At 40.8% G+C, this 116,406-nt stretch overlaps 3 protein-coding genes across 3 annotated transcripts; 1 reads left to right on the top strand and 2 right to left on the bottom strand.

The window, feature by feature from the left end:
- Window positions 1–17,792: 17,792 nt before the first annotated feature.
- LOC121522947 (carboxypeptidase O-like) lies at window positions 17,793–24,393 on the bottom strand. Its single transcript, XM_041807647.1, has 11 exons — window positions 24,258–24,393; window positions 23,978–24,041; window positions 23,645–23,746; window positions 22,045–22,155; window positions 21,844–21,960; window positions 21,631–21,724; window positions 20,068–20,160; window positions 19,865–19,974; window positions 19,576–19,660; window positions 19,362–19,442; window positions 17,793–18,406 (listed from the first exon to the last, which is right to left on the bottom strand). Exons 1-11 carry the CDS (start codon window positions 24,329–24,331, stop codon window positions 18,201–18,203), a joined length of 1,137 nt encoding a protein of 378 aa, XP_041663581.1. The 5' UTR covers window positions 24,332–24,393; the 3' UTR covers window positions 17,793–18,200.
- A 5,107-nt stretch (window positions 24,394–29,500) lies between these two features.
- LOC121522787 (piggyBac transposable element-derived protein 4-like) lies at window positions 29,501–32,237 on the bottom strand. The gene is made up of 3 exons (XM_041807435.1): window positions 31,971–32,237; window positions 31,759–31,818; window positions 29,501–31,564 (listed from the first exon to the last, which is right to left on the bottom strand). The coding sequence occupies exons 1-3, from the start codon at window positions 32,069–32,071 to the stop codon at window positions 29,890–29,892; spliced, it is 1,836 nt and encodes a 611-aa protein (XP_041663369.1). The 5' UTR covers window positions 32,072–32,237; the 3' UTR covers window positions 29,501–29,889.
- A 5,568-nt stretch (window positions 32,238–37,805) lies between these two features.
- Window positions 37,806–45,721, top strand: LOC121522587 (melanoregulin-like). Its single transcript, XM_041807120.1, has 5 exons — window positions 37,806–37,919; window positions 37,995–38,244; window positions 45,024–45,114; window positions 45,221–45,387; window positions 45,633–45,721. The coding sequence occupies exons 1-5, from the start codon at window positions 37,843–37,845 to the stop codon at window positions 45,708–45,710; spliced, it is 663 nt and encodes a 220-aa protein (XP_041663054.1). The 5' UTR covers window positions 37,806–37,842; the 3' UTR covers window positions 45,711–45,721.
- Window positions 45,722–116,406: the final 70,685 nt, after the last annotated feature.

Genomic DNA, 116,406 nt, shown 5'->3' with positions numbered 1-116,406 from the left:
CACTGGTTGGCCAAGTACAAAGAAAACTCTTCTCTTCCTTCATCGCCATCTTGACAGGAGTGCAGAAAGCCCACTAGTATCCAAAGAAGGCACCTCTTTCCCAACAGTAAGCAGGACGATACAAGACCTGCTCCAGAATCTTGACGCCATAAGACTTTTCACTTGCTGGAGACACACCAGACTGACGAAGTAGCATTAATGGACTGACCTCTGCTTACTCCTGGACCCAAACAGCTGCTCCGACATACTGAGGCTGAAGAGCCTTTAGCTGGTTGCATAATAGTGCCAAACACAGCGGCTCTCCGGGTGAAAAATAAAACGTTTAAAAAATCCTCGCTAAAGCATGCAATTGAACCAGCATTGTTTTTTGGCACATTTAAACTGGCTAGATTATGTGGACCAGATATTCCTGTGGTGGTATACACTCCCTGGCCACTTTATTAGGTACACCTGTTTTATTGCTTGTAATCAGAAATATCAATCAACCAATCACATGGCAGAAACTCAATGCATTTAGGCATGTAGATGTAGTCGAGGCGACTTGCTGAAGTTTAAACTGAGCATCAGAATGGGAAGACAGGGGATAAAAGTGACTTTGATGTGTTCTACTGGGGTTTTCACACACAACCAACTCTAGGGTTTACAGAGAATGGTCAGAAAAAGGGAAAATATCCAGTGAGCGGCAGTCTTCTGGATGAAAATGCCTTGTTGAAGTCAGAGAAGAATTGGTAGACTGGTCATGATGATATAAGGCAACCCTAATAACGACTTGTTACAACCAAGGTAAGCAGAATACCATCTCTGAACGCACGACACAAACTGGAAACTGAGGCTACAATTTACATGGGCTCACCCAAACTGGAAAAAAAGAGGATTGGAAAATGTTGCCTGGACTGATAAGTGTTGATTTCAGCTGCAACATTCAGATGGTAGGGGCTGAATTTTTTGTAAATAACATGAAAGAATGGATCCATCCAGCCTTGTATGAACAGGTCAGGCTGCTGCTGGTGGTGTCATAGTGTGGGAGATAGTTTCTTGGCACACTTTGGCCCCTTAGTACCAACTGAGCATCGTTTAAATGCCACAGCTTACCCTGGGTGTTGTTGCTGACCATGTCCATCCCTTTATGACCACAGTGCACCCACCTTCTGATAGGTTACTTCCACTAGGATAATGCCCCATGTCACAAAGCTCAAATCATCTCAAACTGGTTTCTTGAACACGACAATGAGTTCACTGTACTCCACTGGCCTCCACAGTCACCAGATCTCAATCTGATAGAGCAACTTTGGGATGTGGTGGAATGGGAGATTCACATCATGGATGTGCAGCCGACAAATCTGCAGCAGCTGTGTGATGCTATCATGTCAATATGGACCAAGATCTCTGAGGAATGTTTCCAACACCTTGTTGAAACAATGCCATGAAGAATTAAAGCAAAAGGGGGTCCAACTCAGAGCAAGGTGTACCTAATAAAGTGGCTGGTTTGTGTATAACCTAGCTACTAAAATCAATGAAGGCTAATAGCACTACAGTCCCCAAGAATCTCATAAAACCCAATTTATGAAATACCAAATTTTCTTTAAAGTGTATGACCCAGGATCTGTGGGCTGATACTTGATTTTATCACAGATTTTACAGAGGAAAGTTAAAAGACAAGTGATACGGTTTGACCATTAGTATAAAAAAATATTATATTATGAAAATAAATTAAACATTTTCATAGCCAGTAGTTTGAAGTTGATGAGTACATCTTTGGTGCATGGATGATGGTGCATTTTAAATCACTAAAATGTGGCTGATTGATGGAGCCAGCTGATCTACACTGTGACACAGGGATGTTTTTTAAAGCCTCCTTTCCACTGAAAGAAAATGGACAGGTCAGAAAAGAAAGGCATCATGATTGCTGTGGAGCTATTTTCTCCAGCCCTGTTAGCAAACTCGACTCCTTATCTGAAGCTGGCCCTCATTTGCTGTTTATTATCTCCTCCTACACGCTCAGAGGTTTTCAGGAGTGAGTTGATGGTCGACGGACATTAGAGGTTAAATATCATTCAGTGCCAGTGCTGCAGAGGTAATGATTTTTCTTATTTTGAGTAAATGAATGCTAGATTGTGAACGCGCATAGTTAATGTTATGTTATTGAGTGCTGTTTGTGTCTAACACAGGTTAGAGTGCACTCATTCAGGGGCCCATCAACAGGCTGGCTCCTGTTTGTAAATCTAGGCTTGATTCCTCCAGAGCATCATCCGTCTTCTGCTGTGGAGGTGTTTTGTTTATATGCACTGTATTGTGTTTCCTTGATAGGTTATCCGTGAATTAACAGAGTTTATGATTTGTGACCTTCAGCATCGTATTAGGTGAGCATAATGGGCAGAAAGATAGATTTGAAAGGTTGTGCATTTATGTCTATTTTCTCTAGAACTAAGAGGAATGCATCCTTTGTAGAAACTGCTTGTAAAACAAATGAAGCTTCAGTTCATAGTTGTATGCTCGTGTGAACCACCACCTACACACGCCTACACACATCTACACGGTCTCAAAGAGTGAGTGAGAGTGAGTGAGACGAAGAGAAGACCTACAATATTTCACTTTAATCTTTGAAAAAAAAAATCTGCTGTAAATTCTAAATTAGGAAGAGGACAGTTTCAGTAACCTAACACAGCCTTTCTTGATTTTATATTTATATATACTGTATGCAGCAATATGATATAAATGCATACTTACATAACTAACTGTATGAATTAATTTCATATTACAGCATGTGAGTAACTTTAAGGGTACTTTCACAACTGGATTGTTTGGAGAAGTTGTTCTGAAACAGAGGGGAGTTCCCTGTTTGGCCCGCTTCCTTTGTACACATGAGAACACGACAGTCAGACTCTTTCAGAACAAAACAAACAGGCAGAGATCATTTGGGAGAGGTGGTCTCAGCCTGCTGTCAGTCAGACCTTGGCATGGTTCATTTGTGGTTCAACAAATCGACCCAGCAGCTGAAACAGCCTGATTCTTTACACAACAGTTAGAGTATAAGCAGCAGATGTAGTAGTTGTGGTAATACAGTGAATTTCATTACATTTGATGATGAGATAATAGTAATAACAATAATTATCTGCTACACAATATAGTCTTTGCAACTCTTCAGTTGTTGGGCATAGAGATTGTAACAGGCTAACATACTCACATCTCATCAACAGTAATGGTGGGAGTATTGATACTAAATATCAATATATTGATACTTGCAAATTATTTTTTGGTATCAATTCGATACCAAATAAGTAAAATCTGCCTGCCACTGCTTCTCCCTTAGTGTTTCCCTGTCTTCGTCCCCCAGACTGTGTTGCCTTCTCTGCTAGGCTGGGTCACATGACTTTGGAGACCAATCAGACATCCTACCGTACCATGTGACTCTGGGGACCAGTCATACACAAGTAACGAATCTCAGCAGCTTCACTCTGGCGTATATAAGCCAAGCGGCAACCTCCGGTCTTGAAAACAGGAAGCCAGTGCAGAAGTGCAAAACAATGCAATACCATGAGTGTCCACTTGAGGCTGGCTGCAGGAACACAGGAAGTCCCGTACACAACACATGTTAAAAAGCCGGTATATACACGAGAAATAAACTGGTTTACAGCTTGGTTCAAAACACCAAACGTGTCTCTTTAGCTATTGTCTTATTGTGCTCCCACTGTACGAGGGGTGAATTTTTTTGAACCATGATCGTTTGGATTATATTTAGGATGTAAGCTGATTGGTGTGTCTCATTTGATTGACAGATAGCTCGGCAGGCAGACAGAATGCTAGCTAGCAGGCTGACAGGAAGTCACGCTTAGAGGGCGGGCTGTTAGGTTAATCCAAAGTTCGGCTGGGACCGCGATTTCAATATGGAAGCCTCCCTGGATTGGCTTCAAGAGCTGTTTGAGTCCGCCTATTGTAAGCAGACGACTGACGTCACACGGGGTTTGTCCAATTCTTTCTACAGTCTGTGGGAGGAACACAGGAAGTCCCGTACACAACACACGTTAAAAAGACGGTATTTACACTAGAAATAAACTGGTTTACAGCCTGGTTCAAAAAACGAAATGTGTCTCATCAGCTAATGTCTGCATGAGCTCTCACTGTACAGGGGGTGATTTTTTTTAATTTTTTAAATTTTTTTTAACCACAATCAATTTGATTATATTGAGGGAAAAACCTCACTGCACACTGATTGGTGTGTCTCATTTGATTGACAGGAGAAGCTACCTATCTGTCAAACAGAATGTTAGCACACCTGACAGGAAGTTGAGCTCAGTGGGCGGGCCCTTTCTGCTGTTAGGTTGATCCAAAGTTCGGTTGAGACAGTGATTTCAAAGCTGTAAGCCGCTGCGGCATGCCTTCAAACACTGGTTGAGTCTGCCTCTTGTAATCAAACTGCTGACGTTACACAATTCTTTCTACAGTCTGTGGTTTCATCCTCATGGGCAAATGGAGAATTTCAAAAGTTAGAAAATTTAAGACCTCATAGTCTTGTAGCCAAGACTTCTTAATACTCTTTAAAAGCCTTAATTTTCACTAAATAGATTTATCAACTTTTAATACATTTAAAGACCCTGGTTACCCTGATAAATTGTAAGTATTTGGTGTGTGGTGGGTCACTCAGATTACAAGAATGCTGAAGACATTCTCAGTTATCGCCTCCACACAGATCTGTGGCTACATAAACGAGGATATTAGGTTTTTAAATTATTTCAAATGAGGGTCTGCTTCAGGTTTGCACAGCAGGCTGAGGTGAATCAATAAGTTGTGCCTCCTCTCTCCTCCTCTCTTCCTCGCATCTATTTTTCAATTCCTCAGTGGGCGGAGCTAAAACCTGAGAAAAGGATGTGAATGGAGGAAGGAAGGACAACAAAATGTGAAATGAGAAGGACCCATGGAGGCATTTGATCGTCTCAGTTGCTGGTAAACAGTGCCACCTAGAGGCGTTTGAAACTATGACAATAGATTTTTAAAAAAAGGAAGGTTTGACAGTAGAGTAGTATCGGTCAGTCTGGGTGTTTCTGAAGGAGCAGGAAGTGGATCATGATGTATGTGTGCGTGTGTTTAAACGTGCGTCGTGTGTAATATCAACCTCCTGCCTTCAACAGTGGTCAGGAATGTATGAAGCTATTGATTATTATTATTCATGATCAACTGTCAGGTCATGACACACACATGCTTACATTAATGCAAACATCTACACACAGAAACACACACACGGTCATTCATTACTCAGTCCAGTGGTGCCATAAATCACCATGTAGATCTATAGTGCACAGACACAATCTATCAAGAATGAATCACTGTGTCATATGCTCATGGTTCCCCAAGATATGCACTATAAAATGACTGTATAGGCCCAGGTTTATTTATTAGCCTATTAAAATCAAGCTTTAGAAGCTCCAGAATTAGCCCTCATCAGTCAGTTTCTATTCTTTCCCTATTTAGTCAGCGCTGTGTCTCCTCAGAGGAAATAAAGAATTTAGGAAAGTAAAAATATAAGACAGCAATGATATGCATAAAATCACTGACTAACAGATATGCTCATAAGGACAGTCTTCCTGGTGTTATTGGTATGGTAAAGGCTATTTCCTGTTTGATGGTGAGCCATTTTAAAAGCAGACAGAGACACAGGTGGCCCGGTCACCTCTCTGTGATGGTCTGTGATTGCTGTGTGGTCTCTGTTACCTTGTCTGCCTCTCTCTATTCCACTGCAGCGTTTCTCATTCACTCCCAATCAGTCGGCTTCCTCTGTTTCTCCACCGGTGCCATCTTTGTTGCTTTATCTCTTGGTGCGTGAGCAAGACAAACAGATGTGAAATATTTTCATAGTTATCTCATGTAGAGCGCTTCAGGGTCAGTGAGAATGAGTGTGCCAAGCAGGAAGTCGAGGGAGTAAGTCTTGCCTCGTTTTTCAAGGGTCAAGAAGATGCAATTGTTCATAGATGAAAAAAAGCTGTCAGTCATGGAGGTTAAAATAACATTCGCCGACTATCTGTGAGGAAAAATGAGGCAGGGGAATGATTCAAACTCCACGGTGAAACATTTTGCATAATTTACCAAGAGATTAAGATGTAAAAGTAATGGGAATAAGGAGAACAGATATTCTCAGAGAGAGTTTCAGCACATTTCTACAACGATTAAACACTTGAGAGCAGGCTGGCCCCAGTGTGAGGGTGCAGTCTGGTTACATAAATAAAATAAATCACCCTTTTACTCTCACAGTCACTGGTGAGAACTAGGATAAGACAAACAGGACATTTTTCATGTTTTAACAGGGGCACACCTAATAACATGTCCTCATATCCACATTTCCTTTTCCTCTTAGCAGAAAGATTCACTCTGCTCCTAAAATAATAGCATTAGAGGCTGCAAAGAAAACGTTTAATGATATACCACTAAAGAGAAGACCTGCTGATCTACAGTCACAAATGAGAAAATGCTCCTGGAGCTGCACATGCATGCATGAATGTATTCATGTTTCATTCTTTCTGAAATATAAAAAAAACATTTGAATATTTAGAATTGAGAGATTCTGATAAAGTGGCTAAAACTATGTGCAGTATACTTATACACAGCTGTTATCCATTGTCCTTGGTTACTTAGTACATGGGTTCTCAACCTTGGGGTTGGGACCCCCATGGGGAGTCACAAGACACTGAGAGGGGGTCTCCAGATGCTTAAAACAACTCAGAATATTTTTTAAATTATGCTGTTGCCACTTTAGGCCAATGTTGTCAATTATTTTTTACCCCTTTTCATCATTTTTTCCCACCGATTTTAACACATTTTTACCATTAAACACCTATTTTTGTCAGTTTTAAACTCTTTCCATTTTTTTTTCTGCTTGTTTAGTCACTTCTAAACTAGTTCTTGCCACTTAACCTTAATGTTGCCTCTGTTGACCCATTACTGCTACTATTAATCACTTTAAACCACTTTTAACACCCAGTTTTCCCATTTTAACCGCATTTCACCATTTGATATGCCCATTTTTGCTTGTCTAGCCAATTTCTGCCGATATCTGCCCATTTTTTCTTACTGAGTTGACCCTTTTTGCCAGTTTATATTAATTTTTCATATCATTTCACCAAATTTCCAACAATTTAAAACAATTTCAGCCACATTTTAACTCCTTTTTACTAATATTTCTGCCCATTTTTGCCACTTTGACCCATTTTTACCTTTTCTTGCCATTTTAATCCAACTTTTGCCACTTCTTACCCATTTCTGCTACTTTTAAAATCCAATTTCACCACCTTTTCCATCTTTTTTGACATTATTAACCGATTTTAGCCATTTTTAAACCATTTTAATCCTTTTTTTTTTAAACAAAAGGGACTTACATTTTTAAGAAGGCTTTTTACTACACAAATGATAAAAAAATGACTTTTTTTTGGAAGAGTAGCTTTTCATGTTAAATATGACATATGGACATCAAGCTTCACTTTACAATGGACTTTGGTTTTGTTGGCCTCCATGGGCCCCCAGTTTGGCTGGGTGACAGAAAGTTCCCCCATTTATCCCCCCTTATGGACAGCCTTGTCTGCACATGACGATTCTGAATTGTTCATGGCTGTGTTCAACCACCTTCAGGTACAGTGGGGGTCCCCGGTCTCTGGCACCTTTATTTTGGGGGTCACAGCTGAAAAGGTTGAGAACCCTTCAGTGTAGACTTCTAAACCAGACCGAGAGCCATAATTATTAAAATGAAAAGAAATAAACACTTGAAATATATCAGTCTGTGTGTAATGAATCTATGTAATATATAAGTTTCACTTTTTGAAATAAATTAAATCAACTTTTTGATGATATCCTAATTTATTGAGATGCACCTATACACCTTGGTGCAGTGATCTGTTCTTTTCAGGTTCAAAGAAAAAGTTTTAATTTTTGAGTGAAAAAACACACATTTATGATGGAACTCATGACTAATGGTGAAAAGGAAATATTGGTTGGATTTAAGTGGTGTTAATGTACACATCAAAAATGCAAATGTCCCACTGAGAGGACCCACTGTAAAGCCCCATAGACAGTTAAAAAGGCAGGAAGGAAGGGAGGATCTTTGGTCTACTGTTCTGTTTGTTGACAGAATGATGGTCTGAAATGTGACTTCTCCTCTTCCTGAACTTTCTGCCTCTTTAGAGTAAATTCTTTCCATTCACCTTTGTCTTTGTTTTGAATTTCAGCTCCCTTCCTGTCTATATGACATTCAGCTTCACACATTTCCATTCTCCCTCATCATTCCTACATGCACACATACACTATACTGCCAAAAGTATTCGCTCACCTGCCTTGACTCACATATGAACTTAAGTAACATCCCATTCTTAATCCATAGGGTTTAATATGACGTTGGTCCACCCTCTGCAGCTATAACAGCTTCAACTCTTCTGGGAAGGGTTTCCACAAGGTTTAGGAGTGTGTTTATGGGAATTTTTGACCATTTTTCCACAAGCGCATTTGTGAGGTCACACACTGATGTTGGACCTGAAGGCCTGGCTCTCAGTCTCCGCTCTAATTCATCCCAACGGTGTTGTATCGGGTTGAGGTCAGGACTCTGTGCAGGCCAGTCAAGTTCATCCACACCAAACACCAAAAATTTCACCACTTTCACACCTTGCACAGGTGGCATCCTATCACAGTACCACAGTACAAATGTTTGTAGAAAAAGTCTGCATGCCTAGGTGCTTGATTTTATACACCTGTGGCCATGGAAGTAATTGGAACACCTGATTTCAATTAGTTGGATGGGTGAGTGAATACTTTTGGCAATATAGTGTATCTACATACGATCACAGATTGCCAGTTAGATGATCGTGTGTCTTCCTGAGCCAGCTTTGTTATGGATCTGCAGATGTAATGATCAGGAGATGCAGACGATGGCTCCACCCTCATTGATTAGCGGTGACAGTTAAAAAGCATGGCATAATTCCCATTGATCGTCCGGGACAGAGTGTAAAAAATGGTGTCATCTGCATTGATTAGCAATAAAAATATGTGGCAAAGATGTGTCATGGGTTCACTGAAGAGGAGCCCTCTCACTCACACTTCTATTCATCATTTGAATGTGTGTGGTATACGTGCAAGCAGGGGATGAAAAGCTGCATTAAAGCTACGAGTCTTAGCTTAACAAATGAGAATGTAACAGCGGTGAAACATGCAGTAGGAATGAGCTTGTCAGCACTCGAAAGAGTCATCCCTCTGGTCGTATGGAGCATGACATTAGAGCTAAATCTAATTCTCACAATATTCTCAACAGTCACAGAGACGAGAACCTGATTTCTCCTCTTTAACCTAAAACATGTGGAAAGTGAACCTTGTCTGTCACCGGGGGGATTCATGGGGAGTTTATCAGAGAGAGAAGAGGTCTTATTGCACCCCTGAAGACATAGTTAAGCCTGAATAAACATTTTACTGTTATTAGCTGGGATTAATATTTCTACAGTTTCTATTTATGAAACGGTCCAGAAAAGCCCAAAATCAAACTGGCATTAATACAGATAACTTTATCTCTTCATTTGACTTTTTTAAATACTTTCCCACCAGAGTTTCTTTCTCACACAGAAGCAGAGCTGCCACTGTCACATGTTTCCCTGAGTGTTTTCTTACTGGTTGGGCTCCAAAATAGCCAGTGGAACATTTGCTTGAGTGTCCCAGTGATATCATTACACCAGTGAACTTCTGCTGGGAGAAAAGATTAATAACAGAAAGTGTGGATAAAAAGGCATAATCTCCAGAACTGCTCTCAAACGCAACCGTGTACCTCTAAAGCACACTCATCTCCACGGCCGTCCTTAAAGGGGGAGAAAGAGGAGGGCTTTCAAAGGTCCAGGCAAACTGGGGCTCCTAGAGGTCAGAAAATCTTGGTCCATAGTAAAGTGAAGCTGTGATGACCACATTTCATTTTTAACCAGAATAATAACCACTCTTATCAAAGCAACACTAATATATATATATATATATTCATGACACAGTACAATATAACCTTTTCTATGTTAACCCCTTTTAATCAAACAGAATGACCTTTTTATTGGTCATGCTAACAATGTGGATGGAGTAGAACAAATTGAAACAACTTAAATGAAAAAAAAAAGATTTAGAAAAGAAAAAAGCAGCGAAAAATAACAAAAAATGGGAGAATAAAAGTGCAAAAAATTGGTTCAATGAGGAAATAAGGGCAAAAATCAGGAAAAATTTGTTAAAAAGGCAAAAAGCTATAGCCAAAAAAAGGGCTAAAAGTGTAAAAAATTGGAAAGACATGTCGAAATAGCATGGGGGGGGGGGCTATAAATCTAAAAAATTGGATAAAAATGTCAAAATACGATAAAAATGGCAGAAACAAAAGAAAAACAGCAAAAGGGGGCAAAAAACAGCAGCATAAAAAAAAAAACACTTTAAGAATGGCAAAATGGGCATAAGGGCAAAAAAATGGGTTAAGCGTGGAGAAAAATGTAAAAAAATGTTGCAAAATGGGTTAAAAGTGGAAAAGAGAAGTCGCAAAAATGGGCTAAAAGTGTAAAAATTGGTTAAAATTTTCAAATAGGACAAAAAGCAAGAAAAATTGGTAAGATGTGGCCAAAATGGCAAAAATGTATTTAACGTAGCAAAAATTGGCATAAAAGAGCAAAAAATGGGTTAAATGCGGCAAAAAAGTAAGAAAAGATTGTCAAATGGGTTAAAGTGGTATAAAGAAGTGGCAAAATGGGCAAAAAGTGTAAAAAATTGGATAAAATTTCAAAATGGGATGAAAAGTAGCAGAAACGGGGAAAAAAACAAATGCAAAATAGTGCAAAAAGCAGCAAAAAAATGGGTGTAGGACAAAAAATGTACATGAAAGGGCAAAAAATAGTGACGTGTGGCAAAAAATTCCAAAAAAGGCTGCATAATTTGCTAAAGTGGTGAAAAGAAGAAGCAAAATTGGACTATGCACATCAGCAACTGCTTGTGGTCTTTTCAGTATTTCATAAAAATGGGTAAAATACACAATTTGTAATCTTGTTCTTGGTTTTTTTAAGGCATCTGGCGAACCTCTCGGAACGACCCTCATGTTGACAACCGCTACCCTAGTGGACACTAGAGGTACTGCAGGCTTTAGTACTTCTGCAGTTGCTTCATTTCTTTACTAGAGGTTGCTGTTAGTATTATTACAGTAGCTAGCATTAGCAGTAAAGCTAACATGTAAAGACAATTTATTTCATGGATTTAGGTCAGATGGCAGATTGAAGAAGGGGCTCTTAGCCAGCAGCGGCAGGCGCGGAGAGTTTGGGGGTGAGTTTAGGGTCCAGTTCAGCCTTAGACTGATCTCACTCACTAGAGATTGGTTCTGTCTGTTCTGTCCCTCCAGTCTCTCCTTTCAGTGAAATAATGTAGACCCACATTTCCCCCAAGCCATCAGTCAACAAAGACAAGAGACAAGTTACAGTACAACACTGCCTTTACTGCTGACCATGCAGTTTTAAGCAAGGTTAAAGTGTTGCTTCCTTGTTCCTTTTATAATGGGATTTTTAGAGTTTCCTTGTGTCATATAAATAAAATGTATTCTTTTAGGCATACCTTTTACAAATACATAAAGCATGTCATGCCCAGCTCCTGGAGTGACTTGCTGCTGGACTCTCTTCAGTGCTCAACCAGTGTATCACTGCACTTTTTATAAGCACCCCATAAGCTACTCTCCACTCTGCCAAAGTAAATCTATTTTTTTTTTTTCAACCTGATCAGGATAGCCTGACAGCAAGTCAGACACAGCAACAGGAGACCTCCAAAATGGGGTTCAAACATCAGTCAGTGGTAAAATCAGTGGTAAAAGCTCGGTATCTTTATGATGCGGCCTCACTTTTTGTCACTACAAAGTTTTCCTCTCTACGTTGTGTTGTGAGGATCAATGATGCGGTAAAACAAAAGCTTTCATGACGACTGGAGCCAGATTCATTCTACAGCTGTGTAAAACAAAACCATTTCAGTGCACCAGCTTTGTCTCTGGGTTTTGACATGCACAGCTGTGGGATTTCTTCATATGGCCTCTATCTGTCTCTCTAATTCCAATATGTTAATCAAAATTACATATTTTACGCAAAAAACATAACAGTGATAAAATATGTGACTGCAAAAACAAAGATGGCTCACATATCTGTGCAAAACACATTTTCAGCACATCGCGGCTGGGTCTTGGTGTCTGTAGAGGGAGACATGAGAACGCAGCTCACCACGAAAAACCACCTACATGACCTAGCAGCCTAGCTTGAGCTAGGTAAATTAGCGTATAAAACTAAGAGTTGTACTTTGCATAAAACACTTTAAAATGTGTTAAAATGTTCAATAGACCTGAAATGTCTGTTTTGTAGTTTGTTTCAGTATAATCTAATCTGGATACCTCAGTTTGACCAGCAGGAGGCAGTGTCTTGCTTTGTGTCTCCATGGACTCTGCTGACTGATGCACGCCGAGTGAAGCTGAACAGAAAAGACACGCTGTCTCATTCTGCTGTCAATTTCAATTTGCTTTATTGGCATGAACAGACCAGTTACCGCCAAAGCAGTGTCAAAGAATAAAAATGCATTAAAAATTTACACTTCATGTAAATTTGCATATTAAATAATTCCACAAATAGTCAATGTATAATTAAATAAATCTGATTAATCAGATAAAACAATAAGACTAGATAATAATAGAAATAAAAAGGAAAAAAAGAAAAGAATAAATAAATAAATTTAGTATGTTTTTATTTTTATTTTTTATTTTTATTCTTTTGTCTGTTTATAAATTTCAGTTTACTTGTGTAGAGGTCCAAAAAATAGGCCGTATTTTTGAACTTTCAATTTCTTTCTGTTGAAGTCATGTTTATTTCAGAAGTTTTTGGCTTCATCACATTTCATTGTGAATTAAATATGCATGTATAAAAACAGGGTTTACATGAAATATGGGTGTTTGGTTGTACATTTTGACTTTATAAGCTTATGAAGAGGTAACATTGCCAGTCTTTAGTGCATTGACTTCGTTTTTGTTTATGAGAGCTAGTTTCTCTTATTCATTTTGTGTGTGAAAGCAAATAAGGGGCGTTTAAGAACCCAGAAATTCACACATTTTCACCTAAAATTTTATTGCAGCTACTTTCAGGACAGTCTGGCTGCTGACTGTTCTTCTGAGATGCAGTGAATTGGCCATGCTATAATTTGCCGGTACGTAGTATTTCCAGTTTTAATATATATTTTTTTCAATTCAATTCTATTCATAAACAAAGTCTGCTGGTTACATTCATCAGAAACACACTGCAGATACTCCAAACCAACCAACATTTCATGAATAAAACAGAGAAAAAGATCAGCAGCCTGTTGAACCAGCTTTGTGTAAGTTAGGATGTAAAGTCCACACTAAACCCTACGTTGAAACTACAGAAGCTGTCAGTGTTCAAAAGTTTGATCTTAACTAGGGGGGATATATGTCCAAACTAATCAAAGTATTGTTGCAGATATGAGGTTTTCTCTTACTTTAACCGATCACTAAAAGTATGTTTTAACCCCGTGTTTGCTACAGAAGCTAACGACTAAAAATAACTTAAGCTAACTGTCATTTATCCTCAAACAGCGTTCAGAGTGGATGAAAAATATAGCAAGGCATTTAGCTTATGTGAGTACTGAAGCCTACAGACTAAACCTAGAGCCAGTATCACCATCAGAGAGGTACGGTCTGCAGCCAGAGCCTGTAGATGTATTTGATCTTAGCTCGAGGGCTAAATAAATATTTGTTTTTATGCAGTTTTACTTTAATTGCAAATTGAATACTCTGTGTTTTATTGTGAAGACAGACTGTGACTAGTTTTCTGATATTGTGAATGAAACAATGTGGGGAAAACAGAACAAGCATATTTTTGAATACAGAAAATTAAACTCTGCTGAGTAGCTGAAACGAAAGAAGCAACGTATCTGCACAAAAAATCTGCAAAATACAACAAAACTGAGACATTTTTGGGTTCTGCTTAATTTCAGCCTTTGTTAAAGGGAAGAGGGAGTAATACTGATGTTTTCTTTCTTTTTTAATCGGTTCCCATCGCTCTTTGTTGTTCTTCCTCATTGATTTCCAGCGCTCCTCTTTGTTCCTCCATCCATTCTTAATTCTGTTGTTTCCTGATGGGCGGGCCTCTCATTCCCTCACTTTTCCTGTCTCTGTGATATAAATGTTCGTGGTGTTTGTTTCCTCCATGCTATCGTGATGAGAGTTCAGCCACACATGCACAAACATGTCTGAGCTGCAGCAGCCAGACCTCACAGTGAATTCTAATCACCTTCAATCTGAGTCTCTGAATCCCTGCCCAGCTCCAGTGTTCTGTCCATATATGTGTGTCTGTAAGTCAGGAAGCTCTGCTCTCTCTCACCATGTCATGTGTGAGTATTTTTCATGGTTGTAAGTGATGGAGCAGTGAATGGTTTGTATCCCAGAGGGCTGTAGAAATGTACGTGTCAGTGTCCCTGCTTATTATTCCTGGAGTCCCCCCGGTGTTTGACCCGTCTCTGTTCTATCGAGGTTTCATGTGAGCTGGAATATAATTCTAATTCCACTGCTGTTCAAATACAGTCCACACACACACACACAGACACACACACCTTGAGGGAACAACCATCAGGGCGAGTGGCCCATCAGTCACCCTCACATAAGGTATTCAGCTGCACTATGTCAATGTCACATTGTCAGTGGCTGAGTGTGGCTGGTGTGTGTGTTTGAACACCTCACACACTGAGGAAGCAGGGAGGTTACAGTCTAGAGATGTAAATCCAACCAAGAAAGAGGGAATGTTCATGTACAGGAGAAATGTGTTAGAGCCTAATTCTCCAACAACAAACCACGAAAACATATTATTAAAAAAACTTCAAGACAAGGATTGCAGTGAGACTAAATGTGAAGTACTGTAGTGTGAGAATCTGAGGAATATAGTGAGCTATGACCCTGAACTTTAGAGACAAAGAAGTTCATGTCCTGGGTTACAACTTTATTACCTCTGACAGGCTGAGTTAAGGTCTCTCCAATACTAGAGGACAAAGCAATCCTCCTTGATGAGAAGAAACTTAAAAGTGTCTGTGGAAATGAGAGACTTTATCTACTCAATACCACCAGAAAAATGACTTCAGAGCAGGGGTGTCCAACTCAAGGCCAGAGGGCCAGATCCGGCCCGTGAAACAGTTAAATCCAGCCAGCAAGATTATATGATATTTCTGTAATAACTGGTCCGTCACTATGAGGTCTGCAGATTTCCTTAAGTATAAAAATGTAAACTTATCCTTGATGATTTAAGACCCTTGTTAAGTCATAAAATCTGAAAAAGTAAAGAGTAAAAATAATTAGATAAAATCAGGAATGTAGGAAAATAAATTAATTTGTGTTTTAATTTCATATTTTCAATTTTGCATCTCACAATTAGGACTCAAATTTAGGATTGTGACTTTTTATTCCATACTTTGAGCATTTCAACTCATAATTTTGGCTTCCTATATAAGTTTTTGAGCTTTTAAATTCATAATTTTACATTTTAAGTCATGTTTTGACCTTTTTAACTAATTATTTTGTATTTTAACTCCTAACTTTGACTTCATAATCCCATAGTTTGACCTTTTAGACAAAATTTAAAATTTGAGTAATATTTTTACCTTTAAATTCATGATTACAAATATTATTTCATATTTCAACCTTTTAAACTCATGATTTTGACCTTCTTTGTACTATATTTGCCTTTAAAAACATTATTTTTTTCAATTTCACTTTTAGGCCTTTATGAACGAATAAACCTTTTCTCAGGTTGTGAGCCTTTAAACTTTTTTTTTCACTTTTTAAATTTCAAAATCATTTAGCATCAGTTTTTCCCCCATATTTTATTACTGGTGAAATGAGGTTGACAGTTTATGGTTAAAAAGGCGACCCTGTTAGGCCCTCAGGTTAGACCTGAATCCAGAATCCGACCCCTGCTGTGATTGAGTTTAACACCCCTGCTGTAGAGTAAACTTCATGAAGAGAGAAAGAACCCTTTACATTTCAGAATTATGAAACTTATTTTATTTGTTTAAAAAGCATTAATAAAACTATACAATTGAAATGTTTGCACTGTTTCTCCTTAGTGTTGCAGTGTCATGGCTAAACTTAGCTTTGAGAATTTTAAACTGTTTTTAAATTAGTGTCTTATGCAAGCGGCAACCTCCAGTCCTGAAAAATTAAGCCAATGTGGAAGTGCAAAAACTTGGCGAGTGTCCCCTTGATGCTTGGCTGCAGGAACACCGGAAGTCAAGTTCACAACACCTGTTAAAACATGTTAAACATGTCTCATTAGCTAATGTCTTCATGAGAACACTCTGTATGGAGGGGGATTTTTTTGTACTACAATCATTTCTATTATATTTAGGAAATACCTCACTGCGCACTGATTGGCTCATCTCATTTGATTGACAGATAGCTAGACAGGCAGATGCTACCTCCAGAAGGCCAGCTTTAGTGCTAGCTTAGCTGACAGGAAGTTGAGCTCAGTGGGCGGGCTCTTGTCTGCCATTAGGTTGCTCCAAAGTTTGGTTGAGACAGCGGTTTTAATATGGAGGCGATAGTCCACCTACTGTAATCAAACGGCTGACGTCACACAGCCTTTGTCCAATTCTTTCTACAGTCTATAGCCTTATGTTTAAGACCTTTAAATGGCTTGGCTCCTCCCCCTTTTAAGTCATTTTATAAATTTTCGCTCATTGGAGTCCATAAATCCACTAGAAAATCTTTAATAAGAGATTGTTTTGTACCTTTCTGTCTCACTGCCTTTGGAATATCTCTTGGATTTTTTTTTTCTGAAAATCATCTCAATGTCCAGAACACTGAAATGCTTGAAATGTTTTAGGAATAAACTTTCTAAAATCTGTTTATAGTCATTTTTTTTTACACCTAATTCTCCAAAATATGTGAACACTTAATCAAGGCACACTGAGAAAATACACAGAATATCTAGCTGTTTAAGAGGTTGTGTAATTTTTGAAAATGTTGATTCCTTATGATATTGTGAGTGTGGTATAGGCATACAGCTATGGTTGTACAAATCCCAAAGGCACACCTTAAATTGCCTCAACACACAGCAGTGTGCCTTACCACAACATTTGAGAGCCACTGCTTTAGTGGATCTGCTCCTATGCATCTAATCATGATTTTAGGGAAATATTTTTTGACAATCTCAGATCAGACAGGAAACCTGTTACTGAGTACCACTGGAAGTGACTTTATTTGTTTATAATTTTAGGCTTTTTATGCCTCCATTTCTAGAGATGAGGACAAGAGATATTGTTGGAAACAGGGATGAGGGAGCAGGGGAGAGACAAGCAAGGAAAGGAGCCACAGTCAGGACTTGAACTTGGGCCGCCTGTGTACATGTGGCCGGACCTAACCGCTGACCATCTGCTCTCCTTAAATGAACTTTATTGATAGAGGAGGACAGTGGAAAGAATTGGAACCTGAGATGAGAGAGCAGGGGGAGAGACATGTGGGAAATGGTGCCACAGGCCAGACCCGAACCCGGGCAACCCGCACCTGTACCTGGGGCACGCCTTAAACCACTAGGCCCCATACATTTTCTTTCTGAGCATAAAGGAACTACACATTCCACAATTCATTGCTTTACCCTTAAATAATTTCTAATAGTAGATTTTTCAAACTTTGAAACAGTATACAGACCTGCTTTCTACAACTATTTTTGTTTTAGTGTTTATATTAATAATAACGATGCTGAAATCAGAATCACAAACGTATGAAATGACATGTAGGTTTTAATTTAAGACAAACAGAAACAGTAAAACATAAATGTGTTTTCTACAGTGATGGCGGATTCTGGAGACAAGAATTAGATGTCAAAGAAGAAAAAATAAACCCCACTAATTCATAATGCACATAAAAGTAAAGCTGTCACTACACAGACATTTGAATAAATGAAGGAGAGCTTGCAGCCTTAAATGGAGCAACGCTGCCCCCTGCTGTGGAAAGGAGGAACAGCAGCATGGGCGTGCCGCTCTATGCACAGATGATGTTTTCAAATCTGTTTATCTCTCTTTGAAATGTATCATGAAACTTTAATAATGTAGCAGTTTTTAGGATGTACAGAGCTTGATTATGTAGCTTATGTGTTTCAGAGTAATTAAGGTTATATAAGTCGTATCATAAGATATGCTGAATTCTGCTACACCAAACCTCCTGGAGTGACAGACACGGCAACGACAGTGCTCCACATTATCACAGCAGCCCCAGAGAATGCAGTAAATCCAGGGACAGCAGAGCTGTTCAGGGCCTTATCATGAACATATGTGATGATGGACAGAGCTCCGGCGTAGGCCTCCTCACAGGCTGGCTGGATCTGCTCCTCTGGCAGCAGGTGGCTGAACTCACCTGAAAGACAAACAGTACGTTACATTTAAGCAGCCATCCTATAGAGCAGTGGTTCTCAACCTTTTCAGCCCGCGACCCCCAAAATAAAGGTGCCAGAGACTGGGGACCCCCACTGTACCTGAAGCCATGCACATTCAAGAATAGTCATGTACAGACAAGGCCGCTCATTAGGGGGGAAAAAAGGGAGTTTTCTGGTGCCCAGACAAACTGGCCAGCAAAATCATGGTCCTTTGTAAAGTTAAACTGTGGTATTTTATAGTTAACCTGAATAACAACCACTCCTATTAAAGAAACACATTTTAATTCATTTGTGTGGTAAGTAGCCCTCTTCAAAATGTAAATCCTTTTGTTAAAACAGAATTAAAATACATTAAGACTAGCTAAATGGGTTAATAATGGCAAAAAATGGTGGGAAAGGTGGTGAAATTAGATTTAAAAGTTGCAGAAATGGATTAGAAATGCCAAAAATCAGATAAAAGTGGCACAAAAATGATCAAAAAAATGGCAAAAAGGGGTTAGCAGAGGCCGATATAGTCAGAAATTGGCAAAAATTGGCATATCAAATTGTGAAATGTGGCTTAAAAAGTGGTAAAAGGGGTTAATAGTGGCAAAATGTGTCAACAAAGTCAACAATAGGCAGAGAGTTGCAAGATTTGGTTTAGAAGTGGCAAAAACGGGCAGAAAAAGTGTCGGAAAGGGTTTAAAATGGACAAAAAAAAAGGGTTTTAAGTTGCAAAAATGTGTTAAAATTGTCAAAATTGATAAAATAAAATGATAAAAATGGGCTCAATTAGTCAAAATTGGTGTAAAGTGGCAACTGGTAATTCAAAAATGTTCTTAGCGTTTTTTAAGGCATCTAGAGACCCCCTCTCAGTGTCTAGCGACTCCCAATGGAGTTCCAACCCCAAGGGTTAAAACCACTGCTATATAGTACACAAAGTAAAGTCCAGCTCACCTTTGTCCCTCAGCTCAAATGTGTACGAGAACTGGATGCCATTGAGACGAGCCCAGTCACGACTTGAGCCAGAGTTTGCATCTAAAGAACAAAGAGGAGCAGAAAATCTTCATGCAGCAGCCTTTTTAGCTTGTTTGACAGAGAAATGTCAGACAGCGGCAGGACAGGCTGGGAGACGGTGGAGAAGGTCAGGTTTTGCGTGTCTCAGTCTTACAGAGGATTTGTGGAGATGTTCCTACTGTGTAGTCCATTCCATGCACCTTCTTCATTTCTGCAGCTGCTGCCTCTCCCACTGAAACCTTTACAGTCCACACACACAACAACAATAGTAACAGTTATACAAAGTTAACCAGGACCTCTGAAGACTCATGGAATTTATTAGAATGGAAATCTTACTCCATCACTTGCTCAGAATTAACCTTTATTTTGAAAAACTTTGTCCCTTCAGTATTACAGTCTCTTGCTTAACTAACTGTATAATCCACACAGGCACCCACACTCACCAGTTCCTCGTAGTTGGGCGCAGAGATCTCAGGGTGTCCGTATGGTAAGAGAATGAGCTGCCCCGCAGAGTGGATGGTGAGGAAACACAGAGTCTTATCAACCATCTTACCTAAATAAAATGAGAAGGGACAACAATATTAACAACATCATTTCAAATATGATCTGGATTTTAATGTAATTGAATAAACAGATAGGTAGTTACCAACAAAGTCCATTACAGCTGAGGCCTCTGGCTCTGATCCTGCAGATGTCCTACAGTAAGTGTTTGAACAACTGTCAAAAGACACACCAACCGCTGGAGAAAGATATACAGAACATCGTCATCGTCACATTAACAATCTCAGGGCCTCTTTTATAAAGTGTGGTCAGAGATGCGGTAGACATTTCCAGATCTTTGGCCCTAGATAAGAAATAGGTTTAACTCTTAACTGATTCCCTCCACCCCAGTATGAACAAGTGAGCTGTTAGTTGTAGATGTGTTTTATACTTGCATACATTGTTCCTGACCTGCCGCGTCAGATAGACTGATTCATATATCCATTGCATGAACATAATTGACATTCATCTAGGAAAGCTCCCATACAAAGCATTTGGGAAGGGCAGAAATTCTAAAGTTGGAGGAAAGTTCATGCGACCTCTGTCACATTCATGACGGGCCGATCAGAGCGACAAGCTAAAATGACTTGCTACGTGTGAGCTTCTCTTGAGCTGACAGGATACCGCTGTCTTAGATTGTTAAAGGTGGATAAAATTGATGCCAAGACTGGTTGAGATACGTTTTGAAACATCTTCTCTGCCAAGACAAGCTTTCAGTGTGGCTCTTTGCTCTTGTTTTAAAAGGAAATGTGGTCCGTATCTGTTTAAAAATGCTGCTTTCATAAAGCTACATCCGAGCTAACGGCTACCGCAGCATTAGCCATTGGATACACTGGCAAACCCCACCTGTAGCGATCGCAAACCCATGCCAGAGCAGACCAGGAGAGAAAAACGAAAACATCCTTTCAGTCATAAAAAACTGTTAGTGATGCTCTCTCTTGTTTTTATTAAAGAAATGTCCAGTTTTGACATAACTGCTGCTGTGGCTACGTCTGAGCTAGGGATGGATCCCTGTCTGCTCTGACGCTGTCAAACTCAGATGTACATATATATCCTTTAAAACCATGATTACAAAGTATAATAGTCAACCTGAAGGCAATCCATTAATTTTTGTGCAAAAAAAACAACATTTTTGAGATTATAAAGTTGTATATATTTACAAGAAATCAAACTAGAATTTTAGAGTTTAAAAAGTGTGAGATTTCCAAGACTGAAAAGTCATAAACTCATAAACTTCAAGTTTTTCAAATCGTCATTTTCAAATCAGTGTTAAGAAAAATATTCACAAGAAACCAAACCGAAAACAGTCAATACATTTTTGACTTTATAATCTCAAAAATTCTGTTTTGGTCCACTTACATTTACGACTTTTAAAGTAAGAAAAAAACAAAACATTTTTTACTCATACATAAATAACTTTTTAAAGCATTTTTTTTATTGAAAATTGACAGGTTCTCTCTATTGTCTTTTCTAGAGTGGCCCTAACACTGTCATAATAATGAGTAGTTTATACATAGATCTTTTGTCAAGAACAAGCGTATGTACGCCTTTTCTGTCAGGATTTGTAAATGAAAACAATAAAAATTGGGGCTCAGCTTTTCTTAGCTATGAGTGGGCAGGGCCCTAAGGAAAGTGGTTAGGAGCCATGGCTCTAAAACATAAAACTCACATCCCCAGTTGGCATTAAAGTTCCTGTTGAGGTCGACTCCAGAACAACTTCCACCTGCAGGGGGGGCTGAACGAGACTTTCTCCACAGGCGAGTCTGTTAGAGCACACAAACAGTTTGTTAATTTGTGTAAAGTCAATGGCATATGAAATAGTTCAATATAAAGACTGCATGAAGCGTGCTGTGATTCAGAAGAAAAACACTACAGCACTCACGCTGTCGTTAACCCAGGAGAAGATGTACCCATCCACATTGACCACAGGAGTCACATAGATGTCGAGGTTCTGCAGAATCTCCTCCAGCTTCTTGTCACTTTTATAGGACTGCACAATCTGTCAAAGGAGGCATTTTAACTCGCAGAGCTGATATTTGAATTTAATCTACATCATACAAATCATATATAAAGGTGTTCAGACCTCTTTGACAAACCACTGACAGAAGGCTGGAGCGATCCACTCCCGAGCGTGGATTGCACAGTCCATCCATATAATCTTCTTCTCTACGCCCTCTGGGTTTTGTAATCCCAACTAGAGACACAATATCAGCACTTTAGGGTGAAGAGAGTCATGCAAGGTTGATACATTTCTGTAGGCTGACCCAGAAATTAGTATTACATGAGTTTCACATAGTGGAAAGGCCTGCACAAGCCAGACGCATTCCAAATGAAACAAAACAGCTCCAATAAGAGGGACGCTTCAACTTTAGAAAATTTAGAACAAACTTCCAAAAGGGAAACCTGGTGCAACTGACAAAACACTCTCCAAGATCAAAAACAAATTCATGAACAGTAAACACGATTGTAATACAGAAACTAATACAAAAAGCTCCCCACCTCCAGAGGGCTCTCTAGCAGGAAGAGCTAGAGGGAGAGACAGATGGAAGAGAGAACGAGCCATGGAGGGACTTGTGATTGTGTTTTGAAGTGCAACTTGGAGGGGAAAAAATATATGTAAATATATATATCAACGTAGCAAACAGTATGTAACCTTACCATGTAATGACTTTCCTTCAAGTTGCTTTAGCAAATTGAGCTTTAGCAGACATACCTAAAGATAACTTTGTTTAGATATGTAGCTACATAGCTGTTTTTAGAGCTTAGCTTTAGCTACGTTATATATGTAGCTACATAACTCCATTACCTACAAAGCTTTTGCAGCTAAATGAGCTACATAAACTACCATGGCTACGCTGAAGTGTTTTAATGGAAAACAAGCTTTTATCCTGTAAGCAGACGGGTTACTTGCCTTTATTAAGGCCCACCGACACCGGGCCAAAACCTTGTATCTCCATTTATCATGATTTTTTTTCATAACACAGTGCTATTGGTCATTCTTTACATCTGTTAGTGTGTTTGAACAATTTTTACAGCAACAGAAAAGTCAAAAAGATGCTGTCTATGACGATTCACTGTCAAATTAATTGACAAATACAGCTTTTTTATCACCCCCTGAAAAGTGGGGGTCCTTTTTGGACATACAAGGTCTCAGCCTGATGCCAATGATAGCTATGATGGCGACGTAATTAACATTACTTCATAAACCAATGTAGCTAAGTTGAGCTTTAGCAAGCATAGCTGAAGCTAACTTAACTACATAGATAGTGAAGATTCACAGCTTACGTAGCTGCTCTGTGAGCTTGGCTTTAGCTACATTTGCTATGTAGCTCCATGATCAACATAGCTTCCACAGCTAATGGAGCTACATAAGCTAAGCTTGCAGCCTCAGAATGTTTTCATGGAGGAGTTTTTTCCTGTAAACAGACTGTTTGCTCCGCTTCATAAATTGTTTTTTTAATCAGGTTTTGCATGGCAATTTTTTAAAATTTTATCTCATGCTATCCCTTGACCCTTACTATCAGTGCGTGAATGTGGAGTAAATGGGTAAGTGGTGCCAAAAAACACCTTGAGTAGTCAGACAACTAGTAAAGTGGTGATCGAGCTCATGTTTATTCGAGTTTGTGTGCAATACTGTACTATCCACCATGGTAGAAAGCAGAGGAAAAAGGTGTGTAGAGTACCTTCAGCAGTGTGATATTTCTTCCTTCGACAGTGTGCCCATAAACAGCTGAGGAGACCAGCTCAGGGCTTCCTTTCTCCACATCTTCCATCCACCCGTAGATCTGTGATACAGATACATCAGTAAGCTGTTTTATTTGACTTATTGTATATGCCGTAAAATTCTCTATAACTCAAAAAGATTCCATTGCATATTTCTTTACAGCATGTACTCATGTTTACCAATAAAGACATAAAAACACATTGACTTCTTCTTTATATAACAGCAGTATTCTGTGGTTTTATGCCCCTATGTACAGTAAAACCAGGAACACAGAAAAAGAAACATACTGTACCTCCGCCATGGGATGATATTTGGTGTAGTCATAACTTTTTGTTGTCTCCAGTCCCTCCACTAAGCTGTAAATGAAGCAGAAATACAGCAGGAAATAAAAAATTGCACTTGCATAGTGAAAACATTTAATGTTTCATAACTAAAGGCCTCCCTAGAGCTACAGGGATGAAACACAATTTATGTTTAAGCTATAAAATCTGTGCAAAGTGACCACTCTATACATAATTTCATATATTTACAGGCTCTAAGTTGTCTTAAAGTCATGAGGTAACCCAACTCACCTGTTAGAAGTCACACTGCTCAACACCAGCACAAACAACCCATGCATCCAAAACTGAACTCTGATTTTCTCCATTTCTCCTTGCTTCTGTAGACTTCTATTCTCCCTGTATGTTTGCTCACCCTGCTGTAACTCATCTGTGTACTTCAGGGACAGAAACAAAGATAATACATGTGCATTACGAAGGATTATGAGAGGGAAAGTCTGAATCAGTTATGTATTAACATTTATGGAGTGTCGAAGCCATATAACAGCTGACAGGTAGAAGATTAACTGTTTTCTATTCATGTCAGATCTTTTTTTTTTTTTTTAGCAGGGCGCGGCATAACGACAGCATGCAGCAGCATGGCAAGGCTCAACAACGCCACCTCAGAATCAACAATGCTGTAGCTGTTCCAGTTCATCCCGAAGGTGCTTAATAGGGTTGAGGTCAGGACTCTGTGTGGGTCATTCAAGTTCTTCCACATCAAACTCGTCAAACCATGCCTTTATAGTCCTTGCTTTGTGCACTGGAGAACAGTCATGTATAAAAAGGACCTTCCCCAAATTGTTGCCACAAAGTTGGAAGCATAGCATTGTCCAAAATGTCTCGGTGTACTAATGCAGTAAACTTCTCTGTTCCATTGATTTTATTGACCAAAAGGAAAGGTTAAGCAGAAAGGACTAAACAATGTTGATCATTGTAGAATGTGAACTTGGCCCAAAAATTAAATCACACAGTATTCAAATAAATCATGTATTATAATAGAGAGTTAATAAATAATATAACAATGAATCTAAAAACAATAAATAAGGAAATAAAAGGCACAATTAAATAAAGGCTGTGACAATATTCTGCTGAGATGATCAAGTTGTCAGTCAGTCGGTGTTTTATTATTGACCTGAAATTGAACATCCATTAAAGAACAAAAAAAAAGCTGATGTTTTGATGATAATGATTAGGCACAAAAGGAGTATCATCTAAAATCTTTATAGGAAGGTCAGGCCAGGAAACAATGCAAAATCAAAGCACAAACTGTATAACCTGACACACATATCCATCTGGTAAACCTTCCATGGACAGTGTTTGGGAAAGGCCAGAGCCTTTGAAAAAAAACTCAGGGGTTGATTGGATGAATGTTCTGTCCGTCACATCTTTACAGGGCAATCAGAGCAACAAAACACATGATGTAGTCCCTACCAAAGAGTAAACTCCATAGAGACCTGCATAACGCAAACCATGGCGACTGTAGACATGTCAGTACACGACTTTTGTCATTTTTGAGAAGAAAACAACTCAACATTTTTTTTTATCGATTTAGCCTATTAATTCCACTATCAAAATGTTCTAGATTCATGTTATTACCTTTAAAATGTACACAGTTTTCTGACAGGGAGCATGACCCCTGACCTCACTAGAAGGTTGGATGCATGCTCAGTACCACCTCTATCTCAATTTGAGCCAGGAAAAACCCTGCATACTTGTCTGCCATGACTTGAGCATGTAGAGGTTTCATCTCTACGAGATCTTTATCCATCCATTTACCGGGACCATAGGACTGCTGCCCCTCCATGTCCACATCTAGCCATGGCCTAAGCCTTTGCTGAGGCCCAGTGACCTAGGTCGAGCCTGTCTGGCTCTTGTATGGCCTACTCTGCTTCGTCTTACTCGTCCAGCTGTGGATGGACCTGGGTTTTAGCCACCGCTGGAGTTAAGTTTTTCTTCTTCAACATAATGAAAAAAGATTGTGTCATTATTTGGTGCTTGCTTGCATTTATACACCTACACTGTGTTTGTAGGTTTGATAGTGCTAACTAGTGGGCTAGCTGCTAGCATCATCTAAGTATAAATCAATGCTCACTTGTTTGGCCATTGTAAGTTTCTGAGCTTCGTTTCAGACAAATATTTAAGTTTGAATATGTAGGATGTAAGACCATGAGTAAAATAGAAGTCCTCAAATTGCATTATTATCTGACATATCTAGCTTTCTCACCTCAGAATCAGGTAGGGCTGTATTTCTCTGTTGTATTTTTGACATCTGTGCGGTGGTACGTCCCTAGTCTAGGGGAAACTAGACATAACATGACAGCGCCCCAGACTCTACCCACTCTTTAACCACAGTCTAGGCAGCTAAACATCTCACAGTTTAAAGTCTGAAATTTAAAGTGAACACACAGTTTAAGTTTGGCTGCCACAAAAGTTAAAGAAATATTGACACTATAAATGAAATCTTAAAGGTAACACAAGATGTTAAGCAAGTTAACACACACTACAACTGATTTCCTAAATACTCACTTCTGTCCTACGAATGTTGTCTCTTCTTGTCTAGATGTTTGCCTGTGTTGTTCTTGCTCTCAAATGTACAGCGCTTTGGATAACAGCGTCTGATAAATGACAGTGTAACATTATACTGACACAGTCACACCCACTACTCACACTGCAGGAGAGGAGGCAAAACTGCATTTACAAACACTACAATAATATGACCCAGGGTTATTACAGTGGTGCCAAGAGGATGTTATATCAGCACAAATTTTCACCATATACCACCATAATATGGAACAACAGATATGTTCTACACAGGAACAAATTTGTATTTTATGCACATTGGTACAAAAAGAATACATGGTCATTTATAGATCGACTGGATCCCGATAGGAATCCTTCCAGTTACAAAAAATCTATTTCCTGGAAGACAGAACAAAAATGATATCTTTCACAAAAAACTCAGTATGCAAACGAGGCTAGATGTACTTAAAGTTTCCTATACCACCCAAAGCAAGAGAAACCCACATTAAAATCTTAAACATTTATTCTTCAAATAGCTCAGGATACGTTTTAACACTGATGATAATCTGTGCACACTATGCAAAAAATATTATAGAAACAACAGACCATTATTCTTTTCACGTAATGTTGTACATACATTTTAGTTTGATATTCAAAAATGGATTAAACAGAAGATCACATAATTTCCATCTTACATATGCAGAGATGATTAACTTTTGGTGCGGTCTTACTAGACAACAATGATAAACTGTATTGCAATGTAATTTTATGTCTCTTTTATGTCCCTTTCACAAGACTCATGTTTTTAGGTCATCCCAAAAGTTTTGTATTTTTTGGAAACAATTTAAACTATACCTAAAATCTTTGAAACTACTAAATGAAGCTGAAACACAAAAGCTCTACCACATCCTATTAGATTTTCCCACTGAACTGGAAAATAATTAAGAAATAGTGAATATCCCTTGCACACTGAAAGGCCCTGTAAAGTGAAATCCATAATTTGTGTCTTAACAGACTAGATATGTTTGAATGTGGTTGCTGTAAATATGTGAAAACACTAAGATCTACATGAGACTGAACTCTGGATTAAGACCGTTCGAAAGGTCAAGATGCAGGCTAATGGTGTGAGTGCTTTTCTTCAGTTGAGTCTGCAGCATTTTTTAATTTGAGAGGATTGTATTTCTCCTGAGTTGGCGTGGCTTCAGCTCATTCAACAGACCCACACCATCCTGGAGCAGATTTTACTGCCTCATTTTTCAGGATTTTGAAAATTCCTTTTATAAACTTTGAGATGTTTTATGTGACTGAAAGTTGACCTGGGGGTTCATGACACAGTGACCTGTCATACAATGAACCTAAATACAGAGTTATTTTTACTTTACTTCATGTTTTACCTACCTTATCTTGCCACATCTGAACTGACTTATTCATTCAGACCCTTTGCACCTTTAATTTCTGTTCTTTGTCTCTGTTGTATGCTAATCTCAATGAATTTGTCATCACTTTGTTATCTTTGACCTTTTCATCAGCAAATATGTATTCACACACTGTTCCTTAACCCAGGGGTTCTCAACGTTGGGGTCGGGACCCCATTGGGGTTCACGAGACACTGAGAGGGGGTCTCTTGATGCCTTTAAAACACTAAGAATATTGTTTAGATCAGACTACCAATTTTGCCAAATTTAAACTGTTTTCATCACTTTTCCCCACCAATTTGCCATTTTTAACACATTTTTGCCACTTAAAACACATTTTGTCCATTTTAAACCCTTTCCACCACTTTTTTTTTCTGCCTGTTTTTGCCACTTCTAAACCGTATCTTGCCACTTTCAGCCTACTGTTGGCTCTGTTGACCCATTATGGTCAATATTAACCCCTCTTTACTGTTTTTTACGCATTTCACAATTTTTTATGCCCATTTTTGACAGTTTAACCAATTTCTGCCTCAGCTAACCCTTTTTTGCCAGTTTATATCAATTTTCCATCCCATTTCACCAAATTTCCACCAATTTTTGCCGCTTTAACACCATTTTTTGACATTTCATTGGTTATTTTTTGCCACTTTTATCTAATTTTTGGCACTTTTTATCCCTTTTCTGCTTCCTGTCCCACCATTTTAAATTTTTTTTTTTTTTTTTTGCCATTTTAGCTATTTTTAACGTATTTTAATTCTGTTTATAACAAAAGGATTTACATTTTAAGAGGGCTACTTACTACACAAATAAATTAAAACAATATTTTCTTTGATACGAGTATTAATCAGGTTAAATATAAAATACCACAGCTTAACTTTACAAAGGGCCATGATTTTACTAGCCCTAGGTTTGGCTGGGCCCTAGAAAGCTCTTTCAATTATTCCCCCTAATGGGCAATCTTGTCTGCACATCACTATTCTTGATTGAACATGGCTGTTCAGCCTCCTTCAGGTACAGTGGGGGTCCCCGGTCTCAGGAACCTTATTTATGGGGGTTGCGGCTAAAAGGTTGAGAGCCCCTGCCTTAAACAGTATCTCTTTAATGATTAAACATGTCAGTATTGCCATATTTGTTTTGTAAACATTAATAATTAATAGTTTTTTTTCTTAAATTTGTGTAGTGCCATGTTAATCGTGAGCTTGTGGGAGGTACCCACAAGATGTTCAAAACCTCTCCCAGACTGATCTGGGGAGGTTTTTTTCCCAATAAAATTTAGTTATTGCTTCATGACCTACCATAGAACAAGTCTGCCAGAACATATCTTTACATTTTTACATGCTGTAGTGCCATTTTTTGGAGTATTTGAATTTGCTATACATCAATACAAGCCTTAGAACCAAAATTTAAAAAAAAGTATGTAATAAGTCCATAGTAACTAAGTAAATTGCTCAAAAACTACAAGAAAAATGAAGTGTTTTTTTTTACACATTTTCCAAAACACACGTGTCACAGCATAATCCCTTATAATTGTGATTGTTAAAAAAAAAAAGTTGCACAAGATCATTTCAAACCACAAAATTTATTTAGAGTGTGTTCATAACTTCATTTATGAAATACACCCATTTTTACAAACTGTGGCAAAAACAAAAGTAAAAATGAAATTGTGGTCAATGTGCAAAAGGACAGTATGTTTATAAAAAATTACCTTTTTACAGTAGTGCAATCCAATCTCTAGATGTGCCAGATACTTTTGAGCATCCATGTTTGCAGAAGACTATTTTGAAACACTAATAGCAATAAACAAAAAATTAAAAAATCATTTTACTGTTTTGACACTGCACACATGAACTTTTTTTTTCCAAGATACAAGAGCAGAAAGAGAACATCAACATCAAAATAAACTATTTATAATAGTGCAAACAAAGTTGCAAGTGTCAGGCACAGTCCCATTATTTTTCAGTAGCACTGGTGGAGCTGTGATAAATCTTGTGACAGTTCCTGTCCACAATCAAACACAGAGGCACTTTACATGCCTCACACATGAAGGGAGTGCACTTCCCACATAGCCTGCACTTACAGCGCCCCTGTGTGGCTTTCTTTGAGCCAGATGCCCCTTCAGCAATGGCAACAGGGATGTGCTGGTAGCTCTCCTGGACTGGTGAGGGTGGTGGGACAGCACAGAGCTCAGCTGTCAGCTGCTCCAGGAAAGCCTGGTGCGTCAGCGGCTGCTGCTCCAGTCTGCTGCACAGCTCCTTGTGGAGTAAATAGCTGTTTGTTACAGCTATGTCAATAAAGTGATGCAGCACTGTCACATACCACTTCTTGCTCTTTCTCCATGAAGAATAGGAGCCGATCAGCTGGTCTGACAGGTCGACTTCCCCCATGACGTGGTTGTAGTCCTTTACAGCTGATGGCACTGGCACCTTGACTGCTCTGTGTTTTCCACCAGCCTTGCAGGTTCTTTTCACTGTGTCCCCTGAGAAAGCAGTGTGCAGAGTGGAGCACACACTCACCTCCCTCGTGTCCATCCATTTGATGAAGAGGAGAGCTCCCTCTCTGATCCACCTGATGGTCCCTCGAGGAGATTCTCTAGTTAGGGCATTTACTTTTGTCTTTGGGACACCGATTCTTGTGTCTCTATATGTCCCACAGGCTCCAAACCCCTGGGCATGAAGGTGGAGGAACAGTGCTGTGCTGGTATAAAAATTATCACAATAAATGTGATAGCCAGATCCAAGGTAGTTTTTATTCATGAGTGACATCACAGCATCGAAGGACAGCCCCTTCCCAGTTGCCAAAGCAGACCTGCCTGTGTAGATGTTAAAGTCTACAGTGTAGCCTGTGTTGTCTAGTAGCACAAAAAGTTTGATCTCTGGCTTTGTTGGTTGATTCTTTATGTTCTGCTTCAGGGCAATCCTGGCATTGGTGGCTGCCATGCGCTCATCCACAGAGAGCCTTTGCTGGGGGTGGTACACAGCTTTGCAGGCCACACGTAAGCTGTCATACAGGGGACGTATTCTGTGCAGACAGTCATAGTCATTTGTGCCTTTTTTGCTGTCATTGAAGGCATCTTCCACAGGGTCACTCATGTGAATGTTCCAATTTATGGCGAGGAACCGGTCTCTGGACATGACCTTTGATGGAAATGACATACTAAAGATGGAGCTGGTGCGCCAGAAGTCTCTGAGCTGTGGCAGCTTTGGAATCCCAGTGTAGAGCGTCATTCCAATGTACCGATGCATTTCAGCCTCTGTGACGTCAGTCCATTTGAATTTCTTGCCTGCAGCAATGTTTTTTGCTGCATTTTTATTAGTGTTGGCACACAGTGTTTTGATTGTGGCCTGGTCAAAATACAGCCTGAAGAGTTCAGCTGGAGAGGGATTGTCCACATTTTGTGCAAGAGATGGCTGCAAACCTGGCCTTCTTTTGGGCAGGAAAAGTGATGGAGGATGGGGCAAGATGTCAGGCTCATCTGCAGTTCTCCAGCCAGCTACATCATCAGGGAGAGTCTCTGACCTGGAGCGCTTGGCAGTGGAAGGACCCCTTCCTGTCCCACAGCCTCCCTCTAGGGTGGTGGGTGCCTGAGAGGAGCAGGATGCTTCAGTCTCCTCCTCAACATCAACACTGCACACAGAGGAAAATACACACAGTGTGTTAGATGTGTTTAGCACAAGAATAATATAATATATAATACGTACATAAAATGTATAATTTATATAATATAATAATGATACATATGTTTGCATACTTACTGCAGTTGTATATTATCATTACTTTTATCTAACTCAAAAAACTATTTTTCATTAATCTACACATACATGTCCTGAGATGCCTGAGAGGAGCAGGATTCCTCAGTCTCCTCCTCGACATCATCAAGACTGCACACAGAAAAAGTAACAGTGTGTTAGATGTGTTCAGCACAAGAATAATACAGGAATGGTGCGTATTTGCGCGTAATTATTGCATTTGCACATTTTCTTTCCTTTTCTCTCACTCAAAAACAAACAATATTTCATGGAAATACACATACACGTCCTGGGATGGATCCACTCCTTCGATAAAGTCGGCTTCATCGCCACTGTCGGCGGAATCCGGACCAGGTGAGTGGTCAGAAACACCCTCTTCATCCATATCTTCTAGAAGCGTTTGGTGCTTCCGGGTTTTCGGCGATCATTAAATGTTGTTGTAGGAGTGTCTGGTGTGTGTAAGCGAAGTGTTTCTGGGTGGTTTTGTGTTAAAGCGATATTACAAATACTACTGAAAAAAAGGGGTGTATAGTGTGGAAACAAATATAAGCCGCGGCAAAACACCGTCATTTCCTGCTGTCGCGACTCGTGACCTGCACGAAAACAACACGATAGGTTCATGCACATAAACGTCATCACGTACACGTAAAGTAGAACTGTGAAAAAATGAGCCTTTTTTGCCCCTGCCCGTCTACATTGCTGTTTTGGAATGCTGTAGAGAACTTTGTATGCAACAAAACCAAGAATCCTACTGTAATAAAACCAAAAGACATAAAGTTTGAAACAAAAAATAAATCTTTATGTTTCATGATGAACCTTATTATATTAACTGGCAAATTTCACATACATTAAGCAAAGTTCTCAAAGTCCTTTCCAAACTTTAATATTTCATGATCGAATTGACTCTGATATGAATACTTTAAATCATATGACAAACAAAAAATATTTACATTGCTTAACAAATTTATTAGACCACCACCCAAAGTAAGGTTTATGCCACAGCTGCCCTAAATTAACAGCACTGGTAATTACCAAAATCATTTTTTGTGTTTCTACATTGGTAATACACCAATATGTAGAAGCTCTTTAACCCAAATGATATTTTTAATGCTAAAATATAATTATTGTTGTTATCTATGAATTTTTAGATTTACTGATTTCAAAAAAACTGAAAAAATAGTAAAGCACATTATTATTTCTTGATTAATCAAATTATAGTTATTTACTTGCATTCCTGAAGAGAAAATTTGTTGTAGTGGTTGATTGTTATGCTTGATTAATTTCTGACTTCTCAGAGAAGCCCAGTGAGCCGGCTCAAATTTGGGTATGAAAAAGTGAATTCAGTTTGAAATCCCTCATTCCTGTTCAAGATGGTAAAACGTGGAGAGCTGACTGAAAATGAAAGAGTCCACATTAAAGCACTTCATGATGCTGGATGGTCTTTGAGACAAATATGACAGGTGGTCTAATAAATTTGTTCAGCATTGTATATATACGTCAAAGTGTTTTTTCGGCGGCTGGCACAAGGGGGCGCTCTCATGCTCCCTGTGAGTAATTTTGGGGCTTCTGGGATACGTAGTTGGAACACTACAGTCGGGAGAGACGGTAGATCAAAGCCACAGATCAGAGGTGGAGACCGTAGGGTCAAAGAGCAGAGCGATCGTTACGGAGGTAATCTAAGCTAAAAGTTCTAAAAATAGACGCTGGAAGAAACTTTGAACTTTTGCCTGAGAAACTGCTTACTCACTGAAACCGACACTGAACTTAATGACAGCGAATCCAGGGATCAGCGCTCTTATTGATCTGCCTCGGCTGGCCAAGAGGCTAAAGAATGCCGTGAGGTCTCCCCCCTGCGTCGGAGAAAAAAGGCAGCCTCTCGCCAGCTGGATGCATACAGCGACGACACTTCAGGGACGGACTTTTCCGACCCAGACTCTGAGGAATGGCTGCCAAGTGAGCGGAGCGGATTTTGTTCTCCATCCCAGAGAGATGGAGGTAAGTTGACATTAGGAACCCACTGATTATTCAGCCAAATTTTTGAATGAAACCATCACTCATGCTCCTGTAATTTCAGAAGCAGATTTGGGAGAAGAGCAAGCCCCATGCAGTTCTACAACACTGTCTGTTGGCAGAAAAAGAGGTACATTATTATTTCATAGAGTGGTGAATGTGCAAGTCACAGCTTGTCCACGAGAGCGTTTTGGAGTTGTTGGATTGTGTATTTGATGAGTCTGATGAGGGAAAGCTGGGATACCATTGTGTTGGCAGAGCAGCTCCTAACTCAGCAGTGCCGATCTAAAAATAGCTTTCACCGACAACTAAAGGTAATGAATCTATTAGTAAGACTATAGGGATTATGGCAGTATCCCTTTAACAGAGAAAGGTTCAACGCTCGTCTAAACTGCATCCAGATTCTTCATGAAGAACTAACTACTGGACTGGAGGGAAATGTGATGGAGAGAAAGGGAGTTTTGGCCCTGCACCAATCTGGATGCTGAAACCAATAAACTATATTTTTGTAAATTTGCTGCCAAACCTTAAAATTAGCCAGTGAATTCTAATTTCTCAAGCAAAGGTGTGAAGTTAGCTTCAAACCAACCAACCAACCAGCATCCCGAATCTGCTTTGCCTTGGCATTAAAAGGGAATCAGGCTTTTTGAATAAATCATCTTATAGCCTGAAAAATGGTTGAAGTCACCCAGGATCTTCAAACCCTCAGCTGTACAAGATAAAAGGTCTGATAAATAAATCAGAAGATCATCAGCATACCAAGAAACCTTGTATATTGACTCACTCCTGCTAGCATGAATGGACTGTGTAGTTTTAAGATTCATTGATAAGGGCTCAATCGCTCAAATAAATAGTAGTGGGCTTAACAGGCAGCCTTGCTGCGCTGCATTCACAGTCCAACACAGAAATGGAAAAATTGTTTCTTTAAGTATGATAAACATATAATCGACATGTTTAAATGTTTTAATAGATGAATAATTGCCAAGAGTTGCCTTAAACAGCTTGTAAAAGCTAACTTTGCCCTCAACATCCCTTTAGGAAGTGTTGAGTGATATATCTCAAAGTACCCACGTTTCCACGCCCTTCTCAGTCAAGACCACGCCCCCCACGCCAGAACAAGGCCAAGAGGTTGAGACTGAAAAAATACGATCTGTAAGTGAAAAAAATTGGAACCCAAGAAAAGAGGATTTGAATGTGAAATGTAAAAATGTCCTCAAGTTGATTATCAGTTACCAAAAACACCTAATATATCAAATAAGATGCAAAAATATACATATGTTAAATTTTGTGGAAATTTGGATTTTTTTGAATTTCAGTAGAAAGTGAAAAAAACATTTCTGGCTATAATTTGTGTTTTCAGGCTTTAATGGGTTAATGTGTTGTTGTTTTTTAATTTGTTAATCAAGGTCAAGGTCAACTTTATTTATAGAGCACTTTCAAAAAACAAACAAAGTTTGTACCAAAGTGCTGTACAGGAAAATTTAAAAAGAGTATGTTTAAAAAAACATCAGTAGAACTGATCAAGACATTGCAAGTACGTTGAAGACATAAACATAGACAACATAATAGTGACATACCCGTAAGTATGCAAGTACATATGGGTATGCCACCAGCACACCAATTTACAGTGTGATAGGTCAGGGGACAATAGCGATCTTAGACAGAAAAAACACACATACACATGCGCACACACACAACATGGGTCAAGCATAAAACAAGGAGGAAACAAGGACACAGAGCCAGGGTGGATTAACAATCAGAAAAAGCAAGAGAATAAAAGTGAACCTTTAAGAGTTTTTTGATGCAGTCCACAGAATCAGCTGATATGTGATGGTAGGTAAGTCCTGAGTGTTGGAACAGCTACTGAAAAAGCCCTGCCGCCAAGTTTACGGTGTGATCGTGGGATGGTTTAAAGTCCTTGATCTGATGATCTGAGGGGTCTAGCTGTACTGTACGGTGTTAAGAGTTCTTTGATGTAACTCGGTGTGAGGTCTTGAAGGGCTTTATACACAAACAGGAGAATTTTGTATGGGATTCTGTACTGAACTGGTAACCAATGTAGGGATGCTAATGTGGGTGTGATATGATCTCGGTTTTTACATCTACAGAGAAGTCATGCAGCAGCATTTTGGACAAGTTGTAAATGGTGAATGGAGGAGGATATCAGGGCATGGATGACTTTCTAAGTCCTTATGTGAAATGAATGTCCTAATTTTGGAAATGATCCTGAGTTGGAAGAAACTGGAATTGATAACTGTACTAATCTACTTGTCAAATTTCAGGTGACTGTCAAAAACTACTCCAAGGTTTTTAGCGTGGGATGTGATGTGATTTGATAGCTGACCAAGTGATGGTACTGTGGTGTTAGTGGAGCTGGAGGGATGGAACATGAACATAATCGGCTGTAGCATTTGTTAAAAGTCCAATAGTGTTTAGACCTCTGGTCCTGCCAATGCAGAAGTGCGTCTGCACCTGCATAAAGAAGAATTTTGTGTTCTGTGGAGGATGTCTAAATGCCTTTGATTTTTTGGTTCTGCTGTTAGTGACTGCCGGGGGTTCAATGAATATGGCGAAAGAGTGATGGAGAGTATGGACACCCTTGCCTGGTACCATTGTGAAGAGTGAAACTACATGATGCGAACCCATTGGTGGTGACTGTGGCCATAGGTGACGTGTAAAGTGCCCTTCTCCAATTAATAATGACTCTTAGATCTCTAATTTTTGTAGCATGGTGAATAAAAATGACCACTTGACACTGTGGAATGCTTTTTCTGCACCCTTTGATAAAATTACAGTGTCAGATTTGAATAATTTTCTAGTGCTGTTGGATGACTGTCAACCTTTTACAAAGCCTGTCCGATCAGGGTGTATGAGAGATGGAATGGCTTTTTCTATCCTGGTAGCTGATCATTTTATATCTGTATTAATAGGAGAAAGTGGGCAGTAGTTGGATGGAGGAGTGGGGTCTTTATCTGGTTTCAAGAGAAGTGTTATCATAGCTGTGTTCATGGCGGGAGGTATATTGTAGCTGGCTGAGAATTCACGGACCATTTTTAAAAACAAGGGGAGATGGTAGACCGGAAATGTTCGTAGAACTCCGGAGGCCTGGACGTTGACTGATGGCCAGAAGTTCCGACTGGACTCATTTGGGACAACTCCTCTTTGATGCACAGGCAAATGCTCCCATACCTGATCTAACCCGACCAAACGTCACAGTTGGCAGGATGCAGTCAGGCAGACGCCAAACCCAAACTCGCTTACAGAACATGTTTCCCCTGCTCCACAGTCCAGTGTTGTGCTTGCACCACTCCATCCAACACTTTGTATTAGAATTGGTGATGTGAGGCCTGCACACAGTTTCTCAGCCATGGAAACCCATTCAGTGGAAGTTTAGGACTCTTCAGCTATGGAATCAGAGTGGTGTTGGTGACTTTTATGCACCATGCACCTTAGTTGTTATTGATCCCACTCGTGGTCTTCTGCTGTGTGAGTTGCTGTTGTTCCTAAACGCTTCCACTTTCTAATGATATCACTTACAATTGACTGGGAAATATCTAACAGGGTTGAAATTTCACAAAGGTGGCATCCATCACAGTACCCTGCTTGAAGTCACTGAGCTCATCTGGACCAATGTATTTTGTGTGAAAAATGTTTTCAAATGGAGACTGCATCGCTAGAGGCTTGGTTTGATATATCTGTGGCAATGGGTCAGATTGCAACACCTGAATTCAATTATCAACAGGTGTGGCCAAATACTTTTATCCACACTGTGTATGTCTAAACTTAGTGTTATGCAGTAATGCTGTGTTTTCAACTAGAAAGCTATGCCACTGCATTCTGCATAATTGTGCACAGTAGCAGGAGTCACTGATAAATGTCCCATTCATCCCTGAAATGCATGTGTGTTTGTGCATGTGTTGTTGTTGTTGTGCCCTGTTTAGACTCACGTGGGTAATGCAATTGACAGACGACTCTCATTCAATCCAGGATAGGCACAGAAGAAGGGGGACGGACATAGCAGGTTTAGATACCACAGGACTTTTTAGTCTTCACTGTGAAACATTTAGGTAACCTGAGGACTCTAGCTGGAGATGGATCGACTTTTTTGAGTTACATTGATTAAAGAAGAACTTTTAGAAAAGGCCAATGGGTGCCAAGCTTACCATCTGTTGCTGTCAGTACTACCTGAGCCACAGCAGGGAGGAGAAGAACGCTATTTTGCGGTAAGACATTAAAATCGTCCAAAGTTCTGCTTTTTCCCACCTCTTTTTAAAAACACATTCTTCCTCCTCCTTCAGTATGCGACACACCACAGCCGCCAGACAACCAGAGCCCTTATCCAGCGACTCCAGCGACACAGATGAGGAGAGCCTTTATGGGCCACAGTCTTCCAGAAGAAACCCGTGGAACAAACAGCCCAGCCAGAGAAGCACTGTGGAGCCCTGGGGCACCGCGAACAAACCCCCTGGCTCTCCCACCAGGCGAGGATCGGACAAAGAACTACAAGATTTCATCAACATGAGAGACCAGGCTGACAAGGCTACAGAGGTGAGAAGAAAGCTATTATTACACGTAGAGACAATGTAACGGAGAATAAAAACATATCTCTGAGTCTACAAAAATCTACAAAAGTCAAGCTTCTGAGTTACTGAGTAAAAATGTTCCCTCATGGCACATACCAGAGAGAACAATCAAATTCAGGCTGGACACAGGATACACTATTTTAAGCTTGCCACCATTATTGAATTATGCTTATTTACCTCATGGCTGAACACTGAAGGGTTGGTTTCACATTCTTTGTAGATTTATAGATGTGCTCATTCATGGGCGTAGCACAGGGGGAAAAAGGGTACCGATTACCCAGGCCCACAGTGTGGGGGGGGGGGGGCTGCAATGAAAAGTGTTTTTATTTATTTTTTCTTAGCAATTAGTGTCATTATTGAATCAAAAGCAGTTGAAATTTGTATCAAATAGAGTGAAATGAAATACTGGGGGGGGGGGCTCAAAAACGTCCAAATGGTGTAGTCCAGCACTGTGAAATAATGCAAGAAAATTTAATTTAAGCATTGTAAAAATATTGCTCATAAATCTGGAAATTATGGTTAAAAAATTAATTTAAGCGCATAGATATTTGTAGAAATGACGCAACATTTGTTGCTTGGCTAGCCAGTTAAGGGGGACCCAGTATGGTATCCTTTCTGGGGGCCCAAAATCCCTGTGCTCATTTAAATGATGAAATCTGTGACAGCCCTGCATTCCTAGAATGAGATACTTGATGTGCAAGTTCATGTTCTACAAGCATAAAAGGTGTTCAAAACTGCTTTGAGTCTATATTTAGTAAAGAGAATACTGTAAACAATTCACAGCAAATGAATCTGGATTATAGGATGCTAAAAATGTAGTATATGTAACAATTTCATATTCTTAATTTATCGGTTTATTAATCAGTTTTTAACATGATCAGTTTTCTTAGAAATGTGCATCTTTCCATTTAAATCCAAACATGGCCTTTAAAGGTTCAACATGTGTACTGCTTCCAAAGCTAATGTAGTAATTAAGTGCTGCAGCCTCTCTGATTAACTGTACCTCAGCAGCTCTCTAATGTAATTATATAATAAGCGGAAAGGCCATACACAGGAGGCTTTCAAAGAAGCCTTTGACTGACGTTAATGTTTACTTACATCAGGAAGGGAAACTGACCCACATTCAAAAATATCAGAGGAGATCGACCTGGTGATTGCAGAATCATGAAGGAAACTAAGAATAAACTGCCATATCCATGCTCCAAAAATATTATTATAGGATCTTTGACGAAGGAGATGTAAGACCGAAGTAGTGGGGGTGTGAAGCTACACTTCACTGACTTATTGAACGATTGGGTCTGATTTGATTCAATCCAGTGCACATTGAGATGTGGGATACCATCCATCCATCCATTTTCTATACCGCTTATCCCGTTGGGGATTGCAGGGGGGGCTGGAGCCTATCCCAGCTGTCACTAGGCGAGAGACGGGGTACACCCTGGACTGGTTGGCAGTAAATCGCAGCGCTGACATATGGAGACAGACGACCAGACACACTCACACCTACGGCGAATTTAGAGTCTCCACTTAATCTAATGAGCATGTTTTTGGTGGTGGGAGGAAGCCGGAGTACCTGGATAAGAACCCACGCGTGCGACGCGGAGAACATGCAAACTCTGCACAGAAAGGCCCTGAACCAGGGACCTTCTTGCTGTGAGGCAACAGTGCTAACCCCTGCGCCACAATGCAGTCCTTGTGTAATACCAAAATCTAAAACAAAAATGTGAAACAGGGGAATTTTAAGTGTCTTTAAAAATAATTAGAAAATCAGGCCTCATATACCAAAATTCTGACTTAATTCTGGCCTAAATAAAAAGTATTAACCACCTCAGAGAGTTTTACCCTTTCAAAGTTTTTATAAATTAAACTGGGCCTGCAAAAACAATGCTTTAATATCAGAGTGTAAACAGAAGTAATGTCAAATAAAATATGTGATGTAAAATAAGTGACTACATAAACATCCTCCCCCCTTTAGAGTGACTGAACTAATTCAACAGAGATCCAGCCAAATAGTGCTAGTAGTCTCCAAAATTAACAGGAATCACCTGAGTGCAGTAAATGGGTCTGAAGTGATTATAGTATAAAGACTTCATCTGCTAAAAACAATAACTTTAACAGCAGGTACATCAGCTTAATATACAGAGAATGCAGAGGTGTCAAAAGTATTCACATTCATTACTCAGGTAGAAGTATAGATACTAGGGTTTAAAAAGACTTCTGTAGAAGTTGAAGTATCAACTCAAGCTTTTTACTCAAGTAAAAGTAAAAGTACTGGTTTCAAAACTACTTAAAGTATAAAAGTAAAAGTAATGTAAGGGGGAAAAAATGCCATTAAGAACAAAAGCCACAGGGGCCTATAGTGCACTACTCCACCTCCCCAAAAAACATTTTTCTAAAGGCCATAATGACTATAATGTTATATCTATCTGGATAGGTTTTGGGGTTTTTTGTTTGTGTTTTTTTGAACGATGACAAACTGGAATGAAAACAAGCTGAAATGAAATAGGGGTAACGAGGCTATTTTTAAAATGTAAGGAGTAGAAAGTACAGACAATTGCTTGAAAATGTAAGGAGTAGAAGTAAAAAGTAGGCTGAAAAATAATTACTCCAGTGAGGTATAGATACCTAAAATTTCTACTTAAGTAAGGTAACGAAGTATTTGTACTTAGTTACTTGACACCTCTGAGAGAATGTAAAAGTATTCACCCCCTTAGATGTTTCACCCTTTTATTGATTTTGTAAACCAATCATGGTCAATATAATCTGGCTTTCTGACAGAAATAATAAAAAAAAATGAATTCAGTATCAAAGTCAAACTACAATGTGATATAAATAAAACAGATATGACCTGATCACCACCTCAGCACCACCTCTTTATCTGTTTTTTGGTTGACCAAAGTTTAGTTCAGACTGCATTTTCAGTGGGCTTCGTAAGACAGTTTTAGTGGCACAAGCTCTAGCATCACTCAGACTTCATCAATATTTTCCACAGTCTTTGGCAAACGTAGTCTTTCTTATGTTTCTCAAAATTTCCAGGAATGAGAGCAGGAACACTGCTTTGTAAAGTTTAATGGAATAAATTTACTGTATAGCAGCTTTCTCCTTTTCTCTGTTGTGCATGTGTTGGCGGGGGGTGCTTAAACCATCTATTCCAGTAATCCTACTGTCAGAGCAGACAGTTGTTGTGGGACTGAATATTAGCATGAAAACCACAGAAGAATGAACTGCAGTTCACCCGAACAGCCTTAACATTTATAAAATTAATTATCTACTGCATCCATTGAAATAATACATTTCTGATTCTATGTTTAAGGCAATGCTCAAATACATTTTACATGATATATGAGCGTTATTTCATCTTGTCTTTAAATGACACGCAGAGGGACTATCATGCAGACTGTCATCTGAAGATGTCAGATTTAAGCTCAGTCAAACCACATAAAAAGCTGAGCGACTGCAGTCCCTGCAGACGTTTTGGTGAACATGTGATGAGAAGTGTTCACGTGGAGAACAGCATGCTTCAGAACACAGTGGCCACACTGTGTTAACAAACTCCTTAATGGAGAGATGTAGGCCAACAGCCTGGCTGGCCATTCAAAGGGAATATTCAGGACCATTCCAATAATGTTGGGAGAGACTTTTTAATATTCAGCCAAATGAACTCAAAATGGGTCTATTACATTAAAATTAAATTCAGCTCTGGGGAAAACTAGCCCCGTAAATATAGTAAAGCAAGCCAGTGTGGAAACTCTGCGTTGTGTGGCTGTTTTTGCTCTGAATGAAGGTTTTTAACTTACTGTTAAGTTTGTTGGCTTTGTCCCCACATTTGTGAGTGTGATGCAGTAGTAGAAAAAGCACCTAACTGCATAATAACTGCAACAATGGCCCTTTATTAACTATGTGACAGTGAGTCAGCAAGCAGAATACCAACAGCTATGTAGAAGCAACTAGATGTGACTCAGCCACTGTCACTTTTACTCATTTGTGAATACAGGGAATGTCAAAAATCCTCAGTAATGAGGTTTCAGTTTTTAACCTTTTTTTAAGATTTATTTTTGGGCATTTTTGTGCCTTTATTAGATAGAGGAGGACCGTGGATAGAGTCAGAAACAGGGTCGAGAGTGGGGGAGAGACATGCAGCAAGGGGCCTCAGGCCCAATTCGAAACCTTCAATACTAAGCGTTTGGGAAAGGCCAGAGCCTTTGAAAAACAAACTCAGAGTGTGATTGGATGAACATGTGACGTAGCCCCTACCGAGGTGCGTGTGTGCAGCTAGGAATAATGTGAACCATGGCGACTTACATGTTAGTACACGATTTTTGTCGTTTTTGAAAAGAAAAAAAGTCACAGCTGTTCTTTGTTCTTCTTTTAACGAAGAAATGTCGTCAAGTTCTAATAAAACTGGTGCTTTAGCAGCATCCTTGCTAAGCTCTTCCACTATAATTGCACTGGCCCTTGTTGCTGCTTGTTTATGTCACGACTCCGCTGCGTCTGAAAGTACTGCCCCTCGTCTCTGATTGGTCCTGTCACTTTCTAACTTGGGCCCAACCGGTTCAGACGGGAGCTTTGCTAGATGGATTCGCCAGTGAAAAACAAGGAAACTGGCGTATCCATCTGCTTTGCAAGGTTAGTTTTCCCATGGCATTGAGCAGCATTAGTCTTCTTGGTTTGACTCAGCACAGCAGCCCGGTGTGGCAGGGGATTCGCTTTTCCACCACAACAAAGCTACTCGTTCTAGAGCTGATGACACGGTGTTTTGAGTAGATTACATTTAAAAAAGCATTGTTGTGATCACGAGTTGGCCATTGTTTCTACTTCAGTTTGGACCCTTTTTGACTTTTGATAATGGAAACACAAATAAATGCATACCACGCCGTACCAAACTGAACCAGACCGCTAAGTGGAAACGACCTATGATGGGGCGTTCCCACTTCTTCAAAGTTTTCTGCAGCCGTTGCGTGGCCAAAAGTCATACTGGAAAAGCCCCATAATAGGTTGTTTCCACTGAGTGGTCCAATTCACTTTGGTACAGCATGGTACACGTTTATTTGTGTCCATTATCAAAAATTGAAAAGAATCTCAAATAACCAACCTGTAGGTACTGTCCTACATTTTTGGTATGGAGCTAGACTCACAATAGAGGGTTTGCAGTGGCATCCCTTTCAGCATATGACTGCCAGGCTGAGTAATAAAACAAAGCTGTCTGCTCTGTGAGGAGTGGGTACCAACAGGCAGACTAATATCTGCTTAAATTAGGGATAATTAGGGTCTCCTTTATTCATGGAGAAAGGATCATGGATAGAGCTGGAAACACAGATGTGAGAATCTGGAAGAGACCTCCAGGAAAGAAGCCAGACTTGTCCACCACTAGGCCATCTGCACCCCCACATTTCTGGATATTTTAAATTCAACCACTACAATAACTAATGATTTAATGAAAGAAAGAATATAAAGCCATGATAATAATTTTTATAACAATGTTTATATTTTTAAACTCAAGGGCAAAAAGAAATGTTTAACTTAAAGGGGACATATTTTACGCTTTTAAGACAAGTTTATATTGGTCTCAGAGGTCCCAAAACATGCCTGTGAAGTTTGTTTCTGAAAAAGACACTCCAGTATTGGATTTTTGCATGTCTAAAAACCCCTCTGTTTAAGCCCTGCTCAGAACGAGCTGTTTGTGTCTGTGTATGGTGAGCTGTCAGACTCCAACCCTGACCATGCCCCTCTCAGGAAAGGGATGTGGCTCTCCTGATCCTCCTCTCAGCTGGCAGCTGAGGCTTGTTTTAGTACACATTTTCTTAAGGTGGTGGTGGTGGTGGTGGGGGGTGTTCTGGGGCACATATTTTTATTAGAAAAGCCTGAAAAAGTGATTTTTGCATAATATGTCCCCTTTAATGAGCTATACGAAGAGTCAGATCAAATTTGAGCTTTTTTTCAAATGCACTGAAATATATTTATTTTTCAAAAGATGCATTTAGTGATGCACATAAAAGCATTTTTCGAAGGCACTTACAGTCAATTATATCTCTAGTTTTCTGCAAATAACTTAATGCATACCAGTTATCAAATATTGTACTTTTCATTCTTTCATGGCAGATTTTGTTGTGTTTACTTTATATTTACAAAGTAATAGTATTTATGATTACTTAAGGGACCGCACTGAGTGACGAGGAGGGCCTCATGTGGCCCCGGGGCCACCAGTTGCCCACCTCTGTTCTAAATGGTGCCACCAACTCAATAATGGAAGAGTCAAAGTGACATCAATAAAGCAGTTTGTACTGTTGTTAATAAGGGGTCTAATCAGGCAATGCAAAATGCATGCGTGGGTGAGCTGTGAGGGATATCAAGAGCAGGTAAAATATGGTTTAATATGCCAGTTATGTCTCAAATTGCAGAAATCATGCAGATAATTCTGCTTGCGTTGACATGTATCTACTGTGATTTCTTTTTATGTGTAGTTGAAGAGATTTCAATGGGCTCAACACAGGCCCAGTATGGGAAAAGTTTAACCCAAGTGGAGCCAGTTGGAACCCATTTTTTGCAGTTTGAATGATATTCCTAACAAGCAAATGCACCAATGTTGGCCAGTGAATTTAAAGGCCGGTGCTAAGTTCCAATCCAACTCAATGATGTAAGGCCCCTGCACACCTAAGACGTGTTGTTCTAGAAAAGCTTTTTAACTCTCTATGCTTTTCACAGTAAAAAGACCTCACGTATGTGTTATGATGTGTTTCCCTGCAGGAATGGGAAAAGCTGAACTATGACATTTACACTCTACGCTACGCCAGACGAGAAGTCAGAGCTCGATGGAAGAAAATCCTGCTGCAGCTAGGTGACACACTAACCAGCTTCTGAGTTAATATTTGTTCATGTCAACTACAGTACATTTTATTTAGCTCTACTCTGTTGTCAGTCATGTAATCTGTGTTTTCCTGCAGGTTATCAGTGTGAGGCCGATGCCTTGCTGAGTGTGAACAGACAGAGCCGCCTCAGTCCAGATCAGGAGCATCTGAGCAAAGCCAGCAAACTCTTAGGACAGCTGCTGGAGGAATCCTCTCTGTTTCCTCCAAAAACAGGACAACAGAACAGATACCTCTACGTCATGGTACACATGAGCAGAGGCACTCTAACACACACAGACAACACATTCTCAGCATGTACGCTGGAAATTCTTACAGCTGACAGAGAAGCCTTGTTAGGAAAAATACTCATTTCTACGTCCCCATTCTCTTCATCTCTTTAATCTCCTCTTTTGCTCTCTGTGTTGTTTCTACCCTTTTTCATTCACATCTACACCAATCCCCTCTTACCTGCATATTTCTTGATCTCCTCCCTCTTTCTCTCTCTCAGGACCGCCTGGTGTCTCTGGACAGCGCTGAAGACTTTGTCCGACTGGCCAAAGAAAAATACCCCAAGAAAGCAGGCTGAGATAGAGGGAACGAAATGTTGAGAGACGCTGTACCAGTTTACTTCAATGTTTATTCTACTGAGTCAATTCTTAAAGGAACTTGAGCTGAAAAAGATCTTGCTTTTTTCTTTCAATTTAACATATTTTACCTCAGCATTTGTTGTGTACCCTACTGACTTCATAATACTGTATAAAACTAACTTTTTAAATGTATATATTCTTTTGATGCAAGATCTTTCAGCATTTTAATGGCATTGATAAATACAGTGCATATTCACCCCCTTGGATGTCTTACCGTTTTACTGATTTTGTAAATCAATCATGGTCAATATGATTAAGACAAAAAAACCAAAGAAACAATTTTTAATATCAAAGAGAAAATAGATTTCTACAAAGTAAAGTCTATTAAGTAACAGGTCATAAAATAAGTGACTCCATAAATTTTCCCTTCAAGTCAGTATTTAGTAGATGCACCTCTGGCTGAGTCTGTGGGGATAGGTCTCAATCAGGCTTGCACATCTGGACACTGCAATTTTACACGCAATCATTTTACCTTCTACCTTTGCAAGCCCTCCAAGTCTGGCTGCTGAGAAGCATCCCCACAGCATGATGCTGCCACCACCATACTTCACAGAGGGGATGATGTGTTTGGGGTGATGTGCAGTGTTTGGCATCTTGTCTGATGGCCAAAAAGCTCCATTCTGGTCTCTTCAGACCAAAGAAGTTTCTTCCACTTGACCATGGAGTCTCCCACATGTCTTTTGGTGAACTAGTCCAGATTAATCTGAGTTTTCTTGAACAGTGGCTTTCTCTTTGCCAATCTCCCATAAAGTTTTGACTGGTGAAGAACCCGGCCAACAGTTGTTGTCTGCAGAGTCTCTCCCATCTCAGCTGCTGAAGCTTGTAACGCCTTCAGAGTAGTCATACATGTCTTGGTGAACTCTCTCACTAGTCTCCTTCTTGCACGGTCACTCAGCTTGCAAGGACATCCCTGATCTAGGCAGATTCACACATGTGCCATAATCCTTCCATGTCTTGATGATGGATTTAACTGATCTCTGGGGGATGTTTAGTGCCTTGGATTTTTTTGCATGCTTCCCCCTGACCTTTTCTCTGATTCGCTTGGAGTGTTCTTCTGTCTTCATGGTGTAATGGTAGCCAAGAATACTGATTAACCAGCGACTGGACTTTCCACACCCACATGTTGGCTGCACTTCTGTTGAAGGAGGCTAGTCACTTTGAAGGGGGGTGAAAATTTATACAATTACAAATTTTACATATTTTGTCAATATTACTTTATAGAAATTAGTTTCACTTTGACGTTTTTTTTTTTTTTTTTTTTGCATTTTTTTAAATCAAAAAGCCAACTTATATTTACCATGGTTGATTTATAATATCAATAAGAGGGTAAAACATCTTAGTGTTGAATACTCTTTACACTCTCTGTATATTAAGCTGATATACCTGCCGTTAAAGTTCTTGTTTTTTTTAGCAGATGAAGCATTGATGTGCAGTGGAGATAGCTCTGGTCAATGCATTTGTTTTTGTTCTTGTTGTGAATGTATTTTAATTATACTGACATTTGAAAAGAGCCTAAAAAAGCATTGTTTCACATGCTGAAAAAATCTTCCTGCATACAGCCTTTTTCTGTTATATGTCTTTCTTTCTTACGATGTCTACAATAAAGTATATTTGAAGATAGGGGGTTGTCACCCAGTGTACTTCACCCATCGGCCAAAAGGTGGCAGCAGATACTTGCTTCATATGCATCAGTGGCTCTCGCTGAAGTTAGAGGGATTAACTTGGCTATTCACATGAATCAGAATTATGAAATTCTGTGAGAAAGAAAAATAAAGACACACAATAATACACAGACTACATGGACACAGACTGTTGAAGAGCAGTTATGGAGGTATAGAAAGCTAGACTGACACTTATGTGTTCAAGGATGGAAGTGCTGACAACTTCTTTAGGCAAAAAATGTGACAGCTGACTGAAGAACCAACTCCCTTCCTTTATTTTCTAAAATCTTTCTTATTATTTGTATGGGACAAAGAAGATCATGCATCATACTGGCTTTAAAACCATTCCTCCAAAAGTGATAAATGCTCAAAGACGACCCCACACACATTTAGGCCAGTGCACCGCTGATATGCTCAGAGATTGTGAGGTACCATCCTGACAATTGCAGCATGTCCAGAAGCATGCATGCCTGTGTGAACACATGCACACTCAGAAAAAGAGAGTTTCCTCTGACCCAGATATCGTTCTCTCCAAGGCCCCTTCCCGAGTTTGTGAAACAGATGTGGAACCAAAAAAAGGGGGGGACGCTGGGGGAGGGGAGCCATTTGAAAGGCAGGCCAATAGTCTGGCAGCTCCAACAGGCATTGTGCTGCTTGCACCTTTTTCTCATTATACAACCCTGCATGTGTGTGTGTACAATTTATATTAAGTAATGCTGACATCATTCTTGAGAATTAACTGAAGTAACCCAAATATGACAGGGGAAAGGAATGATTAAGGCGGTGATTTTGCAAAATGTTGAGTACAGAAAATGTGAGGAGGGGAAAAAGATCAGTTGGTGTATGTATAAAAGCGTATGTGTGCTATAAGATCAAAATTTTGCAGTATTGGGTTCAGAATCCCAGCAGTAAGTTTGTGCAGGAGCTAAAGTCCTAAAAGCAGGCGACCTGGGTTTGAATAAGACCTGTGTTTTCCTCTTGTAATGTCATTCCCTTCTCTCTCACGCCCTTGTTTCCAATGCTACTCACAGCCTTGTCTGTCAAATAAAAGCATAAAATAAATCCCCAAAATACAACATAAAAAAGGAAATAAAAAATAAGCTTCACATTCAGGCACTGTACAGAAGCTACTGTCCTCAAAGTGGGCCACCCAGGCTTAAATCGGTCCATGGCTTCTTTCTCGCATGCCTTTCCCAACTCTTTCCTCAGTTTCTGACTCCATCCCTGTCCTATCTGGTTTAAAGTCCAAAAATACATCTTTAAAGAAACAGCCTCACTCCACTTCAGAATTATTGCCTTTCCACTAACACACAAGTGTGAATACTGCCAAATGCCAGTCAGTGGTCAGGGCGTGCAGTGCATTATAGTGCATGGAGATGGTCATTTAGAGAGTGCCTCCTTATAATGGTCAGATATTTTATGACGGTCTCTGTGGTGGGGCGTAGTCCACCAGCACACATGCAGAGTTAGTGGTGAGTTTTGGTTTCCTCATTACAGCTTTGGGAATTCAAAGTGGAAGTCTTAGAAAAACTAAAGACTGATTTAGTTGCATTATTTATTGGGCTGTCAAATGAATGTTTTAATCACAATAGATCATTTCATTTGGAAAGTTAATCACAATGACTGTCCAAATAACAGATGAAGTCATTTTTACCAGTGGGTTGATTTATGAATCAAATAAATGTGAGGGTAGTAATAACAATAACTTTATTAGTATAGCACCTTTATAACAAAGGTAGAAAGACAAAACCAAACAATAAAGAACCCGTCTGACCACACAGCCGGACCTTGGCCCGACTAAAAGAGGTGGGTCAGTAATTTAGAGATTAACATGGTAATTGCCTCAAAATAGAGTAGTCTGCACAAAGCGCTCTTTAAATGGTTTTTACATTTTCTATACTGCTTATCCTGTTGGGGGTTGCCCTGGGGGCTGGAGCCTATCCCAGCTGTCATTGGGCAAGAGGTGGGGTACATCCTGGACTGGCGACCAGTCAATCACTGTTCTGACATAGAGAGACAAACAGACAGGCACGCTCACATTCACACCTACGATCAATTTAGAGTCACAAATTAACCTTATGAGCATGTCTTTAGTGGTGGGAGGAAGCCGGAGGCCCCTGAGAGAACCCACGCATGCATGGGGAACACACAGAAAGTCCCTGATTGGGATGTGAACCAGGGACCTTCTTGCTGTAAGGTAACAGCGCTAACCGCGGCGCCGCCACGCAGGCCTAGTTTTTACATTAATTCAAGACAAAAAATGTTCACACACAACATCTTCTCCTGGGCCTGTGTTGACCTATATGGTATAGTTGAACAGTCCACCTGACAATATACAGACAACACCTGGACCTTAGGGGAAGTCCGGCTAATTCAGCTAATGCAAACGTTTTTCTTGATTGCCCTTTTTCAAAACTTGACCTGATTTACAGACCTTCCCAGTTTATCTACATAGTGGTGCCTACAGGAAGCAGTGTCTAAGGCCCGCACACACCCTTAGCTCTCTAAAAATGGATATATTAGCAACAGCTGCTGCACTGGATGGTTTTAATGGCTCGCACAAGTCTGGACCAGCTCTTAGTTGGTTCTACTGCTACAGGCTTAAAGCTAGGACTGAGCCAGTACTAACTGTAAGCTTTATCAAAGAGGAAAGTTTTAAGACTATAGTGGCATAATAAGGGCTGGTCCAGACCTTATTCAGCCCTTACAATGAGTTTTATCAAACAGGAGGGTTTTACACACTCCACTCTTCAGCGTCTTCATGTGTTTGAGTGAATACTACTCTAAACACACCTGGTCCTGAGAGTACGCTGTCCTTCACTAAAAGCTCACATCTCAGACAATGTATGATAAGCTGTGACTCATGAGGTCAGAGCACATCATGCTTATGTCCAGGTTAAAAGCACTTTGACACACTGACTCATGGTTTACTTAGTTATGTGTCTCCTGTGAAGGACTCAAGAGAGCCTGACTCAAACAGCATAATTAATAAACTCAGCTGCCTGGGTTAACACATGCATTCAATCAAATAGGCAGGAGCTGTGACTACTTAAACAGCCATTCCTATGTAGACTAAACATGGCTGTAATCGGTTATCTTTAACACTATGTTCAGTACAAACAGAAACCTAGAAAACCACAAATGTATGAAATTCTGCAACTGACATATTACTCACAAAAGCCACACTTAATGCAGTTTTTGGTACTGCCAACTTTAGCCATGCTAGCGCCGTTGCTCTACTAGTTTTTCCAGTTGACCCTCCTTTTTTTTAAAGGTCTGAATAATAATCAAATAGAGAGGCTATTATGGACTACTTCTTTTACATTCTACAGTATGTTGGTAATAGAGGTGGAAAAAGTACATGGCTATTATACTCAAGTAAAAGTACAGTTACTCTGGTTAGAATTCACATAAGAAAAAGTAAAAACACTGGTCTATAAATCTACTCAAGTAAAAAGTATTTTATCTAAAGTTTACTCTAAGTTCTGAGTAGGTTCTTGGGAGATGCACGGTAAAATATGATCTAAGATCTCCTTATCAGCAAACATAACAAGAGAATAGATCTCCAACCAGGTTGTTCAGGTAAAGTCACACCTACACAGCGAAACTGTTAATTTAACTCTTATCATGTTAAATTGAACACTTTTAAAGTTTCTATATTGGTCTACACTACACTCAATTAAAATGCACTTTTGAAAGGACCATATTTCACACTGTGACAGTAAATCCTGAAAATCTGCGGTAGGGTGGATCTCTTCTGGCAATAACAAAGCAGAGAGTGAGCCTCACAGCAAAGCACTGCATACTGATGAGGAATACACACTATTTGTCCTTAAGGAGCACCTTGTGATGTATGTGTGGTGGTAGGACTCAGGTGCGGAGACGGAAGCAGTTTTAAGCAGTTTATTGGGCAGGTAAGTACAGAGTGAGGGGGATTCCAAGAGTCCAGGAGGAGGTGAGGGTGAGCTGGAGCTGGCTGTGGTGATCTGAGCAGGAGGCACTGGAAGAAGGAGGAGAGGCACATTAGCGAGAGGCACACGGTAAATACAAGCACTGGAGATAACAAGAATCATCAAAAAAATCACGAGAACTTCTCTGGAGGATCTGAGAAGGAGCCTGGAGCTGACGTTTACCGTGAGGTAAGGTAGACAAGACTCAGGCACTGTAGAGAGCTGCAGCTGGTCTTAAATAGCATGAGTCGATTGGGTGATTCGCCGCAGGTGTGACTCTCCACAGCACCAGGGGGGCAGGGTGAAAGCCTCAGGAGAAGCAGAGGATAGTTAGCAGCCAGCAACCAGCTCCGGAAACCGGAAGTTCCACAAAATAAAACACATAATACAAAATAAACACCACAGTACCCCCCTCTCAATGGACGCCTCCTGGCGTCCTGCCAGGCTTGTCCGGGTGCTCCCTGTAGAAGTCCCGAAGAAGATTATCGTCCAAGATCAGCTTCCTGGAGATCCACGAGCGCTCCTCTGGGCCGTACCCCTCCCAATCGACCAGGAACTGGTAACCGCGGCCTCGGGGTCTGACGTCCAGGATTTTGGAAACGGTGAAAGCGGGGTGGTCATCGATGGGGCGGAGGAGGGGCGACGGTAGGAGGGCTCAGGTCACTGGAGGATACCGGCTTGAGTAGTGACACGTGGAAGGTTGGATGAATTTTCATGGATTCAGGGAGTTTGAGTTGAACGGCAGAGGGATTGATGATCTTGATGATTTCAAACGGTCCAACATAGCGTGGAGTCAGTTTCTTGGATTCGGTTTCAAGGGGTAAGTCTCTGGAGGAGAGCCAGACCTTCTGGCCAGGGATATATTCAGGGGCAGGAGTGCGGTGTGCGTCAGCCAGTCTTTTATTGCGTTCGGTTGTGCGCGAGAGCACAGCCTTGGCCGTCCGCCAAACCTCTCTGACGCGCTGGAGATGTTGCTGCACCGAGGGAACAGATACTGAGGTCTCTTGCTCAGGAAACAGGGGGGGTTGATACCCAAGGCAACACATAAACGGGGACATGCCGGTAGCTGAGCAGGTGAGGGAGTTGTGGGCATATTCGATCCAGGGGAGATGAGAGCTCCATGAGGTGGGATGGTGAGCAGCCACACAACGTAAGGCAGCCTCCAGACTCTGATTGGCCCTCTCCGTCTGGCCGTTACTTTGAGGGTGGTACCCAGAGGATAGGCTAACCATGGCCCCCAGCTCCTTGCAGAACTCTTCCCAGACACGTGATACAAACTGGGGCCCGCGGTCCGACACGAGGTCGCTGGGGATTCCATGGATTTTGAAGACATGGAGGACCAATAGATGAGCCGTCTCCAAGGCAGAGGGGAGCTTGGGGAGAGGGATGTAGTGGACGCCTTTAGAGAACTGATCCACAATGGTCAGGATAACGGTGTTTCCCTCGGAAGGCGGGAGACCGGTGACGAAGTCCAAGGCTATGTGAGACCATGGTCGACCAGGAATGAACAGGGGATGCAGCAGGCCAGCAGGGGGTTGATGGGAGGACTTCCCCCTGGCACAGGTGGCGCAAGCAGCCACGAATTCGCGTGTGTCCTTCGACATGCCAGGCCACCAGAAACTCTGCTGCAGGAAACCAAGGGTCCTCTGAAAACCAGGGTGACAGGTGAGTTTGGATGCGTGAGCCCACTGGAGCACTGGAGAGCGAACTGAGTCGGGGACGAAGAGACAGTCAGGGGGTACCGGGATCCGGTTGTGTCCTCTGGGCGTCCTTGACCGTCTGAATGATGTCCCAAGTGGCAGCTCCGACGATGCAGGTGGGGGGAAGAATCAGGTCCGGCTCCACGCTTTCACGAGGAGGGGAGTCCACACGAGACAGGGCATCAGGTTTGATGTTTTGGGAGCCAGGCCTATAGGAGAGGGTGAAGTGGAACTGACTGAGGAATAGAGCCCACCGGGCTTGACGGGAGTTCAACCTGCGAGCCGTGCGCAGATAGGCCAGATTCTTGTGATCAGTCCAAATGATGAACGGTTGTCGCGTGCCCTCCAGCCAGTGCCTCCATTCCTGCAAAGCCCACACCACAGCCAGCAGCTCTCGGTTTCCCACGTCGTAGTTCCTCTCTGACGGGGACAGACGGCGAGAGAAGAAAGCACATGGGTGGAGCTTCTTAGTTTCGGGGTCTCTTTGGGATAGCACCGCCCCAGCTCCGGTCTCCGAGGCGTCCACTTCCACCATGAACTGAAGGGAGGAGTCAGGGTGTTTGAGGACGGGAGCAGACGTGAACAGAGTCTTCAGTCTCGTGAACGCCTCAGCTGCCTCAGGTGACCACCGGTAGGGGGAGCTAGAGGAGGTGAGCCTGGTGAGGGGAGCAGCCACCCTACCGTAATCTCTAATGAATCTCCTATAGAAATTAGCGAAGCCTAGGAATCGTTGGAGTTCCTTACGGTTACAGGGGATGGGCCAATCTGTGACTGCCTTATTCTAGCTGGGTCAGGCTGTAATTGACCCTGGGCAATGATAAACCCTAGGAAGCTGACTGAAGAGGTGTGAAACTCACATTTCTCGGGCTTGACATAGAGTTTATTTTCAAGGAGTCTCTGAAGGACTAAACGGACATGTTGCTGATGTTCCTGGAGTGAACGAGAGAAGATAAGGATGTCATTGAGATAAACAAACACGAAACGATTGAGCATGTCCCTGAGCACATCATTAATTAGAGCCTGGAATACAGTGGGGGCGTTAGTGAGACCAAAAGGCATGACCTGGTATTCGAAGTGGCCAATGGGGGTTTTAAAGGCAGTCTTCCACTCGTCTCCCTCCCTAATACGAATGAGGTGGTAAGCATTTCTTAAGTCGAGTTTGGAGAAGACCTGGGCGGAACAGAGAGGCTCGAAAGAGGGGTCGATCAGGGGAAGTGAGTATTTGTTTTTTACCATGATGTCATTGAGGCCTCTGAAATCGATACAGGGGTGGAGTGTGGAGTCTTTCTTTTTAACAAAAAAGAAACCAGCTCCTAGAGGAGACAAGGAGGGGCGGATGAGACCTGTGGCTAGGGAGTCGTGAATGTAGGTCTCCATGGCTGCCCTCTCCGGGGCGGAGAGGTTGTACAGGCGACTACAGGGCAGGGACGCGCCGGGGAGTAAATCAATCGCACAGTCATAGGGTCGGTGAGGAGGGAGAGAGACAGCTAGGTCCTTGCTGAAGACTTCAGCTAGATCATGGTACTCGTGAGGAACATTGGCTAAATCGGGAGGAGTGGGAGTGGCGGACTGGCAACTAACAGGGGGATTGGCTGAACGCAGGCAGTGAGAGTGGCAGTGTACGCTCCAGTTGTTAATGGTAGCGGTTTTCCAATTGATCTGAGGATTGTGTAATTGAAGCCAGGGGAGACCTAAAACAACGGGAGCATGAGGTGAAGGAATAACGAAGAGTTGAATCTTTTCGCTATGATTGCCGGAGGTAATGAGGGTAATGGGGGCTGTCCTGTGAGTGACCTTAGCGATCAGTCTGCCGTCTAAGGCAGTGACGTTCTTGGGAGTGGGTAAGGGTTCTAAGGGGAGTTGCAGCTGTTGGGCTAAGGTATCCTGAATAAAATTGTCATCAGCTCCAGAGTCAACAAGAGCTCGAATGGGAACTGAATCGCGCCCCCAGAGGACACTGGAGGGAACGGTTATGCGCAGAGGAGGGCTAGAGGAGGAAGAGGTCTGGCTCACACGAGTGCCCTCGTTCACAGGTGCCCTGTCTTTAGGCGTCTGGGGACAGTTAACAAGAAAGTGACCTGCCTGACCACAGTAGATACAGAGCTTAAGGCTGATGCGTCTTTGGCGCTCACTGGGGGTCAGTCCAGCGCGACCTAACTGCATCGGTTCATCAACAGGAGTGGAGGAAGAATCACGGGAAGACCTAATGTGCTCAGGGGACCGAGGAGCGGACGGACCAGAGGAGGGAGCTACAGGACAGGAGCTGAAAGACCTTTGCTGACTCCTTTCTCTACGTCTTTCCCTCAAACGGTTATCAATGCGAATAGCTAGTGAAATTAAGCCTTCAAGGGAGTCAGGTTCGTCCCTGGAAGCTAGCTCGTCTTTAAGCTCACTAGAAAGGCTTCTAAGAAAAACTCCTTTGAGTTCGGTCTCCCCCCACCTGCTCTCAGAGGCTACAATATGAAAATCAATGGAGAAATCAGCTACAGATTTGTGACCCTGGGAGAGGGAGAATAAACGTTTGGCTGCTTCCTGGCCCTGGAGGGGATGATCAAAAATCCGACATAATTCACTAGAAAACAATGAGTAGGAAGCTAACACTGGGGATTCTCTCTCCCAAACAGAAGTGGCCCAGCGGGAGGCTTTCCCGCGTAACAAATTATTAACAAAAGCTATCTTGGCCCTGTCTGTGGGGTAACTCAGGGGCTGCTGGTCAAATACAAGGGAACAACGTAACAAAAATCCACTAGCGTTACCTATTTCTCCCGAAAAGAAATCAGGGTGAGGGACATGTGGCTCTCTAAAGTGGGGGAGGGGAGGAGAAGGTGAGGGATCTACTGAGGGTGGCTGAATGCTAACAGGTGGAGGCTCAGGAGCAGGGTGGTGAGGCTGAGTGGCAGAGAGTAATTGTTCGGAAATGTTGGAGACCTGGGTGTTGAGAGTCTGGAGAGATTGCATGATACCTTTCAACATGAATTCGTGCTGTCCTAGTCGTTGTCCTTGATGGGTGATGGCTGTCTTGAGGGTGTCCGATTCCGCTGAGTCCATTTCTGGCCTGAGTCTTCTGTGATGTATGTGTGGTGGTAGGACTCAGGTGCGGAGACGGAAGCAGTTTTAAGCAGTTTATTGGGCAGGTAAGTACAGAGTGAGGGGGATTCCAAGAGTCCAGGAGGAGGTGAGGGTGAGCTAGAGCTGGCTGTGGTGATCTGAGCAGGAGGCACTAGAAGAAGGAGGAGAGGCACATTAGCGAGAGGCACACGGTAAATACAAGCACTGGAGATAACAAGAATCATCAAAAAAATCACGAGAACTTCTCTGGAGGATATGAGAAGGAGCCTGGAGCTGACATTTACCGTGAGGTAAGGTAGACAAGACTCAGGCGCTGTAGAGAGCTGCAGCTGGTCTTAAATAGCATGAGTCGATTGGGTGATTCGCCGCAGGTGTGACTCTCCACAGCACCAGGGGGGCAGGGTGAAAGCCTCAGGAGAAGCAGAGGATAGTTAGCAGCCAGCAACCAGCTCCGGAAACCGGAAGTTCCACAAAATAAAACACATAATACAAAATAAACACCACACACCTAAGTCCAAGGGAAGAACACTAACTCAGTGGATAATGTCGCTCATGGTGCAAATGTGTCTAAAAACGACATAAATCCACCAAAAACATGACCAAAATAACCGTATTTCACTTGGAACGGAGTTAAAATTGCACAATATTTCTGATTGTTTAACCCACTCCAGTTTTTGCTGTTTTTGGGATGTGATGTCATTCGCTCTGTGCTACTGTGTAGTTAAAGGGATATTTCAGTATTTTTGAAGTTGTACTGTTTGAGGTACCTAGCAGTAGTAGTTGCATTAGCCTCCAGTGATTTCAGTGAGCATTGCTACTTTAAGAAGGACAAGCTGGTCGCACCGGTCAGGATGCTAGGCTTTACAGTGTGACAGATGGGTACAGTTTCTTCGTGGAATATAGCGAGTTTTAGGTAAAAATGGGCCACAAAGCAATGTTGGCCCAGATGTATGCACTATAAAAACTTTATGAAGCGATTTATATTACACCCAGAAAGCCTCTGTGTTTTTGTCGCTTTTTTGCAATGCAAGAGCACATAGCCGGTAGCCAAAGCCTGCATTGCAAAATAGTGACAAAAACACAGAGGCTTTCTGAGAAAATGATAAAATGCTTCAAAAGTTTTTAATAGTGCATACATGTGTGCCAACATTGTATTGTGGCACATTTTTAACTAAAACTGGCTCAGTTCTGCTGAGAAACTGTACTCATCTGTTACTCTCTGAAATATCCCTTAACAGAGGTGGAAAAAGTACAAGATTATTGTTCTCAAGTCAAAATAAAGTTACTCTGGTTAGCCTGACTAAAGTAGAAGTAAGTCTACTGATTTCAAAAAGTATTCAAAAAAGTAGAAGTGCCCCCAAAAAGTACTCAATTTCAGTAATCTAAGTAAGTGTAATTAGTAACTTTTCACCCGTAGTTGGTGCCCTGGCAAAGGCTGTTGACTGGCCAGATTCCATGTCTGTCATTAAAATACATCCTGCAGAGCTTGACATTCAAATTTGTGACGGGTTAAAGAATGAATGGACCAATCAGCATCACTTGTGGAGAATGAGGTAGCTAGGGCTGGGTTTAGTTTTACTGTAAGTCAGTAATAAATAGGGAGCAGTGAAGCCACTTTCTCTGATGTGGCTATAGTGGCAGATTTATCTGACACAGACAGTATTGCTTGAATAAAAGACAAGCCAAGAACAAAGCAGAGATTTTCTTTATGCATTAAGCTATGCCTTATCTGTGTTTTTGTTTTGATAATGAAATGTTAAGATTTGAATTGAAAATCTGTCCGTTTTTTTTGTTTGTTTGTTTAAAATATATGATCCTCCCATTGCACCCATGCAAACATTTTGACCTTCTTAGAACAAACAAAAGTTTGTTAGAGGCCTGACAACACAGAAACAGAATCCAGTACATTTTCACATACAAGAAACTTGACTTGATGTTTGGTGTAAAATAAATAACAAAGAAGAAGAAAATTATTAAGAGGCTCAAAACTCAGATTATTATTGAACAATAAAATAGCAAAATAGAAATATAAAATACAATGTAAACATCACAAATGTATGTACAGAGGTGCAATAAAGGAGAAACTGTACAGATCTGCAGGTATACTAGTAAACATGATGTAGTGCAATTTTCTAACCCAGTATAGCACACACTTATAGCATAAATTTAACACATAAAGTCTGTTTAAACATGTATGTTTTTGTCTACTGGTTCTTTGGTTCAGAAAGTATCTGTAGTGGAGAGGGCCGGAGTACTGTTCATGAGACTGACAGCAGACGGGAAGAAACTGTTCTTGTGGCGGGAGGTTTTGGGTCTTAAAAAGTTCAAATCCAGGGTGAGAGGGGTTGGATGCAATTTTATCTGCACGCATTAGAGTCCTGGAGGTAAACTGACCTGCATACAGGTCATTGAGAGATGGCAAAATTCAGCCAATCCCCCTTTCTGCAGAGGAGTTGAAGTTGAAAATGTCTTTCCATCAGATTACAAAGTTAGCATCATTCTTAGAGTAAACTAATTCACATCCCCACCACCCTCAACCCTCCTGCTGCCTGACATTGCATTTGCATTGTTTATTTATTTAAGCTCTGCAAAAAGGAGACCGATGGGTGAAAAATCTTCACAGATTTCTCCAGTTTGTTTAAAGATTAAATTTGATTATCTCTAAATGAGGTATTTCTATCAACTTAACCACAGCTAGCAGGCACTTCTCTCTCCTTTGAAACTGTAGTATTTTTTTTCAAGTTACAAAAAGATTAAAAAAAAACCCTGTATAGATGATAGAGATCAAGTTTTATCGCCTTAAATGGCACACAACTTAGAATAAGTGTAAATAGGCATCAGATCAGTTGAACATACCATTATGGGTTTGTTTAGTACTTTATAGTGAAAGGATACAGACTGGCTGGATTAACTCCATAACCCTTTCATGATCTCCACTGTTTACTTCACAAAGTCATTTATGTTGAGACGTTGATGACAGCCGTGTTGCACTCATGTTTACAAAAATGACCAAAAATGCTCATTTGCTCACTTAAAAACACACACAGAGTAATTTGTTAAGGATGTTTGGAGAACCAGGCATAAATAAACCCGGGCCACGGTGTACTGACCTCTGTCACTCTCGACAGAAGGTCAGAGGTCAAGAGTCTGCGCAGGAAAAACAACAATATTATGTCACTTTTAAGTCAAAACTCAACTGCTCGCTGGTTCGGTGCTGCTGGTGTTTCTGCAAATGTGATCAAATGTCGTAATCTTTCTCCAGAAGCTGCTGCGAGGAGCAGTCACTTTTATTTGTTTTGGATTTTGCAATTTTATGTTGTAATTTGATTAATCTGAGAGGATTCCACTTCCCACCAGCCAAAGTCAGCCCATTATTTGTCTTTCTTATGATGCACGCAGTGCATTAATAGGAAAATGGAGTCATTGCTCTCAGTTTAGTATAAATAGTGGCATCACAGTCAGAAAAATCTTGTTTTTTAAATCGATATCATTCTTAGTTCTGCACACAGCATGGGTTGAGCAAGCCTTTGGGCAGGGCAGGGTGTGGACAGCATGTCTGTGGTCATCGATGGTGGCTCGGTAATTACACAAGTCCACTGATGCTCTTGAAATACCCAGATTTATTTCCTCTTTATTGAACATTATTAAAGGAGAAATAAAGGATGTTCCCAACTGTTGGACCTTGTTTGTATTACCGCCCTTACGATCACAAAAATACTTTATGTTCTACAAGTGTAATGCTTCTGAACAACTGAGAGAGGTTTAGATTCACCAATGATGGGCAGGCACACATTTGAAGAGAAGATCCGTATTAACCAGGGAGTAAAGGACACATTCAGACATAGCTGTGTATCTGCTGTATATGGAGTATATGTGTGTTCCAGCACTCACTGATGTGGTTTTAGATGAGCTGTCTCACACAGCTGTTATAGAGCCATGCCCTGCCTTGAAACTGACAGAAAACTCACTTCCACATGTTCGTATATGGTTTCCTCGCTTCCACAGACTGCTCTCAGAAGATAGCACCAATTTAGACCCACCCGTCACTGCGGTCAGTAATTCTCTAGATAGCTGAATAAATTGTAGCGTGCAGAAGGAGAGGCAGTGCATCTTTCATTTACAGAAAAAGTGCTTGAAAGCAAAAATACATCTAAAAAAAATCAACAGCTAGGTTCACCTGGGGTTTCAGAAAAAATGGTTAGTTGGATGTGTAAGCTTGTCGGGGACCAATAACAGATATATCTGAATTTCTTTCCGTAACCTTCAGTGAGTATGGATTACATGATTATGTGTACACTGCATTGCTTTTATGGGTTGGCAAGGGGGTGCATGCCATACTTGTGAGTAAAACCAAAACAAAAAAGGCCCAGATGCATACTAGAATCAAATAGAGAGGCAAAAAATGTGTGTTTGCTGTGTGTATTACTCAAGACTTGCCATAGATAATGAAGAGCAAAATGGGAGGGACACAGGGAGGCACGGGAGAGTGACACTCAGAACGTGACTAGTTGGTGGGCTTAATAGGTGGCAAAGCAGGCTGGGAAAAGTCACAGAGGTCAGCAGGTAAACAAACAAGTTCTCACGACAGTACAAAGGCCTTCATTTTTTTGTTTAAAGTTTTCCATAAACACAGCATTGTTTCAAGAAATGTCAGCGTAAGCACCAAACCACTGAAAATGACTGAAAACACTTTAGTTTTTATGCCAGGCATGTAAGCGGCACTGCAACACTGCCACAGAAATACACCCCAAAACAGGGAAGAACATTGTGGAGCAAGCACACCCAAAACTTTCTCCTGGGTGCCCTTCTGGTTGAACTCCATGGTAGATCTAAGCACATGTGGCATACGCTGGTCTCCATGACCATCTGTTGGTCATCGTGGGCGTACGAGAGCAGGAGATTTTGCTGTCAGAGCCTCAATAAGCTCAGTAGCTTCTGCAGTACAGACAGTCATGTTATCTGCCATTACTATTGTTGTTGTTGCAGGGATTAGTGCGTGTGGGTTAAGGGGGCTATGACGTGATTGTTTCAGAAAAGATGCGCTTGGTTGTACACAGTGATGCAAGTGTGGCATATAGATCTCTTCACTCTGGGACATGCTTTCAAAAAGTGGCTTTTTCTGGATCCCAAAACACCACTTCTGTGTGGACAAAACATCGATATGACTGAATAATTTTGTGGATACTTCTAAACTCGTCTCCATGTGGACAGCCCCTAAAAAACTACTCAGCTTTCAGGTGGAAGTTTTCGGACGATTCAAGTGAGTTTTCATGTGTTTTGCACTGAGAGGCTTCCGTACAGTCACTCTGCCATAAAGCCCAGATTGGTGGAGGGCTGCAGTGATGGTTGTTCATCTGGAACTTTGTCCAGTCTCCACAGAGGATCTCTGGAGTTCAGTCAGAGTGGCCATCAGGTTCTTGGTCATCTCTTTATGAAGGTCATTTCCCCCAGTTGCTCAGTTTTGTCAGCTTAGAATTTGTTTGTAGCCTTCACCAGATCTGCCGGTCAACAATCCAGTCTCTGAGCTCTGCAGCCAGTTCTGTTGGTTTTTGCTCTGATATGCATTGTCAGCTGTGAGACCTTCAAGAGTGTGCCTTTCCAAATCATATCCAACCAGTTTAATTTACCACAGGTGGACTCCAAGCAAGGTGTAGAAACATCTCAGCAAAGTCAGAGTATTTTGTAAAATGTGGTGATTGTGGTATTTACACATTTTATTTTGAAGGACTTGTTTCCATTTTGTTGCTGCCCTGCACTAACTTCGCTTCCCCCTGAGGCTTCACCTTCCCCCACGGCGCTGAGGCTGATTGACTGCACCTGTAGCTGCTCTGCGATCAAGCACACTACTTCTTCCCTGCAGACTGATGCCTCAGCGCCAGTGTATTGTTTGCCACGCACAGCGGTACAACGGCTCCTCCACTGCTTCCAGTGACACTCTTTGCATTATTGAAAATTTCTCTTGTGCTTGTTGTGACTAGTTTTTTGACCATTTCTTGTGTCTCTATTTTTTCCAGTGCCTCCCTCCTCGTCTCCTGTCAGCCCAAAAAAACAGCACTCTCTCAAGAAGCGTCTCTCTCACTCACATACCTCCTGCGGATCTCCTCATCCCCTGGACCTCCCTAAACTGCACTTTAACCAATAAATCTGTTAAACCTTTGCAAACTCTGGTCTGCCTTCTGGGTCCACCACACCAAACATAACATAAAGGGTCTGAATACTTATGTCAATACAAGATTTCAGGTTTTTTATTTTCTATAAACTCACAAACATTATATATTTCTGTTTCACTTAGTCATTTTGGAGTACTGCGCATAGATTAATAAGAATAAAAAATACATTTTTTCCACTGTAGCATCAGGCGCAACATATGGAAATTCAAAGAAGTGAAAGGGGTTTGAATACTCTCTGAATGCTCTGTATATGGTGAATAAATCTTGACTTGGCAACTTAAACAAGCAAGTTAGGGCATCAAATAATTTTATTCAACCCAGGATTTTGGTGGTTAGGATGCTGATGAAATAATTGAGAATTGTCTGTTTGTAATAAAGGAAACTAAAACTAGTATAACTTTGAGGATTCTTTATGAAATTATCAGGGAAACGAAGTTAAAGTAAAATGTTTAGAATAAACTGGATGGGGCTGGAAGAGGGCAGAAAGGTAAACATGACTAATGAGCCCTTGCACAGATTCTTCTCCTCTGTGTCCTCCATCCAGGCTAAACCCAGACAGTGACTCATTCCCTCTTACGATCACCTGGCTGGGTTTTCACTCAAACTAATTTGATATTCACTAATCTGTAGCCATGACCACAAAAAGACCCCAAACCCACTCACGGTCACCATTCCTTTGGCACAAATCACAGGCTAGATCAGCACTAATGGCATATCGTCAGCTACGGTGTCAAAGGGAAGAAGAGCCTCCTGCTGTCATCACAGACGCTCAGACTTTAGATGATGTCATATAATGATGGTTTGGATGGAGGAGTGACGCTGTTCGGAGAGACAGCAGTACCCAGACAGACAAGTCAGACATAACACAGACACACAGCTCTGATCGCTAGAATAGTTGGTTGATTCCAGTTTGTAAGGGTAGTATGTGTTTAATGTCAGGACACATCAGAGGACACAGCTGGGAGGTCAATCTTAGAAAGTGGAGACTGTCCTCATAGACTTAGAAGCCGTTCTGGAATAGTAATAGATTTCTAATTCTGATTTAATGATTCTGGTGACCACAGGACTGGTCAGACCAGGAAAGTGACTTCATACTCTGTGTTGGTCTCGTGCTCTTTTCTAGTATTCTCTCTTAAAATGATGTTTTGAATGAGGAATTAAAAGGAAGCTAAGTAAGGATAAGAGCTGTAAAAGTGAGTTAATAATGGCCGCTATGGCACTCTCTTCAAACTGCAGTTAAAAACACAGATACAAAACTGTCCTTCCTGCCCTTTAGTTAGCTAAGTGACAATGATATAACTGTGGTGATACAGGCGCTAAGAAACTAGAAGCATCAACAATATAAACTTAGCACAAAAAGTAAGTAAATTTGTGTTTGGCAGATTATTTCTACCTGTTTATTTATCTTTTAAATGGTGCCACATTTGTAAGGAACATGTGTTTGTGGGATGAGCAGCAGGGCTGAGTATGTGGGTTGCACCTCTGCCAAAACTGCCAAAACTGCCAAAGCCAAACAGCTGATTCTGCTGTTTCTACTGACTCTCACTGAGAGCTTCTGGTACCCCCAGGTGCTAATAATCAGGTACCTGATTGGCCCCTGATTGTCAGCACCTGTGAGCATGGGCCCTGCTACAGCGGTCAGTAGGTGTCTGCTCCATGAACCAGCGTGCCACGTTCGACTGATATGGATAGGACCCGTGCAATAGGGTAACTTGAAGCTGATGTTCTGCAAAACCAAGTTGCAGCATCATTTGGAGTGAGCCCTAGTACCATCTCCAAACTGAAGGTCAAGTTCCCTATAATGGGGGGGTGGGTCAGTGACAGGCCACAAAGTGGGCGCCCAAGAAGACGACACCCCAAGAAGACTTAGGCACTGTAGGCTGTCTACTACAGATTTATAGTCAAGGTTTGCAGGACAATATGGCCGACAGCTCTCTGCCCAGACAGTCTAGAACAGACAGCACTCAGCCAATCTCCTGTCTCATAAGGCTGCTAAGAAGCCCACCATGAGTGCCCTTCACCATCAGACCCATTTACATTATTGTCAGCAATACATGCAATGGAACCTGAACATGACCATATCAATTAATCAATCTTTGTATAGCACCAATTCATAATTGAAGTTATCTCAAGACACATGAAGAAGGCAGTTACTATACCTTCTGTTGTGGCCTATTATCAGCGTTAATCATTAATACTATAATAAAGACTATACCCTGTTATAACAAAGACCTGCGTTAATCACTATGAACACAGCACTGGCGTATTTAGTCCCGTTATAGTGGCTACATAAACCTTCCCTATGTCTAAGGCAGGACTGTCGAGCAGACCAGGCTCATGTTGACAGATCTCTGCTGCATTGGGGTAGAAAAGGGCCAGAGGGAGGGTAGGGGAGGAGGAAAGCAAGAAGAGGAGGGACAAAAGAAACAACAAAACACCAAATGAGAGATAAGTTCATGGCAGTTGTTTCCATGAACTTATCTCCCATTTTGTAGGAAATCAATTTAAATTTTTTCACGATGTGAAAAATCAGCTTAATTTGCAGGATCAGCTGTGCTTGATAGAAAACAGATGACAGAAAACTGAACAATGCTGTATTAGCACTGGCAGCTAGGATGGTAATGAAGCAGAAATGTTGGAGAACATGTGGAGGAATGTTATGTTCAGCAGTGCAGATCCTGCCTATGGCAGCTGGATCCTAGGGTCAAAGTGTGAAGACACTATATTGATTACTGCACTGATAGTAACATCTTTTGGCGGAGAAAGTGTGATGGTGTGGGGGCTACATGTTCCTCACTGGAAAAAGGAGGCTTGTCATCATTGGAGGCAATCACAATGCAGAGATATATGAATGAGATTCTACAACCAGTGTTCATCCCCTATCTCCACAGTCTGAGACTGAACTGAATGACGATGCCCGCCCCCACAGAGCAGGGTTTATCAGAGACTACCTCCAGAATTTGGGAGTGGAGAGGATGTGGAATGGCCTGCCAGAAGTCCTGGCCCCAACCCAACTGAAAACTTGTGGGATCAGCTTGGACGTGCCAGGATGACCAACACAGCCACATTGGCTGACTTAAGACAAATGCCTTGTGTTACCTACCACAAAAACCCAACAACATGGAGACCAGGTCTGTCAACAGGGAACAGTTCTGTATTTGTCTGTATTTAATCACCTTTGGTGCCCTGTTTGCCATCCTCCCAGCTCCTTATTCTTCTGCTCTGGCTATCCCTTGTGACCTCATGATGAACATTTCCCATTTAGCTGAGGATGTTATTGTAAAAACACCAAACTGTTTTTCCAGCTGTCTCTGCCGTCTCTGGAGAAAAGTCTATGGTCATCACTAATGGCCATTTAATTATGTAATAATTTTTTAAAAAGCACAGGGTCAAATGGCTTCAAAAACGTGACATGAAACTCTGAATCATGATGGCGTCTTCAGTATTTCCATGGTTAGAAACTGTTGCTGTGCAACCAATTAGTAACACGTGCAACCTTTCCACTATCTGGCATTGTTTCTGCTCAATCACTGCACTGAAATCATATACCAAACCAGATAAAGATTAATATCAGTGGGGAATTTTCACTCTCTTAGTGTCTTTACATAGCTGCCAAACATCAGGATGATTTATCAATCATTCTGTCCAATCACTGTCCCATACTCTGTCCAGACATCATCATAGTTTATGATGCTGGCAGCCCTCATACAGCTAGAGAACGTTTTAAGGGGGATTTTTATCTTCAAGGTTATCTGGTGTAATCTTTTTTAACAAACAGATGCTCTGCACTGTCATGGTTGTGTAAATATTGGCAACAAGGATCTGATAAAAAAATTTCATTTTATGCGCAAGTCATGATTAATCTCTATATGTTTCTTTATTGGGAACTGGACTGAAGTGAGGGAAACTGGAGACAGTAATCTGTTTTATTCTCTATTAATGAAACATTTCCTCCAGATGTGATAGTAGCATAGGTAAATCCTCCCTGAGGATATGAGTAAGATGGTATAGGAGGAGCAGACAGCCTCACAAGTATACACACCTACATCCCAACATCTGTAACTGATGTGGTTTCTACATTTCTTCATATGAGTGTAGCCTGGGGGTGTATTTTTTCTCAGGGACACTGGGATATGTATCTGCCTGACTTTGCAGTCTCCCCCTCTCTATGAGTCACTGCCCAGAAATCCGCTCTGGTTGGTCTACACACACATACACAGCAGACATGACAAATACTGGGCTTCCACCATTATGAGCTCATAGAAAAACAGCTGCCATTCGCGCACGGGGTCAAATGAGGGGGAAAGCCTCGTAAGTCTAACTGGCTGCCTGTTCCCCTTATCTGACTCTCCTGTATCAATGTCTGCACAGCCTGTCTGTATCATACTCTCACTCCCATTTCATCCGGTTATCTGACTTAAAAATAACTTCTCACAACTGAGCTTAACTTTAGTAGCAGAGGGAGAAAGAATCTCAAGTCTTTAGATGACTACTTAAAGCCCATGTTTCAGTCTGTAAATCTACTTGATTCATTCGTTTAATATTTTCAGGGATAGTATTTCAAAGCCTCATTTAAGACTTTGATATAAATCAGATAACGTTTAAAGCAAAACCCTTAAAACTGTTTTCATGCCTACAACATTTCAGACATCCTGCCCCTGAAAACTCCCTGAGGTGCTTGTTCACACATGCTCAGTGACCTTAGCATAAAGTTTTCCTGGAGGGGGGAGTGTACAGGAAGCAGGTGATAACTTAAAAAAGATGTCAAGATGATGGACAAGCAACAAGGTCAGACGGTATAATTACAGTTTTTGCCTTTAATCATTGTGAGTTAAAGGACGTGTTCACAGAATAGATGAGAGAGAGGAGGAGACCAGGTCAGAAAACCCGATAAAGAAGTTTCATTACATGCTTGCATCAGCTGCACGTCAGATGTAGAATATTAACGTCACAATCCCTCCCACAGGCTTGTGGGGAATTTTCCTGAGAATTACCTGCTGTGTTCATTCATGGGCTCCACTCAAACTCTTGCCAAACTTTTAAGAAAGCTCCCACAGATAGCTTCTGGGAAGGCAGGACTTTCAAGAAAATCTCGGAAGGTGATTGGAGAACCATTCATGATGGGCCAATCAGAGATTGGCTCCAGTTCCGCTCCCTACAGCTACATCCGAGCTAACAGCAGCAGCAGTCATTGGATACACTGGAAAACCCCACTAATACAGACTGCAAACCAATGCTGAAGCAGACTGGGAGAACAGTGAAAACATCTTTCCCATCATGAAAAGCTTCCAGTGTTGTTCTCTGTCCTTGTATTCATCAAGAAATGTTGTCCAGTTGTGACAAAACTGCCGCTGTGGCTACGTCTGAGCTAATCGCTCCACTAGCAGCCATGGTATACAACAACTCACGACTAACTCAGCACTACGGCCCTCGTCTATGGAACAGCCTGCCAGAGGACCTCAGGGCCGCAGAGAACGTTCATGTTTTTAAGAGCAGGCTCAAGACACACCTTTTTAGCTTAGCTTTTGATTAATATTTATCTATTTTATTTATGATATTTATTTATTTTAGGCCTTCAATCTGTATTTATTTATGAATTTTATTCTTTTCCTACCTTAATTTTTTAGTTATGCTATTTTATATTTTAGTTCTTAGGTTTTATTTGTACTGAGGTTTTACTTATTTTTATCCTTTTATCATTTTTAGGATCTCCAGTGTTTCCTCTGGGGGAGCCCTCTGCACCGGGAGCGGTGGTCGGCTATGGCTGCAGGGGTCTGTCTCGTGGGTTCCTGGTGGAGGTTTGGTGTCTCTGCCTCATCCCTCCTCTGGGTCCTGCGTCGGTGTCCTGTAGCTGTGGGTGACTCGCTGCTCCTGGTGCAGACGGCCCCTCTGATGGCGCTTTCTCAACTGGTTCATCTGTACTCAGCCTCTTGTACTCAGCCTAATGTCCACTATTTGTGTGTGTGTGTGTGTGTGTGTGTGTTTGTGAAGGGGTGTGTGGGGGTGTGTGTGTGTGTGTGTTTGTGAAGGGGTGTGTGTGAGTGGGTGTGAGTGGGTGCACATGTAACTGTTGTCTGTAGGGTGGTTGCGGGTGTGTGGGTGTGAGGGAATGACTCTAATTGTCTATATTACGCAAAAGGTGGGGGTGGGTGGGTTTGAGGGAATGTTTTTAATTTGTCCATGTACAGCACTTTGAGTTACATGTCATGTATGAAAAGCGCTTTATAAATAAAGTTTGATTGATTGATTGATTGAACTCTTTCCCCCGTTACTCTCATCGTCCCCATTATGAAGAGCTTTTAGTGTTGTTTTTTATTCTTTATGACATGCACAAATATGGTGAAGTTCTGGTAAAATTAGAGCTATACCTGAGCTGATCACCGCACGGCAGGGAGCCATTGCAAACAACTTGGAGTAAAACTAAACCCCGCCCACAGCTGCCCCTCATTCTCAACAAGTGACACTGATTGGTCCAAACAGTGGTTGGTTCGGCACAGACAGTGTGGATTGGAGATTTTCAAGATGGATTTGCCTGATGACAGAGATGGAGTCTGGTGAGTTTTGTGCATATGTGATTAGGACAAAGGACTTATTCAACTTTGCAGTTTCTGTCACCTCAACAGTTTCTTACTGTCTCTGTGACTGAAAAGACAGATACATCCACCATAGCATCACCCACTGATTCCTTGGTTGTCATTTAGAAAACCAAGAGGTTGACATCTGTCTGTCAGCGTGTGGTTTTGTTGGACTCACTAGGAACTATCTTAGGACTAGAGGATGTGTCCTAAGAAGTACATTCATTGCTGAATCTGTGATTATCTAATTGTCGTAAAGGGTGTTCCACAAGGCTCAACATTCCTCCGAATGATCTTCCTGGTTCATTATCCTATTCTCGTTCATCCTTATGCTGACGATACTGTACTATAAACCTTCCAATCCAATATACCACATTTCCACAACTCTTTACAGCTTCATTTTAACTTGGTTCAAAAATGGTTTCAGAACAACAGACTGGCATTAAATAAAAAGAAGTCCTGCAGCATCACGGCTCACCTGAACACATCCTCTTGATTGTCGCATCTACTTCAATGGTGGCTAAGCCCTTTGAAGACTTCATTCATTTGAAGAGCATTCAAAGAGTATTCAGACCTGTTACTTTTTTTCAAGTTTGCAATGCTGCAGCCTGATGCTACAATCATTTGAATTCATTTTATCCCACATCAATCTAAACTCAAAAACCCATCATGGCAAAGTGAAAACAGAATTTTAGATTCTTTTGAAAATGTATTAAAAAGAAAAAACTGAAATATCACATTGACAAAAGTATTCTGACCCTTTTTTCAGTACTAGTTGAGGCACTTTTAGCAGCAATTGCAGTCTTGAGTGTTTTCACATTTGAACTGGGGGATTTTCTGCCATTCTTCTTTCCTAATCCTCTCAAGCTTTGTCAGGTTGGATGGGGACAGTGAGTGGACAGCCATTTTCAGATCTCTTCAGAGATGTTGATAGTGTTCAAGTCAGAGCCCTGCCTGGGTCACTAGGGCTTTCACAGAGTTGTCCCTCCTGTTTTGTCTTGGCTGTGTGCTTAGGGTCATGGTCCAGTCTGAGGTCCTGAGCACTGCAGAGCAGGTTTTCATTGAGGATATCCCTGTACTTTACAGTCTCCCAGCCCCTGTTGCTAATAAACACCCCAACGGCACGATGCTGCCACTACCATGCTTCACTGTTGGGATGGTGTTTGGTGCCTGGTTTTCTCCGGACATAATGTTTGGAATTGAGGCCAAACAGTTCAGTCTTGGTTTCATCAGATCAGAGAATCTTGTTTCTCACAGTCTGAGAGTCCTTCAGGTACTCTTTTGCAAACCCAAAGTGTGTTTTCATGTGTTTTGCACTGATAAGAGCCTTCTGTTAAGCCAATCTGCCATAAAGCCCAGATCAGTGAAGGGCTGCATGGTTGATGGTTGTCCTTCTGGAACTTTGTTCCATCTCCACACATGATCTCTGGAGCTCAGTCAGAGTAACCATCGGACTCTTGGTCACCTCTCTTTCCAAGGCCCCTCTCCCCTGATTGCTCAGTTTGGCCGGGTGACCAGCTCTTGGAAGAGTCCTGGTTGTGCCAAACTTCTTGCATTTGGGAATAATGGAGGGCACTTCAGTGTGGCAGAAACTTTTTTGTAGCCTTCCTCAGATCTGTGCCTTGCAAGAATCCTGTCTCTGTAGGCAGTTCCTTTGGTTTTTGCTCTGATACCATGGTCAGCTGTGAGGCCTTCAATAGAGAGGTGTGTGCCTTTCCACATCATGTTCAATCAGTTTGATTTAGCACAGGTGGACTCCAATCAAGGTGTAGAAACATCTCTGCAGCTATCAAGAGAAATTAGAAGCAAATGTTGTTGCAAAGGGTCTGAATACTTATGAAAATGTCATATTTCATTCACTTTCTTTTTAATAAATTTGCAAAATTGTCTAAAATTCTGTTTTCCATGTTATTATGGAGTACTGAGTGAAAAAGAGAAAGCATAGTCTCCCAACTACTAAAACACCTTAGATACTCACCTCTAACAAACTTTGTTCATAGGCCTGGTGCACAGATACAGAAAAAGATGATTTATTTGTAGAAGAGCAACTGCTGATTCAAAGATGGCAGGTTTTTTTTTTGTCTTTTTTTCAAGCGTGTTTCTTCGTACATGCCCCTCTGCATGCATTTCAGTTGGCTCAGCATCTTATCTGATTAAGGCTTTGCTCCTCCTTACCCTCTGGGAGGAACACATTAGATACACACATTCACATAACCACACACACACACACACAGAGAGAGGTAGAACCGTCAAAAAAGGTTTTTCCCAGTGTGGTATGGATAAATGATAGAGAATGGGCGCAGCAGTGGTTAGTCAGAGGAACAGAGGGCAAAGCAAAGTCAGCTGCTTCAACATGAAGAGAAAGATACTAAAGGCAATAAAAACCCTCCTTTAACCCCATGAGGGAAACTAGTGGTGAATACACACTGTTTTAAGAGAAGAGACTGAGCTGTTGTGCACCTCAAAGTTGGTCTTTAAACTAAAACATGTTCTGAAATCTGCTGCCACCATGTGAAAAGCTCATGGCGGCTAATTTTGCTGCTTTAAATCCAATCTGTCCTTAACCTGAAGCTTCAAGTCGTGCTTTGTGGCTGGCTGACATCTTCCTCCACTTATTTAAAGCCAGGTGTACGACTTCAATAAGTGTCGTCTGCTTTTTGTTTCATTTTTACAAATCTGAAATTCTTCTGCAACCGAGGATTATTTTTAGATGAATGCTGGGAACTCGTGTGTGTTGGTGGTGAGGTGCAAGTCATCTAAAAATCCCCTTTAACCTCTCCACGATCAACAAACCATCTTAATTTTTGGTCACTTCTCAATCTCTTTTCCACGTCTCCACTCTCTGTGAACTCAGTGTTGATACAAGGCTTACATATATGAAATCCCCCCACCACCCCCACTCTAATGACCCACAGAGGGATCTCAGTGCTTAAGACAACACAGCGAGGGAGTCTTCGGTTTGTTATTTCTGGCTATGATTCATTAAGCCTTTAGTATCATAAATGAACCATGACTGGCTCAAAGTTGCTTAGAAAGGCTCTCACATTCTCACTGATATCATGTAGGACTAAAACGAAAGAGTTTACATGTTTGACTTGGAGCAAGATTTGGGAGCAAAGTTTCTGAATCACTAAGATGAAAGAGAAGTTTAGGGCAGAACTTCACTGCCGAGCTGACAACTTCAACAATCTTGCCATCTGCCTCTTTACATCATGTTCTTTCAACAAGTCAGGAAGGCTTGAAAAGCTGTGAGGCCTTAGCTGCGTCCGTATCTTTGACCAAAAGTCTGATATGAAAGAGGGTGGAGGGATGTGGGCAGGCTGACGGTGAAATTAGAGACGCGATGGAGGAGGAGGTGAGAGCAAAGGAAGTAAGTGTGGATAAGATAGATGTTTGAGAAAGAAGAGGAGGAGGTGAGGGACAAGAAACACGGGCAAGTGGGGAAGAAAAGGAGAAGGAGGAAGAGGAGGAGGAGAGGAACTCTGATATACAGATTGTGGGTAGAGTCTGGCAAATTTCCTGTCCTGTGACAAGAAGGGAAAGCCAGATCTGTCTCATGTTCTTACTTTTCTTTCACGCTTTACCCACTGTGAAAACTTTGCCAAGTTCAAGTGAACTTAAATGCTCCAGCATTTTTATTTCTTTTACAAGTTTTCATGGGAATTGTCTCATTTCTCTTTAGACTATGAGGATTATGTCTCAGGAGGGCTGCATGATGATTTTAGGCCAGAGCAATTATACTCATTACAGCTGTTACACTTGCATCAGATGTCCGTGCATGAGTGTGCATATTTTTGCAGCTCTGCAATAACTAAGCTCAGTTTCTTTTCTGCTCAACTAAGAGCATCGTTTATCTATGTAATATGTAGGGACACGTCACACTAAATAACCCTCAAATGTGAGTACCTGAGCAGCAATGGTCCCAGTCAAATGCTGTCCGATTGCAACCCATCCCCCCACCCCTAGCAGCCCCTGTATGTGCTTAATGGCTTCTGCCTTGGTGCCACAGTGCCCTCTAATCCAATGTAAACAACCAGGAACTGATAACACTGTTAGCATCTCATAGGAACAGCACAGTTTAGCACTAAAAAAACTGGAGATAAAGTCATACATAAACTCCATCGGGTTATTTTCACACAAAAGAGAAGTACTAAGTGGAGATATATTCAGCACAGGGACGCAGACTTTAGCCTGCAAAGAGCCAGCATTGCTAGCACTTAATCTCTTCAAAGCCAATGGTTTGGCCAGATTTCATATCTGTAATCAGGCAAATACATCTTGCAAAGCTACAATCTGAAATGTTTGTGCCCCAGATGGACTAATTAGTGTCATTTGACAGTAATGAGGGGGAAGCTACTGGCAGGGTTTAGTTTTAGATCGGATGTGGTGTCTTCATTATCAGTGAAACCAGCTGGGAATCACCTTCTTGCTGAAGCCAGTAGAACGACAAATGTACCACCAAAAAAGCTACTGCGCTTTTATACTCGCCGTTTAATAAAGAAGTGTTTTCCAGTTCTGATAAAACTGCCACTATAGCTACATCCAAGCTAGTCGCCTCACTGAGAACAGCCTGTTTTAATTGGCCTGTAATAAATGTGACAGAACGTTTGCCCAAGGTTCGCCCCTTCCCAAACATGGGCAGGTAATCGGTGGTTGCCCAAAGAGATTTAAAATATATCCCATGCAACAGATAAGTGAAACTGGCATGTCAGGTTAGCTACCACTGCTAATGTTAGCTGTGCTCTGAAAACAATTGTTCACCCATTGCCGCTGTGACCCTTGTACATAAACTGTGTGCAGCTTAGGCCTTGTCCACACAGAGACATTAGGGATGGGCGATATGGACAAAAAAAATGTATCACGAATTTTTTCTGTATTTATTGCGATAACGATATAAATCACGATAAAAAATGGCACCATTCAACACAACCTTTCTGACTAGGAAAAATGTATCAAATTGGCTGCTTAACTACACCAGCTACATATAAATATAGATAGATATATCTATATTTATATAAATAGATATCTATTAATGTAGGGATATTTTAGTTAAAAAAAACTATGTTGCTTCTACATTTAAGAGATTCAAAGAGAAATTTAGTTGGAAATAGTACAAATAATGTTCCAACTTGGCAGATTATTAAAAATTTAAGTGTTTAAAAATTGACCCTAAACTAGAACTATTTACAGCACTATTTTATCTCCATATGGCCATTCCAGGATATGGTCTTTTTTGTCCAGTTTGCCTCTATCTTTAGTGTTTAAATGTAAAATACAGTCTGATATCCTCTTTTAAGTCTGGAGGTTCCTTCAGTGGAGCAGAGCTGCCAGGCTCCACAAAGTTTGCTTTTACAGAGATAAGTCACTTAATGCAAGTCTAAGTTAAAACTTCTGTTGTTAAATTAATAAAAATAAGAATAAGTAAATTTGCTAAATTATTTTTAACTAAGACTGATTAAGTCCATGATGTATAATAACACTGAAGCTTATAATGTGGTAGTAGTAGTTATAATCACATTTTCAGATATAACACAGTTTGGTGCTTTAATGTTTACCTGTCCCTTCATCATACACTTCTGTCGGTCTGTCTGTCTGTGAGGTGTGTACTAAAGACACCTATGCACCTAACGGACAGAACCCACAGCGCTAATAAAAATAAACATGCATCATGCCATCTATCATATCATGTACATTCTATGCTGTTGTAAATGTTATATATTGCTAACCTTATAGGAAATCTACATGAGATGCGAGTTTATTACTCACATCTTTCTAAATATTAGACTAAGCGTTCCGTTATTTCCTCGTATAAACTGTGGGACTGTGCGTAATTTCCGCGGCTGTGAAACGGAGGAATAGGGGATCGTAAAATAAAGCACACTGTGCAAATTACCGTTGTCTGCTCCACGTCTGATTTCCTCTAACCAAACCATTTACAGATAATAGAGGTAGCTCCTCGTTTAACAAACTCATCCTCCATTTCATCTCCGTCTTCGGCCATGTTTGTTATGTTTCTGCACGTGAGTTACGAGTGCGGCGCAGTTGATGACGTATGTGTGCACGACGATCGCAGACATATAAGTCATCAACCATAGTTTATCGTTATTATCGTTAAAGGCTGTTTTCTCATCGTGGAAAGTTTTTTTCGCGGTATATCGCAAACGATAGGATATCGCCCATTCCTAAGAGACATATTGCTGTTTTGTTTTGAAAAAGTTTTCCGTCAAGTTTCAGGAAGTATCCACGTAAGCACAAAACCACTGAAAACCACTGAAAACGCTGTAGTGCATATGCCAAGCCTGTACGTGGCACTGTAAGAAGATCACAGAAAACAGACACAAACTTCTTTCTAGTTGCCCTTCTGGTTGTTCTCCATGTTGGATTTAAGAACATATGGTGTGTGCGTTTCACGGAGGTGGTAAAGGAGCATTAGATTTTGCTGTAAAAGCCATAACAAGCTCAGTAGCTTCTGCAGCACAAACACAACCCTGTAATCCGCCATAGTTGTTTTGGTCGGACCTGCACAGGTGTCTTAAGAGAGCTACACTATATGTGACGTAATCGTTTCAAGAAATATGCGGTTAGCCATCCACACGGAGACGAAACGGTAGTCGTTTATGGATTCGTGCACTCTCGGACCTGTTTTCAAAAAAGTATCATTTAAAGTCGACCAAAACGCCGTTTCCATGTGGATGAAACACCAATACGACAAAAAACTTTTGCGTATACTCCTGAATTTGTCGCCGTGTTGACAGGGCCTTAGACTGTTGTCTCTGTGTTTTCTTGATGTAAGACTAGCTGACTAGACACATTTATAACTAATCAGATGTGAACATATTTAACTTGGATCACTGTCATCCAGAGGTGGTCAGGTTTTGCTGTGGCTAATGTGATTTTCTGAAAAAAATCAGATTAACCTCACCCCAAATTTCTAAAATAGGATTGTCCATGTACATTGTCAGAAGTGAGACTTATACTTAAATCAGTATTTTGGACTGTGTTGCAGGCTGTTTGTAGCTCTGCACTGGCAGAGAGAAGGAGGCCCTGCAAAAAGGAGGACAAAAGTACTAGAAAAAGTCAAAAACAGAAAAAAGACTGGCATTAAACTGTAGAATACAAGCTTGAGAGAGCTGGGTTACCACGCTGGAAGCAGGAGTATACTCTGGCATCTGCAGATGGTTCTACACCAGGAGTTCAAAAGGAGATCTTGATTGGCTGGATGGATTGCAGCTGCAACACCTTGAATGAGCTGCACAGGAAACCCATATGAAAGAAATATTCGGCTCCAAGAGGCACCAAATAAAAATCTGCTATACCAGGCAAAACGATATTATCAGTAAAGCATTGGTTCTCCAGCTATAAACCCCTGAAACCCCTAAATTCCTGCAACCTATAGATCTATTTTGTCCTTAGACAGAAGGACATTTTGTGTGACAGGTGACCCAGAAGCAGGGCACAAGACAGGGTTGGAGGCCAAAAATTAGTTTATTTCACAAAAGCTGATAGTTCAAAAGAAGGTGTTGCTTGGTCAGGCATTTCCATGGAGAAGGAGGCACTGCAAAAAGGAGGACAAAAAGTACAAGAAAAAGTCCAAAACACAGAAAAAGGATTAGCAAAAAGTACTAGAATACAAGTTTGTAAGAGCCGGTAGCCACGCTGGAAGTATTAGTATATTCTGGCATCTGCAGGTTCCACACCATGAGATTCAAAGAAGCTCTTGATTGGCCTGACGGGCTGCAGCTACGACATCTTGAATGAGCTGCAGCAGTGATTACCCAGTGCTCCTGCCCTTACCAACAAGCCTGCAGGGAGAGAAGGTTTTTTGTAACTGTTTGAATATACAAGCTGAAGGCTGCTGTCAGATAAACCTGTGCTTCCTAACACCTCAGCGGTGCCACAGACTGATGGACTCCATGCCATATCCCATTGATGCAGTAATTCATGCAAAAGGAGCTCCAACCAATTTCTGAATGCACATAATTTTCCAGGTCAACATTTCTGTGTTACAAATAGTTTTTTGGACTTATGTTTTGTGATATTCGAATATTTTGAGAAAGTGGATTTTTGACAGTTGTAAGCCATAATCATTAACAAAAAAATCATGGAATATTTCACTCTGTAATGATGAATCTAGAATAAATGGAAGTTTTAGTTTAAATCTATATCTATATATCGATATATATGGATGTATAAATCTTTAATTACTTTAAATAAGAGCAGACTGCATTTAAACACTTGCGCAACTTGTACACTTCTCATATTAATTCAACAGTTTGTACTCGCTCTGCTCTGACAGTGAAGTGAACAACATGGTATAGATAAATGACACTCTTTAATTGAATGCATTGCTCTACTCACTCTGTCAGAACTGTACATTTTGGATTGGGATGCAATATTGCAAAACCTTGTGTATGCACGCGACCTCACGATTTATTTGAACAAAAAGAGGGAAGGGGCGGTGCCATGAAAGCCACCCGTGGAAGCCACCAGCCACCTTCTTTCACCTGTGTGAAAGAAGAAAGGAGAAAAGAGAAAAATGGATGCGTTATACGGGAGAACTCTAACCTTGCAAAACAGATGGATCCCCCCGTGTCCGTGTTTCTTATGGGTGAATCCATTTTGCAAAGCTGCCGTCTGAACTGTTTGGGCCCGTTTAGATAGTGACAGGACCAATCAGCATCGAGGGACAGTACTTCCAAGCGTGGCAGAGTCATGACGTATGCAAGCAGCATTGAGTTATTTTCTTTTCAAAAAAGACAAAAGTCGTGTACCGACATGTCTACAGTCGCCATGGTTCGCGTTATGCAGTTCTCTATGGAGTTTACTGCTCAGTGGTGGTGCACCTCGGTAGCGACTATGTCACCTGTTTTGTTGCTCTGATTGGCCCGTAAAGATGTGTCAGACAGAACTTTCATCCATCTATGGTAGGTTTACCAGATGGATGTGTGAAACACATCCATCTGACATGCCAGGTTAGGAGAACCCCTGACCTGTAGTACATGTCACCCTGAGTCTTTACACTCCTGTACAGTAGGTGGTGATATGCAACCAAACTGGTTGCAAACCACTGTTAACTAAAAGAAGACGAAGGGGAACTCCTGGAATGATAACAGAGTACTTTTTATGATTTTTTTGAAAATCTGTCCATATTTCTGAATTGTTTTTATTGTTATTATTATTATTTTTATTTACTTTAAGATTTATTTTGAGCTTTCTGTGCATTTATTGATAGAGGAGGATGGTGGATAGAGTCAGAAACAGGGATGAGAGAGTGGGGAGACATGCAGGAAAGGACTACAGGCTGGATTTGAACCATGCACATAAATGGGGGGTGCCTTAACCCATTAGGCCATCTGTGCGCTGATTTATAAATCTCTAATGGTACCAGTCTCAAACCAGTACCACCAAGAAGTCTTCTGAGAAGTATAAAGGACAATTGGAGCAACGATGTGGTGTGCAAATCAACACAGACACACAGTGCTGCAATTTATAGTAGTAAGATATGTTACTTGAAATCCGACCAGGCAAATAAATGTTATTTACTGTCATATTTGATTACATATAATCCAGGCCACCCTGCATAAATCACTGCCACAGTTGGGAAACCCCAATCAAAAAAAATCTGGCTGCACTGCTGCACAGTAAGAGTGAGTACATCTTTGATTCTGACATGTATGATTATGTGTGTTAACATCATAAAGGCATCCTATGTCATACTTCACACAGTTTAAAAGCCCTGCATAATCCTTACAGCAACACAAAAACATGACTGGGCTTTACTGAAAAATGTAAAGAAATAATAAAGTAGGATTTTTTTCTGTAATGTTAACGTTAACTTTGGTCTGTTTGCTTGACTGATGACATTGGATGTCCCTTTCAGATAAGGTTTCAATTAGCTAAATGTCTGGGTTGCGGAAACAGTTTGTCCATGTTTGTTTATTTAGAGGAAGATGAGGCCACAGGAAGGAACAGAAGACAGGGTGAGAGAGGGGGAGACCGAGGGAGAGAAGAGGAGAGAAATCAAGGCAGATGGGAGGAGACGAGGAGATTAAAAAAGAGAAAGAAGATAAAACGTGACAAATTTAGACCGCATCTGTTCTCTTTGATGTATGGAAACTATCCAAGGGGAATCTTTTCTGCCTAGCAACCACAGTAGAGGGGTAATTAGGTGTTTATCTCTTTTGGATGATGTCCAACTCTGCAAATTACACACATACAAGTACACATTTTCTGTAAGCCCATTAAGACCAAATACAATTCTGCTTTATCATGGGTGTGACACAAAGCCACGGAAAACACTAAAGCACACACACTAACATCCACCTTTACACACAGCCACACACACAAATACATATATAGGCTCTGCCAGAGCATCGTCTTCATGTGGCTTTAGGGCACATAGAGTGATTAAAGGTTTCAGTGGAGGGGTGAATAAAAACATGGCGTCTTTGGGATCATTTTAGGTCAGGCAGGGAGGAGGAAGAAACTGATTATAGACAAGAAGAGGGAGAGACAATGGGGGAACATGGGTGAGGACAGTACTGGAAGATGTTAAAAAGAGACAATAAGAACTGTGAAAGAGCTGCATGTAAGAAATATATAGTGAAAGAGGAAGTGGATTTACAGTAAAAATAAAGGGAGGAGAAAAAGGGAGAAAACCAGATGCTCTAGAGGGTAGACCTTGAAGGGAAACGAGAAAGTCCTCTGCCAGACAACTTGGACACGGTTCCAGAAACTCAGCACCAGAAAGTCACGGCAGTCCTCGTGTGCATGTCTGTTTGTATGATTATAAATGAGAGTAGTGTTGTGGTTGGCAGAGGGGACAGTTCCCTTTAAAGTGAGCAGGGCGAGTCGAGACGTGCATTATATGCACTCTGCTGCTAGATGTGCTCATCTGGAAGTAGACAGTACCTGGCAGGATCACATCGGACTCTATAGGTGTGCAATATCACTATAAAACTTGTCTTATCAGGAGTATGTGGGTGTTAGGTAAGCCTTGACCAAATGAGAGGTTTTCAGCTGCTGTTATTTAAATGAGTAATGATTTAAAGGCTACTGCAACTGCACAATATTAATGCAGTTATAATAATAGTGTTCCATATTGTTGGTCACTCTCCCTAAAGAAATGATTTTAGATTACAAACTAAAATTTAAACAGTGCAGACAAAAATATAAGACAAACTGCGGATCAAACTGTTTATTTAAAGTCATGTGTCTGCAGGGTGATTATTTAGAGGCTGGATTAGATTGAGGCGATGCTTTCTTAAGAATGTGTGGGTTAAATAAAGTGGGAAAAAAGTTAATGTGAGAAACCATGTGAGAACGAACTGGAAAATAACTGGTCAGGAAATGATTGAAGAAGGATGCATGAGAGAAAGGAAAATATTTTCTAAAATGCCATTGGGTAAGTAATATTATGTAATTAATAGCTGTTAGAGCATGACTCCATCTATTCTGAGTGAGCGGGTCTGCTTTGTGTCTGTTTGCTTCAGTTCTCTCTTCTTCATCACTGAACCCTCCTTATGGCTGCTCTAGAGTCATGTGAAAGTCAAACCTGACAAAGGCTGCTTTCACACACAGTATGCACTCCTGAATATCTTATGAAGACTGTTCCCTAGACCAGTGGTGCTCAACCTTTTCAGTCTGTGACCCCAAAATAAAGGTACCAGAGACCCCCACTGTACCTGAAGGTGGTTGAACACAGCCATGCACAATCAAGAATAGTCATGTGGAGACAAGGCCGTCATTAAGGAGGGATAAAGGGGAGAGCTTTCTGGGGCCCAGCCAGACTGGGGGCCCATGGAGGTCAAGAAAATCATGGTCTATTGTAAAGTTAAGCTTCGATATCCTTATTTTATATTTAACCTGAAAAAATAACTCTTATCAATGAAACAAATCTCTTTTTAAAATCATTTGTGTAGTATAGCCTTCTTAAAAATGTAAATCTATTTTGTTAAAAAATAATAATAATTAAAATGTTTAAAAATCAAAAATGGGTTTATAATTGCAAAAAATGGTGAAAAGGTGGTGGCCAAAAGTTGCAGAAATGGGTTAGAAGTGGCAAAATTTATATAAGAATGGCAAACAATAACCAAAAATTGGCAAAAATGGGTTACAGTGGTAAAACTGGGCATAAATAGTGGTAAAAGGGAATTAAAGTGTGGCTGAAAAGGCTTTAAATTGGCAAAAATAGGTGGAAATCTGGTGAAATGGGAAGAAAAATCGATATAAACTGGCAAAACAGTGCTAACTGAGAAAGAAAAAATAGGTATACATTGGCAGAATTTGGTCAAACTGGCAAAAAAAAAGGCATATCAGATAATGAAATGTGGTTAAAATGGGAAAAATTGGGCATAAAATGTGGTAAAATGGGGTTAACAGTGGTGATAATGGGTCAACAGAGGCAACATTCAGCTTATGTGGCAAGAATTGGTTCAGAAGTGGCAAAAACAGGCAGAAAAAAAAGTGGTGGAAAGGGTTCAAAACTGACAAAAAGTAGGTGTTAAATGGTAAAACTGTTACAATTTGTGGGAAAAATTGATGAAAACTGCTTAAAATTTGGCATAATTGGTGTAAAGTGGCAACAGTGGAATTCTAAAAATATTCCTAGTTTTTAGGCAATCTGGAGACCCCCCTCTTAATGTCTCGCGACCCCAAAGGGGGTCCCAACCCAAGGTTGAGAACCACTGCCCTAGACTGTAGCTCCTTTTGGCAGATGCAAATATTCTCAGGCCCCCCTGCCCCTGATCATACAAATCAACATGTAAAAATATGTAAACATATGGCAAACACACTATCAGTCATGATTTTTGAGAACAAATTCCTTTTTAGAATTTACCTCAACATAAAACCTCAATAACTGTTGCCTTAAACAGAGTTTTAAAATTTCGGATTCTCTGAAGATGAACACATCCATGCATCCATTTTCTACACTGTTTAGGCCATTCAGGGTTGTTGGGGACTGGATCCTATCCCAGCTGTGTTCTGGTGAGAGGCAGGGTACACCCTGGACTGGTCATCATTCAGTCTCAGTGCTGACACACCGTGACAAACAGGCAGGCTCGCTCACACTTGCACCTATGGCAACTTTAGAGTCACCAATCATCCTAACAAGCATGTCTTTGTTGTCATGAACCCAGTGACTACCGTGGTCTTGTTTTGTGCTACACATCTTCTAGAGTCTTGGGTGCAGCTGTGATCAGCTCATTTTCAATGACCATGCTTGCTCTGTATTTTGCCTTGATTGAGGCAACAGCAGAAAAAAATGAACTGATACTGGTAGGATGTGGAAAAAGAAAGGAGTGTGGTCAGGCCTCCCCTGCCTAGCAGCAGATAATCCTTTTCCACTCCAATCCAAAATGCAGAAAATGTCTCGGACTTGAGCTGCAACCGCATCATTGAATCTTAGATGGCATCAATAAGCTGCTCTTCTTCCACAGTGCTGAAGTCATCAGCTGGTGTAGCTTAGCCTTGCCTTGCTGTGTCCCCCCTGTTATGACACTGTGCCCCTCTGAGGGTCGGGAGGGGGGCACAGCCTACTTTGAGTTGTTAGAACATGAACCCCATAGGGAGAGACCCCTGCGAATATCCCCTGAGAATGTCCCCTCTGATGATGGCCTTTTCTGATTGGTTGCATGGAAGCTGTGTTTTAGCTGTGTCACTACTTGATTTTCATATCTGCTTGCATGTTAGCAATTCAGGGCTTTCAGACTGAGCACATGAGTAATGCATCTCACACGCCTCATATGCAGATCTCATGTATCAAGAATCTAGAATACATGGCTTGCCTATGTTTCCATGAGATGCATGTCTCTCAGCTGCAGGAGAATGATAAATATATAGGCATATTTACCTTGTTGTAGCATGTCCGCTAACGGAGGGCAGTAGTCAATACCCGTATCACTGGTAAAATTTCTGCCACAGGATGGATTTTTGCAACACTGTCACACTGGTTTCAATGCACATGTTGTGTTGTTGTGCACACACAAGGCATGAACAATGCTGCTGTTAGCGAAGCAGAGTAATATGTGACAGCCAGTCCAGTCGGCAGCATGTCTCGGTCTTACACTAAAGTGCAGCCAAGAACCAAGCCAAACGTTACCCGTTTGTGTTCGTGTGAATAATGTGATAAGGTAAAGGGCATATTCTCTCCTCTCCAAGTTTACACCCTGTAATAACAGCAACATGAAGTGAGTGTGCTTGGTTTGCATAGCGCCCCTGTTGGCCTGGCTGGAGCTTTAACACAAGCTGAGCACAAGACCCAGACCTGCGCTGCTGCGACTTATATAACAACAGCTTAAACTACTGTTTAAAGGTGTGTTTAAACTGATGACTCATTTGTTTTAAGTTCATGAGGATTCAAAGTAGCACACTTTGGCGTTCAACAAGGACAGACAACCATCTTTGACCCTTAGGGATTGTTTCAATATTAATCAAACTCAAGCTGCTAAGAGCAAAACATTTCTGTTGAATTATTTTCAAAATAATACATGCAAAGTCATTTTGGTGTTGAATTATTACAGCCTGGGATATGTCAATGACTAGCAGTAACACTGATGTTTATGCATTGCTATTTTTTGTGCAATGTTACATACTCCCTCTCATGGTGCTAAGCACAGAAAATGTGCTTTTCATACTGAAGTTAGAAAAAACATTCTACATGAAAATGTTATTCCACTTTCATTCTTTTTTCCAGCTACAACTGACCTAATTATTGATATCAAATATTCTTTATTTTTTTTCACAGCCCTGTGATTGACTGGCGACCAGACCAAAGTGTACCCCGCCTCTCGCCCAATGACAGCTGGGATAGGCTCCAGCGCGATACATTTTCTTAAATGTTTTCTGCTACATTGCCACATCAGTTCATGGAAAAAATTGGGAGGGTGGTTGTAAAACTAGATTGTTAAGTTAGACTGAAAAATGTGTCTGTTTGCAGTCGTGATGCAACATTTGAATGTTTTCAGGATTTTTTTCTAATGTGAACACACCAAAATACAGTCTTAGTGTGAGCAGTAATCACAAATGTACAATGACTAAACTCGTGTTTTCAGACTTAACCATGCTCATACATTAGAGTGATTTAGCGAGAGGAGGCTGTCTGTTAGCAGCTGTCAGTTGTCAGTTTTAAGATCTGATCTCTTTCTTTCTAAAACATGACAATCTGATCAGTCTGTTTGAATAGGCTTTGACTTCAGGGCAAAAAACAGAATATCAAGCTTACAAGAGAAACATTACACTGGCTCAAATTATAACTCAGTGTTGTCTTTTGGTTTCCCACATGCCTTAGACCTCAGTCTCCTATATGAGAGAGCAGGTTTGACTCAACCTTTACCCCCAAATGTTGGCCCAAGTGGTTAAATTTATCTTTCTACAACTTCTACTGACTTTTTATGCTGGAATCCATGCAGGAGCCGTTGCTCTAAGTCTCTGATATCTTTATGAATTGGTTTACATTTGACTTATCAAAAGCTTAGAGCCTCTCATCCAGAAGACAGCCTAAAAAACAACAACATCAACAACAGGGTCATCTTTGTTCTACCAAACACGGGGTGAACATAATGAACTCTGACAGCTAAATCAGACCTGCAGTAAAGTCAACTGTAAAACTTGAAACCAGTTTTGTGGGATTATAGGTGGTTAGGCAATGATGGTTCCCCAGGGTCTCATTTGCAAAGTGGCTAAAAGGAATAGGCCAACCTCCAAAGGTTTCCAACCATTCACTTTCAACATCGCTTATCCCGTTGGGGGTCATGGGGGGCTGAAGCCTAACCTGGCTGTCATTGGGCCAGAGGTGGGGTACACCCTAGACCAGTTGCCAGTTAATCGCAGGCCTGACATATAGAGACAGACAAGAAGGCATGCTCACATTCATACCTACAGCCAATATAGAGTCACCATTAACCATCAAGCATGTCTGTGGCGGTGGGAGGAAGGCAGAGTACCCGGAGAGAACATAGATATCTATAGTAATGGCTAGATGTCTTCCGGCGGAGTTTCTAACGTAATCACCGGCGGCCATCTTAACACAGGCATGCTCTCTGGCGGAATCTGTGGTACCTGAGGGAAGATGAGTGATCTGCACGAATGTAAATACTCTTATCTCGCTGAAATCTTGACGGATTTACAAACGGTTATTAACGTGGCTACAATTCTGGATATTTGAACATGTTAAAATTGCAGCTTTTCTCTTCAAAAAACAACTTAATCATGCAGCATAGTTGTGTAAGGCTGAGACCACCAGATTTAATTATTACTTGTTTAAACTAAACATGTAATAATTCAAATTATTTTATAATATTAGTAGTATTCCTATTATAAAAGTATACATATATCTCATGTTGCCATCCTGTACGCTGAGTTTTAGTAGCTCATATATTGATTTGACAAATACCTTGTGTGTGTATATCCATTGCACCTATCTGAAGTCCAATGGGGAAATAAGTAGGTGATCCCAAACTTTTGACCGGAAGTGTAACATAATTATCCATAAGTGCAGTGTTGTAACTACATCTCTATAACAAACCAAACTGTTTGAAAATCGGTAGAAAATTGAGCAAGTTATTGTTATTATAAAAGTACATGCACCACTACTACACAATGTTATGGGTGAGCGAGCTGACTGTGGCAAGATGGCCGCCAGTGCGGACATGCGACTCCACTGGCCGGCAGCGCGGACGAGACATCTAGCCATTACTATAGATATCTATGGGAGAGAACTCATGCATGCACATGGAAAACTCCACACCTCTCTGACTGGGAGGCAAACTAAAAACCGTCTTGCTGTGAGGAGGCAACAGTGTTAACCCCTGCACTGCTGTGCAGCCCCTTCACCAAGGTTTTTAATTTTTTAAATCTCCTGCAAAGTCCCCAGCCCTTTCTTTCTCTCCTCTGCTAATCCAGTGTCACTCTGCTGTTGTTTTAACAACACGCACTACATATGTGCCATATTTCCCTGGGTAATCTGTGCTGCAGGTCATCCAAGCTATCACAGCTTCACCTCGAACGGCCAATCAAGATCTCCTTTAAATCTCCTGGTGTGGAGCCTGCAGAGGTCAGATTTTACTCCTGCTTCTAGTGTGGCAACCCGGCTCTCATAAACGTTTATTCAAATGTTTTTCACTCGACATTTTTCTGTGTTTTTGACTTTTTCTAATACTTTTTGTCCTCCTTTATTGCCATACCTCCTTCCTCCTCCAAGTGCTGTTATATGTCACCCATCAGTGTACTGTCCTGCATCTAAAGCATCTGTGAAATCAACTCCTTTTTACCTGCAACCCTGTCTTGTGCTTGTAACGTTATATCCAACTTAGAGGAAAAAGTTACGACTGACAAGCTCTACTGTGCCCTGTGCACAAAATGGACTGAAGCTCTGATTGAGTTATGCCTGGGTTTAACCTTTAAGCCTGTGATCGAACGGGCATAACTAAAAAAAAAAAAAATCAGGTTTAACCAGTGTATTGCAAGCAAGCAGCCAACAGCAATGGTTATAAATGTAAAAAAAAAAACACACTGAAAGAGCAGCATGCTATCAACAGATGAAAAGACATGGAGGTGTCATCTGTGACTGAACTATAAACCTGTAAGTAAACATGGATGGCCAGCTGATAAAAAAGTTTTGTTTTAGAAAACAAGCTCTGATTGAATAAACAGAATAATATCCCCTAAATACAGGTCCTAGTTAGAAACCACATGAAATGTCTGCATATCTGTTACAAAATAGATCTCAGTTACAGGAATTTCAAATAAATCAGTTGTGGGATTACTTTTTAGTAATATGGCATACAAACAAAAATTCATAAAGGATTTATAGTATGAGAAACATTACCAATAATGACCATTTTTTAAAAGTTACTTTGCCTGGGGCCTCCAAATCACATAAACAACATTTTTAATGGTTCAACAGATTTAGATCTGGTGCCACTTGGGCCTGACAGTCTTTCATTTGGGCCTTTTGTGGAAAAAAAAAAATGCACACCCGTTTTGAATAGAATTTGCTTAAACATAGTCCTACCTACAGAGCTGGCCGGGCCCCTGAAAAACCAAAAGAATGGGCCCTACCCAGTCGTTCATGATGTAAATGCATGCGTGTTGGATCAGTAGCATTGGTGCTAGCATGTATAATGCTAAACAGTGCTTTCCGAGCGGAAAAGTGTGTCAAGCTGCTACTTTTCAACACCTCATCACCACTTTTGCACACATTCGTGACACTTCTTTTGTCATTTTTAACCCCTTTTTTTTGCCATATTCGACTCATTTTGTGCAGTTTTTGTATAATTGTGAGCCATTTTTTGCCACCTCTTTTGCCACTAAAAACCCCCTTTTTCCCTGTTTTGCTGCTATTAGTTATCCCAATTTTAAGATAGAGAGTCAGGCTATTCTTGGGAGTTGAAGCATAATAATAAATATCAATGCTGAAATTATTTATTCCTGCTGCTTTTTAATGCCTAATGCACACTTTTTACCTCTTTTTGCTACTTAAACCCCTTAAAGCAGCCCCCTACCCCACTTTTTGCAAATTTTTGTCACTTTCACCTATTTTGGGCACTTTTGTAGCCCCATTTTTTGCAACTTTAATCCTATTTCCGCAGCCTTTTTTTTTTTTTTTTTTTTTTAGGGGAAAAACACTTTTTTGCAGCTTTTACCCCTGTTTCTGTCCCTCTTCACAGTTATTCTGTTCTTATCCATTAAGGTTGTCTGAATTTTTACTATTTTTCTGGCATCCTAACATTTGTGTACATTACGGCTTAGCTCTGAAGTCTGGCATTACTTTCCCAATCATTTGCCCATGCAGATTGTTAATATTTCCAACTAAAGGTAATTCTGTTAAAAAAAAACAAAAAACAAAAAAAAAACTGTTTGCATTTAAAAAAAAAAAGGGATTTACTGTACCACAGCATGAACAAAGACATTTTTTCATTATCTTTGACATGAGTGGTTTTTATTCAGGTTAAAAATGAAATCTGGTGATCACTGTCAGAACGGGGGCTTTTGGGACACAATTGCAGATGAAGGGTATCTTAAAGTCATCCTAAAAGGATAACCACTAAAATCGCAAGTGATCAGTTGGGAGAGGGAAATAAAACAAACAAACCAAAAGCTCCCACTCACAAATACCTCTTAGAACTAAACCACCACTGCCATGCAGCTGACTACTAGGGAGACTGAGAAGCTCTCTTAATAGAATTTAAAGGCCACAAGGCTCATGTCAAAAGAAAAAACAAAAATTACTGAGTGAGGGTACTCAGCATTGACTCACAACTATATTTGGGTACCAGGTAATTCTAACAACTCAGAAAGATTATCAAATTGTTTCAGAAGATTCTTATTTCCACTCACACAAGAGAAAACCCAGCGAGATGTGCTCACTATCTCTGATGGTGAGATAATGAGTCAGCACAGGGCAGTGGAGCCCAGGAGTTTAAGTAAGCTCCCCACACCTGGTCACAATCAAGGCCAATCAGCCACACACACACCTGGCCCTGCACTTAGTTGATTTTCCCACCTGCCTCACTGAGCAGCAAGAGTGAGTGCCCTCACAGATCACAGCTGAACTTAACAATTGACCCTGATTTTGCTGAACTCTATGGGCCCCAGAAAGCTCTCCTCTTTACAGCCCCTTGCTTATCTTCAAGAACATTTAATTGGTTGGCTTCAAACTAGAAAACTTCTTGAATTGCATAGTGTTGTTTCATTGTCTCACCTTCTTTTTTTTAAGCGTTTCCTAGAATTCCTGCTCCGAGGGAAAAGAAACCGTGGTGGAGGTTGCTGGCACTGTTAGTACAGCCTCTGTTCTTTGTCTATTCCAAGCCCATACTATTACACATGACAGTCAGTAATGTTTGGATGATCCCCTAGTATTTAAGGCTTACTAGCAGCATAAAAACAGATTCACATATTTTAACTGCCAGTGGCCGGTGTGGAGGTCCACAGTGTGAGGTGTTCTTTTTTCTTAGCTAAATATTTCAGATTAAACCAGAGCTAGTGGGCAAAGTGAGTAGTTTGTTTTGAATGAGTGTCATTTTACCGTTGTTTCAAAAAACAGAGCAATAATGTTGTAATGCCTGAGGCACACACACATGGTCACGTACTCACAGACAAGCAGCAGACTGTCCATCTATGGGAGAGAGATCCAGAGTCTACAGAAAGGGAGAAAAGTGATGAATCATTGTTCTTAAAAAAGTCTGAGGCTTTTTTTGTGAAACAGTAAAAGTCAAGATATCAGTTTCCCTCATCTAACGAATCAGGATTATTTCAGTGTACAGCAGAAGAACATGAATTTAAAACAGACTGACAAACAAAAACACAAAGTGATTGGGATCACCAATTAGAAATAAGTGGCTTTAACTGGTAGGAGTGAGTGGGTGATGGGTGAGTGTAAGCTCGTGACTAATCCTTTCCAAGTTTGTTCTCCTTATTCCCATCCATCCAAGTTTACCAATCACAGATGTGATGCTGAGCAAGTAAATTGTTGTTTTGTCCTTTAGTGCACTGCATACCTTTTTTAACTGGGCACATGTTAAAATGCATGCTGTGTTACTCAGATAGGATAAAACCACTGAGACCGTACGTCAGCTGGTGGAGACAACAGGAAAATGAATCAGTTTTGTTGCTTAAGAGAGGACTTTCAGGAGGAACACAAGGCAAAACGCTGACGAATTTTACTGTACACTTGAGTTATTACATGTTCTAGGTACGTAGGTTAAAGAGGAAGAGTTTAAGGGAAATTATTACATTTCCTTAAGTTCATTTGGAGTTTGCAAAAGACTACATGTGAAAGTCAAGTTGGACTTCATGTGTTTACACTGAGCCCCCCCGTCATTATTTACTGATGATGTTAATTCATGTACGTTGCATCAGTAGCACTGGTGCTAGCGTCCTGGCTACCTACCTACCTTGCTTTTTTATCCAATAAACTGCCAGGTATCACCCATCTTTTTTTTTTAACCTTGCAAAGCAGATGGATATGCCCGTTTCCGGGTTTCTCACTGGCAAATCCATCTTGCAAAGCTCCCATCTGAACCGTTTGGGCCTGGTTAGAGAGTGACAGGACCAATCGGCAACGAGGGGCAGTACTTTTGGTTGCAGCAGAGTCGTGATGTAAGCAAACAGCAACAAGAGGCTGGTGCAATTATGGCAGAAGACATTAGTGTGGATGCAGCTAAAGCCCAGTTTTATCAGACCTTGACAACATTTCTTCGTTAAAAGAAGAACAAAGAGCAGCAGTGAGTTGTTTTCTTTCAAAAACGGCAAAAGTCGAGTACTGACATGTCTACAGTCGCCATGGTTCGCCTTATGCAGCTCTCTATGGAGTTTAGTCAATAGCGGCGCACCTTGGTTTGGGGCTACGATGTGTTTAGTTGCTCTGATTGGCCCGTAAAATGTGACAGACAGAACGTTCATCCAATCACTCTCCGAGTTTTTGTTTTTCAAAGACTCTGCCCTTTCCCAATTGTTGTCTATGGACGGTTTACCAGATCTGGCATGTCAGCTTACAATCTTTGCCAATTCTTTTTCCATTTATAACCATCTATGCAGTTTCTTACAATTTTAGTGATTTTTACCCATTTTTGCCTCTTTACTCCAATGTTGGCCCATTCTTTTTGGCACTTTTATCCAATTTTTGCCAGTCTTTGCCTATTGTTGCAACCATATTGCCACTTTCCACCCATTTTTTCCAATTCTTTTGTTAGTTTGTTTAGAACCATTTTTTGCCACTTTTTTGCCCATTGCTGCCACTTCTTTTTGGCACTTTTACCCATTTTTTGCCATCTTTGCCAATATTTTTCCCATTTTCATCCATTATTTCAGCTCTCCCATTTTGCAGTTTCTTGTTTGGCCCATTTTCAACCAACTTTGACTTTTATTTTGCCATGTTTGCCCATTTTTGCCACTATTTGGTCATTTTTGCAACTTGTTTCTGGAACTACTATCCCATTTTTTCACCTTACCTTACCTTTGCTGTTTTCTGCCCATATTTGCAGAATTTTTGCCCTCTACTAATACGTTTTGCCCCTTTTAACCTATTTTCGCTGTTTTCCACAATGTATAATTGTGTACTGCTGACCAGAAGAGAGCATCACCTGAGCAGCTGGGGGTTCAGCGTTTAAGGGCGTCTTAGCACCACTCCAGCCACTGAACCAATTTACAGACTCGGTCCAACTAGGACTTGAACTGGAGACCCTTTAGTTCCCAACTAAAGTCCTCACAGTCTGAGCGCAGCTCTAAATTATGGCTAAATGACAACAGAATTACACAAGTTTGCAGCTGTTTTATACATTACTTTGTGCTATACCTGGTTGTCCTAGTACTCTAAACATAGTGGCACTTGTTAATGTGATGTCACAGTGATTTTGTCTATAAAAATCAAAGATAAAAACTAAAAAGAGTCGAGGAGATTTATCATTATGAGTAACTGACACAGAAGCAGGTCTGGATGCGTCTCTTCTCCCTGTCTTACACTCTTACAAAGGTGGACTGTTGTGTCTGTAAATGAGTATTTTGTATCTGTACTCATATCTGAGTCACTGCAGTTGTGCGCTTTCCCTTCTCATCATTCTGTCTCTCTGCACCATGCATTATCAGAGAGACTAATAAAGAGCTGTCTGAGACTGGGCAGCCTGCCTTATGCACAACAGTCTCTCTTCTGTTCTGATAGCAGAGCAGATTTTTGGGGGGCAGGTCACTGCACAACATCAAAAGAAGTGACCTGATTTATTTGTCCTGGTTCAGTGGACAGGTAGGAAAGAAACAGAAGCCTCTCTAATAATGAAGCCCAGCTAAAGACATGAAAGGAGCCAGAAGCCTCTCTTGATCTTTTCAGTTTACTGCACACAAGCACACTGTCATAACCCGGCTTATGAGCCACGACGAACAGACCAGAGGAGACACAAGCTACCAGACTAAATCAGTGATTTATTACAAAGCAAATAAACTGATAAAGACATTGATTTTAAGATGTGTAAAGACTATCATAAGTGGTGTACCTGTGTAAAGTGTTGGTGTGGCTGCAGGAAGCTGGCTCATAATTTTGGGTTCAGTAATGAGCCCAAGAGCTCCAAATCTACAAAGATACAGAGTAGAAAGTATTCAGATGCCCATCACTTTTTTCTTCTTTTCAGATCTCCTGCTTGATACGGTTCAGGTCAGGGCTTTGGCCGGGCCACTCCAGGATGTTTACAGAGTAGTCCCTAATCCACCCCTGTCTTACTGTCATGTTAGAAGGTGAAGGGTCAGTCCAATCCGAGGTTCATAGCACTGCTGAACAAGTTTTTAATGAGGATATCTCCTTTCAGCTTTCCCTCAATCCTGACCAGTTTCCCAGTCCCTGCTGCTAAAAAACACCCCCACAGCATGATGCTGCCGCTGTTACGGTCAAGGCCTCCCGCCCATCCATAAAGGGGGATAAAGGGGAGAGCTTTCTAGGACTCAGCCAAAGGGGGGGCCCACGGAGGTCAGCAAAATCATGGACTATTGTAAAGGTAATCTATGATCTCTTTTTTAAACCTGAATAATAACCACTCTTACTGAAGCAAAAATGTAAAATGTAAAAATGTAAACCCCTTTTCATAAAAAATACATTACCACTTTATCAGGGATGTTTACAGTGTGGATGGGCACATTACACTAAAAGACTACAAAAGTCAGACTTTAATGATGTCCCCAAATGTCAGGATGCTAGAAATTAAAATAGAAGAAACTGAGACAACTTATTAAAAAAGACTGGAATTATTGTAAAAAGAGACAAAATGGATGAAAAGTTGCAATAAGTAATTGAAATAGTAAAAAAAAAAAAAATCATACATAGGGTTAAAAGTGGCAACAAATAGCAGAAAGTGGCAAAAATAGGTTAAAAGTGGCATAAATGAATTGAAAGTGGCAACAATGGGCAATAATGGGAAAACGTTGCAAAAAACAATGAATAAATGGATGAAAAAGTGGCATCAAAATGGGTACAAAGGCGAAAAAATGGGGTAAAAAGTAAGTGGTAGAAATGGGTGAAAAAGGGTGAGAATGGGGCAAAACTGGGAAAAAATATTACATAAAACTGGTGCAAAATGGGTGAAAAGTGGCTACAATTAGTGAAGAGAAGCAACAGGTGGCTGAAGTAGTCCAAATGTTGCAAAAAACAGGAAAAATGGGTTAAAATGTCAAAAAGACAAAAGGCAATAATAGACAGAAAAATTGGTCTTAAAGTCTAAAAATAAATAATTTGTAATTTATTAGAACCCAACTTGAAGCAACTGTTAGCCAGGATGCTAGCACCAATGCTACCCATCCAACACATTGATATCATCAATAAATCACAGCCAGGGATGGCCCGTTCTCTCAGTTTGTCAGGGCCCAGCTAACTCTGTGGATGAGCCTGACTACACTGGTGCTTGGAAATTAACTGCAAATTAGATTAAATGACTGCATTTTACAAATTGCAAAAGTTGCAATATTTCTTTAAGCTGAAATGAGTCAAAATTCCAGCTTAATGTTTCTGTTTGCAGCAGAGATTTTATGTACATTATGCAAACATTCAAGAGTTTTTAGAATAAAAATTCCTGCTTTACTAATGTTTATGTTTTTATTTTTAAAATGAGATTGACACAAAAATGATCATCCCCTTGATGTTGCAATTAATATCAAATTTGCAATATCAGCCAAATAATCACATATAAAAATTTGTTTTAAACTGTTTTGCTCCATTCTATCTAATATTGTGAAGGTTATAATATTGGATGATTTATTAAAAAATATACAAGATGAAGAAACTTAAAATAATTGTGTATTAAATCACAACAGCAATGTTGGGGAAAGAAAAATCGCATTTAGATTATTTTTGCAAATCTTTCAGCCCTAGACCACGCCTCACCGTTGGGATGGTATTAGGAAGGCGATTAGCGTTACCTGGTTTCCTCCTGAAATAATGTTTAAATACAGGATTTAAACTTGTTAAATTTTGTTCAAGCACAAAAATAATTAAGATATTTATATATAAAACCTTTTGTTTGATTATAGCTCAACATACTTCTTAAATATCTCACCCCTTCCTATCACTCTTTCCCCTCTCAGCTCATATAATTCTTGTTTTTTCCTTAGCTGTCTTCAATATTTAATTTACCTCCTTTTGTTTGACCACAAAGACTTGCTAACATTTAACAGAAAATCCAGATATCTAGTAAAGTGACCAAATACTTGACAGTTCAACAGCTAAACGTGTTTTCATTTAAGCCAAAATCAACCTTTTTTTTGGACTCTATAATATTGAAAAAAAAAAGTGAAACAGTCAAATTACAGTAATTTAAAGAGGAACACGTACAAACATGGACTAATCCATGTTACATCAGCATGAACACACTCAGTCTGTCTTTCCCTGCCAGTTGATGGCTTTCCAATGCTACCGGACCGTGTGTTAGAGCCATCTGGCAGTGTGTGTTTGTGTGTATTCATCCGTATATTTCCCAGTCTGTTTCCATTTATTGGTTTCCGCTCAGACCAAACTGACTCATGCAGGTTATGATGTAACACCACAATTTAGAAATAGGTAGAAAGATAATAGAGCTGCAGTTTTATTGTACACATCTTTCCCGTAGAGCCACCACGTACGAAAACCATAGAGAGTAGAAAGCACAGCACAGAGTCTCAGGGATATCAGTCATCTGGCTACTTCAGTTTTACTTTGAAGTTAGTCCGTGGCAGTTGCCATATTGACTGTGTTTACATGGTCTTTAGTATCCTGGCTTTTGTTTGTGCATGTAAACGTCTTCAGAAACCGGAATATTCCAGTATCCCAGTTTTGGGAAACTTGGTTTTGCAACTGGAGAATGCACAGGTGTGAATTTGATTTAACTTAGTTTAACTTCAGATAGTTTGAGATACCGTGTCTTTTTGGTGGAAGAACAGCTGGTCTGCAGCAGATCAGTCTGTGAACTGACTGTATCAGAATGCAGTTATTCAGATAAACGGCAAAAGGAACCGTTTGATTTTGCAGCCATGAATGAAACATGAGCATAGTTGACTGTGGAGATAGAGGATGACCGCTCATGCCTTGAGTTACCGGGAATTAAAGCTCTGTGAGTTGAATATTGCATCCTGCAGAGTCTGGCCATGTCTGCCAGGCCTGAAATTTAGAAATGATGACTCTTCTGGTGTACTTTTCAGATTAAAAGCTTATTCCCTTTCAAGGCACACTTTGAGCTACCTGCACACATACTTTAATTTTTAAGTTGTTTCTAGGACAGTTATTTGGTGCAGTGGTTCTTAAATAGGGGCACACGTACCACTGGGGTAGATAAAGGCTCTCCACACTTTAAAATAAATATATTTAAAAAAATCTATCCATGTAAAAATCCTTTAAAATAACTATTAATGATTTAAATCAAATATAAGTGTGAGTTCATAAACTGAATGTCATATTTAGTAGGCTATTTCATTATTATTTAAAATTAAAAAGAGTGTGGCCTAGGCTCTCAAGCCTAGCAGTGGATACTGTACTTTTCCACTCCAATCCAAAATGCAGAAAATGGCTTGGACTTGAACTGAAGTCAGCTGGTGTTGCTTAGACTTGCTTTGTCACGCCCCCTGCACCGTGACCCCAGGCCCCCTTTGGGAACCGCTGGCTTAAGCTATGATAGCTACATTATCTTTAGCTATAGCAATGTGAATTTAGCAACATGAACTTTAGCTAATGTAGCTTAAGCTAGTGTATCTACATAGGTAGCATATCTATGTAGCTTACATAGCTGTTTTGTGATTGTAGCTTAAGCTACGTTATCTTCAGCTAAGTTTGCTTTTGCATTGTGAGCTTTAGAAAACTGGCTAAAGCTAACTAGCTACTAGAGAACACATTTGAAGTCCTCAAAGCTGCTTTGTGAGCTTAGCTTCAGCCACATTAGCAGCATAGCTACATTTGCTCCATAGCTCCTTTATCTACATACAAGACTGAACAGTTGAAGGTTGATAAAAAAAAAGGGGGCTCAATCAAAACCAGTTACTTCAGCTCTGCATTTCTGAATTGATAGCAGTACTAATTTTGGCAGCTATTTTTAACTTTAGTTTTAGTCTTAAAATGAAATGCATTGTAGTTTAATTCACATTTTAGTCATTTCTACGCTTTTTCGTTTTAGTCTTGTTTTAGTCCATAAAAAGTCCTCACATTCTAGTCTTTACTTTTAGTCCAAGCATTTATTTTCTTGCCTAAATCTAGTGCCAAGTCATGGTAGTGTGTTCGATGTACCCTGCTAAACCTGGGGTCCCTGCTTTCTACAGCTGAGAGGAAGAATAGCTACAGATGCATTGCATTTTGACAGATTTACCCACAGTGGAGAAATATCACGGATTTTGAATGTCCAACAAAAACTACATTACATTTTAGTCTATTAGTCATTTTAGCCAAAAATAAAAACTTAGCTTTTGTCAGTTTTAGGCATCAAAGATCTATTTTTGTTAGTCTTAGTCTGGTTTTTGTCATGGAAAAAAGGCTGTTGATGAATAGTTTTAGTCATAGTTTTAGTCAACAAAATTAACACTGATTGAAAAAATGCATTTTCAGTTTTAAGTACAAAGTCTTAAATCACTTTACATATTTTTTGTTACTGTACTCCCTGTTACTAGAGTTTTCCCAGAATACCTTTGGGCATTAGACACTTTTGCACCATGTGGAGATGATAGACTGAACATGATGGAAGAGGACTTCCTGGTTCAGAGGCCATAAACTAAGCAATGGTATGACAGGAGAGTTTGACTATTTAAAGGCCAATATCTAGTCAGTCTTTTTAACAGACATGTGGAATGACTAGTTAGATAGCTAGCATATCACTTTTCTCAGTACCAAATCTAGTAATTTAAAGGCCTACTTTGATGATGTTGTAATGCTACTTTTAAAGTATCATTACACACCACTGTTCAAACCATGGCAAATAAAGATGATTCACATCTTTAAAGCTGTTTACATGAAAGTTAAAATATGTGCACAATTTATGCTGAATATATTTCTGTAATAATAATAATCAGACAAAACAGCTCAATGTTTGACCACCCCCAGTTTTGTAACATCATCTTTGTTGTTTTGTTTCTCTGTGTGTGGGGATGGAAAATGTTATGTGAAATATTCTCGACCTCTAATCCCACACATTTCAATGTTCTGCACATAATGTAGTCACAACACTTAACTCTTCCCCCAGAGAATTAAAATACACATGCAAAAAGGTCTCTTAGACTTAAGGCATCCACCTCAGCCTCACACAGCAAACATGTGCCTCTGCAGTTACATCTCTAATTAGAACATGAGTCAGAGGATCAAGACGTCATCCCTTCCCGGCTCGCCTAACTTTCCATGCCCTCTGTGCTCAGTAACTGTTTATAATTCTAATTATTCAACATGATATGGGAAAAACACAGATAAAGGATTTCTTTTATTCTTTTCTGTTGCTTTTTTTCCACTTTCTCTCTTCATCCATTCAGACCCAAACACTCTGAAATCAAGTTATGACGCTGAAATTCCTCTCCAGTGCTACGGGGTAACCACGGCAAACTCCAGTCTGAGTCTCTTTTGAAAATTAGTAAGAGGTGTGGTTTTTTTTTCTACAAGTAAAGAGCAAAAATTGTCAGCAGTTAGTCTTTTAAAATCGGTCCCATTATTATATCTAACTATACAAGCTGTTTGATACGTAGACTTAAAAGATGACAATAAAGTCGTCCTATCATCAGCAAAATTTAAGCTTCAGTCCAACTAAATAATTGAATAGATGAATTTAGTAATGCACAATGCTTTCTTCCTGTTTTTTTGTATTTCTAACATGAGGACTTCTGCCCTTAAACACATGCTAATGAGGATGTTTAATATTTCCAGGTCAAACAGAGGACGGCAGGGTCAGACAGGTCATTGTCTGGGCTCATATATCTTCCTTAAGGAGTCCAAAGGGCATTTTGTCCATTCAACCCCCAGTAGAGACATTTTCAATCCCCCACAAAGCCCACAGCCCAAACTTCTTCTTTCACTCCTCTGCCACATCAACCAAAAGCAGGAAACGTATATTACCATCTAAGAGACGTCTAAAACTCTGTGGAAAGTTACACTTAATTTGGGAACCAACTCAAAAAATACACCACAGTTTTGATTTGTGTTCCCACACTGGTAGCCAAATTTTAAACACTGGCCCAGACTTGCGAAAACAAAGACCCCTGCCATATATAGTGATGGTTCTTCAGAGGGACCTTTAAACTCTCTGCCAGCCTGTAAATTAGGAGAGAGTTGTTCAAGAGTCTGGGTCTGAACTGAAATGGTTTAATGGTTGGATTATAGCTGGAAGAAGAACTTTTTAAATTGTATGCATGATGTTACACATATGTGTTATAAGTGACGGATAGACATAGATTTTAGCTTACCCATGACTTTCAGTTTAGTTTATTTAAAGGCCACAGGCATGGACCAATATGAGGCCCTTCCCTGTTTAGCTGAAAGTAAACAAGTAAACTTAGAACAACAGGAAATACCCAAATCTGACATAAAAATACAAATATCCACCAGTGCTTGCTCATTACATCACAGAACATCATAGCTCACACCAAATCACAAGATTTTTAAAATGAAAAGGTGTAACTTTTACAAAATAAAAATGTCACTGGAGTCACGCCAAAACCTTCAATCTCCAAAAACAACACTTCTAAGGAATAAGACAAAATGCTGTATTTTTCAATTAACTGAGCACTGAATAGTCATAGTCAGCATTTTTGACACATTTAATTTCTTTAAAATTGGTTAAAACCACTGACAGATGTAAATGGTGACCAATAGCACTGATTCATCAAAAGAAAGTAAATCATGAAAAATGGATGGCAATATCTGTTGTGCATTTTGTTAAATGCATGCTAATGCTATTTAGTAATCCCCCTATTCATTGTTTCAACATGTCTATAGAAAAGTACCCATCTGTAATTTTAAGCACTAACATTTGAGGGCTTTTGAGGGGCAAGCTTGGGACCATTTGTCCTCCTTAGGGGCTTTTTGGTAACCTTGCAAAGAGGATGGACTGGCCAGATTCCATGTCTGTCATCAGGCAGATCCATCCTGCAAAGCTTTAGTCTGAAATGATTGTTCTAGGTCTGAAAATGGGCCTGACCAATCAGTGACATTTTAGGAGAACGAGGCAGTAGCCATGGGCCTAGTGTAGTTATACCGGAGGATGACACAAATGGGCACTGGTGTAGTGTTTAGCTTGGATATAGCTAAAGTATGGCAATAGTTTTATTAGAACTGGACCACATTTCCTTATTAAATAAAGACCAAAAACAGCTGAAAGCTATTCATGATGGAAAATATGTTTTCCCTCTTTTCCCAATCTTCTTCAGCATGAATTTGGGATATGGATGGGGTTTAGTTGCACTGTAAGCAGGTACATACAATAGCTGCTGCTGGTGTAGAGATTAGCTCTGATATAGCAGCAGTTTTGTAAGAAATGAGACACATATCTTTATCAAAATAAGAGCAAAGAGCCACACTGAAAGCTTCTATTGGCAAACAAGATGTTTTTGCATTTTGCCCGACTGCTTTAGGCATGAGTTTTATCCACCAACAAGATCCATCATTCATTACAGCGCCGGCTCGTTGAGCTCAGGTTGCTTACTGAAGCTGTGCATGTACTTCTTCATTTTGTTTTGTTACTGTGATTGGCCCATAATAAATGTGACGGACAAACATTTGTCCAATCAACCTTCCTGGAATTTTTCTAAAAATATACCCCATGCAATGGATTTATGAAACTCTACCTAACGTGTCAGGTTAACTGTTTTCTTGAGGCCCCAAGCAACAACCTACCTTTGTCTAATAGTAAAGCAGCTTATGCCTATGATACGACTGTAGTGGCAATGATTCCTTGTGAAAATTACACCAAAATGCTTCCATACTGTCTGATTACTGGATAAACTAAAACTGGCAGCTCTTTGTGGACATTTACTACCGATATTAGGAAGCACAATCTCTTGTTCTTTTGCACTCAACTAAACTCCAAAGCACAGTCAAACCTAACCATAACCCTGTCTTACATATTGAGCTTTTAGGCCAAACTCAGGCTTCATAGAGAGTCAGAGAGCCTGTTATCAGTGAGTCAACAAAGCATTAGGAGATCCAATTTGATTTAGCTTCCCAGTTGCTAAAACATTGCACAGTTATCGCGACAATTAATTCATTTTCATGAGGGTGATTGCATGGTACAGTTTAGAAAAACATCTTTTACAGTATGACTATGTGCTTCCATGTAGACCTATTTGATTGGACATAGTTGTGAGCTAATGTTGAAAAAGGTTTAACTTTTAGCCATGGATGACAGGATGTTGTTTTGCTTGGAAAAATCTGCTTTATTTTTGCTGGATCCCTCTACACTGACCCCCGCAGACTGACCTCATTGAAAAATGAGGGAAACAGTTTCATGTTTTCTTAGAAAGGAAAGAAATAGTCTGTTTATGACCCCAGAGCAGTTGATGGGTTATCCTCCAAAGTTAATGTCTTTTTTAAGCATGAAATTGCTTGTGCATGCTTCTCCACAGCAGATTTACCAGGAAACGTGGCATTTATACTCAAAGAGAGCATGTGGCATTTCTGAGACTGACTTTTAACTAAATCCATGTGTAGAACAGTCAAAATTTCTTTAGCTATGCTTATTTTTACATTTCTCATACAGAACAATGACATTTCCCAGGGACAAAAGCCAGGCTTATACTTCATTAAAAATCTATGCTTTAGCATACTGCATTGATTGGCATAGCCAGCTGAATATGTACCTCCTAAAAATCTAAAAACATGACGTCAAAACAAGGCAGACCTCAAGCCCTGTGATTGGTCGGCTGTGTAGCATCATATCTCCTGCATTTACCCCATTCCATCTCTTTCTAGGAGAATGTTAAATGGACTTGAGCTTGATGTAACACATCAGGAGCTGAGAAACCAACAACCTTCGGATTGCAAGATAAGAAATGGATTTGTTTTAAACAGCCATCTGGTAAACCTCCCATAGACGGTGTTTGGGAAAGGGCAGAGCCTTTGAAAAAAAAAACTTTGAGGGTGATTGGATGAACGTTCTGTCTGTCACGTCTTTACGGGCCAATCAGAGCAACAAAACACGTGACGTCATAGGTGTGCACCGCTACCGAGGAGTAAACTCCACAGAGAGCTGCATAACGCAAACCATGGCGACTATATTCGTGTCAGTACATGACTTCTGTTGTTTTTGAAAAGAAAAGAACTCACCGCTGTTCTTTGTTCTTCTTTTAATGAAGACGTGTCGTCAAGTTCTGATAAAACTGACGCGGTAGCAGCATCCACACTAATCTCTTCCACCATAATTGCACCGATATGTTGAGTCACGACTCCGCTACGCCCAGAAGTACTGCCTCTTACTCCTCAAAATACACTGATTGGTCCCGTCAATCTCTTACAGGGCCCAGTCTGTTCAGACGGGAGCTTTGCAAGATGGATTCGCCAGTGAGAAACAAAGAAACGGGCAAATCATCTGCTTTGCAAGGTTAGGGTGTGCTGCCTCGTTCATGAACGACACATCACTATCATGTACGCACATTGTCAGAGCCCAGTGACATTGGCCAGTTTGGGATGGCCATGGTGTAGGGTTGATGCAGGAAATAAATCAGGCTAAAGTCTTCAAAGCACCAGGCACGAGTATTACTCCAGGCCTGTGACCATCTGATGAATATTATCCTCACTGCTCTTGAGCTGTCCTTTAAAATAAAGAAGGCTAAAGAAAAAATAGTTACCAAGAGATCTGATTTCTCACCAGCTGACACGTAATTCCCATCTTGCCTTACCTTGCAAAACAGATGGATATGCCCGTTTCTGTGTTTCTCACTGGTGAATCCATCTCGCAAAGCTCCTGTCTGAACCGTTTGGGCCCGGTTAGAAAGTGACAGGACCAATCAGCGACGAGGGGGAGTACTTTCAGGCATGGCAGAGTCGTGATGTAAGCAAGCAGCAACAAGAGGCCAGTGCAATTATGGTGGAAGACATTAGCGTGGATGCTGCTAAAGTGCCAGTTTTATCAGAACTTGATGACATTTCTTCGTTAAAAGAACAAAAAACAACAGTGAGTTGCTTTCTTTTCAAAAATGACAAAAGTCATGTACTGACATGTCTACAGTCGCCATGGTTCGCGTTATGCAGTTCTGCATGGAGTTTATTCCTCGGTAGCTGCGCACACACACCTCGGTAGCGGCAACGACAACATCACGTGTTTTGTTGCTCTGATTGGCCCGTAAAGGTATGACAGACAGAACGCTCATCCAATTACCCTCTGATTTTTTAAAGGCTCTGCCCTTTCCCAAACACTGTATATGAGCGGTTTCCCTGACATCTGGCATGTCAGGTTACATCTTGCCATGTCTAATTTAGATGTTCTTCACTGTTTTACCACTATCAGAAATAAATACAAATACCATACATGAAAATTAGTTTATGATTGCAATAATGGGGCGATTCTGGTCAATAATGCAAACATTTTTAAAAAACACTATTTTAAAAAAGACAGTTGATGTAGTTAAAATAAAAAGTACTGGTACACTCAGCGGACAGCTGCTTTACAGTGCTGTAAATCCATTTGATCTGTATTAGGTGCTGTGGGTGTGTTTAATGACCCTAACAGGGGGGTGATGGGAAATAGAGTGGGGGGATATATGGTGCAATCAGGATACAGCACAATTTGCAGCTGCCTGTGATATCTGGTGGTGGGGATACACACAAACACCAAACCCCTGTGTGACGCCTGACTTCCTCCTCTCTAGCCTGGGTTCCCCGAGGGTTCAATGGCCCAGTGCATCATGGTCTGTCATTAAGAGATAAACGGCAGTGATGACATCATCTTTCTGTTTGTTTACAGGGGCTGAGGGTGGAGACGAGGAGATAGGATGAAGGAGTTAGGAAGGGTTGGGAGCATCTGAGAAAGTGTTGGGAAAGACAAATCTGGAGATGAGGTCTTTCTCAAGCTGGAAGCTGCTCACTCACAAAGACTGACCTGATTTTGTATTTACACCTAAAGCTGATTGATGCACCCTTCTGCACAGCACATACATTTTTAAGCTTTGGGATCACCTCTGCCCACTCAGACACAGAGACCATGAAAAGTAAGAATATTTCTGCTAACAGTTTTAATGCCTGTGATCGCTGCCACCAGGCTGGTATTAGACGAGGCAGTGTACAGCATACCAAAACAAACTTGATTTGCTTTTTTCATGGTAAAGATTCACAGTAGTATATTGCCTGTTAAAGATAGATAGATACTCCTCTGTCACACTTTGTCAGCAATGAGTCTAAGAGCAGTAACAGTGGGACGAAGGCCTTCCATTGCTAAACCAGCAGCAGAGGCTGGAACTGGGATAAGATGGTGTCACTTTTTAGTATCATGCATCATCGGAGAAGTGCTGTTGTCAGGTCTGATGCCTCACAGTGACTGGTGTCCTGAGATTGCAGACCATAATTTTGAACTCTATATATCTTTGAACTATAAAATCTCATGAGAATGATGCTAAGAAGAAAAGCCTTTGTCAGTGAGTCCTCTTTGCCTGCTGGTTGAAAGCCAAGAGCTAAATGTGCATGCACTTACGGATACACTAATATGGACAAAAGTATTTGGCCACACCTGCTAGTTATTGAATTCAAGTGTTTCAATAACTATAAAAACGAGCACCTAGCCATGCAGTCTCCATTTGCCAACATTTGTGATACAAAATGTGTTGTTCTCACGATTTCAGTGACTTCAAGCGTGCTACTGCAATGGGTACCACTTTTGCAATAAGAAACTTAGTAAAATTGAATCCCTGCTGGATACCTCACAGCCACCTTTAAGTGGTGTTATGATTTAAAAGTGGAAGTGTTAAGGAACAACAGCAACACAGCCACAAAGCAGAGGACTACCTCAAATCACAGAGTGGGGTCGAGACACCTACAGCTCATGGATAAAAAAGTTTTTCCCTGTTGATTCCATAACTGAAGAGTTTTGCACTTCCACTGGCATTCATGTAATCACGAAAACTGTGCAGTAGGAGCTTTATGGAATGGGTTTCCATGGCAGAGCAGCTGCATGCAAGCCTAAAATTCCCAAGTCCAATGCCAAACATCGGATTGAGTGTTGTAAAGCACACTGAGACTGGACCGTGGAGCAGTGAAAACATGTTTTGTGGAGTGACAAATCATGCTTCTTTGTTTGGCAGGTGGGCGACTTTGTGTTTGGCAGATGCAGAGAAAACATTTCCTGCCTGAATGCATTGTGCCAACTGCAAGGTTTGGTGGAGGAGGGATAATGGGGCTTCTTTACATGGATTAGGTTAGGTCCCTTATCTCCAGTGAAGAGCAGTCTTATTGCTTCAGCATACCAAATGCACAAAAGCAGGGACTATAAAGACATGGTTTGATAAGTTTGTCGAGTCTTGGCCTCAACCCCATCGAGCACCTTAGGAACAGTGGAGCAGAGATTGTGAGCCAGGCTTTCTTATCCATTATCAGTGCTAGACTTCATAAATGCTCTACAGAATAAATTCCCACAAAAACACAACAAAATCTGGTGGAAAGCCTTCCAAAAAGAGCGGAGGATGATACAGCTGCAAAAGGGGGACCAAATCCATATTACAGTACGTGTATTTGAATAAAATGTCATTGAAGTCCCTGTTGGTGTGATGGTCAGATACTTTTGTCCATGTAGTGTATCTTAAGTATGCATGCCTTTACGGATGTCTGCAGCCAGGTTTTCTTGTTTGAACTTCAGGTTACAGCCTGTTAGCTAGTTTGCAGCCTATAAGACATAAAACACTATCATATGGTCTGACTAAAATCCAACACAAAAGTAATTTTTAACATACTCAGGGCAAATTCCAGAAATATTTCTGAGGGGAGGAGTTTTGCTCTCACACTGGATATCATGGAGATTTTCATGGGAATGAGCAGGCTTTAGGCTGGCTTGCCTTCTGGCCAGTAGCTGTTTGAAGGTTAAACAACCAACTTCAGACTAAAGGATTAGGATGGCACTCATTGATACAGGCTTTCTGTGTAAGCTTGCGTACAGAGAGGTTGTGAGTATGAAGAGGGTGCACAGGGTGGTCTGAGACAGTCAAAGTGACCGTCTGAAGCTAGCATAGAGAGAGGAGAGAATGTTTCAGGAAGCATCCTTAAACCCCGAATAAGCAAACTGAACCTACTTTTCTGCTCTGTTTGTTTGGCCTTCAGTGACTAAAACTCATAGAAAATCAAACACTCACATTTTGCACTCGCTGACTGTTTGCTTTCAGAGCTGAGCTGCTTAGTCTATGGGTGAGCTTTTCAATTAAGTTCAGCTTCCATCTGTGTATTATTCTATGAAGTTTAAAGATAAATTCAGAACTACTTGGTCTTGTGTTACTCCAAAAAAGCCATCTAAGTCAGGGTACAGGAATTTCAGATGCATTTACTTCAGATTTCTGGATAGATGTTTGTGCTTGATTTAAAGTGATTTAATTCTGGGAAAAAGTTATAAATAGTTCAGAGAGAAGGATGGTGCATAAAAATACAGAGAAACAATAACCATTAATAAAACTGTTTTTATCTGATAAGCAATTAATGGATCATATTTTGCAAACTGAAATGGTGAAGGAAAGTGGTGATAAAACTTTTCTGCTGATCTAAAGATGAACAACTTTCTTTAAAAATCGAGACTGTTGGGTGAAGTGAGCCCAAGTGTGAACACAGCAAAAAAGGAATTCACCCCCAGTGAGCGAGGAGTGATGAAGTAAATTTCATTAGATCAGTACGTGATCAGTGTCATCACAGTGTACATAATGTAACTGCTTTATACCCCTCTCTTTCCCAGTTAGATCGTTTCCACTCATTTGTTGATACTTGGAATACATCCAGTTACATGTAGCGTTAATATACAGGCAAAAAAATGTCACTGTAGAGTCAAACCTCGTTGCTTTGGTTGTCATCTTGGATTTCTGCAGTGTCTACCCTTTGAGGGACGTGAATAAGCAACTCAGAGGGGCTCTGAGCCTATCGTGAACTGTTCTTAAAATTTTCGTGTGTGAACACAGATTGGGAATGTGCATTAACCCAGCTGTCTTCTAAATGAACACAAGATGGTTATTTCAGTGGTCTTCGAAGAAAGTCTGGTTGCATGTAAGGTCGGTGCCCTGATCCATGTACACTCAAACACAAAGTCCGGTTTATTTGATCAGTGTGAACTAAGCATACCAGATTTGGGCACCAGGCCTGAGTCCACTTGAAGAGATGGTCTAATGCAGCGTTTCTCAACTGGTTGAGTCACGGGACCCACCATCAACTCCTCAAGAAGAATTGCGACCCAAATTTTGGAATTTTTTTTTTTGGTCAGTCAGATGTATCTAATAAAAGATAGAGCTTGGGCTTAAGACAGTACAAAGGGTGTAACAAAGCAGTGAAACAGGACAAAACATGCACGTTTTATAGAGTCTCATAGACAACTTGGTGTAATTTTTTGGTCACTAAAAAGGGCTTCACGACTCACTTTTGGGTCCCGACCCACCAGTTGAGTACCACTGGTCTAATGTGTGATTCATGTGTACAAAAGCACATAAAAGCAGGAGTTTTGAATGCATTCATAGAGGGTGCTGGGTACCCTCTATGAGTGTTGTTGATGACATCTCAAAAATATCATAAACATGCCTAATATCTCGCAGGATCAACTCAAAATCAAGTGCTGACATGGTTGCCTCTTATTCTCTCTTCTTCTTTGTGGATTTGCAAACTACCTATGTGCATCCTGCCACCCTGGACTGAGTACATATGCAGGATGGTGGTGCATTGGAATAATAGGTTATGTGAAAGCAGATTGGGGAAGAAATTGTGCTTGGGGACAGTAAACAGTCATGCCTATTGTGATGCTGCCCATGTTTGCTAAATTGGTGGGTTTTTACTTTTGCTTATCTTTATAGTACTTTCAGGTCAGGTATGGGAGCATATGCAGGTTTGGCAATCTGCCATGCCAACTTTGACACTCTACCGCTTAGGCATCGTCTAGACCCAAGACCCATCTCTCCAGGTGTCCTCCCAGTTGGCTCCCCCACGATGTGCCCCCAGGGCACCTTGGGCACCAGGTGTCTGTTGAAGCACAGCTGCATCCAGAAGCTGACCCTTCCCATCCTTGCTCTCCTAGGCACATCAGATTTAGACATAAAGTCTTGCCAAGGATACTGAAATGTGACAAAGAGAAGTCGTCACAAAGGAGTCCAACTAGTGCCTCTAGCCATCAGTCAGCATCCAGGCTTCACAAGAATATGGTAAGACTGTGGGGACCAGGGACTGACTTTTGCATGCATGATCAGATCGCCTCTCCACCGCTTCCAGTGAACCTATTGCCCCATGTGCTCCAAGTGTGTGGTCGATCTCAGGCTCATAGTCAGCGGATCAATGAATTACACTGCCAAGGTAGATAACCTGCTCCACAACTTCCACATCCAAGGAGTCCCCAAATGCCTGGATCTTTGTTTTGCCCCAGGAGATGTAAGGAACACAGTGTTATCAGTAAAGTCCAGATCAGTGAGCTGGACATCACCAAATGATACTCCAGAGTTTGCTACCCTCACTATCTGCCCCATTATCCAGGTAGTGAAAAGCGTAAGAGCTAAGACACACCCCTGCTTTAGCCAAGAATCAACTGGAAAGAAGCTAACAAATTTGTTACCTCAGGTTTTTAATGTAATCCATGTGGGCCAAATGCAAGGCCTGCAGCGTACACAGAGCACAAGGACTCCATCTTTTTCTGTCAGATGTCAGTGTGTCACAACTGAATTAGATGCAGTCAAAGTCTGTAAAATTACTTTATTCTACTGTATGTCAATACATCAATTTGCAAACAAGTCTATTTCATGTTATTTGGCATAAATATAAGATTTGTAAGAGAAACTAAGAACATAAAATGGACAATAACATTAAAATCTAAGAGTCAGACTTTCCATAGTCAAAAACAAAAGAACAGTCATCATTTCCACAAGAATAAAAGTGGAAGTGGTCTGTGAGGTGTACATGACACATTTGAAAGTTCCATGTGCATCCGTGATAATTCTGTAGTTGAGGATCTGAATCACTCATATCTGTGGTGTACTGTAGCTGATGGCTGTGGAGGTGGTCAGGGGCCATGTGGTTCTCACGCTCTCTTGGTGATTTTCCTGCTTGCCTCCGAAGCTAATGACTGTGGGTAAGGTCACACAGCGGGAGTCCATCAGTGTCTCCAGGGGATGGAGGCTACACTGAAACATTTTCATTCAAAGCATATAACATTCATGGATTTAGCTTAGACAACCTGGCATGTTACAATATTACAATGTCATTTAGCAGATGATTCTATCCAAAGCTTCCTACATCTGGGACTGGTGTTCCTGGCGTTAAGGACCTTGCCCTTACATCTGTGACAGATGACGACAGTAGCTGCACCAGTGGCTCCTGTAAAGCTGAAGGATGGCAGGACATTAACTTTGCCCATAGGTTGCTCCCTGATTTATGCTATATTTCAAACCAGGTCTGAACAGTAATAGATACTGAGATGTTTTTTTAAGATATTCAGGATTAATCCAGCTCAGAAAAAGTCCATGCTTGAATTCCTCACAGCTGTGACCTCATCCCCCATGAGGAAAGGGAGGCTGAAGGAGGAGGGAGAGAGGAAGCCAGGGGAAGGGAAACGGACGAGACCTTCAGAGAGACCACAACTGTACACTTCCTTACGTATCATATATTTTTCCACTGCAAACAAAAGCAGGTCAGTTCACACCCTTAGGTGCAAATAGGTTGTTACTCAGATCTACTTATAGGTTTTGAAAGATCCACAAAAGCAGACACAGAAATAGGAATATTGTGAAAGATGAATGCTTTCGCCAAAAACATTCTGAGTAATCTGAGAAGGTCTTTATGTGTTATGTGTACCCCTCTTTCCCCTCATTTCCCAAGAGGTCTGAGGACTCATCATGGAGTCACTGTGGGTTACCAACCCAATAGAGAGGCAGAAACAAAAATGATCACACACTCATGGAGTTCTAAAGAACAAACTCTGATATTACCAGCATTACCACCAGGGAGCTACCTCTGAACTACAGACAATGTGGTAAAACTAGGAGGGGAAACCAGGGGGATGTTTGTGATGACCCAAGTTTAAGAAGGTAACAGATCCAGATGTAGATATTTCTGCAATGTCTTTCTACCAACAGCAGTCTCCTTGTTGCAATATTGACCACTTAGACAGGATACATACCGGAAAGACTGTCTCACATGCCCATTGTATGGGATATATTTCACATCTATCTGGGCAACAGAGGCAGGACCCTAAAAAAAGTCTTGAAAGGTGATTGGAAGAAGGTTCTGTCTGTCATAATAATTATAAATCAATCCAAGCAATAAAACCTCTGTGTTTGGCTTCAGCTACCCACTATGTGCACTTCCACCTCAGCAGATCTGAACAGCTGTTTGTATCTGCAGGCTTCCTCAGAGGAAACAACAACATGCCAAGCTAAAAAAAAAAAAAAAAAAAAAAAAAAAAACTAAAATGAGAAATTTTTCAGTGATTTTCAGTGCAAAACACATGAAAGCCTGCTTGGCTTCACATGGAATCTTTTGCAAACTCCAAGCATGCTTTCGTGTGTTTAGCACTGAGGAGAGGCTTCTGTCATAAAGCCCAGATCAGTGGAGGGCTGCAGAGATGGTTGCCCTTATGGAATTGTCCCATCTTCACCGTGGATCTCTGGAGCTCAGTCAGAGTGGCCATCAGGTTCTTGGTCACCTCTCTTACTAAGGCCCTTCTCTACTGATAGCTAAGTTTGGCCAGCTCTCGGTTGATTCATGGTTGTGCCAAACTTCAAGCTCCAAGCTAACTTTAAACTTCAACTCCCAGATCCGTGCCTGTCAACAATCCCATCTCTGACCTCTGCAAGTGGTTATGTTAGCCTTGAGGCTTTCTGCTCTGATATGTATTGTCAGCTGTGAGGTCTTCTATAGAGAGGTGTTTGCCTTGCCAAGTCCATCCATCCATCCATTTTCTATACCACTTATCCCATTGGGGGTCGGGGGGTGCTGGAGCCTATCCCAGCTGTCATTGTGCGAGAGGCAGGGTAAACCCTGGACTGGTCACCAGTCAATCACAGGGCTGACACATAGAGACAGACAACCAGGGATGCTCACATTCACACCTACGACTAATTTTAGAGTCACCAATAAACCTAATAAGCATGTTTTTGGTGGTTTGAGGAAGTCGGAGAACCCACAGAGGACCCACACATGCACAGGGAGAACATGCAAACTCCGCACAGAAAGACCCTGACCAGGAAGCGAACCAGGAACCTTTTTGCTGTGAACCCCTGCGCCGCTGTGCAGCCCCTCTCAAAATCATGTCCATTTATTTTAATTTATCACAGATGGACTCCAGTCAAGATGAAGGACTACATTTAAAGCGTCTTTTGCAAAGGGTCTGAATGTGATATTGATTTTTTAAATTTTTCATAAAGTTGCAAAAGTTTCCAAAATTCTGTTTTCACTTTGTCATGATGGGGCACTGTAGATTCATGAGAGAAAAAAATTAAATGACTGTAGCATCAGGCTGCAACATAACAAAATTGAAAAAAATGGGGTCTGAATACTTCCTGAATGCAATGTAAATGCTAAGCACAGCAGAGGTCATGTTGTCTGCTGTCAGATAGTGTATTACTTTATGAGATGCATTCATCACATTTGTGTTATGAATACTATATGAAATGAAGAGTGCAGTAAAGTTGTTTGTGTTCAACTGTTCACCTTACAAACATTTAGCTGCTTGCTATTTTGTTAGCATGGCCAAAAACAAGAGGTCCTCAACAACTTCCTGAAAAGGGCACATATGTACATATGTGCTCCCATCATCCTCTTTGCAGGTACAGTGCCTATAAAAAGTGTTTTTCCCTGGGATGTTTTATCCGTTTATTGGTTTTCTAATCAATCATGGTGAATATAATTTGGCTTTTGAGACAAAGAATGAGTGACTGCAAATATATTTACCCCATTTAAAGTGACTGACCTAATTCAACACAGTCTAGCCAGTAGTCTCACAATTTGTGAAATGGGGATCACCTGAGTGCTGTGAATGTGTCACAAGTGACTGTAGTATCAAGACACCTGAGTGTGGAAGGTCCAGTCACTGGTTAATCGGTATTCCTGGCTACCATTACACCATGAAGACAAAAGAACACATCAAGCAACTCAGAGAAAAGATTATCAAACAGTATAAGTCAGGGGACAGATATGAGAATAATTCCAGGGCACTGAACATCCCCCGGAGTTCAGTTAAATCCATCATCAAGAAATGGAAGGAGGCCACCAAGACACCTATGACTACTCTGAAGAAGTTACAAGCTTCAGATGCTGAGATTGGAGAGCCTCTACATCTCTACAACAATTGTTGGCACGGTTTTTCACCAGTCAAAGCTTCATGGGAGAGTGAAAAAGAGCCACTGTTGAAGAAAATTAAGATTAAATCTGGACCAGAGTTCACCAAAAGGCATGGGAGACTCCATAGAGACTCCATAGAACAGGAATAAAGGGCTTTGGTCTGATGAGACCAAAATGTTGCTTTATGGTCACCAGACGAGGCGCTGTGTTTGGCAGACACTAAAGACACCATCCCCACTGTGAAGCATGGTGGTGGCAGCATCATGTTGTGGGGGTACTTCTAGGCAGCCTGCCCTGGAAGGCTTGTAAAGGTAGAGGGTGCATTGAATGCAGCAAAGTATAGGAAAATCTTGCAGGAGAACCCTCTTCACTCTGCAAGGTAATTAGCGCTTTGGAGAATATTTATTGTCCTGTGAGACAATGACCTGGAGCATACAGAGAAAGCTACACAGACATGGTATAAAGACAACAAGGTGAACGCTCTGAGGAGGTCTAGACCTTAATCAAGTAGAGAATTTGTTGCTTTCACCTCACACATTTTGATTCAGTTGGCATGACTTTGTATAAATCTGTTTTTATGTTAACATTAGAGGGTGTTTTTTTCTCAAAGGCCAAATTATTTTGACCATGATTGATTCATAAAACCAATAAAGGGTAATACATCCAAGAGGGTGAATACTCTTTATAGGACAAGGCCAATGGTCCAATTATTGAACTAAAACTGTGGCCAAATGTACTGATCATACAAGAACTGACTCATAAAGGACTATACAAGTAATGTCATTGTGCTAATCCACAGTGAGAAAGGGGAAGAACAAACAAAGACAGGAGTAAGACAGACAGATCCTAAAGACTGTCTGAGTGACAGGGTTTAGACAGAAAAAGCTGGATGAGACAAAGCAGCAGCTGTATAGAGATGTTGCAGCTGTGACCTCCTTCTTCACCCCTGTCCTCTTTCTCATGACAACCGTTCTGAATGAGTTGTGTAATCTAATCACAACGTTACAGTGCGATTTCCAAATGTCAGCACTAAACTCGACCTGCTCTGCCCAAATTTCACAACTTTTCATTGACACTCATTTCTGCTCTGTTCATGCTTCTTGGAGCCTTGAACTCAAAACCCTCTCTAGACATCTACATTTCTTTCTGTTCTGACTTTTTCTTTCATTTTGCAGATTTACAGCTGTCTTTCTGTCTTTGGCTGATATCACCATAATGTACAATTAAAAGTTTTCATCCTCTGCAAGCCAAGAACAGTCCTTTTATTCTTCTGTGGCCATCTTTTCCCTACTCAGGGATCTATTGTCTCTACAAACAAACTAACCAAACTGTATACTGGAAATGCTAGTTCCAGTTATTGTGACCATCTTGCGTGATTCTATTTTAATGGAAAGATCCCACTTAAAACCAGACTTTCTAACCATAAGAATGTGTATATTTGCATGTGAGGCCACAACAGGCCACTTAAGTTTCACAATAACCAGATAATGGCTTTAAACAGGGATGCATGGCTTCATCACAATTTATCCCGGCATTGTAGCAGCAGAAGTCATTTCATGGTTACCACAGGACAGATGAGCTCAGTTTGGTGCAGTAACATGAGGATATGTGCAGAAATTTGGTCCAAACATGATTAGTTTTGGGGGCAAAAACAGACACTTTGTCATGTTTATGGACAAGAAATCAAAGGCTAAAGTTCTTGAGGATGAAAGAATTAAAGACTGAATCAAACCACTACCCAGGGGGGAATATTCAGTCTTTTGGGTGGCGCTTTTAATTACTTCTGGTGCAGAGAATTTCTATGGTTTAATGTAATATAATCATCTAAGATTGATATGTATGATTATGTCATTATTACAGCATGAAGCAATGACACATGTTGTTTTCCTCAACTCTTCTATCAGGCCTGTAGATGATTGTCCCTCTGCGGCAGAAAACTTTGCAGTTTTCTGTTGTGACGAGATCTTAGTTCAAGTTCAACAGAGGACGCTTCATTGTGAAGACCTCCCTGGGTCACGAGAAACACAACCAAGGTGTAAAATCACTGTCAGCAGTAAATCAGGTGACCCTTTCACCTCTTCACCCTGCGTGACATCCCCATTAGACAAACATGCCCTTATATAGATGAGTGTGTTCTGCAGGCATGGGGTGATTTGGGGGGGTGTGGGGAAGAGGGGAGAGAAAGAAAGAGGGAAAAAGAGAGGGGTAATCATGAAGAGTAGCTGCACATGTGCACATAGTCAGATTACATTAACGGTGAACGGCTGTAAGTAAAAACATATGAACAGCTGCACTGTTTAGTAGGAGAGTCTCCTAATTTCTAGAGCTGGCAACATTTCTTAAACATCCCCCCATGCAAAAGCTTCAGTCAGGATGACCTGCAAATAAAATAGCATGACTCAGACCTTCATACTGATGGAAAAGGTAGATTCAGGGTTCCTCATGTTTCTTTGAGAACACCACATGCAAGCTGAGGATGGCTGCAGCCATTTTAAACACATGGGAGACCACAGAAGTATAGGCAGTTTCAACAATCTTCTAAATGCACACACAGTACCCGGGACTCGTTATCAGTCTAGAGCAGGGGTTCTCAACCTTTTCAGCCTGAGACACCCAAAGTAAAGGTGCCAGAGACCGGGGACCCTGCTGTACCTGAAGGTGGTTGAACAGCCAGGAACATTCAAGAATAGTCGTGTGCAGACAAGGCTGCCCATAAGGAGGGATAAAGGGGGAGGTTTCTGGGACCCAGCCAAACTGGAGGCCCACCGAGGTCAACAAAACCAGGGTCCATTGTGAAGTTAAGCCTTAAAAACCATTTGATTTTTGACCATTTTATATTTGACCTGAATAATAACCAATTTTTTGTAAAAGAAACAAATATCTTTATTTATCAATTTAGCCTTCTTTCAATAAAATAACTCTTAGTTAAACCATAATTAAAATGGGTAAAAAATTGCAAAAAATGGTTAATAATGGCAAAATGGCAAAAAATGGTGGAAAAGGTGGTGAAATTGGATTTTTTTAAGAACAGAAATGGATTAAAAGTGGCAAAAATGGGCACAAAAATTACTGAAAGGGAATTAGAAAGTGGCTGAAATGGCTTTAAAGTACAAAAAAAAAAATAGGTGGAAATTATGTGTAATGGGATGTAAAATTGATATAAACTGGAAAGCATGGGTTAACTGTGGTAAAAATGGGGAGAAAGGGGTGTAAAAAGTGGTTGATAGAGGCAAAAATGGGTCAACAGAGGCAACAATAGGCAGAAAGTGGCAAAAATGGGTTTAGAAGTTGCAAAAACTGGCAGAAAAAAGTGATGGACAGGGATTAAAATGGACATAAATGGGTTTTAAGTGGCAAAAACTGTGCTTTAATTAGTGTTAAAAAGTGATGAAAAGGGGTCAACATTTGGTCAAGTTGGTGTAAAGTGGCAACAGTGCAATTTAAAAAATATTCTTAGTTTTTTTAAGGCATCTGTTGACCCCCTCTCAGTGTCTCGCAACCCCCAAGAGGGTCTCGACCCCAAGGTTGAGAACCACTGGTCTAGAGCTTAACCTAACACACCAAATACAGTTAAATGTCCATAGCATTGGGATATATTTCACAGTCATCTGGGAAACCAAACTGAGCGTTTGGGAAAGGAAGGACTTTCCTGGATGGCCTGGACGAACATCCGGTCTGTCACATTCATGACGCCAGGCGTTGTCGTAGTTCATCAACAGCGTAGCTTACTGATGGCTAAAACTCATGCTGAAGCCGGTGGAGAGAAGTGCAAAAACATCCTCTCTGCCAAGTAAGTTGTGATATTCCTCCACTGTGGGTAAATCTGTCAAAAATCTACGCAGCTGTATCTATTCTGCCTCTCAGCTGTAGAAAGCAGGGACCCCAGGTTTAGCAGAGTGCAGAGAACACTCTAGCGTGACTTTGTACCAGATTCAGGCAAGAGAATAAATGCTTGGACAAAAAGAAAGACAAAAATGTGAAGACTTTTTATGGACCAAAACTAGACTAAAATGTTTTGAGTTTTCGTCGACTAAAACTAGACTAAAACTAAAAAAGATAGAAATGACAAAGATGGGACTAAAACTAAAATGCATTTCATTTAAAGACTAAAACTTAAGACTAAAATTAAAAATAGCTGCCAAATTTAACACTGCATACATCATACTTTTTTCTTCCATCTGTTTTTTCCAGGCAAGCATTTGGACACACTGAAAACAGCTGCACAACCCACTCTTGGGTTCTGCACCAGATGATTTCAAGACCACACACTTACATTCGTATTAATGACTTCACAGCAGTGATTCGACTGACACAAGATCTCAAAAAATTGTGATCAAGGAAGGATAATGTTCACCCTCAGCTGGCTCTTCTGCATGTTCAATCTTGCAGTATGAAAGTTTTCAGCATCCAGGTGATGATGCTACCCTGACTACTGACTCTTAATGGCTATTGGGGATACTTTGTTGGAGGCAGCTTGACCTGGAATCATAAAAATCAAACATGTTTGATATCAGGCTTAAAACTGTCTTGCCCAATAGACTCATTGCACATCCTTTAACAGATACATCCATATGTTTTGAATAATTTCCTCCCACCAGATGTCAACACAAAACTCATCAAATGCTATAATGCTGTGTCCACACTGTAGATCTGCTGACATACCACACATGAATCATAACTGCCTTAGAGAGGCTGAATCCCTTTGCACCATTGCTTGAAGTAATTTACTTTAGAAAGCAATTAAACCAAGTTGAAAAATCAGCATTCATCTCTAATCTTATTCTTAGAACAACTATTTTAGCTCTTATTTTTCTGAGTTGATAAAACACATATTTATTCGTGAAGTAAACAGTACTTGATCACTTTAAGTATCTCTATCATTGTACTCAGATTATTTGACAATCACCCCTTAATCTGCAGAGTTTTCCCAGAATGCCCAGAAGATACTTTTAGCACCCAGAGTGAAGTAACACACCCAGAAAAGTCATGCCTGTGACAAACAACTCCATTACAGCCTGGATGGTTTATCTTAAAGTAGCCCCACATAAAATGGGATTTCTCAAAGTGAGTGGGTAACTTCACTCAGGGTGCAAAAGTGTCTAATGTCCAAAGGGAT

The sequence above is a fragment of the Cheilinus undulatus genome, linkage group 15 (genome assembly GCF_018320785.1).
Source record: "Cheilinus undulatus linkage group 15, ASM1832078v1, whole genome shotgun sequence".
In the NCBI taxonomy this organism is placed as follows: domain Eukaryota; kingdom Metazoa; phylum Chordata; class Actinopteri; order Labriformes; family Labridae; genus Cheilinus; species Cheilinus undulatus.
Note: the sequence above shows the minus strand (reverse complement) of the source record. Positions and strands in the feature narration are given on the sequence as shown.

Excerpts from the sequence above, each read along its gene's own strand:
- LOC121522587 (XM_041807120.1), top strand. The coding sequence starts at position 37,843 with ATGGGTGCCAAGCTTACCATCTGTTGCTGTCAGTACTACCTGAGCCAC. Across the intron at positions 37,920-37,994 it reads GAGAAGAACGCTATTTTGCG|TATGCGACACACCACAGCCG; the intron begins GTAAGACATTAA and ends CTCCTCCTTCAG. Across the intron at positions 45,115-45,220 it reads GAAAATCCTGCTGCAGCTAG|GTTATCAGTGTGAGGCCGAT; the intron begins GTGACACACTAA and ends GTTTTCCTGCAG.
- LOC121522947 (XM_041807647.1), bottom strand. The coding sequence starts at position 24,331 with ATGGAGAAAATCAGAGTTCAGTTTTGGATGCATGGGTTGTTTGTGCTG. Across the intron at positions 22,156-23,644 it reads GAAATATCACACTGCTGAAG|TTGGGATTACAAAACCCAGA; the intron begins GTACTCTACACA and ends TTGTGTCTCTAG. Across the intron at positions 19,443-19,575 it reads AACATCTCCACAAATCCTCT|ATGCAAACTCTGGCTCAAGT; the intron begins GTAAGACTGAGA and ends TTTGTTCTTTAG.
- LOC121522787 (XM_041807435.1), bottom strand. The coding sequence starts at position 32,071 with ATGGATGAAGAGGGTGTTTCTGACCACTCACCTGGTCCGGATTCCGCC. Across the intron at positions 31,819-31,970 it reads GTGGATCCATCCCAGGACGT|TCTTGATGATGTCGAGGAGG; the intron begins GTATGTGTATTT and ends TTCTGTGTGCAG. Across the intron at positions 31,565-31,758 it reads TCTCAGGCATCTCAGGACAT|TGTTGATGTTGAGGAGGAGA; the intron begins GTATGTGTAGAT and ends CTCTGTGTGCAG.